Source organism: Salmo salar, chromosome 09, assembly GCF_965601325.2.
Source record: "Salmo salar chromosome 09, fSalSal1, whole genome shotgun sequence".
Taxonomy (NCBI): Eukaryota; Metazoa; Chordata; class Actinopteri; order Salmoniformes; family Salmonidae; genus Salmo; species Salmo salar.
The window spans coordinates 8,836,239-8,980,417 of NC_138299.1; the positions used below are offsets into that span (position 1 = coordinate 8,836,239).

General features: G+C 41.7%; 2 protein-coding genes and 1 long non-coding RNA gene across 8 annotated transcripts; 2 read left to right on the forward strand and 1 right to left on the reverse strand.

Moving 5' to 3' along the window:
* The first annotated feature begins 2,529 nt into the window (after positions 1-2,529).
* On the forward strand, positions 2,530-8,342 carry LOC106610668 (transcription cofactor vestigial-like protein 2). The gene is made up of 4 exons (XM_014210111.3): positions 2,530-2,850; positions 3,358-3,700; positions 5,735-6,163; positions 7,124-8,342. The coding sequence occupies exons 1-4, from the start codon at positions 2,764-2,766 to the stop codon at positions 7,165-7,167; spliced, it is 903 nt and encodes a 300-aa protein (XP_014065586.1). The 5' UTR covers positions 2,530-2,763; the 3' UTR covers positions 7,168-8,342.
* An 11,821-nt stretch (positions 8,343-20,163) lies between these two features.
* LOC106610669 (procathepsin L) lies at positions 20,164-65,141 on the forward strand. Of its 6 annotated transcripts, none has more exons than XM_045723359.2 (10): positions 20,165-20,418; positions 20,573-20,749; positions 24,265-24,365; positions 40,311-40,453; positions 47,015-47,212; positions 57,343-57,540; positions 58,866-59,031; positions 59,635-59,743; positions 60,026-60,127; positions 64,300-65,141. In XM_045723359.2, the coding sequence occupies exons 3-9, from the start codon at positions 24,266-24,268 to the stop codon at positions 60,123-60,125; spliced, it is 1,014 nt and encodes a 337-aa protein (XP_045579315.2). In that variant the 5' UTR covers positions 20,165-20,418; positions 20,573-20,749; position 24,265; the 3' UTR covers positions 60,126-60,127; positions 64,300-65,141. The 6 variants fall into 6 exon arrangements, with proteins under 6 accessions (XP_045579318.2, XP_045579315.2, XP_045579313.2 ...); XM_045723357.2 differs by having other exon boundaries at positions 20,573-20,606; XM_045723358.2 differs by having other exon boundaries at positions 20,573-20,606; positions 64,381-65,141.
* LOC145857991 (uncharacterized) lies at positions 25,471-36,137 on the reverse strand. The gene is made up of 2 exons (XR_014378697.1): positions 35,578-36,137; positions 25,471-27,849 (listed from the first exon to the last, which is right to left on the reverse strand). It is a non-coding gene; the product is annotated as an uncharacterized LOC145857991 (long non-coding RNA).
* Positions 65,142-144,179: the final 79,038 nt, after the last annotated feature.

Consider the following 144,179-nt stretch of genomic DNA (forward strand, 5'->3'; position numbering starts at 1 on the left):
CGGACTTGAACTCGATCAAACATCTCTGGAAAGACCTGAAAATAGCTGAGCAGCGACGCTTCCCATCCAACCTGACAGAGCTTGACAGAATCTGCAGAGAAGAATGGGAGAAATTCCCCAAATACAGGTGTGCCAAGCTTGTAGCATCATAGCCAAGAAGACTCGAGGCTGTAATTGCTGCCAAAGGTGCTTCAACAAAGTACTGAGTAAAGGGTGTGAATACTTATGTAAATGTTATATTTAATTTGATTTATCTTTTCAATTTGCAAACATTTCTAAAAACCTGTTTTTGCTTTGTAATTATGGGGTGTTGTGTGTAGATTGATGGAGAAAAAAAACGATTTTATCAATTTTAGAATTAGGCTGTAACGTAATGTGGATAAAGTGAATGGGTCTGAATACTTTGAAATGCACTGTATATACAAAAGTATGTGGACACCCCTTCAAATTAGTGGATTCGGCTATTTCAGCCACGACCATTGCTGACAGCTGTATGAAATCGAGCACACAGCCATGCAATCTCTGTAGAAAAAAGAATGGCTGGAACGGCACGAATGAAATGGAAAAAAAACGCATGGAAACCATGTGTTTGATGTATTTGATAACATTTCACTGACACCGCTCCAGCTATTACCACAAGCCCGCCCTCCCCAATTAAGGTGCTACCAACCTCCTGTGCAGTCGAATGGCCTTACTGAAGACTTTCAATGTGGCACCGTCATAGGATGACGCCTTTCCCAACAAGTCAGTTCGTCAAATTTCTGCCCTGCTAGTGCTGCCCCGGTCAACTGTAAGTGCTTTAATTGTGAAGTGGAAACGTCTAGGAGCAACACCGGCTCAGCCTCGAAAGGATGGGCCACACAAACTCACAGAACGGGACCGTGAAGTGCTTAAAACGCAACAAAAAAAAACGTAAAAATCGTCTGTCCTCGGTTGTAACATTCAGTACCAAGTTCCAAACTGTCCCTGGAAGAAATGTCAGCACAAGAACTATTCGTCGGGAGCTTCATGAAATGGGTTATCATGGCAGAGCAGCCGCACACTAGCCTAAGATCACCATGCGCAATGCCAAGCGTCGGCTGGAGTGGTGTAAAGCTCACCGCCATTGGACTCTGGAGCAGTGGAAATGCGTTCTCTGGAGTGATGAATCACACTTCACCATCTGGCAGTCTGACGGACTAATCTGGGTTTGGCAGATGCCAGGAAACGCTGCCTGCCCCAATGCATAGTGCCAACTATAAAGTTTGGTGGAGGAGAATTAATAGTCTGGGGCTGGTCTTCATGGTTTGGGCTAGACCACTTAGTTCCAGTGAATGGAACTCAACGCTACAGCACACAATGACATTCTAGACGATTCTGTGCTTCCAACTTTGTGGCAACAGTTTCGGGAAGGCCCTTTCCTGTTTCAGTATGACAATGCCCCTGTGCACAAAGAACCCTGACCTCAACCCCATCGATTATTTTGGGGACTATCTGTCGTGAATCTGTTATTCAACGCGTTTGTATGGGCTAATAGCAGTAAGGCCAAAAATATTTTGTATTTATTTTTTAGATACTTCAAGGGGTCTTAAAATTCAAAATCAAATAGATAAATGATCCTTGGTATGACCTTCTTAAAACAATTCCATATAGCTTAGTAAAAAAAACCTTCTCGGGCTTAGACAGGGCTTGGACTGTTACGGGTTTTAATGGGTCACATTTTTGATAGGACATCTAACCTATCAAAGTAAAGTAATGTAGTGTAAATTGATTAATATTTTTCTTTTGTTATTATAAAATCGTACTATGACATCAGATGACATACTACGTGAGGAAAGTTCCTTGTTTGTGTAACTGATGGGTGATAATTTGTCATGGAATTGTGTATTTTTTTCTCTCCTGGTGTTGGTATGGCCAGTGTGTGCACCCTACAGTTGACACCTAAGTGTCATTCTGAGAATTCCACCAAATAGCTCCAATGTCCGCAGACTTTACTTGGCTACCCCATGGATGTTTTAAAGGATGGCCAACTCAACACTTTAAATGGGAATAGAATACACATTTCCTATATCCTTTAATGAAGTCACTTGCTTTTTAAATTACTCTATTGCCTCTACACCATAACTGAATCTAATTCTGCAGTGGGCCTATTGGCCTATGACCCTCTGTGTAACCCTTGGAATAGTTTATTTTGGGGTCAAAGAAGTTAAGGATCATGCCAACTAAATTAGACAGAATGCATTATGGAAATTGGAAAACGTGCATGGACAGTAGAAAACGTGCATGGACAATAGGTAATTAGATAATAATAGATTTACTTTACAATAATGAACCGATTTCTCACAAATTATCATTGGCTACATTTCTTAATAGCCTACAATTCTTATCTTAATAGAAAGAAATCGTAATATATTTTCGTATTCTTTACTAAACAGCTTAGGCTTATGTAATATTACAAATCAGAGCATTTATTTTAGCGGGTAGCTACTGGACAAGGGTGGGTGGGTCGAGATGTACAGGACACTCTTGTGTGGGTTTTGTTGTATAAACCTCTCTCACCACAATCTGAGAGCGCAGCTGCTGTTGCGCAGCGTAGCAGAGAGCGCGCTCTGGAGTGATGTCGAGCCTCGTGCTGCCTGCTGCGGATTGCCACTGACCGAGCGCCTTCTCTAGTTGCCTTGCTGCTGCTGGTAGCGGAATGTTGTCGCTCTCTTACAACGTTGGTTTCCATATGACAGTGCGACACTTCCCTTCCCTGGCCTGAGAGGACACCGTGTCATTACCATGAGTTGTTTGGATGTTATGTACCCAGCCTATGGACATTACGCACCGTACGCTCCAGCCGCCCCCGCGTTCATCAACAGCTTCCAGGTAAGGAGGCGCTGTCAAATGTTTTCGAATTAATTAATTAAACGCGCGAGAGAAACTTTGTTTTCCAAGAATAAGTTTATTTGCATAAAAAAGTAACCTATTTGATTGTTTTACCTACACAAAATGTTGGATCTATGGGCAGATTATCAACGAGGTCTGTAAGAAACCAAATGTCTCCAAACATTTCCAAAACCTGCACTTCTCTGTTTCTCAATTTTCCATGATCAATGCTATGGATTTCACATTTGTTTTGTCTAATGTTGGTAATTTATCAGATCCATAAGCAGTGGAGGTATGTTGTCGGTATGTGTATGACAGGAGGCTTACTAATTGGCACATACTGATTTCGTTTGAATAGTTGTGGAGAAAACAGTGTCATGATCACAAGACTATTAGCCAATGCGCGCACACACGTCTTATGTCACAATAGACTTGGTCTTCAAGATCTCTCCCTTCTAACAACTGTCCATTGCCCCCACCCTGCCCCACTTCCTCCTCCCCCTTCAGGCACCCATCGGTCTGAGGAGCCCCTCTCCTCACCGCAGAGACTTCATGATGGAGAGCGCGGAGATGACAAGGTGTCAGGAGGGGGTATCGGTGGGCACCAGCACGGGCCCTGGCTCTTCCTCCTCCGCCTCTTCCTCATCCTCATATCCCCGTGCCACTCGACCAGAGGAGTGCCATAAGGAGAAACAGGAAGTGCCCGAGGCTGAGTACCTGACGTCTCGTTGTGTCCTCTTCACGTACTACCAAGGGGACATCAGCAGTGTGGTAGACGAACACTTCTCCAGGGCACTCAGCTCCTACATGGAGGGAGAGGGCAAGAGGAGGGCATCGGACCTGGGCACAGGTAGCGTAGGCATAGTTAGGAGTGTTTTTGGTGTTTGTGCGGGTGTGTGGTGTGTGTGTGTGTGTGTGTGTGTGTGTGTGTGTGTGTGTGTGTGTGTGTGTGTGTGTGTGTGTGTGTGTGTGTGTGTGTGTGTGTGTGTGTGTGTGTGTGTGTGTGTGTGTGTGTGTGTGTATGTGTGTGTGCACCAGGTGAGGCTGTCAGAGGACACACAGAAGTGTGTGTGTAGATATAAAATGGCAAACCAAAACGGCAAAGAAATGGACAGAAGGGTGCTTGTTTAGTGGTGCCTGTTGTCCTCTGCCCTAATGGGGTCAGAGGTTAGGAAGGCTTGAGGGTCAAGGGTCAGGGATATTATTAGACAAGTGTGACATGCTTCATGCTCTCAGTTAAGTGTGTTTTTGGGCAGTTAAGTGTAGTTTGATGATTTTTTCCGAAAAATATTAATGCAGATACAGGTAAGATCAACAAAGTTCAGGATTTGGGCCAAGAAATGACCCAATGGTAGGCAGTATGTCATAAATGAAACTAATATTAATAGAGAGAACCAGGTAAAGAGATTGTTTTACACAAAAGAGACTGACATTGCTTAGATGAATGGGCTATTAACAATCAGTGGACATTTGCTCTACAATCACCCACAGGTGCAGACAGTGCAAAAGATTTTCATATTCCTCTCGCGTCAACCAATGTATTCACATTAATTGTGTTCTACAGCTTTTTTACAAATGTTTTCAACTTTCTCTCGATCAATGGTACCACTATTACATTTGCCAAAGTAGTCACCCAAACTCGAGTTGCGCTCTGCCTGTCCTCCCGATTTCCATGTAGGACTTAGATCCTCCCTCTCCCTCTCTCGTTGGACGTCTTCCTGCCTGACAACAGATACTATGTTTATACGCGGCCGTAAGCGTTGAACCCCGCGGGCCAGCATATCGCCTTCAAACGGCTCCGGTCGGCCCCACAATGGCCGCTGCTGATTTATCACACAACTGGTATGATTGGGGCTACTGCATGCACTGCCGCACGACGGTGTCTTTTTTCAGAGTAATTCTAAATATAAAAAGTAACGTCTAAAAGCCTAAAACTGTCCCACTGACATTCTGCTTCGGGCAAACGAAGTGGTGCAGAAAAAACAACAGGTGGGGGTTGTTTTTTTTTTGGGGGGGGGGGGGGGGGGTGTAAGTAAGGGGGCTGAGGGGAGGCAGGACACAGCGACAGGGTTCTCTTCCTCTCTGTGTCAATGAGTGTCTGTATCTCTCTCTGCTTCAAGTTTTAATGTCACGTGCACAAGTACAGTGAAATGCCTTTCTCTACTAGCTCTAAACCCAACTCTACAGTAATCAATATCAATGTAGTACTAAAAATAACATAAGCAGAACAAAAACGCACAATAAATACAAATAAGAAATAAGAACATGAGAAGTAAGTAAGCTACTGTATATACAGGGTCTGTTCCAATACCAATTTACTGGAGTGATATAGGTAGATATGTATCGGGGGTAAGATGACTGGGCATCAGGATATAGTGTATATGATGATTGTATGTGAGTGTGTGTGCGTGTGTGTAGAGTCAGTATAAATATGTGTGTATGTTATGTGTGTGTTGGAGCGTCAGTGTGTGTGAGTGTGTAGAGTCCTGTGAGTGTGCATAGAGTCAGTATAAAAATACAAGGTCAACTCAGTCCATGTCGCCATTTTGTTAGCAGTCTTGGTGTCAGACTCGGTCTGTCTGTTTCTCTCTCTCTCTCTCGCTCTCTCTAAGATTCTCTAGTATTTCTTTCTGTGGCCTGCAGGAGACTACTGTTGGTAGGACTGTGTGCTGTATGTACATATGTGTAAAAACCATGTGACCTAATGTTGTTTTCATGACTTGCATGCATCTCTCACGGGCTATTCCATATGTGTCTCTAAATCATGCCATACAGTAACACTACTGTCCGTGACATATGCCTAAAGCTGATCTCTCTCGCTCTCTCTCTCTCTCTCTCTCTCTCTCTCTCTCTCTCTCTCGCTCTCTCTCTCTCGCTCTCTCAGATACCCCTTCTCCCAGCAGTCGCCGCAGCTTCCCCCCCTCCTTCTGGGACAGCAGCTACTCCTCCCCCCAAAGTCGCTCCCACTGCGAACCCGGAATGCCCATCTATTCCATGGACCCCTACGCTTCCGGACTCCACCCGGGCATTCCGCACCCTCACGCTCACCCCCACTCGCACATCCACCCATCAGAGGGGTGGGGCTACACCCCGAGCCAGGCCTACGGGCCCCCCAGGCCCCTCCACGAACTCTACACTCCTGGTGGCCTGGAGCCCCACCACCCCTACAGCCCCTTGCTTATGCCCACCGTGCGGCCCCACCACCTGGGATCCCTCCCCGTGCACCATCCCTATGACGTCACCAAGCTGGACCCCACCGCGCCCTGGCCGGGCCTGCTGCCCCCCGGAGAGATGGCTCTCAACATGGACGCAGGTATGGAGTCGCTTCTCTACTTCAGCGGGGCCTACCACAACAAGCACAACCACAACAACCACCTGCAACTTTTCAATAGCAGTCCTCTCTGCTGCAGCCACAGTCACCTGCGTGTCCATAGTCCCATAAATGTGCAATATCGGTTAACACCATGAACTTCAAATGCTCGACAGGCATATGACCACTGACATTAACATTGGTCAGCTGATTTTTGAGCCCCCATAAAGTATTTTAATACAGATGAATGTGTACCCGCAACCCCAATGAAATGGAATTTCCAATATCATCTGTCAACATGGCTTAGTCATTTCAGTTGTCATTGTGCTATTGTTCCGAATTCTTCAATGTAAGCTGATCAATAATGTAACACTATTACATGTCAGTTTCCCACCAGACGACCTGTCACCTGACCATATAACGATGGCTGCCGAGCACACCAAACATTTATTTGGTTTGGTAGCCGTCAGAGGACTCTTCACCAGTATGCGTTATTGACCGAAAAAAACCCATACTTTTACCAGTTCTCTATCAGTGTGTTTTGCCCTATGTGCTGGGACGGTTTGGTGCCAATAATAAACTGTTGTAGTTTTGTCCACCTCATTCTCTAACCAGAGTCCAATTTGGCGATTAACATCCACCCACAACTTTGTCTTCAGTCTCGGTACACTACAACTCTACATTAACCTGGTCTTACAAGCCACCTCTGCAGTTTATTTCTTTCAGCTATATTTGTCACTTTTAGGTCACATTTGTGAGCTGTCCTACTGTATGTTTCTTTGCTGCTGTATGGCATAAACAGAAAATTAGTGTCAGAGAAAACACATCATCAATAGCCTTTACATTTTTTTTTTTTTGAAGCTGTTTGGATTAAAGAGCAGGAGCAGCCATGACAACCATTGTGCCTCGTTCTCATTGTTTTCCTCCATTGTATCTTCTTTCTTTTTTTTTCTACATCCCCAGGCCTCCAGCATCACAAGAAAGGGAAGGACCTGTACTGGTTTTAACAACCCTCCTCCTTTGCCATCGACCAGCCATTACCGGATCCAATTAGGACGTCTGGACCTGTACCATTGAAGCGCCCCCTCCTCGCTGTTCCCTCATCCCCCTTTATCCCTCATCCACCACCCCCTCATCCCCCCTCATTTGCCCTCGCCTCCCCCAGGCCCACAGTGCCAGCGCAGCCGAGAGGCTCCAGGTCGGCATGTGTGTACCATGGAGATAAAGACTCAGAGGCTGGGCTTATGGAGAGCAGAGCAGAGAGAGAAGATGTACAGCCTTGGAGACCACTGCTCTGTGTTCTGTGATGACTGGCCTATCCCTCACCTCTCCTATCGCTGCTCAGGGCTCATCTGTGTGGTGTAGCAGCATAGAGACCCTTGGAGGCCACTAGCAATGTGCTAACAACAGTGTCCTGGTTTGGATAGAAAGACAGAGAGGGACAGGCTCATAAGAAACGTCCTTTGGACACAGGGGAAGTGCAAACAAAGACGGATGAGATAAAATGGTATTTATCACATGCTTCGTAAACAACAGGTGTAGACGAACATTGAAATGCTTATACCGGTCGCCCAATCTTTCACTACACCCCTCCCTACTGCAGGTTCTCTTCTCTGTGTTGACACTGCACTCGTCATCTATATTATCTGGGCAGTTATCTGCATTTCAACAAATGGACATGCGATGATTGGACTGGCTGTGTATGGATTTGGATTGTGACTGTAATCATAATGTTGTTTTTTTTATTTTCTATTTTCTATTTATTTGTGTTTTAATATGCATTTCTGAAATGAAATCTTCATTTGGCCAGTGCTTTGGAAATACTGTGGTTGTGGTTTATTAAAAGATGGTTGAGAAATTCTTGAAGGACGATTGCGAGAGGCTACTATAAAAGGTGTCTGACAGTATTTGTTGATCTATGAACTAACCTTTTAGTCTGAGGAAAGGAAACACTACAATGTATGTGAATGATCAGCCCGTTTAATAATAAGCATTTTAAGCTGTTGATCAAGTATTGATCAGACACCACATTTACTTTGAATAATTTGAGTGTGTTCCATTGATGTTCCTTTCGTTATACATATGATTTTTAGCCGTTTTAAAATGTGGACCTTAGAAGTGTTATTCAGGGTGTGCATTCTCTTGCTTGTGTCAAGAAATAAAAAATATTTATTGACAATAATGTTATGGTAAATTCAGACTTTCTTTCAATATCTGTACGGAATTATTTGAGTGATTATTAAAAAGTATATGGACCAGTCAGCATAACCCAGTGGCAAAACCGGTTGCAATGATATCATCATGAAGTCTTTTGTGACGTCAGGGTCAGCTTATAAACGGGTTCTAAAATAAAAAATGTGTTATCTGACCAAATGACACATCGTTCCTATGACGTGTTTATGTTGTCATGAAGAAGAAAAAAAATCACCTTTCCCTTGTTGTAATCTGGTCATATGATGTCTTTTCAACCAGGGAATGATGTAATTGTTACGTTACATGTCACATTTTGCCTGCTTGGGAAAACTATTGAAAGCCTGAAGATATGTCACACTTGAAATTACCGTGATTGAGTCATCAATGTAAACAACATAGTTTTGTGGGGTGTAAATTTAAACAGAATTAAATTCCAAAATCTCAATGTTGAAGTTATTTTTCCAAATAATCCAAACAACTCCAAAGACATTCTGTTCCACTTCCATGTGACACTTTGACACCTATGGAGTGGAAACGAGCTTTGAATTCCAATTATGTGTAATCAGAGAGGACTCCAACCCTCCCAGTTATGCACAAGTGTTGCTGCACTATTGATCCAGATGATAATCAAATTGTGTAAGTATGCCAAGCATCGTACATGTTCATTTAGATGGACATTATGTTTGAGCCACTCGGGAGCAGCCAAGTATGTCACTGGTCGAGTCCCAAATTGCATCCTATTCCCTATGCAGTGCACTACCTTTGTCCAGAGCCCTATGGGCCCCAGTCAAAAGTAGTGAATAGGGTGCCATTCGGGACACAAGCGTGGCCCCGAGGCTTGGAAAAACACATGTAAAGTAATCAAGTTGGAATGACTTTTTGAGGAACTGTATCAGGCAACTTAAAGCCATGCATGTACACAATTACAAAAGGTATATTATAAGGTATACAGTTTTGTAAATGGTATAAGCATAGGGTATATTATATCCCATTTAAGCCACAAAGATCATATTCAAATACTTAAAATGAATGAATGAATTAGAGTTCTAAGATGTAATTCTATGATGTAAGCATAGAAATGTTTATATATCAAATCTGCCACTACAACTGTAATGACCTAAAGAACGTGTAACAGCATATTGTTTAGCTACACCAGTTAGACTATCATTAGTGTCCCCCAAAGATGTACACTGAGATGTACACCTGCTCCTTCCATGACAAAGACTTCTATTCTATTGGTTAATACCAGTATTGCCAAATTCAATGTTTCATCCATTAAGTTTTGTATATATTTTTTTCTTCCTTAAGGGAACTTAAAACACTAAATGCTTAGAACCCTTCTCTCTCCTCCGGCTTAGACAGGGCTTAGATTCTAGAGGGTTAAAGAAGGATTTTTAAGTCTTGAGACAATTGATACATGGATTGGGTATGTGTGCCATTCAGAGGGAGAATGGGCCAGACAAAAAATTGAAATACCAGGCACACCGGTTTGTGTCAAGAACTGCAACGCTGCTGGGTTTTTCCACGCTAAACAGTTTCACATGTGTATCAAGAATGGTCCACCAACCATAAGACATCCAGCCAACTTGATACAATTGTGGGAAGCATCGGTGTGAACATGGGCCAGCATGCCCCGACGAATTGAGGGTGTTCCTAATGTTTGGTATACTCAGTGTATGTTCTAATTTTAATTGGTCATTGCATGGGAATTGTATTACATTAGCCTGGTAGTGAACTTCTCACTTCACTTCCCTTATAGTTTTTCCAAAAACAATTGTTTTGCATGTGTTGAGGCAGAGGTGTCAATGCAAACCACTACCTTGCAGTAAGTGTGGACAGTGCTGCCTTCTGGTGGAGAGTTCTCATTACCACTCCAGATAAACAAAATGCCATCCGCCAGTGCGAGTAAAGTATATAAATGCAACATGCAACAATTTCAAAGATTTTACTGAGTTACAGTTCACATAAGAAAATCAGTCAATTGAAATAAATTCATTAGGCCCTAATCTATGGATTTCACATGACTGGGAATACAGATACGCATCTGTTGGTCACAGAGACCTTAATCAAAAAAGGGTTGTGGATCAGAAAACCAGTCAGTATCTAGTGTGACCATTTCTTTGCCTCATGCAGTGCAACACATCTCCTTCGCATAAAGTTGATAAGGCTGTTAATTGTGTCCTGTGGAATGTTGTCCGACTCCTCTTCAATGGCTGTGTGAAGTTTCTGGATATTAGCGGGAACTGGAACATGCTGTCATACACATCGATCCAGAGCAACCCAAACATGCTCAATGGGTGATATGTATATTGAGCATTCAGGCCATGGAAGAACTGGGACGTTTTCAGCTTCCAGGAATTGTGCACAGATCCTTGCGACTTAGGGCATTATCATGCTGAAACATGAGGTGATGGCAGAGGATGAATTTTTTATATATATCTTTTTTGACCTTTATTTAACTTGGCAAGTCAGTTAAGAACAAATTCTTATTTTCAATGACAGCCTAGGAACAGTGGGTTAACTGCCGTGTTCAGGGGCAGAATGACAGATTTTTACCTTGTCAGCTCGGTGATTCGATCTTGCAACCTTTCGGTTACAAGTCCAACACTCTAACATCAAGGCTACCTGCCGCCAAATGGCACGACAATGGGCCTCAGGATCTCGTCACGGTATTTCTGTGCATTCAAATTGCCATAGATAAAATGCAATTGTGTTTGTTGTCCGTAGCTTATACCTGCCCATACCATAAACACCACTGCCACCATGGGGCACTCAGCAAACTGATCTCCCACATGACGCCATACATGTGATATGGGGTTGTGAGGTCAGTTGGACGTAATGCCAAATTCTCTGAAATGACTTATGTGTGCTGGCCTTATGATAGACTGGCCTTATGATAGAGAAATGAACATTCAATTCTCTGGCAACAGCTCTGGTGGACATTCCTGTAGTCAGCATGCCAATTGCATACTTGAGACATCTGTGGTATTGTGTTGTGTTGGCGTTGTGTGACAAAACTCCACAATTTAGTGTGGCCTTTTATAGTCCCCAGCACAAGGTGCACCTGTTTTATTATCATGCTGTTTACTTAGCTTATTGATATACCACCCCTGTGAGGTGGATGGATTATCTTGGCAAAGGAAAAATGCTCATTAACAGCGATGTAAACACATTTGTGCACAACATTTTAAAGAAATAAGCTTGTGTGTATGTAAGACTTATGGGATCTTTTATTTCAAGGGACCAACACTTCACATGTTGTGTTCGTTTTTTTGTCCAGTGTACTTGTGCATAACAATAGGTCATGTACTTTTATGTCAATACAGGAACTGGTCCTCTGCAGCTCAGCCCGGTCTAGGTCTATATGCTGCCCTAAGCGAGACAAAAACAATTGCTGCTTGCAACACCAGGAAAGTTGGTTCGATCCCTGGACCACCAATTTGTAAAACATTTATGCACCCATGAGTGTAAGTTGCTTTGAATAGAAGCTTTTGCTAAATGGCATATATTATATTAAATAAATGGAGAGGAATTTGAGTTTAGAATGGCCACCAGGTATATTCCTTTATCAACATACACTACCGTTCAAAAGTTTGGGGTCACTTAGACATTCACATGTTTTTGAAAGAAAAGCAGTCTATTATTACTCTGAGAAATTAAGGCTATTCCATGCGAGAAATTGCCAAGAATCTTAAGATCTCGTACAATGCTGTGTACTACTCCCTTCACAGAACAGCGCAAACTGGCTCTAACCAGAATAGAAATAGGAGTGGGAGGCCCCGGTGCATAATTCAGCAAGAGGACAAGTACATTAAAGTGTCTAGTTTGAGAAACAGATGCCTTACAAGTCCTCAACTGGCAGCTTCATTAAATAGTACCCGCAAAACACCAGTGTCAACAGTGAAGAGGCGACTCCGGGATGCTGGCCTTCTAGGCAGAGTTGCAAAGAAAAAGCCATATCTCAGACTGGCCAATAAAAATAAAATATTAAGATGGGCAAAAGAACACAGACACTGGACACCTAGAAGGCCAGCATCCCGGAGCCGCCACTTCACTGTTGACGTTGAGACTGGTGTTTTCTGATCAATTTGATGTTATTTTAATGGACAAAAAAAATCTGCTTTTCTTTCAAAAACAAGAACATTTCTAAGTGACCCCAAACTTTTGAATGCTAGTGTATACTTACTGAACCAAAATATAAACGTAACATGCAACAATTTCAAAGATTTTGCTGAGTTACAGTTCATATAAGGAAATCAGTCAATTTAAATAAATTCATTAGGCCCTAATCTATGGATTTCATATGACTGGGCAAGGGCGCAGCCATGGGTGGGCCTGGGAGGGCATAGGCCCACCCACCCACTTGGGAGCCTGGCCGACCCACTGGGAAAACAGGCCCAGCCAATCAGAATGAGTTTTCCCCACAAAAGGGCTTCATTGTAGATAGAAATACCCCCCTCCCCCTCTGACGATCCCATAGGTGAAGCTCGAGTCTTCCTTAACATTAGAGATCGCACACCAGCAGATTTTAACAAATAGACTGATTACATGTAATCAGTTACGCCCCAACCCTAAGTCTAAGGTACTGTGATATAATGTGACTGACATACTTCGTGCCAGCAAATGCACAGCAATTCTTTGACATTAAAGCCTCATTGCTGTCCAAGAAATGTCACCTGGATGCAATTCAAGACCAATAACCTGGTAGTCTATGACAAGGAACCGTGAACAAGAAAAAAAGTTGGCCACTAACATTCTAGAAATGTTGAAATCAATTTAACCAATAAAGTAAAATCAGCTGACTTCCTATGAAGGGAAATTACTTTGCCATAAAATCACATTGAACAATATTATATAACCAATATCACAACTGATGTAAAAAAAAAAAGAATAATAAAATATTATCAAACCGGTCTCAATTAAAAAGCAGAATGGGAAGTTAATGAACTATCATAAATAATCGTGATGAAGGTGAAAGTAAGGGAGCGGTCAAAATGTACACAATTGTTACCTGGAGGAAAATGGGGGGGGGTAATGCTTTTTCAATTTCAGTCAGGGGGAGGGTTTAGTATATATATTTTTGTTGTCTAGGGGAGGGTCATGTAACTTGTAACTGAATAAATGTCATTTTGCTCAGGGTTTGAGAATTAGTTGGCTATTATATATCAATATGTGTCCAATGATGCCCCTCATCCCTGATTCTCTGCTGGGCGCACAAAATCAAGTGTGCCTAGTGTGGTCTCAATTAAAATGTCACTCGGTCGCGTCATGAAATTGTTATGAACGCTCTCAAGCCGCCCTCTACCGGCAGCGCTATAGTGGTGTCCTAAAGTGGTGAAAAACCCAGTCATCCCGGACGAAGGCTAACTACTGTTTCGTCTAAATTACACTATAGTGCCTGGGAATACGATGACATTGCGAAAGTAGTCAAATATTTATCAGGAAACAATTTTGCCAGCATTATCATGTCATCAAATTTACTTTTGACAAATGGCAATGTTGTCATTAGCTAGCCAAGTTAGTCAAAAATAGCTAGCAATGCTAACGTCAGCTAGCTAAAATCCAGTGGCCTCTCCTCAATCTTAGCTCTTGGCCATATACCACAAACTCCCCAAAAAGTGCCTTATTGCCATTATTAACTGATTGCCAATGCAATTAGAGCAGTAAAAATAAATATTTTGTCATACCCGTGTTATAGGGTCTGATATACCATGGCTGACAGCCAATCAGCATTCAAGGCTCGAACCATCCAGTTTATACTATAGGCTATAGGTCACGGCTATACGAAGAGCATGCTCGGAGAAGCACAGGGCAAAATTATATTTCTTAGAAAATGTACTTCCTTCCCGAGCTTTTGCCATGCTGGGATGGTGCATGTAAAACTATGCTACACTGCATTACACACTGCAATGGATAGGCTACACCAATCATGAGCCCTGGCCTGCCCTGCTCTTGCTGATGTAAACCCTTTTGTGCTGCCTAACAAATGTCTGTGCTTGTACGGTGGCACAGGAGGCGAGTCAAAGGCTTCTTCCAAACTAGGCCTACTGATGCCGTGTTCAGTTTGAGAGGGAGAGCATGAAGATGAGGACCGGAGGTAAGCTATTGCTATAATTGATTTTAATGAAAACAATGTTTCTTTTTCCATAATGGAGCTATTTATCAGAGTTTTTGACCTCACAATAAGCCATATTAGAGTAATTTACATTACTATGAAGAGGCAGTCGCGAAGATGGACAGTGTATGGGTGCTAAAACAGTGTTCATTGTAATTTTGTCTTTAGGCTACTAACAACAAGAGGGCTTTGTGTTGGAGACTATTTCATCCTATTCAAGAAATAAAAAAGGTAGGTCTACCTGTTTGACAGACTAAATTAAAGTCTACTATCCATAGATTTTGTCAGCCAATTCCTTCAGTGACTATGCACTCCTTAAATATCTCAGTGTCCGTGAAGGGCTTGGTGTGTTAAGTTAAAACCAGGGCTAGGGCTCGAATTGAGGGGATATGTGAGGGCACGTGAGGGTATTGTAGCTTTTGTTAAATAACGGCTAAAAGCATAGGCCTACCCCTTGTTAGTTTAAGACTTAGAAAGAAATTGAATGGAACTGATTATGTTAGTTTAAAATAAATCTCAATGCTCCGTGGTAAAGGGTGTCAATTGATCTCAAACACTGAGCGGAAGCATTCCGCTACACTCGCATTAGCATCTGCTAACCATGTGTGTGTGAGACAAATAAAATTTGATTTGATTTGACCCTTTTCATATATAAAACATCACCATAGTCTAGCATAGGCATACATTTATAATTTTACCTTTATTTAACTAGGCAAGTCGGTTAAGAACAAATTCTTATTTTCAATGACGGCCTAGGAACAGTGGGTTAACTGCCTTGTTCAGGGGCAGAACGACAGATTTTTACCTTGTCAGCTAGGGGATTTGATCGTATAACCTTTCAGGTACAAGTCCAACGCTCTAACCACTAGGGTACCTGCCACCCCATAAACGTAGCTGATACTAGCCTCCTTCTGGCTTCAAAAAAACAGCCTTATTCCTAAAATAAAATCCCAAATTCAGCTTTATTTTTTTGTAAGTTGTTGAATATGCAATTTAAAATTCCAAGATGTTTATATGAGGTTACAGCTATAGCCAGCCATTAAAGAAAAAATGGTGAAGCATTTGTGACACGCTACAGACTGGCAGGGGTGATCAGCAACAACACATCAACAACAGCACTTCTACAACATCCCTATACATTTTGCATTTAGGTCGTATAAAATAAAATAAATAATAATGAAACAAAAAATGCCATATTAGGCTATAGTCATTCTACAGTGCCTTTTAATTCACTTATTAAGGGGATCATGCGGTGAGCATTGCATGCCTAGTTTGTTCATTTAGCCTAGCAGATACTGTTATATTCCCATGTCCAAATCACAGTCAATACAAATCTATTTTGTAACAACAATATCATGGAATAAAATAGATTTTAAAATGATACTTTCCCAAATATATTTTTTTTTACAAGTGCATATAGGCCTACCTGACAAACGGCTGCTGTGTTAAAAAAAAAAAAATGTTTTCTTCTCAAATTCATTGATGATCAGATACTTCAGTTGTAACTGGTTCTGATACGCTACATTTTTACAGTTGATAGACAAATTTAGAACTGTTCCAAACTATCCTCTTTTTTTTTTTTTACAATAGCCTGTATGCACCACTCGGGGGGGGGGCTCCTGAGTGGTGCAGCGGTCTAAGACACAACATCTCAATGCAAGAGGTGTCACTGCAGTCCCTGGTTTGAATCCAGGCTACATCACATTCGGCCGTGATTGGGAGTCCCATAGGGCAGCACACAATTGATCCCAGCATCATCCGGGATTGGCTGGGGTAGGCTGTCATTGTAAATAAGAATTTGTTCTTAACTGACTTGCCTAGTAAAATATTAAAATGAAAACGTCTCCTGTGCTGCAGCAGGCACTCATTTGTTGTCATGCTCTGTTTTGAAAGGCTGGTCATGTCTCACATGAACACCATCATCCCGGAAGCCCTAGACCCACTCCAATTCGCATACCGCCCGAACAGATCCACAGATGACACAATTTCAATTGCACTCCACACTGCCCTACCTGGACAAAAGGAACACCTATATGAGAATTCTGTTCATTGACTACAGCTCAGCGATTAACACCATAGTGCCCTCCAAGCTCATCACTAAGCTAACGACCCTGGGACTGAACACCTCCCTCCGCAACTTGATCCTGGACTTCCTGACGCGTAGCCCCCCAGGCGGTGAGAGTAGGCAACAACACATCTGCTACGCTGACCATCAACATAGATGCCCCTCAGCAGGGGTGTGTGCTTAGTATCCTCCTATAGTCCCTGTTCACCCACGACTGCGTGGGTTTGCACGACTCCAACACCATCATCAAGTTTGCTGATGACACTACGGTTGTAGGACTGATCAATGACGATGATGAAGTAGCCTATAGGGAGGAGGTCAGTGACCTGGCAGGACAACAACCTCTCCCTCAACGTCAGCAAGACAAAGGAGCTGATTGTGGACTACAGGAAACAGAGGGACGAGGCTGTATTGGAGCAGGTCGAGAGCTTCAAGTTCCTTAGTGTCCACATCACTAAGGAACTAACATGGTTCACACACACCCACACAGTTATAAAGAGGGCCCCTCAGGAGGCTGAAAAGATTTGGCATGGGCCCTCAGATCCTCAAAAAGTTATATAGCTGCACTATTGAGAGCAGCTTAACTGGCTGCATCACCTCTTGGTACGGCAACTGCAAGGCACCCGACCACATGGCGCTGGGGCCATGCTCCCTGCCATCCACGACTTCTATACCAGGCGGTGTCAGAGACACACTCATACACACATGCACTTACAAGCTGCTGCTATTGCTCCACATACGCTGCTGCTACAGCTCAGTCTATTATCTATCCTTTGTCTGGTCACTTTACCCCTACCTATATGTACATAGCTACCTCAATTACCTCGTACCCCTGCAGACTTGTCACCTGAAATGCAGCACAGGTTGTAATCTTTATGCACCCACACAACTCACATAGCACAGGTGTTCAGTGGTTTAGCAGCAGACTGCTGTGAACATGTTCATGTGCCTGCCTGCTTGCCTGTGCATGCATGCATGAGTGTGTGCAGTGGTGTAAAATATTTAAGTACTACTTCTATGTTTTTGACATCGTTTACTTTTACTTCACTACATTCCTATAGAAAATAATGTACTTTTTACTCCATACATTTTTCCTGACACCCAAAAGTACTTTTTGAATGTTTAGCAGGACAGGAAAATGTTCAATTCACGCACATATCAAGAGAACACGTGGTCATCCTTACTGCCTCTGATCTGGCGGACTCACTAAACACAAATGCATTGTTTGTAAATTATGTTGGAGCGTGCCCCTGGCTATCCATAAATGTTAAAAAAACAAGAAAATGGTGCCGTCTGCTTTGCTTAATATAAGGAATTTGAAATGATTTATACTTTTACTTTTGATACTTAAGTATAATTCAGCAATTACATTTACTTTTGATACTTAAGTATATTTAAAAATAAATACTTTTAGATGTTAACTGAAGTGATATTTTACTGGGTGACTCACTTTTACTTGAGTCATTTTCTATTAAGGCATCTTTACTTTTACTCAAGTTTGACAGTTGGGTACTTTTTTCACCACTATGTGTGTGTGTGTGTGTGTGGCGGCTTTACTGTAAGACTGTGGTGGTCTGTCTGTCTGTCTGTCTGTCTGTCTGTCTCACTGTCTCATTCAGAAAGTCACTTTATGTGGCTTAGGTGACAGTACACCTCCCCCACAAGCCCTGGGCTCAGTTTGATAACTACAGTATACATTATTTGAAAAGAAATAAGCAAAATACAGTAAAACACACAGACATATACAGTGCATTCGGAAAGTATTCAGACCCCTTGACTTTTTCCACATTTTGTTACGTTATAGCATTATCTTAAAATTGATTCAATAGTTTTTTCCCCTTATCAATCGACACATAATACCCCATAATGACAAAGCAAGAACAGGTTTTACATTTTTTGGGGGCAAATTGATAAAACATTTAAAACGGAAAAATCTTTTTAGAAAATGACTCAAGTAAAAGTCAAACTTTTGGCAAACTCCAAGCTGGCTGTCATGTGCCTTTTACTGAGGAGGGGCTACCGTCTGGTAACTACCATAAAAGCCTGATTGTTTGAGTGCTGCAGAGATGGTTGTCTTTCTGGAAGGTTCTCCCATCTCCACAGAGGAACTAGAGCTCTTTCAGAGTGACCATCGGGTTCTTGGTCACCTCTAACCAAGGTCCATCTCCCCCGATTGCTCAGTTTGGCCAGGCGGCCAGCTCAAGGAAGAGTCTTGGTGGTTCAAACTTCTTCCATTTAAGAGTGATGGCGGCCACAGTGTCCTGAGGGACCTTCAATGCTGCAGAAATGTTTTGGTACCCTTCCCCAGATCTGTGCCTCGACACAATCCTTTCTCTGAGCTCTACAGACAATTCATTTGACCTCATGGCTTGGTTTTTGCTCTGACATGCACTGTCAACTGTGGGACCTTATATACTGTAGACAGGTGTGTGCCTTTCCAAATCATGTCCAATCAATTGAATTTACCATAGGTGGACTCCAATCAAGTTGTAGAAACATCTCACGGATGATAATTGCAAACAGGATGCACCTGAACTCAATTTCGAGTCTCATAGCAAAGGGTTTGAATGCTTATGTAAATACGTTTTTTATTTGTTATAAATATGCACAAATTTCTCAATCTGTTTTCGCTTTGTCATTATGGGGTAATGAGTGTAGACTGATGAGGAAAAACATTTATTTTATACATTTTAGAATAAGGCTGTTATGTACAGTAACAAAATGTGGAAAAAGTCAAGGGGTCTGAATACTTTCCGAATGCACTGTACCTTACCTTCCTACCAAAATAGATCAGACCGGAAATAAATAAATAAAGGTTTTAATGAGTTCATTGCCATTCTGATCACAGTGTTTGGCTTGCATTTTCATTTATATTTTTACTATATTTTATTGTTTGGGGCTTTTGTTGTTACGTACGTTGATTGAAGGATCGGACCAAGGTGCAGCGTGGTAAGTGTACATCATTCTTTATTAGATGAACACCAAAACAAAACCAAAATAAATACAAAACGAAAACGTAACGTTCAGTAGGGCATACAGCACAGTACCAAAAACAAGATCCCACAAACTAAAGGTGGAAAAAGGCTGCCTAAGTATGATCCCCAATCAGAGAACCATACCCGGCCAACAAAGAAATAGAAAAAAATAGATTTCCCACCCTGACCTAACCAAATAGAGACTAAAAGGGATCTCTAAGGTCAGGGTGTGGCATTTGTTTTGACAGGTAAGTCTTGTGACTTGCAAGCACACCCACGTCCACTCCCCTCACGACGACCATTGACCTACAATGGCCATGCAGAAATTCACCATTGGAAAAGTTATGTCAAAAATAGTGACATTTAATCATTGTAGATATGTCACTAATGCTGACATATTAGGTGTCACTGAAGCTGACATATTTGTCACTGTTGGTAACATATTAATTATGTTACTATCATAATTTATTACTATTTCACCAGTAAATAAGATAAACTTGAAAAATTACACTACGGTTAGGGACAGGTAAAAGGAGGTAGATGAAAAACATTGAGAGGGAAACTCTCCAACCCGAACTTCTAACAGGAAGTTTGTGGGTAGACAGGATGTGCTGCACTGTTGTTGAAAAGAGTAAGCTATCTTTTTGATTAGAGCAGGCAAAAATAGTTAATCTACAGAAGTCGGTTTGTCCCTCAATAGACCTACCTGTGGCTTGAACTCACACAAGATTAGAACGATAGCAGGTTGATGGTGCAGGAGAGGGTTCTCTAGATTGATGAGTAACCTGTCAAAAACTATCTTAGCTAAGGTGTTGCTATTTGATACTGATGGTAATAAATGTATGTTTTGGCTACAAATACAAAATGTACGGGGCCATGAATAAGAGACATAGATGTTGCTCTGTTATGGGTAAGTGTTTCTGAGAAGTAAATTCTGTCATCAACAGTCTTTTTGTTCCAATGTGTTTCCAGTGAGATGACCCGAACCTCAAGATGTGTAGCATGCAGTTGACACTCAAACAGCTGTGACGTCACATGTGTGTGTTCCTCTTATGCCCTCTCAGCTTCCCCTAATACCTGTGGTTACTTGAAGAGAAGGTAAGACAAATTACCATTACTATTACCACAGGACATCTGGACAGGACACCACAGAAACAATCCAGTAGACATTACAGGAAGATGTGGTAGTGGAGAGCACCACATATACCCATCACACCACCCACTGATAGATGAGAAACAGGGTAACGAAAACCTTTTTATATATAATGGGTTAGTCATTTCTTGCAAATAGCTGAAAAAGCCGTTGACAGAAACTCTGAACAGAAAATGAAACGCACCCAATTTTGTATGACTACTAAGAGCATGGAAACAAACAAACACAAAATCAAACAGACAAACCGCACAACGGTAGATGTAGGCTTACATCTGCACCGGAAACAAAGTGGTTGAGTCAATATTGTTTCCATGTTATTCCACCTTTGTTATTATTGCAATGTAATCATGTTGCATCAAGATAGCTTTTTTTATTTAGCAGAAATTAATTGACATACAATATGTATGCAGTTTTCATCTTAATTGACCGTAGGTTTAAACCAAACATAGACAAAAACAACATGGTTTCAAGTTGTGGTTGATTGCAAATTGAATTTGCGTTAGTCAATCAATGAGACATTAATAATATTTTTTTTACTCTGTCACAACATACTGTAAAGACCAATGTGCAATGAAAGTGCAGGCTATCCTTCAACAATAAAAAAGGTCTGACAAGATGTTTCCTAAAGCAATGAGCTGTTTGCCATGCAAATGTTCCAGCATGATTTCCCCACACCTGGTTTTCTATCAGTAAATTGACTGGTAAGCATGCTCTGGTCTCTAACAGGTGTCTTCCCCTGCTTATGTTTACAGCTTAGTGACAGGCCCCTGACTGACAGCCAAGGATTAGCCCCTTTTTTTTTTTAAATTTTCGCCCAAAATTACATACCCAAATCTAACTGCCTGTAGCAAGGATATGCATATTCTTCGTACCATTTGAAAGGAAACACTTTGAAGTTTATGGATATGTGAAAGCAATGTAGTATAATATAATACAATAGATCTGGTAAAAGATAATACAAAGAAAGATCCAACCGTTCTTTTGTATTGTTTTTCTACCATCATCTTTGAAATGCAAGAGAAAGGACATAATGTATTATTTCAGGCCAGGTGCAATTTAGATTTTGGCCAATAGATGGCATCAGTGTATGTGCAAAGTTTTAGACTGATCCAATGAACCATTGCATTTCTGTTCAAAGTTTTGTACCAAGACTGCCCAAATGTGCCTAACTTGTTAATGAATAACTTTTCATGTTCAAAATTGTGCACTCTTCAAACAATAGCATGGTATTCTTTCACTGTAATAGCTACTGAAAATTGGACAGTGCATTTTGATTAACAAGAATTTAAGCTTTCTACCAATGTCAGATATGTGTATGTCCTGGGAAATGTTCTTGTTACTTACATCCTCATACTAATCGCATTAGCCTACGTTAGCTCAACAGTCCCGTGGAAGGGGACACCGATCCCAAAGTTAACCTCTCTAGGGTATGTGGGACGAAATCGTCCCACCTACTCAACAGCCAGTGGAATCCCGTGGCGCGATATTCAAATACCTTAGAAATGCTATTACTTCCATTTCTCAAACATATGACTATTTTACACCATTTTAAAGACAAGACTCTCGTTAATCTAACCACACTGTCCGATTTCAAAAAGGCTTTACAACGAAAGCAAAACATTAGATTATGTCAGCAGAGTACCCAGACAGAAATAATCAGACACCCATTTTTCAAGCTAGCATATAATGTCACATAAACCCAAACCACAGCTAAATGCAGCACTAACCTTTGATGATCTTCATCAGATGACACTCCTAGGACATTATGTTATACAATACATGCATGTTTTGTTCAATCAAGTTCATATTTATATCAAAAAACAGCTTTTTACATTAGCATGTGATGTTCAGAACTAGCATACCCACCGCAAACTTCCGGTGAATTTACTAAATTACTCACAATAAACGTTCACAAAAAACATAACAATTATTTTAAGAATTATAGATACAGAACTCCTTTATGCAATCGCTATGTCCGATTTTAAAATAGCTTTTCGGCAAAAGCACATTTTGCAATATTCTGAGTAGATAGCTCGCCATCACGGGCTAGCTATTTTGACACCCACCAAGTTTGGGGCTCACCAAACTCAGATTTACTATAAGAAAAATTGGATTACTGTCACATCCTGACCAGCAGAGGGAGCAATTGGATTAGTTTTGGTCAGGATGTGGCAGGGTTTTTGTGTGTGTGAATGGTTGTGTTGGTGATTAGGACTCCCAATTGAAGGCAGGTGTGTTGAGTTGCCTTTGATTGGGAGTCCTATATAGGAGTGTGTTTTTCTTTGGGGTTGTGGGTAATTGTTTCTGTTCAGTGTGTTATGCTGTCAGTACTGTTGAGCTGTCGGTATTTTCTTGTTTTGTAGTGTTCCAGTGATCTTTTTTTTTTATTAAATGATGCTGAACACTAACTCTTGCTGCATTTTGGTCCACTTCTTCTCTCCATGACGACAGTTGTGACAATTACCTTTGCTGTTCTTCGTCAGAATGCACTCCCAGGACTTCTACTTCAATAACAAATGTTGGTTTGGTTCAAAATAATCCATAGTTATGTTCAAATATCCTTTGTTTTGTTCGTGCGTTCAAGACACTATCCGAAGGGTAACGAAGAGTGACGCGCCGGCGCGTATCGTGACAAAAAAATTCTAAATATTCCATTACCGTACTTCGAAGCATGTCAAACGCTGTTTAAAATCATTTTTTCTCATAAAAAAGCGATAATATTCCGACCGGGAAACCCTGTTTTCGTTCAAAGACAAAAAATCTAAAATAGACTCTTCTCGTGCACGTGCGCGCCAGTCTCATTGTTCTCTGATCGACCACTTACCAAATGCGCTACTGTTTTTCAGCCATGGCCTGCAAAGTCATCATTCAACGTTCTGCCGCCTTCTGAGAGCCTATGGGAGCCGTAGGAAGTGTCACGTTACAGCAGAGATCCTCAGTTTTCAATAAAGAGAGTGTAGAGGGCCAAGAAATGGTCAGAGAGGGCACTTCCTGTAAGGAATCTTCTCAGGTTTTTGCCTGCCATATGAGTTCTGTTATACTCACAGACACCATTCAAACAGTTTTAGCAACTTTAGGGTGTTTTCTATCCAAATCAATTATATGCATATTCTAGTTTCTGGGCAGTAGTAATAACCAGATTAAATCGGGTACGTTTTTTATCCGGCCGTGCAAATACTGCCCCCTACCCTAGAGAGGTTAAGCAGAGGACAGAGTGACAGGCGTCCATCACCAGCCAGTGGCTTCAAGACATCCTACACACACACACACACACACACACACACACACACACACACACACACACACACACACACACACACACACACACACACACACACACACACACACACACACACACACACACACACAGAGATGAGCAGCCACACACACACTTCCTGTGGCTGAGATGGGATGAAAAAATTTATTGAAAGATAGAGACAGAGCGAGAGAGAAAGACAGAGAGAGGAAGAGAGAAAGAGAAACAGAGAAAAGAAAGACTGTATACAGTATGAGAGTGAGATAAAGAGAAACATCTGGTGCATGGCCTCCTGTATGATATCTGTCTCCTAATTTTCAGTAAATCTCTGCTGTCTTTCTCCTCAGAATGAAGTTTTTGGTAGTTGTGGCTGCTGCTCTGGCAGTGGCGAGCGCTGCTAGCCTTTCACTGGAGGACCTGGAGTTCCATGCCTGGAAACTGATGTTTGGTAAGAGATGCATCTTTAGCCTATTTCATTTCAGCCTCTTATCATTGACAATAATGGAGTGTGTGACTCTCTCCTCTGTTCTTCATGTTTATTATCTGTCAATCTGAACCTCTTCTTTCTCACTGTCGTGTTAAAGATGATATAGAGCAGGGGTCGCCAACCTTTACTTTCATAAGAGCTACTTCATACAAATAAAACATTTATGGAGCTACTCACAGCCTGCATATTTTGTTATTGTAGGCGTATATTTAATAGAGGCACCCAGCGCTTAATTTATATTATTATTATTATTATTATTATTATAGAAAGAGCAGAAATAAGAGCTCTCATCAGTTTAATGAAATTAGTTTTGTTGTTTATTAAACATGCCAATATTGATGTTCCCGAAAAGATTTCAGTTGGTTTTCCATTTTGTGGCTTAAAAGTGGGCTACTGTCTGTCTATTCTTCAAAGTGCAGTTGCATCCTCGCCTGCTGTCTATAGGCCAGCATTCAGGTAAACGTGTCCCAATTCAACCGCAAATAATGTCGCAAAGCCTATCTAACGTATCTAGACCTAAGCATAACAGTAACCTATCTATACGGGGAAGAAAATCAAACAAATGGGCATATTAGATAATTTAAAGTAAATGATGCAGTGCAACACTGGAGCGATAGAGAGAGAGAGAGTCGCAGGCTTATGTCTATCAGAGCAGAGGTAGGGAGATGGCTAGGAGCACAGTTCTCTCTCTTTGTCACCACAGCAAAGGCCACTTGTTGGTTTCAAAACATAGCCTACAAAGTTGCACAAACATAAGAACAGTCACGGCCCACACAAATCAATTCTGAAAATATCGTCAAGAGAATTAACAAGGAGTCAATCAGTATACTTATAACAACTTAAGCATTACAGAACTTCTATTCTATCAAATAAACCATATAAGGGCAAATTAACCATTCCATTTGAGGGGCTAAATTCGAAACTCCTCGATTGGTGAGCAAAAGAAACTAACAACGCCACCTGCTGGAGAAGGCAGATTTTTAGCCGAGTTGGGCCTCTCGCTTCGCCTCTTCCTCTCTGGCTATATGGACACTGTCGTAGAAATTCAGTACTGAGAGAGACTTGGTCATTTCTTCAAACAATCATCTTTATTTAATATTGATAAATTATTGCAATAAGGAGGCTGGTCGATCCCCCACCTTTGAGTGTTGGACCGAGTAACTTAACCTTTACACAAATGCAGAGTACTACAGTGCTTTGCAAAAGTATTCATCCCCCTTGGCATTTTTCCTATTTTGTTGCATTACAACCTGTAATTTAAATTGATTTTTATTTCATATAATGGACATACACAAAATAGTCGAAATTGGTGAAATGAAATAAATTACCAAGGAGCTCTCCAAAAAGGTCGGGGACAAAGTGGTGGAGAAGTACAGATCAGGGTTATAAAAAAAATATCTGAAACTTTGAACATCCCACGGAGCACCATTAAATCCATCATTAAAAAAAAATGAAAATATGGCACCACAACAAAAGAGTCAAGAGAGGGCCGCCCACCAAAACTCATGGACCAGGCAAGGAGGGCATTAATCAGAGAGGCAACAAAGAGACCAAAGATAACCCTCCACAGCGGAGATTGGAGTATCTGTCAATAGGACCACTTTTGCGAAAGTACTCACCCCCCTTGGTATTTTTCCTATATTGTTGCCTTACAACCTGGAATTAAAATCGATTTTTGGGGGTTGTATAATTTCATTTACACAACATGTCTACCACTTTGAGGATGCAAAATAGTTTTTATTGTGAAACAAACAAGAAATATGACAAAAAAATGAACTTGAGCGTGTATAACTATTCACCCCCCCAAAGTCAAAACATTGTAGATCCACCTTTTGCAGCAATTACAGCTGCAAGTCTCTTGGGGTATGTCTCTATAAGCTAGCCACTGGGATTTTTGCCCATTCTTCAATGCAAAACTGCTCCTGCTCCTTCAAGTTGGATAGGTTCCGCTGGTGTTCAGCAATCTTTAAGTCATACCACAGATTCTGTTGGATTGAGGTCTGGGCTTTGACTAGGCCATTCCAGGACATTTAAATGTTTCCTCTTAAACCACTTGAGTGTTGCTTTAGCAGTATGCTTAGGGTCATTGTCCTGCTGGAAGGTGAACCTCAGTCCCAGTCTCAAATCTCTGGAAGACTGAAACAGGTTTCCCTCAAGAATTTCCCTGTATTTAGCGCCATCCATCATTCCTTCAATTTTGACCGGTTTCCCAGTCCCTGCTGATGAAAAACATCCCCACAGCATGATGCTGCCACCACCATGCTTCACTATGGGGATGGTGTGAGATGTTGGGTTTGCACCAGACATAGTGTTTTCCTTGATGGCCAAAAAGCTCAATATTAGTCTTATCTGACCAGAGTACCTTCTTCCATATATTTGGGGAGTCTCCCACATGCCTTTTGACAAACACCAAACGTGTTTGCTTATTTTCTTCTTTAAGCAATGGAGTGTACGGCTTAAAGTGGTCCTATGGACAGATACTCCAATCTCCGCTGTGCAGCTCCTTCAGGGTTAACTTTGGTCTCTTTGTTGCCTCTCTGATTAATGCCCTTCTTGCCTTGTCTATGAGTTTTGGTGGGCGACATCTCATGGCAGGTTTGTTGTGGTGCCATATTCTTTCAATTTTTTATTAATGGATTTAATGGTGCTCCGTGGGATGTTCAAAGTTTCGGATATTTTTTTATAACCCAACCCTGATCTGTACTTCTCCACAACTTTGTCCCTGACCTGTTTGGAGACCTGTTAGGTTTTCATGGTGCCGCTTGCTTGATGGTGCCCCATGCTTAGTGGTGTTGCAGACTCTGGGGCCTTTCAGAACAGGTGTATATGTACTGAGATCATGTGACAGATCATGTGACACTTAGATTGCACACAGGTGGACTTTATTTAACTAATTATGTGACTTCTGAAGGTAATTGGTTGCACCAGATCTTATTTAGGGGCTTCATAGCAAAGGGGGTGAATACATATGTACGCACCACTTTTCTGTTATAAATTTGTTTTCTGAAACAAGTTCTTTTTTCATTTCACTTCACCAATTTGGACTATTTTGTGTATGTCCATTATATGAAATCCAAATAAATGTCCATTTAAATTACAGGTTGTAATGCAACAAAATAGGAAAAATGCCAAGGGGGATGAATACTTTTGCCAGGCACTGTATGTCTTGTCCATTTGCCAACCAGTATACCAGCAATATGAGAGAAGTTTTGGAACAGAACTCTCTCCATATGTATTTCTTAGGCACTCCTGAGAGAAAAGGCAGTTGATGACTTCAACTGGATGCTGTACACCGGTTGCTGGTTCGGACTCAGGTCTCTCGAGAGAAGTGGTGCAGGACAGGGCCGTAGTGAACGCCATTTCTTCAGCCGGTTAGAGAGGGTTTGAGGTTGACACCATTTGGTCGAATTCCCTTCCATGCATCTAGATACCATCTCCACCATAACTTCGAGAAAGGACAGATCAGAACAACAATTCAGTTCAGTGCATCTCTGATTCAGGAAATCCAGACAAGCATTCAAGAAATCCAAACAAATGTTCTACTGTATGACAAATTATTACTACTACCAATATTCTAAATGCAAATCTCTAAAGCACATGTCAAAGAAAAAAAATAACATGGCACTCTGTTTAAACACATTTTCAAATTATCTTATATGTATTATCACACAGTCAACCTCATCGCAGAGTCATAGGATCAGGAAATTATCCCGATCATCCAGCAGACCCAGTCTGGTGAGATTTATCAAAACAAAACAGAACAAACAATGCAACAACACACTCCTTAATACATCAATCCAAAAACCCCCCAAAAAAACAGGTGATTCCCCAATTTTGACATAATTCACATAGTGACTAATGTGTAACAACACCACCACTGGTTAAAAATTGTATACATTTTTAAATAACAAATCAAATTAGAATCACTACCCAGAAAAAAAAACTGTATCAATAACTTGATTCAAGAAATAGAAAAATAGACAGGTCTATCTTTCTCGTGGTCCTATTAATTATAAACTTCTCCATAATTAATAGTATTACAAATGACCTTTAAATCATCATCCAACCATCTCTCGGCTTTCCAATGAGGGATATCAAACCATACTAGAAGGTCAGGTCAGAGGTCATTCAAACCCTTCAAATAAATGTTTATTTCTCTATTAGACCAATTATTTTAAAACAGTCAAACATTTCATACATTTCTTATCCCGAGTTACAGTAAGTTTCTTCAGTACATTTATCATAATAATTCACGTGTTCAATTAAAACTGTGTGCGTGTGCCCCTTTAAGATGCCTCGACACTAACCCAAATTCCTAATCAGTAAAGTGCGTGCTGGTGTGTGTGTGTGTGTGGTAAATCATATGGCAAAAACAAACAAAAATGTCCAGGCCTTATTTAATTTGGTAACTCATCTTTACCACCGAATCCGGATACCTTTATACCTATAAAACTGCTGAATTTCACTAACCCCTCTCCCAAGACCATAGCCTCAGGAAACATTTCAAAGAGAAAAAAAATTACCACCCCCAGTCTCCTGGAAGAATAAGTGTCAATTTCTTCAGAATTCACTATACCAATATCATAATAAGTAACCCAAAGGTTTTAACTACAAACAAAACAAGATCGTTTGCTTTAATTTACCCCAATGTTTATGTGCACTTAATTTAGCATGCAACATGTATGCCTCTTTGCTTGACATCATGGGAAAATCAAAAGAAATCAGCCAAGACCTCAGAAGAAAACCTCCACAAGTCTGGTTCATCCTTGGGAGCAATTTCCAAATGCCTTAAGGTACCACGTTCATCTGTACAAACAATAGTACACAAGTATAAACACCATGGGAACACGCAGCCGTCATACCGTTCAGGAAGGAGACGCGTTCTGTCTCCTAGAGAGGAACGCACTTTGGTGCAAAAAGTGCAAATCAATCCCAGAACAACAGCAAAGGACCTTGTGAAGATGCTGGAGGACACAGGTAAAAAAGTATCAATATCCACAGTAAAACGAGTCCTATATCGACATAACCTGAAAGGCTGCTCAGCAAGGAAGAAGCCACTGCTCCAAAACCGCCATAAAAAAGCCAGACTACGGTTTGCAAATGCACATGGGGACAAAGATCGTACTTTTTGGAGAAACATCCTCTGGTCTGATGAAACAAAAATAGAACTGTTTGGCCATAATGACCATAGCTATGTTTGGAGGAAAAAGGGGGAGGCTTGCAAGCCGAAGAACACCATCCCAAATGTGAAGCACGGGGGTGGCAGCATCATGTTGTGGGGGTGATTTGCTGAAGGAGGGACTGGTGCTCTTCACAAAATAGATGGCATCATGAAGATGGAAAATTATGTGGATATATTGAAGCAACATCTCAAGACATCAGTCAGAAAGTTAAAGCTTGGTCGCAAATGGGTCTTCCAAATGGACAATGACCCAAAGCGTACTTCCAAAGATGTGGCATAATGGCTTAAGGACAACAAAGTCAAGGTATTGGAGTGGCCATCACAAAGCTCTGACCTCAATCCTATAGAAAATTTGTGGGCAGAACTGAAAAAGCGTGTGCGAGCAAGGAGGCCTACAAACCTGACTCAGTTACACCAGCTCTGTCAGGAGGAATGGGCCAAAATTGGGAAGCTTGTGGAAGGCTACCCGAAACTAGAGGTCGACCGATTATTGGAGGACCAAAAAAAGCCGATACCGATTCAGCGGCCGATTTATTTAAATGTATTTGTAATAATGACAATTACAACAATTTTGAATGAACACTTATTTTAACTTAATGTAATACATCTATAAAATCAATTTAGCCTCAAATAAATAATGAAACATGTTCAATTTGGTTTAAATAATGCAAAGACAAAGTGTTGGAGAAGAAAGTAAAAGTGCAATATGTGCCATGTAAGAAAGATAACGTTTAAGTTCCTTGCTCAGAACATATGAAAGCTGGTGGTTCCTTTTAACATGAGTCTTCAATATTCCCAGGTAAGAAGTTTTAGGTTGTAGTTATTATAGGAATTATAGGACTATTTCTCTCTATACGATTTGTATTTCATATACCTTTGACTATTGGATGTTCCTATAGGCACTTTAGTATTGCCAGTGTAACAGTATAGCTTCCGTCCCTCTCCTCGCTCCTACCTGGGCTCGAACCAGGAACACATTGACAACAGCCACCCTCAAAGCAGCGTTACCCATGTAGAGGAAGGGGAACAACTACTCCAAGTCTCAGAGCGAGTGACGTTTGAAACGCTATTAGCACCACCCGCTAACTAGCTAGCCATTTCACATCGGTTACACCAGCCTAATCTTGGGAGTTGATAGGCTTGAAGTCATAAACAGCGCAATGCTTGAAGCACAGCGAAGAGCTGCTGGCAAAATGCACGAAAGTGCTGTTTGAATGAATGCTTACGAGTCTGCTGCTGCCTACTACCACTCCTCAGTCAGACTGTTCTATCAAATCATAGACTTAATTATAATAAAAACACACAGAAATACGAGCCTTAGGTCATTAATATGGTCAAATCCGGAAACTATCATCTCGAAAACAAAACATTTTTCCTTTCAGTGAAATACGTATTTTATCTAACGGGAGGCATCCCTAAGACTAAATATTCCTGTTACATTGCACAACCTTCAATGTTATGTCATAATTACGTACATTTCTGGCAAATTAGTTTGCAACGAGCCAGGCGGCCCAAACTGTTGCATATACCCTGACTGCGTGCAATGAACGCAAGAGAAGTGACACAATTTCACCTGGTTAATATTGCCTGCTAACCTGGATTTCTTTTAGCTAAATATGCACGTTTAAAAATATATACTTCTGTGTATTGATTTTAAGAAAGGCATTGATGTTTATGGTTAGGTACAGTCGTGCAACGATTGTGCTTTTTTCGCAAATGCGCATTTGTTAAATCATCCCCCCGTTTGGCGAAGTCGGCTGCATATACCCTGACTCTATTGCAAGAGAAGTGACACATTTTCCCTAGTTAAAAGTAATTCATGTTAGCAGGCAATATTAACTAAATATGCAGGTTTAAAAATATATACTTGTGTATTCATTTTAAGAAAGGCATTGATGTTTATGGTTGGCGCAACGTGTACCTAAGCGATTATATGCGATTATATGCAACGCAGGACAGGCTAGATAAACTAGTAATATCATCAACCATGTGTAGTTAACTAGTGATTATGATTGATTGATTGTTTTTTATAAGATAAGTTTAATGCTAGCTAGCAACTTACCTTAGCTTCTTACTGCATTTGCGTAACCTCGTGGAGTGCAATGTAAAGCAGGTGGTTAGAGCATTGGACTAGTTAACCGTAAGGTTGCAAGATTGAATCCCTGAGCTGACAAGGTAAAAATCTGTCGTTCTGCCCCTGAACAAGGCAGTTAACCCAACGTTCCTAGGCCATCATTGAAAACAAGAATGTGTTCTTAACTGACTTGCCTAGTTAAATAAAGGTGTTACATTTTTTTTTAAATCGGTGTACAAAAATACCGATTTCCGATTGTTATGAATCGTTGCAATCGGCCATTCCGATTTGTCGGTCGACCTCTACCCGAAACTTTTGGCCCAAGTTAAACAATTTAAAGGCAATGCTACCAAATACTAATTGAGTGTATGTAAACTTCTGACCCACTGGGAATGTGATGAAAGAAATAAAAGCTGAAATCATTCTCTCTACTATTATTCTGACATTTCACATTCTTAAAATAAAGTGGTGATCCTAACTGAACTAAGACAGGGAATTTTTTACTCTGATTAAATGTCAGGAATTGTGAAAAACTGAGTTTACATGTATTTGGCTAAGGTGTATGTAAACTTCCGACTTCAACTGTATTGGACTTCCATCAGTCCTGGAAGCAAGAATCCTACTCAAGAAGCATCAGATAATACCCTGTTCCATTAAGTGGAAATCGACACAGTCTAAAATAAACAATCCCAGAGCCCCTTTCCGGTAATCTTATCAGTTTTACCTGTTGTATTAATTTAGTAAAAATATAAAACTGTTGATTAGCAAATGTAGAACCTTCAAAAAGTTGCTGCCGTCTTATCAGCTTAATAGTCAATACTTATTTTAATGTACTTTAATTACTGGACACTGTTCCTGTCACGGCTGTCAAAAGGAGTGGACCAAGGTGCAGCGTGTTTGTAGTTCCACATTTTATATAATCCGTGAAACTTTTGCAATACACAAATAACTGAACATAAAACAACAAACAGTGACGCAGAGAGAAACAAACACTACTCAAAAGATAATCCACAAAACAGGAAGAAAAAACCCCTATTTAAATATGATCTCCAATCAGAGGCAACGAGGACCAGCTGCCTCCAATTGGAGATCAACCCCAACATAGAAATAGAAAAACTAGAACTTAAACATAGAAAACATAGAAAAACCCAAAACACCCCCTGTCACGCCCTGACCTACTCTACTATAGAAAATGACATCTTACTAGGGTCAGGACGTGACAGTACCCCCCCCCCAAAGGTGCAGACTCCAAATGCAACATAATCAATAAAGAAACCACAAAACAAAAGGGAGGGTGATAATTGTCTATGGCAGCTCAAATGCAGTCCACATAACCTTAACCTCCAGCAGAAGAGGCGGCTTCGGGGCATAATTCCCGCTCCACCCGCTGATCCCTCCGCGCTCTAGTACCACCGGACCGTGGATCGTTGTCGGGGGAACCGGACTGTAGATCATTGCTGGAGGTTCTGGGCTGCAGGCCGCCGCTGGAGACTCCTGGCTGCAGGCTGTCGCTGGAGACTCCGGGCTGAGGAACTTCTCAGGAGGTTCCGGACTGTGGGCCGTCTCAGGAGGTTCCGGACTGTGGGCTGTCCCTGCAGGCTCCGTGCCATGGATCATCACTGGAGGCTTCGTGCCATGGATCCTCTCTACAGGCTCCGGGCCATGGATCATCCCTACAGGCTTCTTGCCATGGATTATCCCTACAGGCTCCGGGCCATGGATCATCCCTACAGGCTTCTTGCCATGGATCATCCCTACAGGCTCCGGGCCATGGATCATCCCTACAGGCTCCGGGCCATGGATCATCCCTACAGGCTTCTTTCCATGGATCATCTCTACAGGCTTCGGACCATAGATCATCACTGGAAGCTTCATTCGTGGAGCTGGAATAGGTCTCACTGGACTAGGGAACGTCGCTGGGAGTTCTGGACTAGGGAACATCTCTGGGAGTTCTGGACCAAACATTTTTGGGGCCGTCTCTCGCACTTGCCTCTTGGTTGGTACAGCGCCTCATAATAACGCCGCTCCGCTTTTGCTGCTACAATCTCCTCCCTCGGACGGCAATACTCCCCAGCCTGCCTCCCGGGTCCTTTCCCGTCCAGAATGTCTTCCCAGGTCAATTTCTGTTGCTCCTGGGCATGCTGCTTGGTCCTTTTATGGTGGGTTATTCTGTCACGGCTGTCAAAAGGAGCGGACCAAGGTGCAGCGTGTTTGTAGTTCCACATTTTATATAATCCGTGAAACTTTTGCAATACACAAATAACTGAATATAACAAAACAACAAACCGTGACGCAGAGAGAAACAAACACTACTCAAAAGATAATAACCCACAAAACAGGAAGAAAAAAACCCTACTTAAATATGATCTCCAATCAGAGGCAACGAGGATCAGCTCCCTCCAATTGGAGATCAACCCAAACAACCCCAACATAGAAATAGAAAAACTAGAACTTAAACATAGAAATAGAAAACATAGAAAAAACCCAAACACCCCCTGTCACGCCCTGACCTACTCTACTATAGAAAATTACATCTTACTAGGGTCAGGACGTGACAGTTCCACGTAATGGAAACAGATTATAATTTTAGAATACATTAACTTCCTGCTCAAGTTCACTGGTGTTACCAAAACTACAAAACCAAGCAATAATATTCAGAAACTGTCAAAAAATGTTTCTCATACCTCTACTTCAAATGTCCCACTGCCTGCTCACTTTCAACCTCAGCTAATCGTTTTTACAATCTCAAGGCTCAATCCCTCTACTCATCATTTAACCTTGTACCTTGTATTACTAAAATATCACATCATTAGTGCTATAAAAAAACAATAATAACATATTACCATTCACATACTGTCAACACTCATTAAGTTTCCATCAATACTCCTTATCAATATCTTCGTCACTGTCCGGTTTAGAAAATAAAAGAAACCAAACCATGATAATTCCCTCCTTACTAGAAAAATAAAATGTTACATGTAGTCTAACCTAACAATATTACTCGATTTTTTTATACCAACCTCTGCTTCACACTCATTAAACATCTGTTATTTTAAGATTAACCTGTAATGCTCCAAATGTAGAAAATACATCAGCCAATTCTTAATCAATAGAAACAATTCAAATGTGAAATTCCTACTTTCCAATTGACTTACTTTCCTTTGTTAGCTTCACTAGTCTGCATTTCTTCCCTTAAACTCAGAAAACCCTCTACCATCTCTACTGTACTCTACATCTGTTTTCCTGTCTAACGCCATGTTACCAGGTAAACACATTTTTTTTAATGATAGTCAAAACAAACATACCTTCGGTTCTCAGGGAGGCCACTTTAATTACTCTGTTACCTCCTCCTCCCTTTCCTCAAGTCAATACATCTATTTTAGAATAAAATGAAGTAGTGTCTCACGAGATTAAAACCTCTAGGGTTTTCCTTAGTCGCATTTTTATCGAAACCCCCAAACATGTTGTTATCTCTTGTTTCGCCGGTTGTGATTTACCATATAATTCCTTGTGACCCTACTCTACCACATAGTTTACTAATGTGGCGATGTTTGGCATACGAGTTTCTTCGTCTTTTCACGCCAATAACAAATTCACTAACTTACATATTGTATCAACACAGAACCCTCAAATCTACATGCTTACAGGCGTGACACAAACTGTTAACTCTTCGTAAAAATCATTCGTGCTCTTGCCCATATATACTGCTAATTTTAATGTCACCTAATATCCACTGTCCTTGATTCTCACAAGGATTATTCATCCTCAAAATCCGCTAAACTCTCTGATTCATAATGCATAATACTTGTCTTGCCACAAGGCAGTTAAGCAACCAAGCTAACTGGCTAGAGTTAGCTAGATAATGTTACTTCCAGACACAAACAAGAGAATACATCTTCACTCTCCATTCTACTCACCTAGCAGAGCTGGTTAGGCTTTTTACATGCTTTTTCAAAATGTTGGTGACGAACTGTGCTGCTGGCAATAATTCAAATTACGTTATTTCCCTAACGTTTACTGACAACGGCCATATTCAACCTGGCATTGAGCATCCGTAAATTAATCCGTTATTCTGAGCTCTGGTACATTCAAACCAGTGCTCTGAAATCCAAACAAAATAGCCTGAGCAAATTTGCCAAGTACCCCGTTTAACAATGTCCATACTCAAATTACTTCACAAATAGTACGGTTAGTGCAATGACGCTGATAGAACGCTAACATCAATACGCTGGTGTATTGAGCTAATGATTCTTCTTTTATATAATTGTGCCAAGTACACAATGGTAGAATGCTCGCGCGCTTCTATTAGTGTCTTTATGACTTTGCTTTAGTGATGTTTATTTTGCTCCTCTCTCCTTGCGGTTTTAACATATGCCAATCTTTTTCTGAGACTATCTCCCAGATCCAGTAGACAGTCATAATGCTTTAACATTCTCTCTAACAAATTATCCATAAAGAGACCACTCTTGAACCTATGTACGTCTACGTATGGGTTGTTTAAGTTGCATCTCATTATATTACTTGATCAAATCTCTAGTAATCGATTATACACACATACAATTTCTCATTCCATTTTTTTTCACATCGTCACAAAGTCATTATATAATGAATCACTCCGTTTCCAGCAACTCCTCATCCATACACTCCCAGCGGAACCCAAAAACGTTAGTTTCTTGGAAGCTGCGCTATGGGAATAATGCTCAACGGTTCTCAAGTCTTAAAGGAAATTACAGAATAACATCTAGCACTTAATAATACCAGTCCTTGACATTCTATGATGGGCAGTGTTGAACAGAACTCCAAGATAACGCTCCATATCAAAACTTATTATCACAATTTTAAATCAGCTTCCAAACTTCAGATTGACACTTACTCCCACAACTCTCATATCACATTCACAAACACAGGGAATAAGACGGACAAGAGGAAAAAACGGTTAGCGCTGTGTTAGATTTCAAACCCTGTCTATATGAAAAGGGAAACCCATACCATTATCAAAATATTGCCTAATTAGTGGTCCCACAACGGGGTGTTGTATCCACATTGTGATATCGCCTACTGTGATTCCTATGGTATAGAATATTTTATGTCTATCCAAATGTGCAAAACTACCTACAGATTACCCATGTCTACTATCTAATTATGCAACACGGTCCCAAAAAAATCCAACCTTACCTCGTATTTTCTATTTATCAGTAACAACAAAACACTTACAATAACACCTAACAATCGTAAGCCAGGGCATAGCTGTTTACCTCATTTAACAAAACATTTTCTCAATTACATATATATGTTAAAATTTGAACTTCAAATCAGACGCCCTAGCAAGGCGTCACCTGCACTACTGTCCCTCATTCAATGCACTTCACCAAACCGAGTTTTCTCGCAAGATTACCCGCTCTCCAGTCCTTCACTCTACATTAACCTCACCAATCCCACTGGGATCAACTCAGGACCACGGATCTGGACTTTTGTTTGCCCGCAACTGGCTGATTAACAATTATGCCCAAGGATACCTCATTTAAGAACACTCTTATCAACTCAACTCAGTCCTGCCAGTTACCTCAGCTGTGGACGTCTTAAGGAAGACCTCGCTCTGAGCGTACCCTCAACAGGGGCTTTTATGTTTTTATTGTTTTTTATTTTTTATTATCTTTTAAAAAACACATATTGATAGATTGTCCAAGCTTACCTCTCTCAGTACTATGTCCGAGATCCGGTATCCACCTGTGCCCGCTACCTCTCGATCATAGGCGGGTTCAGCTGCTCAATAATAAGCGTGGTTTACCCTAAAATCCCAATATCTGATCCCCTGTGCACAGTTTACCCAGATCTTCAGGAGCGGTCAACCGGGGAAGTTGCAGATCACCTCCTCGTCGCCAAAAATGTTGTGGAAATTCAGTACTGAGAGAGAATTGGTAATTTCTTTAAACAATCATCTCTATTTAATATCGATTAATTATTGCAATAATGAGGCTGGTCGACCCTTGAGTGTTGGACCATGTAACCTAACCATGTAACCTTACACAAATGCAGAGTACTAAAAATAGCTGACACTAATAATGGTTGGTTCAACCCCCCTCATGCAGACCAAGGAGCATCATAAGCCACTCTGGGTTCATCCTGTCGTTATCTGCACGGGGTGTTGTCTTAACCCCTTCCTGGCTTAGTTTCCCAGATGCAAGGATGATTTAGAGACAGCCAGGAGGAGTTTAGAACAATTCCTCACTATCTCTGTCTCGGTTACACCCACCTCATCTTGTCTATGTAATGCAGTCTTTAACTAACTAATTTGTCAGCTCAAGCCATCTCTGGTGACCATACGCCCAGATTAGCTGCAGGGAACTAGAGTGGAGCCCATGAAAACACAGACACTAACAGGACAGAAATATCCTCCTATTTGTTCAGTATTAATTGCTAACTATTAATATCAAACAAACGGCCCACAGTCCGGAGCCTGCAGAGACAGTAGGGGTTTTGGAAAGTGGTCGTTCTGAGAACAATGACACTGGTGCGCGCGTGCATGTGACGACTCCATTTTCTACTTTCAGTGTTTGAACGGATACAACGTCTCCCGGTTGGAATATTATCGCTATTTTACGAGAAAAATCGCATAAAAATTTATTTTAAACAGCGTTTGACATGCTTCGAAGTACGGTAATGGAATATTTTGAATTTTTTTGTCACGATATGCGCCGACGCGTCACCCTTCGGATAGTGTCTTGAACGCAAGAACAAAACGCAGCTATTTGGATATAACTATGGATTATTTGGAACCAAAACAACATTGGGTGTTGAAGTAGAAGTCCTGGGAGTGCATTCTGACGAAGAACAGCAAAGGTAATCCAATTTTTCTTATAGTAAATCTGAGTTTGGTGAGTGCCAAACTTGGTGGGTGTCAAAATAGCTAGCCATGATGGCCGGGCTATCTACTCAGAATATTGCAAAATGTGCTTTCACCGAAAAGCTATTTTCAAATCCGATTTCAAAAAGGCTTCACAGCGAAAGCAAAACATTACATTATGTTAGGAGAGTACATCGTCAAAATAGCCACACCGCCATTTTCCGACCAACCACATGCATCACAAATAACCAAATCACAGCTAAATGAAGCACTAACCTTTGACAATCTTCATCAGATGACAATCCTAGGACATCATGTTACACAATACATGCATTCTTTTGTTCGATAAAGTTCATATTTATATATAAAAACAGCATTTTACATCGGCGCGTGATATTTTCCCTCAAATGCATCCGGTGGATCAGCGCTACAATTTACTAAATTACTATTCGAAAACATTTTTAAAATGTAATATTGTCATTCAAAGAATTATAGATTAACATCTCGTCAATGCAATCGCATTGCCAGATTTAAAAATAACTTTACTGGGAAATCACACTTTGCAATAAACGAGGTGCTGTGCTCAGAAAAATAGGCTAGGCGATACAGGTTAGCGCCATCTTGGAACCATCTAAAATCAAATATACTATTGTAAATATTCCCTAACCTTTGATTATCTTCATCAGAAGGCACTTCTAGGAATCCCAGGTCCACAACAAATGTAGTTTTGTTCGAAAAAGTTAATAATTTCTGTACCAATAGCTCCTTCTTGTTAGCGCGTTCCGAAGGCTACTCAAAATGTACTGAAGCGCGCGGGACTTGTCGTCACGAATGTGCAAAAAAAATGTATTTAAGTTCGTTCAAACATGTCAAACGTTATATAACATAAATCTTTAGGGCCTTTTTCAATCAGAGCTTCAATAAAATTGAAGGCGGACGATTGCATTGTCTTACTAAACGTTTCGGAACGAGAGGGTACCCCACGGGTGCCCGCGTCATAGTAGTAATGGCCCTCCCCCTATGACCAACTTTCCAGGCCTCTCGTTCGGTCAGTTTCTACCGGAGAAGACTCAAACCACTTTGTAAAGACTGTTGACATCTAGTGGAAGCCTTAGGAAGTGCTCAATGAATCCTAACTCACGGTGTGTTTCATAGCCAAAGACTTGAAAGTGATTCCACAAATCAGATTTCCACTTCCTGTTAGGATCTGCCTCGGGGTTTTGACTGCCATATGAGTTCTGTTATACTCACAGACACCATTCAAACAGTTTTAGAAACTTTAGAGTGTTTTCTATCCAAATCTACTAATTATATGCCTAGCTTCTGAGTTTGAGTAGGAGGCCGTTTAAAATGTGCACGTATTTTTTTCAAAATTCGCTATAGCGCCCCCTGTCCTTAACGTGCGTCAAGAGATAGTTGCTACATCCATTTTTGGACTTATAAATTAATTATATATACCTATTGATTATAACTAATAAATGCCTCATGAGCTTAGTTCAACTGTCATACCCCATCCGAACCTAAAATATAACCTTGTTTTACTCCAATGTTTGTAAACAATGTAAACGTAAACCAACACTGTATTGCCTCATGCGTAGTTAAAACAATAATTTTGATATCATGGATGGTCAGTCCTTGCATCCATATGAATTTGAGAGTGGTTACATTTCTCCAGGCCTATCCCTCAGCTTTTTTACCAAAACAGAGGCTGGGAGCCCGCTTTGTTATTGTTTCAATTCAGGTCTTTGGTCAACTTTTCTCATGTCTGAATAGGGCCCTGAATGAACTGACTTTGATTCCCTACAGGAAAGTCCTACAGCTCTCCAGTGGAGGAGTCTCAGCGCAGGAGTTCCTGGATCTCCAACCGCAAACTGGTGCTGGTCCACAACATGCTGGCTGACCAGGGCATCAAGTCCTATCGCCTGGGCATGACTTACTTCGCTGACATGGTATGGCCCAGACACATGCCATTTTAATAGCACAGTGAAGAATAGTTAACATATGTGTAAAGATAAAAGGATTAAATGAAGAATAGAAGGATCTATTTGCCATCCCCCTTTTCAGAGTTACAGCATTGGTAGAAAATAAAGAAAATTCAACTTGAAAAACAGCCTGATAGTATGTAGGCTACTGTACCTATAGGCTACTGATTCTGTATCCTCTAGTCTACCTGAACTTAATAATTAGATACAACAGAATGATAGATTCCCCCAAAAACAAGGGAAATACATCTAGTCTTTCTGAAATAATTGTTTCCATTGATTATAAATAACAATTAGGTCTATCGAACAATTCAAACATTTAATTTGTTTTGATTAATTACGATTCATCACATTATCCAAATCCTAAAATAAAAAGGAATTTAAAGGGAAAATCCACTCAAAAACTATATTCTGGTATTTCTTCCATTAGTCCACTGTTGATACAGTCCTAAAAGGATATGCATGTCAGCAATCAAGTTTTTGAAATATTGTACTTTCAAGAATCAAAGTGTCACCAGCCACATCATCAATGTTTGTCTATGGAGATTGCATGGACGTGTGCTCGATTTTACACACCTGTCAGGAATGGGTGTGGCTGAAATAGCCAAATCCACTAATAAACAAACATTGGCAGTAGAATTTCCTTACTGTAGAGCTCAGTGACTTTCAACGTGGCACCGTCATAGGATGCCACCTTTTCAACAAGTCAGTTCATCAAATTTCTGTCCTGATAGAGCTCCCTCGGTCAACTGTAATGCTGTTATTGTGTAGAAAGATCTAGGAGCAACAACAGCTCAGCTGCGAAGTGATAAGCCACACAAGCTCACAGAACGGGACAACCGAGTGATGAAGCACGGAAACATCTAATACAGGGATAAGATTGAATCATACTACACCGGCTCCGATGCTTGTCGGATGTGACAGGGCTTGCAAACTATTACAGACGACAAAGGGAAGCACAGCCGCGAGCTGCCCAGTGACACGAGCCTACCAGACGAGCTAAATCACTTCTATGCTCGCTTCGAGGCAAGCAACATGAGCATGAGAGCATCAGCTGTTCCGGACGACCGTGTGATCACGCTCTCAGTAGCCGACGTGACAAAGACCTTTAAACAGGTCAACATTCACAAGGCTGTGGGGCCAGATGGATTACCAGGACGAATGCTCCGGGCATGTGCTGACCAACTGGCAGGTGTCTTCACTGACATTTTCAACATGTCTCTGATTGAGTCTGTAATACCAACATGCTTCAAGCAGACCACCATAGTCCCTGTGCCCAAGAACACAAAGGCAACCTGCCTAAATGACTACAGACCCGTAGCACTCACGTCCGTAGCCATGAAGTGCTTTGAAAGGCTGCTAATGGCTCACATCAACACCATTATGACAGAAACCCTAGACCCACTCCAATTTGCATACCGCCCAAAAAGATCCACAGATGTTGCAATCTCTATTGCACTCCACACTACCCTGTCCCACCTGGACAAAAGGAACACCTCTGTGAGAATGCTATTCATTGACTACAGCTCAGCGTTCAACACCATAGTACCCTCAAAGCTCATCACTAAGCTAAGGATCCTGGGACTAAACACCTCCCTCTGCAACTGGATCCTGGACTTCCTGACGGGCCGCCCCCAGGTGGTGAGGGTGGGTAGCAACACATCTGCCACGCTGATCCTCAACACTGGAGCTCCCAAGGGGTGCGTGCTCAGTCCCCTCCTGTATTCCCTGTTCACCCACGACTGCATGGCCAGGCACGACTCCAACACCATCATTAAGTTTGCTGACGACACAACAGACACAACAGATCACCAACAACGACGAGACAGCCTATAGGGAGGAGGTCAGAGACCTGGCAGGGTGGTGCCAGAATAACAACCTATCCCTCAACGTAACCAAGACTAAGGAGATGATTGTGGACTACAGGAAAAGGAGCAACGAGCACGTCCCCATTCTCATCGACGGGGCTGTAGTGGAGCAGGTTGAGAGCTTAAAATTCCTTGGTGTCCACATCAACAACAAATTAGAATGGTCCAAACACACCAAGACAGTCGTGAAGAGGTTACGACAAAGCCTATTCCCCCTCAGGAAACTAAAAAGATTTGGCATGGGTCCTGAGATCCTCAAAAGGTTCGAGAGCATCCTGACCGGTTGCCTCACTGCCTGGTATGGCAATTGCTCGGCCTCCGACCGCAAGGCACTTCAGAGGGTAGTGTATACGGCCCAGGACCTCTACACCAGGCGGTGTCAGAGGAAGGCCCTGAAAATTGTCAAAGACCCCAGCCACCCCAGTCATAGACTGTTCTCTCTCGCATGGCAAGCGGTAGCGGAGTGCCAAGTCTAGGACAAAAAGGCTTCTCAACAGTTTTTACCCCCAAGCCATAAGACTCCTGAACAGGTAACCAAATGGTTATCCAGACTATTTGCACTATGTGCCCTCCCCCTGCCCCTCCCTGCTACTCTCTGTTTATCTTATATGCATAGTCACTTTAACTATACATTCATGTACATACTACCTCAATTGGCCCGACTAACCAGTGCTCCCGCACATTGGCTAACCGGGCTATCTGCATTGTGTCCCGCCACCCGCCAACCCCTCTTTTTACGCTACTGCTACTCTCTGTTCATCATATATGCATAGTCACTTTAACCATACCCACATGTACATAGTACCTCAATAAGCCTGATTAACCGGTGTCTGTATATAGCCTTGCTACTCTTATTTTCAAATGTCTTTTTACTGTTGTTTATTTCTTTACTTACCTACAAACACACACACACACACACACACACACACACACACACACACACACACACACACACACACACACACACACCTTTTTTTCGCACTTTTGGTTAGAGCCTGTAAGTAAGCATTTCACTGTAAGGTCTACACCTGTTGTAGTCGGCGCACGTGACAAATAAACTTTGATTTGATTATTTTCTCAGTTGCAACACTCTCTACCAAGTTCCAAACTGCCTCTGGAAGCAACGTCAGCATAAAACAGTTCTTCGGGAGCTTCATGAAATCGTTTTCCATGGCAGTGCAGCCGCACACAAGCCTAAGTTCACCATGCAAAATGACAATTGTCTGCTGGAGTGGTGTAAAGCTCACTTCCATTGGACTGGAGCAGTGGAAATGTATTCTCAGAAGTAATGATTCACGCTTCACCATCACCATCTGGCAGTCAGTCCAACGGACGAAACTGGATTTGGCGGATGTCAGGAGAACCCTACCTGCCCGAATGTATAGTGCTAACTGTAAAGTTTGGTGGAGGAGGAATAATGGTCTGGATTCGGAGGCCCCCTCCGTGAGGGAAATCTTAACGCTACAGCACACAATTACACTAGCGTTCAAAAGTTTGGGGTCACTTAGAAATGTCCTTGTTTTTGAAAGAAAAGCTCATTTTTGGTCCATTAAAATAACATAATAACATAAATACAGTGTAGATGTCACGATCCTCTTCGTCAGAAGATATGTTGAAATCGCTGTCGGAAAAAGTGGACCAATATGCAGCGGATTGCGTGCTCATCATAACCTGTTATGGCTAGGGGGCAGTATTTTCACGGCCGGATAAAAAACGTACCCGATTTAATCTGATTATTACTCCTGCCCAGAAACTAGAATATCCATATAATTATTAGCTTTGGATAGAAAACACTCCAAAGTTTCTAAAACTGTTTGAATGGTGTCTGTGAGTATAACAGAACTCATTTGGCAGGCCAAAACCTGAGAAGATTCTGTACAGGAAGTACCCTGTCTGACCATTTTTTGGCCTTCTTGATTATCTCTATCCAATACAGGGGATCTCTGCTGTTACGTGACACTTCCTACGGCTCCCATGGGCTCTCAGAAGGCGGCAAAAAGCTGAATCGTGGCTTTGCAGGCTCTGGCTGAAAAACATTGGCGCGTTTGGATAGTGGCCGGTCACAGTACTATGAAACTGAGGCGCGTGCACGAGTCGACTCCATTGTTTACTTTCTTTCTTTTTGAACGAAAACCACCACTCCCGGTCGGAATATTATCGCTTTTTTACGAGAAAAATGGCATAAAAATTGATTTTAAACAGCGGTTGACATGCTTCGAAGTACGGTAATGGAATATTTACAATTTTTTTGTCACGAAATGCGTCGTGCGCGTGACCCTTATTTACACTCCGGATAGTGTCTTAAACGCACGAACAAAACGCCGCTATTTGGATATAACAATGGATTATTTGGGACCAAACCAACATTTGTTATTGAAGTAGCAGTCCTGGGAGTGCATTCTGACGAAGAACACCAAAGGTAATCAAACTTTTCTAATAGTAAATCGGAGTTTGGTGAAGGCTAAACTTGCTGGGTGTCTAAATAGCTAGCCCTGTGATGCCAGGCTATGTACTCAGAATATTGCAAAATGTGCTTTCACCGAAAAGCTATTTTAAAATCGGACACCTCGATTGCACAAAGGAGTTCTGTATCTATAATTCTTAAAATAATTGTTATGTTTTTTGTGAACGTTTATCGTGAGTAATTTAGTAAATTCACCGGAGGTATGCTAGTTCTGAACGTCACATGCTAATGTAAAAAGCTGGTTTTTGATATAAATATGAACTTGATTGAACAAAACATGCATGTATTGTATAACATAATGTCCTAGGGTTGTCATCTGATGAAGATCATCAAAGGTTAGTGCTGCATTTAGCTGTGGTTTTGTTTTTTGTGACATTATATGCTAGCTTGAAAAATGGGTGTCTGATTATTTCTGGCTGGGTACTCTGCTGACATAATCTAATGTTTTGCTTTCGCTGTAAAGCCTTTTTGAAATCGGACAGTGTGGTTAGATAAAGGAGAGTCTTGTCTTTAAAATGCTGTAAAATAGTAATATGTTTGAGAAATGGAAGTTTTTGTATTTTTGAGGAATTTGTAATTCGCGCCACGCCTATCATTGGATATTGGAGCAGGTGTTCCGCTAGCGGAACATCTAGATGTAAGAGGTTAATTTATTATAAAGTGAACACCACGAACAAAACAAGAAAACAACGACCGACAGGAACAGTATAGCAGGCTACACACGTATAGCAGTGCTAAAACAACTACCCACAAACAACAAGACCAAACACACCCTAATATATAGGACTCCCAATCAAAGGCAACTAGAAAACACCTGCCTTCAATTGAGAGTCCATACCCCAATTAACTAACATAGAAACACAAACATAGAAAAGAAACCCAAAACCCCGGAATACATAAACTAACTAACCTCTACCACGTCCTGACCAAACTACAATAACAAATAATCCTCTATACTGGTCAGGACGTGACAGTAGACATTTTTAATGTTGGAAATGACTATTGTAGCTGTAAACGGTAGATTTTTTTATGAAATATCTACATAGGCGTACAGAGGCTCATTATCAGCAAACATCACTCCTGTGTTCCAATGGCACATTGAGTTAGCTAATCCAAGTTTATCATTTTAAAAGGCTAATTGATAATTAGAAAACCCTTTTGCAATTATGTTAGCACAGCTGAAAACTGTTGTTCTGATTAGAGAAGCAAGAAAACATCAGCATTGGTGGGTTCGTTTACAGGCTCAAAATGGCCAGAAATAAAGAACTTTCTTCTGAAACTCGTCAGTCTATTCTTGTTCTGAGAAATGAAGGCTATTCCATGCGAGAAATTGCCAAGAAACTGAAGATCTCGTACAACGCTGTGTACTACTCCCTTTACAGAACAGCGCACACTGGCTCTAACCAGAATCGAAAGAGGAGTGGGAGGCCCCGGTGCACAACTGAGCAAGAGGACAAGTACATTAGAGTGTCTAGTTTGAGAAACAGATGTCTCACAAGTCCTCAACTGGCAGCTTCATTAAATAGTACCTGCAAAACACCAGATGCTAGCCTTCTAGGCAGAGTTCCTCTGTCCAGTGTCTGTGTTCTTTTGCCCATCTTAATCTTTTATTTTTATCGGCCAGTCTGAGATATGGCTTTTTCTTTGCAACTCTGCCTAAAAGGCCAGCATCCCGGAGTCACCTCTTCACTGTGAGAGTCGCCTTTTCACTCCCTTTTGCCATCACAACAACGTCTACAAGGTGTCGAAAGCGTTCCACAGGGATGCTGGCCCAAGCTGTCCACAGTTGTGTCAAGGTGGCTGGATGTCTTTTGGGTGGTGGACCATTCTTGATACACAGGAGAAACTGTTGACTGTGGAAAAACCCACTAGCGTTGCAGTTCTTGACACAAACCGGTGTGCCTGGCACCTACTACCATACCCCGTACATAGGCACTTACATCTTTTGTCTTCCCATTCACCCCCTGTATGGCACACATACACAATCCATGTCTCAATTGTCTAAAGGCTCAAAACTCCTTCTTCAATCTGTCTCGTCCCCTTCATTTACACTGATCGAAGTGGATTTAACAAGTGAAATCAATAAGGGAAAATAGCATTCACCTGGATTCACCTGGACAGTCTATTTCATGGAAAGAGTAGGTATTACCTTATGTTTTCTACACTCAGTGCATGTCTATTGTTGTGCTATCACAGGAAAACGAGGAGTACAGACGCATCATCTCCCAGCGCTGCCTGGGCTCCTTCAATGCCTCCAAGCCCCGCGGTGGCTCTACCTTCTTACCCATGCTTGGGGACAACGATCTGCCCACCACCATGGACTGGAGGGACAATGGCTATGTCACCTCCATCAAGGATCAGAAGGGTTGTGGCTCCTGCTGGGCTTTCAGCACGGTAAGGGAGGGAGAGGGTTGGAAGGTGTTAAGAGAGTGAGTTAACTACAGCATAGACTCTGCTCTACTTAGATGTAGAGTAATTGTTCGGCCTGTTCTACTCTTTTACCGTTGTATCATGTCTTGTGTTTGTGTGCTGAGAGCGAAACAACAGTGAGAACGGCAGAATGGTGAACTTACTAAATGAAATGAGAGTTTGACTGTGTGATAATAGGTTGCTTCTTGTGTGTGTTTGGGTGGTGTATCTTATATCCCCAGTCTGTAAATGTCAACATTTTTGTATTCGGCTGTTTTCCAAACATTGTGGGCTGTGGCCCTAAAACTATGCAAAGGTACATATATTTGAAGTAAAAATACTTTAATGTACTACCTCTTTGGGCTAACATCCTATGAAATTGCAGAGCGCGAAATTCTAAATAGAAAATTCGTAATATTAAACATTCATGAAAATACAAGTGTCCTACATCGTTTAAAAGCACAATTTCGTGTTAATCCAGCCGCTTTGTCAGATTTTAGAAAGGCTTTACGGCGAAAGCACACCATGTGATTATCTGAGGACAGCGCCCCGCATACAAAAGCATTACAAACATTTTCCAACCAACCAGAGGCGTCACGAAAGTTAGAAATAGCGATAAAATAAATCACTTACCTTTGAAGATCTTCCTCTGTTTGCAATCCAAAGGGTCCCAGCTACATCACAAATGGTCCTTTTGTTCGATAAAGTCCTTCTTTATATCCCAAAAAAGTCCATTTAGTTGGCGCGCTTGACTCAGTAATCCACCGGTTTCCCTTGTTCAAAATGCATACAAATGAATCCCGAAAGTTACCAATAAACTTCGTCCAAACAAGTCAAACTACGTTTTTAATCAATCCTCAGGTACTCTAATATGTAAATAAATGATCAAATTTAAGACGGAGAATAGTATGTTCATTACCGGAGATAAATAACGAAGTGCGCCACAACACTACAGACAAAATGGGAGCCACTTACAAAAACTACAAATTCTAACTAATTAAAAAAAAAAACAAGCCTGAAACTCTTTCTAAAGACTGTTGACATCTGCTGGAAGCCCTAGGAACTGCAATCTGGGACGTATTCCATTGATTTCCCCATAGACAGGCATTTTAAAAGGTGTCACCTCCAAAAATAAATTTGCTATATCAGTTCTGTTATGCTCACAGACATTATTTTAACAGTTTTGGAAACTTTAGAGTGTTTTCTATCCAATACTACCAATTATATGCATATCCTAGCTTCTGGGCCTGAGTAACAGGCAGTTTACCTTTGGCTCCTCATTCATCCAAACTTCCGAATAATGCCCCCTATCCCTAAGAACTTTTAGTCATTTACTTTACTATTTATATTTTTTTACTTTTACTCCACTACATTCTTAATAAAAAATCATGTACTTTTTCCTCCATTCGTTTTCCCTGACACCCAGAAGTACTCGCTATATTTGGAATGCTTAGCAGGACAGGAAAATTGTCCAATTCACGCACTTATCAAGAGAACCGCCCTGGTCATCCCTACTGCCTCTGATCTGGCTTCATTTGGAAGAAAAAAAAAAGAAGAAAAAAAATAATTTGCCATCTGGTTTGCTTAATATAAGGAATTTGAAAAGATTTATACTTAATTATATTTGAGCAATTACATTTAGTTTTGATACTTAAGTGTCACACCCTGATCTGTTTCACCTGTCAAGTGCTTGTCTCCACCCCCCTCCAGGTGTTGCCCATTTTCCTCATTATCTCTGGGCATTTATACAGTACCTGTGTTTTCTGTTTCTCTGTTGCCAGTTCGTCTTGTCTCATTCAAGCCTACCAGTGTGTTTTTCCCATATTCCTGTTCTCTGTAGTCCCTGTTTTCTAGTTCTTCTGGTTCCGACCTATGCTGTCTGCCCTGACCCCAAGCCTGCCTGCCGTCCTGTACCTATCTGACTCTGACCTGGTTTACGAACTTCTGCCTGTCCTGACCCTTAGCCTACCTGCCGCCCAGTACCTATCAGACTCGGACCTGGTTACGAACCTCAGCCTATCCTCGACCTGCCCTTTGCCTGCCTCTTGTGGTTTTAATAAACTTCTCTCTATATTGAACCTTCAGTCTCTCTCCTGTGTCTGCATCTGGGTCTTATCCTGAGTCGTGTTAGTACGAACTGGCCATCACTGACCTCAGCAGACTCAGACCAGCTCCGCAACGCCGTCTCCTCCCAAGGAGACACGAGGAGTTTCTTCGAGGTCTTATGGAAGTATATTTGCTGGACCAATTATTGTCTGTTAGGCAGCCAGCCATGACAGTAACCTCTCAGCCCCTCAGTTACCCTGCTTTCAGCTGCGCATCTCTTCAGGATACCACGGCTACCCAAAAACCCTGCTTACCGCCTCAGGAACCTGTCGGGAACCTGTCGGGAGTTTCTCTCCCAGTGCTCCCTCATCTTTGAGCTACAGCCCTCGTCATTTCCCTCGGACTGCTCAAAGATAGCGTACCTTATAACGCTGATGTGGGCTCTCGCCTGGGCTACAGCGGTGTGGGAACAACAATCTGCCATGTGCTTCAGTCTGGAGGAGTTCGTGGCTGAGGTAAAAATCTTTTTAGATTCTCAGTTGTCCCGGGAGAGAGGCTGCCCAAAAGGTACTCCATCTTCTTCAAGACTCCCGCGGTTGATTTCCGCACATTGGCTGCTGAGAGTGCCTGGAACCCAGAATCCCTATTTGACACGTTCCTTCACGGATTATCGGAGGAAGTAAAATACGAGCTCGCAGCCCGGGAGCTGCCTACGGATCTTGACTCGCTCGTTGCCTTGACCATCCGGATCAATGGGCGGCTACGGGAATGTAGGAGGGAGAGGAGGTCTGATTCCGGTCCCACTCCCTCGCCTAAGGATCCCACTGAGGAGTCCCCAGCGTCTACGTTCCCGAGAGAATCCGAGGTTACCCGATTTCCCCTGACAGTCTCCAAGGTCTGCCGACTCGTCTCTTACGGAGCCGATGCAACTCGGCAGAGCTAGGTTGTCTCCAGCCGAACGTTTATGCAGACTTGTTTGTTTTGTTCGATAAAGTCCCTCTTTATATCCAATGCGTTTCGTTCAGTAATCCAATGGCTCAAATGCGGTCACAAGAGGCAGACGAAAACTCCAAATAGTATCCGTAAAGTTCGTAGAAACATGTCAAATGATGTTTATAATCAATCCTCAGGTTGTTTTTAGCCTAAATAATCAATAATATTTCAACCGGACAAAAGCGTTGTCAATATAAAAGAAAAACAACGAAAGGCGCGCTCTCGGGATTGCGCACCAAACACGTTGGGGACTTTCCACTGGTCTCTCATTGAAACTGCTCATTCTCCCTCATTTTTCAGAATAAAGGCCTGAAACCATGTCTAAAGACTGTTCACGGCTAGTGGAAGCCATAGGGAACGGAATCTGGGTCCTATCCCTTTAAATGGTGGATAGGCTTTCAATGGAAAAACAGCCATTTGAAAATAATAGCACTTCCTGGATGGATTTTCCTCAGGTTTTCACCTGCCATTTCAGTTCTGTTATACTCACAGACATTATTTTAACAGTTTTGGAAACTTTAGAGTGTTTTCCATCCACATCTACCAATATACATATCCTAGCTTCTGGGCATGAGTAGCAGGCAGTTTACTTTGGGCACACTTTTCATCCAAAATTCCGAATATTGCCCCCTATCCCCAAAAAGTTAATTTATGAGTTCCCACAGATTTCCACTGCAGTCACGTTCCATCTCACTTAACAGCCCTATGTAAACATTCTGTCTCAAACACCTCGCCTCCTGCTATAGATACATTTGCCCATACTAAAACATTCTCAAATCAATTAGTCAATATACATCAGTCCCTCCTCTGGAAAAATTATCAATCTTATGTTCCACGAAACCTAAAAACATATTGATTTGAAAAGAAAAGAGAAAAAAGTACATGTTTAATAACTTCACATCACCCGTTGATGCGACTAACATCATAATTATGATGACATGGTAAAACAAAAGAGAGAAAAAAAAATCATGGTTGACCCAAGATATCAAGTGATTTCTATAACAAACAACCTCCCTGTCGGAGGACACTTAGAGATAATGTTTCTGGAGCCTCCCTCGGGCCAAATAAATTTTAGCAGGGCCCCCACCCCTCACTGTTCTGTAGAAACTCTCTCTTGCTGTATCCAAATCATAATTACAACATTTTATAAATTATCCAACCCAAATTTAAAATGACAGTCCTTAGTGCTTACTTTGAGTATAGGACTCGAATTCCAGCTTCTCAATTCAGCACACATCATCCCTGTTAGAACATACATTTATAAACAAAACCTTTTATTGTCTGTAATTCTCATTACAGCCCCCCTTTGTCCCTGTTTTCCTGTCACGAGTGGCCTGGTAATGAAAGATCAGTATCCCAATGCATCCTTAGTCTAAATTGTTCGCAGTGTGTAGAACCCCCCCCCCCGTCCTTTTCTTATCATTCTAGCGTGTCTTTTTCAGATATTGTTTACAGTTCATCTTCCCAACGACAAATGTAACTCTTGCCTGTCCCATTTGATGGCCCTGGCTAATGTCCCGATTCCAACATCCAAATAGACACATCCGTTTCTCCCACATACAAGAGTCTCTCACCTGAGCAGTTCTCAGCACTCCTGCCGCTTGCACCCCGGTTTATGGCTCAGACTCAGAAGTGTTAAAAGTCACTGTCGCATTGCACGCCTTTGTCTCTCTTTCTTCAGCCGGTAAGGGAGGGTTTTGAGGTTCACACATCCTGTTTGTGGTCAAATTATTCCTACCATGCATTAAGATATGATCTGACGTCACCTTCCATGATAACCTCAAAAAAGCACAGATCAGAACAACAGTTTAGTTCAATTAATTTCTGTTTCAGGAAATCCAGACAAGCATTGATAATATGACAAATTATTACATTAAACTTTTCTTAAAAACATTATCTCGTCGACAAATGTCAAAGAGCATAGCAACATACTGTTACTGCTAAAACCATTTTCAAAATTTGTCCATACTCCCTTATTCTACTGGCGACCTCTCGGAAGAGTTACCAGATCATGAAGTTAGCACCCTAACCCCTCGCAGAAATCCCACACTCCAGTATCCCAATCTGGTGAAATTTGAATCGAAACAAAAACACAAAATGAAATCAGCAATACATACAGTTGAAGTCGGAGGTTTACTTACCTTAGCCAAATTCATTTAAACTCAGTTTTTCACAATTCCTGAGATTTAATCCTAGCAAAATGTCCCTGTCTTAGATCAGTTAGGATCACCACTTTATTTTAAGAACGTGAAATGTCAGACTAATAGTAGAGTTATTTATTTCAGCTTTTATTTCTTTCATCACATTCCCAGTGGGTCAGAAGTTTACATACAGTCAATTAGTATTTGGTAGCATTGCCTTTCAACTGTTGAACTTGGGTCAAATGTTTCAGGTAGCCTTCCACAAGCTTCCCACAATAAGTTGGGTGAATGTTGGCCCATTCCTCCTGACAGAGCTGGTGTAACTGAGTCAGGTTTGTAGGCCTCCTTGCTCGCACACACTTTTTCAGTTCTGCACACACATTTTCTATAGGATTGAGGTCAGAGCTTTGTGATGGCCACTCCAATACCTTGACTTTGTTGTCCATTTGGAAGACCCATTTGCGACCAAACTTTAACTTCCTGACTGATGTCTTGAGATGTTGCTTCAATATATCCACATAATTTTCCATCTTCATGATGCCATTTATTTTGTGAAGTGCACCAGTCCCTCCTGCAGCAAAGCACCCCACAACATGATGCTGCCACCCCCGTGCTTCAAGGTTGGGATGGTGTTCTTCGGCTTGCAAGCTTCCCCCTTTTTCCTCCAAACATAACGATGGTCATTATGGCCAAACAGTTCTATTTTTGTTTCATCAGACAGGAGGACATTTCTCCAAAAAGTATGATCTTTGTCTCCATGTGCAGTTGCAAACCATAGTCTGGCTTTTTTATGGCGGTTTTGGAGCAGTGGCTTCTTCCTTGCTGAGTAGCCTTTCGGGTTATGTCGATATCCTGTTAGGGCTAGGGGGCAGTATTGAAACGGCTGGATAAAAAACGGCTGGATAAAAAACGTACCTGATTTAATCTGGTTACTACTCCTGCCCAGTAACTAGAATATGCATATAATTATTGGCTTTGGGTAGAAAACACCCTAAAGTTTCTAAAACTGTTTGAATGGTGTCTGTGAGTATAACAGAACTCATATGGCAGGCAAAAACCTGAGAAGATTTCATGCAGGAAGTGGCCTGTCTGACATGGTGTCGTTCTTCTTGCCTCTGTTTATTGAAGACTGAGGATTCCCCCCCCCCCCCCAAGGCTTTCTGAGTTTGCAAGGAGTGTTTGGCTATATAATTAAATGTGTTACCTTTAGAATCCATTCCCCTGGCATTTCGCCTAGATTCTTCAACCCAAAATACGTTTACCTGTGGAAGATTTAGCCAATTTCTCATCGTAAGGAATCCACGATGTTTGATCCCTGGCCTCTACTAAAAAGTTAAGTAAGACTTGATCTCATACATCTTCCTTCACGTAGAAACTGTAATCTATATGAACCACTTATCGATCGAACTGAGGCTACACACCGATATGTGACATTTCCTCTCCTGCTACTCTCAAAAGGATTTGTTGTTGCTCTTTTGAAAACAATGCAGGTAAATTCAATTGATTGGACATGATTTGGAAAGGCACACAGCTGTCTATATAAGGTCCCACAGTTGACAATGCATGTCAGAGCAAAAACCAAGCCATGAGGTTGAAGGAATTATCCGTAGAGCTCCGAGAGAGGATTGTGTCGAGGCACAGATCTGGGGAAGAGTACCAAAACAATTCTGCAGCATTTAAGGTCCCCAAGAACACAGTGGCCTCCATCATTCTTGATGGAATAAGTTTGGACTTGAACCCGATCAAACATCTCTGGAGAGATCAAATCAAATCAAAGTTTATTTGTCAAGTGAGCCGAATACAACTGGTGTAGACCTTACAGTGGAATGCTTACTTACAGGCTCTAACCAATAGTGCAAAAAAGGTATTAGGTGAACAATAGGTAGGTAAAGAAATATAAACAACAGTAAAAAGACAGGCTGTATACAGTAGCGAGGCTATAAAAGTAGCGAGGCTACATACAGACACCGGTTAGTCAGGCTGATTGCGGTAGTATGTACATGTAGATATGGTTAAAGTGACTATGCATAAATGATGAACAGAGAGTAGCAGTAGCGTAAAAGAGGGGTTGGCGGGTGGTGGGTGGGACACAATGCAGATAGCCTGGTTAGCCAATGTGCGGGAGCAGTGGTTGGTCGGCCCAATTGAGGTAGTATGTACATGAGCGTATAGTTATAGTGACTATGCATATATGATAAACAGAGAGTAGTAGCAGTGTAAAAAGAGGGGTTGCAGGGTGGGTTGGGGGGGCTCACAGTGCAAATAGTCCGAGTAGCCAATGGATTACCTGTTCAGGAGTCTTATGGCTTGGGGGTAAAAACTGTTGAGAAGCCTTTTTGTCCTAGACTTGGCACTCCGGTACTGCTTGCTATGCGGTAGTAGAGAGAACAGTCTATGACTGGGGTGGCTGGGGTCTTTGACAATTTTTAGGGCCTTCCTCTGACACCGCCTGGTGTAGAGGTCCTGGATGGCAGGCAGCTTTGCCCCAGTGATGTACTGGGCCGTACGCACTACCCTTTGTAGTGCCTTGCGGTCAGAGGCCGAGCAATTGCCATACCAGGCAGTGATGCAACCAGTCAGGATGCTCTCGATGTTGCAGCTGTAGAACCTTTTGAGGATCTCAGGACCCATGCCAAATCTTTTTAGTTTCCTGAGGGGGAATAGGCTTTGTCGTAACCTCTTCACGACTGTCTTGGTGTGTCTGGACCATTCTAGTTTGTTGTTGATGTGGACACCAAGGAACTTGAAGCTCTCAACCTGCTCCACTACAGCCCCGTCGATGAGAATGGGGGCGTGCTCGGTCTTCCTTTTCCTGTAGTCCACAATCATCTCCTTAGTCTTGTTTACGTTGAGTGATAGGTTGTTATTCTGGCACCACCCAGCCAGGTCTCTGACCTCCTCCCTATAGGTTGTCTCGTCGTTGTCGGTGATCAGGCCAACCACTGTTGTGTCGTCTGCAAACTTAATGATGGTGTTGGAGTCATGCCTGGCCATGCAGTTGTGGGTGAACAGGGAATACAGGAGGGGACTGAGCACGCACCCCTGGGGAGCTCCAGTGTTGAGGATCAGCGTGGCAGATGTGTTGCTACCTACCCTCACCACCTGGGGGCGGCCCATCAGGAAGTCCAAGATCCAGTTGGAGAGGGAGGTGTTTAGTCCCAGGATCCTTAGCTTAGTGATGAGCTTGGAGGGTACTATGGTGTTGAATGCTGAGCTGTAGTCAATGAATAGCATTCTCACATAAGTGTTCCTTTTGTCCAGGTGGGAAAGGGCAGTGTTTAGTGCAATAGAGATTGCATCATCAGTGGATCTGTTTGGGCGGTATGCAAATTGGAGTGGGTCTAAGGTTTCTGGGATAATGGTGTTGATGTGAGCCATTACCAACCTTTCAAAGCACTTCATGGCCACGGACGTGAGTGCTACGGGTCTGTAGTCATTTAGGCAGGTTGCCTTTGTGTTCTTGGGCACAGGGACTATGGTGGTCTGCTTGAAGCATGTTGGTATTACAGACTCAATCAGGGACATGTTGAAAATGTCAGTGAAGACATCTGCCAATTGGTCAGCACATGCCCGGAGCACTCGTCCTGGTAATACGTCTGGCCCCACAGCCTTGTGTATGTTGACCTGTTTAAAGGTCTTACTCACGTCGGCTACGGAGAGCGTGATCACACAGTCGTCCGGAACAGCTGATGCTCTCATGCATGCCTTGGTGTTGCTTGCCTCGAAGCGAGCATAGAAGTGATTTAGCTCGTCTGGTAGGCTCGTGTCACTGGGCAGCTCGCAGCTGTGCTTCTCTTTGTAGTCTGAAAATAGCTGTGCATCCAACCTGACAGAGCTTGAGAGGAACTGCAGAGAAGAATGGGAGAAACTCCCCAAATACAGGTGTGCCAAGCGTGTAGCATCATAACAAAGAAGACTCGAGGCTGTAATCACTGCCAAAGGTGCTTTAACAACGTAAAGCAAAAGAAAACCTACAATTTTTGTATTTTTCTGTGCAAATGTAATATATTACAGTTTTAAATTTATTTTTTTTACACATTTTCAAACATGTCTAAAAACCTGTTTTTGCTCTGTCATTGGGGGGTATTGTGTGTAGATGGATGAGGGGGAAAACGATTTTATAAATTTTTGAATAAGACTGGAAAAAGTCAAGGGGTCTGAATACTTTCCGAATGCACTGGACCACACTGTGTGTATATATATATATATATATATATTTAATACAGACTACATCAAAAACAGCCTTCCCTGTGGCTCAGTTGGTAGAGCATGGTGTGTGCAATGCCAGGGTTGTGGGTTCAATTCCCACGGGGGGGCCAGTACAAAAAAAAATACAAAAATGCATGAAATGAAAATAAAATGTATGTATTCACTACTGTAAGTCTCTCTGGATAAGCGTGTCTGCTAAATGACTAAAATGTAAAAATAAGTGAGAATTTACAAAATTAGCCAATGGATAATGACAATTTTCTGGGTGGGAAAATTATAGGTCCGAAAACATAAGTTTGCACTTCCTTTTTTAATTTAGGCCACGACTCAGGCAGCCAAGTGGACACAAGGCTCTTTGGCTCATCTCAGTCACAAATAGGAATAACTTTGCATCTGTTTCTGATTAATAAGCAATGCCATGCTGATGAGTGGTAACATTCAAATAAACCCATTCCTGAAATGAAACGTAGGCTGTCATATGACAGGAAAATATACCACATTCACATGGATTTGCACGAAGTGGGCAGTTTGGATTTGTCACTTCAAGTCCCAAAATATCATACTTTGACTAAAACAATGACTTACTAACTTAGATCGTTGTGTAATATCATGGGTAAGCTCTGGCCATCGTCTCTCAGCTCGAAAAAGTAGATATCTACTAGTGTGGGCTTTAAGTGTACTTTTTCTCCCCACCTACCTCCCTCCTTCCATCCCTCCCTCCCTCAGACTGGCTCTCTGGAAGGCCAGCACTACAGGAAGACCAATAAGCTGGTGTCCCTCAGTGAGCAGCAGCTGGTTGACTGCTCCGGCAAGTTTGGCAACATGGGCTGCATGGGTGGTCTCATGGACCAGGCCTTCGAGTACATCAAGTCCTTGGCCCCTGGAGGCCTGGACACTGAGGACTCCTATGCCTACCATGCTGAGGTGAGCATTGAACAGTGGGCAGGGTTGTGTTCATTGGACCACACATTTAAAAACATTTCAGTTCATTTTCTTCCATTTGGTACCTAATGAATACACCCCAGATCTTGATAGAAGTTGTCTTTAGGTACAGATCTTGCATCAGATGGCTCTCCCTAAAGCCCAATGGTTAAGCATTAGAAATGAGAAATGCCAAACTGACCTTAGATCAATAGGATCAAATTCATCCTTCTCTCACGCCAGCCCACATCAGCCCCACACAGAGCAGTAGTAGGCTACAGGGTTAGGCTCAATTCATAATTTAAATGAGAATGCCTCATAAATTCCGATTCAATTCTTGAATTTGAATTTAATTTTAATTGAAGTATTAAACAGGATACAAAATTGCAATTCGAATTTGAATGAAAGGAAATAGAATTGAAAAGTGAAATTAAATTAAATTCGAATTATTCTATTCCGTAATAGGTGTAGTCTATACAGTCCTACATCTTGTACATAAATACATCAAACATGTTGTTATATACATGCATATAAAATATTGTTGAAACAATTGATTATCAGGACAAACTTTTAAAACGTGAATGATCAAGGAAAACAAAACTTGTACGTGAATATTCTAAGTTGTTATATTTCATTAATCACTTAATGTTCTTAAAATATGGGGTAAAAACTACATTTCCCAGAATGCATAGTTGAACCCTCAAGTTGACCCTGAGGCCTTCAAAAAGAAGCAAAACAAATGAAAATGGTTGGTGGAAATATATTTCGCTATTCTAAGCACTAAGGTTAAAGGAGTATGAACATTGTTTCCAGAGAAAGGTGATATGTTCTTTGGTAGCTGGAAGAATGAACTGTCAGATTCAATGAAATTCATGTTCTATGACTGAGTGAAATGTATTTTAATTGCACTGAATTCAATTCTACTTCCTGTCACTCAAATTCTAATTCTACATCTTGTGGGGTGTGGCCATTTCCATTCTAATTTCAATTCATGAATTGAATTGGAGCCAATTCCAACATTCTGAATTAACCCCCTCCTGACTCAAGGAAGAAGCACAACAGTGACATCTAGTGTAAATGCTTAGTGGTGCAATATAATCAGATGACAAGGAGCAGACAGTTGAGAGCCTCATTTTACAATGACACATTTAGGTGTGAATATAATATATGTGCTTACTTATACTAGTTCATGCTATTTTTGGCCAATTTTAAGAATACATAATATTTTAACCTACCGGCAAAATAATGCTTTTCTACTGAACTTTTGCCGTAAACAATTTGCAACTACATTTCCACAGTGTATATTTAACAATGTCTTTCTATGACAGGACAAGAAGTGCCACTACAAGCCAGACAGTCTGGGTGCCACCTGCACCGGGTACGTTGACATGACCAGCGGTGACGAGAGCGCCCTGCAGCAGGCCGTGGCCACCGTCGGACCTGTGTCTGTAGCCATTGATGCTGCACACTCCTCCTTCCAGCTCTACAAATCAGGTGAGGTCTTTTTTTAGACATGCCTCTTTCCAGATGAATATGGTTAGGCCTTTTAAGACCCGGCTCTCTCTAGATTAATCAGATTAGTCTTTTTAAGACATGCCTTTCTCCAACCTGGACCTACACTTGTCATCTTGGTCAAACTTTAAACAAACTATAACTTATAAAGCGTAATAACCCCTTTATAAACCCTTTGTAACCTTAACCCTTTAGCTAATAACAGGTCGTGACATCTGGTTCTTTAACAAATGTGGCATAGGTTTTATACTGCCCTTTAAATAGTATGACATTTTCTCATGAATGATTTTTGAAGCATTTATGTAGGTAGGCCTTATAAAGGGCTTATGAAAGCTTAATTGAGACTCCATAAGTTATGGTTCATAACTGTGTACTGAATGATCTGTGACTTGTTATCTTTTTTCTTAGATGTACAGTAATACTCCCTGTGTGTTTTGTACATTGAAAGCCATGTATTGACTTGGGCATCAACAGTCATGATACATATCCTTTGCAAAATATTCAATATGTGACACATATAACCTCATACCAGGCTGATTGTGTGTACAGTATATTGAGAATAACTGAATGGTTGTTCATTCCCAGGTGTCTATGATGAGCCAGACTGCAGCAGCGATCAGCTGGATCATGGTGTGCTGGCTGTGGGCTATGGCACTAGTGATGATGGCCAGGACTACTGGCTGGTGAAGAACAGGTAAACAACATACTGTATGCTGTATGAAATCAAGCTAGGCCTATCTGATTGGTCAAGAGAAACCATAAGCCAATGGTGTTGCAGTTGTATTTCCTAATCTCAGTACTGTCAGAGATGGGCTCTGTTATATTAGGGTCGCGGTGGTTAGTTAGAATGGGATCTAATGTGCCAAGAACAAACTATGATGCTTAAAACAGGTGGTTTAAGCGGTCCAACACACTAATATCAATGTTGCTATGCCATTGCTAAATGCTAAGTGTTTGCTTGATGTGTGTGTTCTAGCTGGGGCCTTGACTGGGGAGATAAGGGCTACATAATGATGTCCAGGAATAAGCACAACCAGTGTGGCATCGCCACGGCCTCCAGCTACCCCCTGGTCTAAGGGTGAGTCTTACGGGCATCAGTGTCTATTACAACTACTGTATATCTATACTCGCTTACTATCTCATTAGTTACCATAGCATTAGATCACAACTATATCTATAGTTTAATAACCAAGGGCTCTATTCAATCCGTATCGCGGAAGTTCAGCTTGACTGAAATTTGAAGGCAATTTTCCTGTGTTAGCGGAGACTGCATTCACTGCTTTAATTATCTTTACATTTCTATCGCGCAATCGGTAACGCTTCAGCGATACAGATTAAATAGACCCTACTAGCAGTGTCTATCCCAATTATTCAAATGATCAACATGATCAGCTTGATACACGATACAGCTTTACTGTGTATCCTCCCTCCCAGACAGAAGGGCCTTTGTGTACTGAGTAAACATTCATATTGGATTGAAGCAGATCTAGAAGTAAATAAAACGTATTTACTTTGCAAGGCCAAAAGTTACTTCCGTTTGGCAATTCATCACACATTTTCCCACAAACATATCAAATCAACTTAATCATTGTGATGCACAGTGATTCATGCACACTACAGATGTAGTATCTTCATTTAAGACAGTTTTCCACAGCATGAAAATAATCCTGCAGCAACAGGATATGTTAATTGTTATTTGGGTGGTAATTTTGGTAGGGGTTAATACAAAACAAAAATCTAGTCTGAAATTTCAAAGTGGAAATTACAAACTTCAGAAGCTTTTTAAAACCTCAAATACACTACAAGTTCCCCTGCAACAGGGTGATCAAATGAAAGGGGAATTTCACCATGGGGAATTTGGGCATGTTTTCATCATTGCCCAGAAGGAAGGTGGGTCTGGGCTTCGCGCGCTGAATGATACACCCTATGACGGCTTCTGGTATATTAATGGGTGTGGGGGTCTGAAAATAAATGTGGTCTTGCACGGTTCTATGTGATAATGATCACTCTCCAGACGTAGGATCTAAATTTGAGCCAGTTTGCTACAGCAGGAAAAATGATCTTGCAGCAACAGGAAATATGAATTATTATCTGGATTATAATTAAAGGCATTTTTTATATTATAATTAAATAAATATAATTAAAGGCATTTTACAGTAGGGTAAATCAATTCTGACATTTTTAAGTGGAAATTACAAACTTTAGAATACTTTTTAAACCTTAAATACACTACAAGTTTGCATTTCCTGCTATGCAGGAAAATTCTCATCAACAAAACAGTGTTCAAACTAATATCCTACATCTGTTTACATTTTTGTGCATGTAGATATCGTTGATCTTGTTCGATAGAGCCATTGGACGTCTTTCTGTGACGTTCCTATTGGCGGATGAATTGCTAAATTAACAAGCTGACACACATTGTTTCCGGTCTCTGAAAGACTACAACTCGTGTGGGGTGGTGCCTTGTGCTCTGGGCCCCATCTCTCACCCAAGGCAGGCTTTTTTGAAAGGGATACAGACACTAACAGCACAATCCTTTGGGCAAAACTGAAAGAACTGACCAGACCACAATGACTTCAAGTGATTCCTCTCATCAACACGAATTTGACAATGGAGCATTTTTTTGATGTTCATTTAGCTCCATGGTGACATTCAATCATAGATATTTCAACCGGAAGAGGATTCAAAACAAATAGTTGGATTTACCTAGAAGCTGAGCTACAGCTGATGCCGGCAGCAAGAGGGCAGATGACAAATACGGTGGCTAGCTAAGTAAGTTACTTTTTACTGCAAGCCACCTAACTAGCTAACTTTCGATTATCTACTAAAACCCATATTGTGTATTGCTGACTAACGTTAACATACTACTATGTTACAGTAGGGGGAAATTATTATTATTAGTAAAATCCCTTCTCTTTTTAGTCGTAGATACAGTGCATTCGGAAAGTATTTAGACCCTTTGACTTTTTCCACATTTTGTTATGTTACAGCCTTATTCTAAAATTGATTAAATTCCTTTTTTTCTTCATCAATCTACACACAATACCCCAGAATGACAAAGTGAAAACAGGTTTTTAGAAATTTTAGCAAATGTATACAAAATACATAAATACCTTATTTACATAAGTATTCAGACCCTTTGCTATGAGACTCAAAATTGAGCTCAGGTGCACCCTGTTTCCATTGATCATCCTTGAGATGTTTCTCCAACTTCATTGGAGTCCACCTGTGGTAAATTAAATTCATTGGACATGATTTGGAAAGGCACACAGCTGTCTACATAAGGTCCCACAGTTGACAGTGCATGTCAGAGCAAAAACCAAGCCATGAGGTGAAAGGAATTGCCTGTAGAGCTCCGAGACAGGATTGTGTCGAGGCACAGATCTGGGGAAGGGTACCCAAAAATGTCTGCAGCATTGATAGTGCCCAAGAACACAGTGACCTCTATCATTCTTAAATGGAAGAATTTTGGAACCACCAAGACTCTTCCTAGATCGGGGGAGAAGGGCCTTGTTCAGTGAGGTGACCAAGAACCCGATGGTCCCTCTGACAGAGCTCTAGAGTTTCTCTGTGGAGATGGGAGAACCTTCCAGAAGGACAACCATCTCTGCAGCACTCCACCAATCAGGCCTTTACAGTACAGTAGAGTGGTCAGACGGAAGCCACTCCTCAGTAAAAGGCACATGACTTGAACTTTGCCAAAAGGCACCTAAAGGACTCTTAGACCCTGAGATTCTCTGGTCTGATGAAACCAAGATCGAACTCTTTGGCCAAGCGTCACGTCTGAACGTGACGGTGAAGCATGGTGGCAGCATCATGCTGTGGGGATGTTTTTCAGCGGCAGGGACTGGGAGACTAGTCAGGATCGAGGGAAAAGTGAACGGAGCAAAGTACAGAGAGATCCTTGATGAAAACCTGCTCCAGAGCGCTCAGGACTTAGGATTGGGGCAAACGTTCGCCTTCCAACAGGACAACGACCCTAAACACACAGCCAAGACAACACAGGTTTCTCTGAATGTCCTTGAGTGGCCCAGCCAGAGCCCAGACTTGAACATGATCAAACATATCTGGAGAGACCTGAAAATGGCTGTGCAGCTACGCTCCCATTCAACCTGACAGAGCTTGAGAGGATCTGCAGAGCAGAATTGGAGAAACTCCCCAAATACAGGTCTGCCAAGCTTGTAGCGTCATACCCAAGAAGACTCGAGGCTGTAATCACTGCCAAAGGTGCTTCAACAAAGTACTGGGTAAAGTGTCTGAATACTTAAGTAACTGTGATTTATTTTAAATACATTTGCAAAAAATATATAGATTTATGTTTTTGCTTTGTCATTATGGGGTATTGTGTGTAGATTGATGAGGGGAGAAAACAAATGTCATCCATTTTAGCATAAGGCTGTAACGTAACAGAACGTGGAAAAAGCCAAGGGGTCTGAATAATTTCTGAATGGACTGTATGGCTACCAAACAGCAAGCTACAATGTTACAACCAAGGGCTGGAACCCCAATTATTTTAAATCGTTTTGTTTCACTGTTCCGACCAGCAAATTAAAGTTCAGAATCGGTTCATACCCCCAAAAATAATGGTTTATATCTTTCCTTTCTGCTCCTTTTTAAACCTGTGTAATAAACATTACATTACTTCACCAATGTATAGAGCAGCTTGCTATTGAGTGGGAAAGCTATATGCATGCATTGGACAGACAAGTGTAGTGTAGGGTGTTACATGCGACTGACTGACTGACACTGGAAAACGTGTCTGAGTGACAGTGAGGGCTTTGCATTGGCACTTTGTTGCATTTCTTTGTGGGGCTGGAAAAAAAATGCCCGAAATGTAAAAGAAAGTTATTATCTGGTTCCCATGCTTTTAAAATAACGGTTCTGTTCTGGAATCGTATAAATCACTTTCGTTCTGGTTTTGTTGCTCTAAAGATTTCGTTATTTTCCGGTTTTACTTTCTGTTCCCTGAACCAGTTACAACCCCTGGTTACAACCAGCCACCTAAAGCTAGGTTTACCAGCAAATGTTAGCACATGACTGGAGTTGTCTAGCTAGTTAGCCTGGTGCCTGCTAACTTGTTATTGTTTTCTTCTATTAGGCTAGATATTGTTCTAAATGTAATCTCTGTGCCTGTGCACATGTATGCATGTTCAATTAATCTACGCTAATGTTGATGTTATGCTGGTACAGTTCAACTGTCATTGAAACTGTACAATAGACTATCATTTATTATCTTTTTCTGTCTTACAGACAATAGTGTTTGGTGACTGGGATTCTTCCTGAAGATGGAGAGTAACAGAATTTATTTGTCTGTGTGTGTTATTGTATCAGAACCATTTCCCATGAACTGTATCCCTCTTGATGGATTGGACATTATGCTGGATTTGAAGCAGAAGATGACTCAAGAGGAGCTGAATGACAGTTTGATCATGACAACATTCCTCCCACAGGCTGTGCAAGTATTCCCTGAACTTTACATACTGTATCTTACTGTATGTTTCTTTGTGAATGGCAATTTCATCATGAGCACCTCTCCCATCATTTGCTGATCACCAGTTCTCTTGGCTAGAAATTGTTACACCAGATAAAGTGATTTAACCAAGATATTTGGTATCCATTACTGGGAGTTACAGGATAGTTACTGTTTGGTGTAATAGCACAGATCATTTTTGACCAACCTTAGCGATGCTGTCTTCATCCTCGACTTGTGGGAACAGGAGTCTCATAAAATGTCTGTGACCAGTTGTCAGGAGTCAGTTTGAATTCAGAAAATGCTCCGTTATCTCATTGATCGACACGGGTGTCTGTCATCATGACATGCGGCACTTTGGGGTAGACACCCAGCTGTGCTACACCAAACAGTACCTATCCTGTAACTCCCAGTAAATTATACCAAAAATCTTTGGTTAAATCACATTATCTAGTGTAACAATCTGTATATACAGTTCTCTGTACTACTCTGTTCATGCTGTATTTTCTGTATGTTACTTTTACTATATAACATTGTTGAATACCAAGTTCTCTTTTTGAGTTAAATATTGTACACTCCTCCTGTATTTTAGATCTTGACAAATAAACATTATATGGATATATCTGAATGTCTAACATGTGTGTGATGCTTCAGAGCCCTGTACAGCTTATTAAAAATATATTCTGTGTATCCATAAAGGCAGCCAAATTTTGAGGATTGATAGAAAATAGTTATATTTATTTTATGATGGTTCTACATGTTCTTATGCTGAGACACACTGTCCTTTATCCACTTTCAGCACATTAGCGATGTTGTTTGGCATGGTAGGCTGAGGAAGCTAAGACTCTGTGCTTGTGGCGAATGGTCTTGTCCTGTCTGCGGTGTATGGTCAGCTGGACAAACCTCTGCCAGAAGTGGTGTAGGGCTCGTAGCCCTTAAACACCAACTGTTTGTACCTCTTGCAGATTTGCTGGGACTGCACGTCTCCTGGAAAGACATGGTTGTGGTGTTGCCATTTTACACTTTTTGTGGAAGGGACTTAGGGCAACACACCTTTTGTCACAAGCGTCGTTAAAGGTAGACCAAAACGCAGCGGGTCCGTGAATGCTCATCTTCCTTTTATTGAAGAAAAAAACAAAATACACTTACACAAAACAAACGACGATAACAGTCCCGTAAGGTGCTCAGACTATACAAAGAAACAACCACCCACAAAACACAAGCTGAAAACCCCTACTTAAATATGGCCTCCAATTAGAGGCAACGAAGAACAGCTGCCTCCAATTGAAGGCCAAACCAAAACCCTGAACATAGAAATAGAACAACTAGATAACCACATAGAAATAGATGACATAGAACAGTACCCAAAAAACCTAACAACACAAAACAAACACACCCCTGCCACGTCCTGACCAACTACAATAACAAAATGACCCCTTTACTGGTCAGGACGTGACACCTTTGTTGGTAAAGGTGTTAACCAGTTGAGACCTAAGTATTTGGAGATGGACAATGAGGGACATTGGGAGCTGCTTTTGAGAGGGAAGATCAGTCAAGAAAGTGAATGGGCTGGGAGGCTGCAGAAGGTGTGAAAAGATTTAGGAGGGCAGTTCTTACACAGTATGTAATGTTGTGTATGGAAGATTGGGGAGAAATGACACCTTTCAATTGTTTTCATACACAACAATACATCTACTGTCTATAAGCACAACAGTGCACAACCAAATACCCCTTCCTCATCTCAAAGACCTATCTGTAATCCTCCCCCAGCCCATTGACTTTGACATATCATTCTTGTCAGTAGTAGCCATTGGCAGGGGATTTCTGTAGATGTGACTTTGTTTTGTGTTTGGAGAATCTGCAGAGAGAAGAATAAGGTGGTTGTCATTAATGTTGTAGTCTTGATTTTATACCTTTCAGTGAGCCTTGGGTACACGAGCATGAAGAAAGGGACACATCTTGCGGTTATGGAGCACAACAAGATTGTGGGTCAAAAATGTGCTCCATAACGGCAAGATGTGTCCCTTTCTTCATGCTCGTGTACCCAAAATGCTGCCGCTTTGAGGTATTTTTCAGCAGGCCACAGTGGAAGGGCTACAGATTACCCATTTTCACCTTTGTAAAACTCAGGTTGACTAAATTGATTACATGATCTGGAAGGTACTCTGTGGTCCTCAGGCTACCTCTAGCCACATGTAACCCCACGAACACAAACAAAAACCCATACAAACACTACCTAACTCGGGTTTATGCCATGCTTACTGTATGTTGAGCTATCTTAGCAGTTAACTTGTGAATAGTTTTGCCAACTTAGCTTCACCTTGTGCAGAGCTAGGGGTTGGAAGAACATGCTGGTGTAATAAGATTCTGTACCACCAACAAAACACACAACAATACGCTGTTAGCTAGCTGGCATCACTAAATTGGCAGCATGATTGCTAACCAGCTGAGAACCAACAAACCAACCATATATGCATACATATTTATCATTGCTACCAAAACACAGAGAGTGAGTAAGCTATATCAACAATTCTATTTTTAGTAACAGAGTTTTTTCCAGACAAGGTTGGAACAGATGGCTCCCAGATTGAGTTACTCTTACTTGCTAAAGTTAGCTCGCTTATATAAGCTAACGTTAGTCAAAGAACAAACAAATAAACATGTTTACTCTGCTGAAGGTAGCTACCAGTCTAGCAGTGACATCCATGGCATAGGTGAAATAGACTTTCAAGTGTGTATCCAAAAGATAGCAAGCTAGCTATATGTGACCAACTGGCTCGATTCGGTCTTATGTACATTGGATAAAAGTAGAGATTCAGAGCTAGAAAATGGTATATCATACATTACAGGCACAATGGGAAAGTAATTCTGCTTTGAAAGATGATAAACTTGTCACCTCACTTTGAGAAATGGCCTTTGAATGTTTTGGTACACCTACTGGAGAGTTCTTCTTTGTCTACAGCCATTCAGCATTGTTCACACCCTGTTAAGCCAGCCCCACCCATCTCTTTAAGGATGCACATGTGAGGTCATGTGCTAAGCAGTGACTAGTGTAGTAAAGATTAAGACTAAAATGGGTAAAAGTAGTAGCCTACAATAAAGAAAAATTCCAGGTAAACAGTGTCCAGATAAAAATATTTTATAAATATTAGATGACTCTTACCCAGACACACTTGTCTACATTGATGGGTCATGTGAAAGAAATGCTATAACCAAGCAACTATTAAAGCAGGAAGCACCAATGACTCGGTCTATAAAAAAGTGGTCAGATGAAGCAGATGCGAAACTACAGGACTGTTTTGTCAGCACAGACTGCAATATGTTCCGGGATTCTTCTGATGGCATTGAGGAGTACACGACATCAGTCACTGGCTACATCAATAAGTGCATCGATGTCGTCGTCCCCACTGTGACTGTACGAACAGTGGCTTGAGAAAGTATTCACCCCCTTGGCGTTTTTCCTATTATGTTGCCTTATAACCTATAATTAAAATAGATTTTTGGGGGGGGTTGAATCATTTGATTTATACAACATGTTTACCACTTTGAAGATGCAAAATATTTTCTAATTGTGAAACAAACAAGAAATAAGACAAAAAAAACCAGAAAACTTGAGCGTGCATAACAATTCACCCCCCCAAAGTCAAAACTTTGTAGAACCACCTTTTGCAGCAATTACACTCTCTTGGGATATGACTCTATAAGCTTGGCACATCTAGCCACTGGGATTTTTGCCCATTCTTTAAGGCAAAACTGCTCCCGGCTCCTTGAAGTTGGATGGGTTCCGCTGGTGTACAGCAATCTTTAAGTCATACCACAGATTCTTAATTGGATTGAGGTCTGGGCTTTGACTAGGCCATTCCAAGATATGTTTCCCCTTAAACCACTCGAGTGTTGCTTTAGCAGTATGCTTAGGGTCATTGTCCTGCTGGAAGATGAACTTCCCTCACGGTCTCAAATCTCTAGAAGACTGAAACAGGTTTCCCTCAAGAATTTCCCTGTATTTAGCGCAATCCATCATTCCTTCAATTCTGAGCAGTTTCCTAGTCCCTGTCGCTGAAAAACATCCCCACAGTGGTAGGTAGCCTAGTGGTTAGCGTGTTGGACTAGTTACCAAAAGATTGCAAGATCAAATTCCTGAGCTGACAAGGTAAAAATCTGTCGTTCTGCCCCTGAACAAGGCAGATAACCCACTGTTCCTAGGCCTTCACTGAAAATAAGAATTTGTTTTTAACTGACTTGCCTAGTTAAATAAAGGTTAAAAAATGATGATGGTATACTCAGAGAGGTGTTGGGTTTGCCTTGATGGCCAAAAAGCTCAATTTTATTGTCATCTGACCAGAGTACCTTCTTCCATATGTTTGGGGAGTCTCCCACATGCCTTTTGGCGAACACCAAATGTGTTTGCTTATTTTTTTCTTTAAGCAATGGCTTTTTTTCTGGCCACTCTTCCAGCTCTGTGGGGTGTTCGGCTTAAAATGGTCCTATTGACAGATACTCCATTCTCAACTGTGGAGCTTTGCATCTCCGTCAGGGTTATCTTTGGTCTCTTTGTTGCCTCTCTGATTAATGCCCTCCTTGCCTGGTCCGTGAGTTTTGGTGGGCGGCCCTCTCTTGGCAGGTTTGTTGTGGTGCCATATTCTTTCCATTTAAAAAAAATTGATTTAATGGTGATCTGTGGGATGTTCAAAGTTTCTGATATTTTTTTATAACCCAACCCTGATCTGTACATCTCCACAACTTTGTCCCCGACCTGTTTGGAGAGCTCCTTGGTCTTCATGGTGCCGCTTGCTTGGTGGTGCCCCTTGCTTAGTTGTGTTGGAGACTCTGGGGCCTTTCAGAACAGGTGTATACATACTGAGAACATGTGGCACCTAGATAGACTTTAAATAAAGTCCACCTGTGTGCAATCTATGTGACTTCTGAAGTTTATTTGGGGGGTGAATTTTTGGAAAAAATATACATTTTCATTTTACTTAACCAATTGGAACTATTTTGTGTATGTCCATTACATGAAATCCAAATAAAAATAAATTTAAATGACAGGTTGTGATGCAACAAAATAGGAAAAACACGAAGGGTGATGAATACTTTTGCAAGGCACTGTAGATGAAATCAGGGCAAGAGTTGCTTTCCGAATAAATATCCGTGATTGTAACATACACTGTTTCACGAAACATGACTAGCTGGGGACATGCTGTCGGAGTCCACACAGCCAACGGAATTTTCAGTGCATCGCGCCGACAGGAAAAAACATGGCTCTCTCGGGATATGTTGTCGGAATCGGTACAGCCACAGGGTTTCTTCATGTGTCGTGCCAACAGAAATAAACATCTCTCCAGTAAGAAGAGGGGCGGGGGTGTATGTTTCATGATTAACGACTCATGGTGTAATTGTAACAACATACAGGAACTCAAGTGCTTTTGTTCACCTGACCTAGAATTCCTCACAATCAAATGCCGACCGTATTATCTCCCAAGAGAACTCTCCTCGGTTATCGTCACAGCCGTGTATATCCCCCCCGCAAGCGGATACCAAGACGGCCATCAAGGAACTTCACTGGACTTTATACAAACTGGAAACCATATATCCTGAGGCTGCATTTATTGAAGCTGGCGATTTTAACAAAGCCAATTTGAGAACAATGCTACCTAAATTCTATCAGCATTTCAATTGCTCAACACGAGCGAGTAACACGCTCGACCATTGCAACTCTAACTTTTGCGATGCATACAAGCCCAGGTCCTCCTTTTGGCAAATCTGACCATGACCATCTTGTTGCTCCTCTCCTATAGGCAGAAACTATAACAGGAAGCGCCCGTGCTTATGGTCTAGCCAACACTGTTCTAACCAATCGGATTCCAAGATTGCTTCGATCACGTGGACGTGGATCATATGGATCATATGGACGTGGATCACATGTTCCGGGTAGCCTCAGATAATAACATTGATGTATACATTGATTCGGTGAGCGCGTTTATAAGGAAGAGTATAGGAGATGTTGTACCCACCGTGACTATTAAAACCTTCCCTAACCAGAAACCGTGGATTGATGGCAGCATCCGCGCAAAACTTAAAACACGTACTACTGCATTTAAACATGCCAAGGTGACTGGAAATATGGCCGAATAACAACAGTGTAGTTATTCCCTCCGTAAGGCATTCAAACAAGCAAAATGTCAGTATAGAGACAAAGTAGAGTCGCAATTCAACGGCTCAAACACGAGACATATATGGCAGGGTCTACAGACAATCACCGATAACAAAAAGAAAACCAGCCCCGTCTTGCTTCCAGACAAATTAAACAAATTCTTTGTGCGCTTTGAGGACAATACAGTGCCACTGACGTGGCCCACTACCAAAGACTGTGGGCTCTCCTTCTCCGTGGCCGACGTGAGTAAAACGTTTAAACATGTTAACCCTCGCAAGGCTGCCAACCCAGATGGCTTCCCTAGCTGCGTCCTCAGAGCATGCGCAGACCAGCTGGTTGGTGTGTTTACGGACATATTCAATCAATCCCTATCCAAGTCTGCTGTCCCCACATGCTTCAAGATGGCCACTATTGTTCCTGTTCCCAAGAAAGCTAAGGTAACTGAACTAAATGACTATCGCCCCGTAGCACTCACTTCTTTCATCATGAAGTGCTTTGAGAGACTAGTCAAGGATCATATCACCCCCACCCTACCTGTCACCCTAGACCCACTTCAATTTGCTTACCAAACTCATCATTAAGCTTGAGACCCTGGGTCTCGACCCCGCCCTGTACAACTGGGTCCTGGACTTCCTGACAGGCCGCCCCCAGGTGGTGAAGGTAGGAAACAATATCTCCACTCCGCTGATCCTCAACACTGGGGCCCCACAAGGGTGTGTTCTCAGCCCCCTCCTGTACTCCCTGTTCACCCACGACTGCGTGGCCATGCACACCTCCAACTCAATCATCAAGTTTGCAGACGACAAAACATTGGTAGGCTTGATTACCAACAATGATGAGACAGCCTACAGGGAAGAAGAGAGGGCCCACGGAGTGTGGTGTCAGGAAAATAACCTCTCACTCAATGTCAGCAAAACAAAAGAAATGATTGCAGACTTCAGGAAACAGCAAAGGTAGCACCCCCCTATCCACACTGACGGGACAGCAGTGGAGAAGGTGGAAAGTTTTAAGTTCCTCGGTGTACATATCACTGACAAACTGACATGGTCCACGCACATAGATAGTGTGGTGAAGAAGGCGCAAAAGCGCCTCTTCAACCTCAGTAGGCTGAAAAAATGTGTCTTGTCACCGAAAACCCTCACGTGCACAATTGAGAGCATCCTGTCGGGCTGTATCCTCAACTGCACCGCCCACAACCGCAAGGCTCTAGAGGGTCTGCACAACGCATCACCGGGGGCAAACTACCAGCCCTCCAGGACACCTACAACACACTCCAGGACACCTACAACAAGGCAAAAAAGATAATCAAGGACAATAACCACCCGAGCCACTGCCTGCTTCCATCAAGAAAGCGAGGTCAGTACAGGTGCATCAAAGCTGGGACAGAGAGATTGAAAAACAGCTTCTATCTCAAGGCCATCAGATTGTTAAACAGCCACCACTAGAACAGAGAGGTGGCTGCCTACCTACAGACTTGATACTAGCGGCGGCTAGTAGGCCGGCGACGACGACCACCGAGCGAAGCCCGAGCAGGCAGGGGAGCCACCTTCGGTGGGATTCGTGACAGTACCCCCCTCCTGACGCGCGGCTCCCGCAGCGCGCTGCCACCGGCCTCGAGGGCGACCCGGAGGACGAGGCGCAGGGCGATCCCCATGAAGGCGGTGGAATTCCCTCAGTAGTGAGGGGTCCAAAATGTCCTTCCTAGGTACCCTGCACCTCTCCTCCACGCCGTACCCCTCCCAGTCGACGAGGTACTGTAGGCCACCCGCCCGAAGTCTGGAGTCCAGAATGGCGCGTATCTTATATGCCGGGGACCCCCCAATGTCCAGCGGGGGTGGAGGGACCTCCGGCACCTCACCTTCCTGCATGGGACCAGCCACCAGCCTGAGGAGAGACACATGAAACGAGGGGTTAATACGGTAGTAAGATGGAAGTTGTAACCGGTAACACACCTCGTTTATCCTCCTCAGGACTTTAAACGGCCCTACACACTGCGGGCCCAGCTTCCGGCAGGGCAAGCGGAGGGGCAGGTTTCGAGCCGAGAGCCAGACTCGATCCCCTGGTGCAAACACAGGGGTCTCACTGTGGCGCTGGTCAGCGCTCTTCTTCTGCCGTCCACTCGCCTTAGTGAGTGCGTCTTGGATGGCTCTCCAAGTGTCCTTCGAGCGCTGCACCCACTCCTCCACCGCAGGAGCCTCAGTCTGGCTCTGGTGCCATGGAGCCAGAGCCATAAATCAAGAGACACAAATAAGGAACAGGTGCAAACAATAACACATACCAAACGAAAAGGAAAAAGGGATCAGCGGCGGCTAGTAGGCCGGCGACGACGACCGCCGCCCGAGCAGGCAGGGGAGCCACCTTCGGTGGGATTCGTGACAATGGGACCACTCAGCCGTCATACCGCTCAGGAAGGAGACACGTTCTGTCTCCTAGAGATGAACATACTTTGGTGCGAAAAGTGCAAATCAATCCCGGAACAACAGCAAAGGACCTTGTGAAGATTCTGGAAGAAACAGGTACAAAAGTATCTATATCCACAGTTAACCGAGTCCTATATCCACATAACCTGAAAGACCGCTCAGCAAGGAAGAAGCCGCTTCTCCAAAACCACCATAAAAAAGTCAGACTACGGTTTGCAACTGCACATGGGGACAAGATCGTACTTTTTGATGAAACAGAAATAGAACTGTTTGGCCATAATGACCATCGTTTGGCGGAAAAAGGGGGAGGCTCGCAAGAAGAACACCATCCCAACCTTGAAACACAGGGGTGGCAGCATCATGTTCTGGGGGTGCTTTGCTGCAGGAGGGACTGGTACACTTCACAAAATAGATGGCATCATGAGGAAGGAAAATTAGGTGGATTTTTTAAATTTATTTTTATTTCATCTTTATTTAACCACGTAGGCCAGTTCAGAACACGTTCTCATTTACATCTGCGACCTGGCCAAGATGAAGCAAAGCAGTGCAACAAAAAACAACAACACAGAGTTACACATGGGATAAACAAAAGTACAGTCAATTAGACAATTGAAAAATCTATATATAGTGTGCGCAAATGGATTAAGGAGGTAAGGCAATAAATAGGCCATAGTAGCGAAGTAATTACAATTTAGCAAATTAACATTGATGATAGATGCGCAGATGATGATGTGCAAGTAGAAATACTGGGGTGCAAAAGAGCAAAAAGGAAATAAAAACAATATGGGATGAGGTAGGTAGTTGGATGGGCTATTTACAGATGGGCTATGTACAGCTGCAGCGATATGTAAGCTCTTCAGATAGCTGATGCTAAAGGTTTGTGAGGGAGATATGTCTCCAACTTCAGTGATTTTTGCAATTCATTCCAGTCATTGGCAGCAGAGAACTGGAAGGAAAGGCGGCCAAAGGAGGTTTTGGCTTTGGGGATGACCAGTGAGATTTACCTGCTGGAGCGCTTGCTACGGGTGGGTGTTGTTATGGTGACCAGTGAGCTGAGATAAGGTGGAACTTTACCTAGCAAAGACTTATAGGTGACCTGGAGCCAGTGGGTCTGGCGACGAATATATAGCGAGGGCCAGCCGACGAGAGCATACAGGTCGCAGTGGTGGGTTGTATATGGGGCTTTGGTGACAAAATGGATGGCACTGTGATAGACTGCATCCAGTTTGCTGAGTAGAGTGTTGAAGGCTATTTTGTAAATGACATCGCTGAAGTTGAGGATCGTTAGGATAGTCTGTTTTACGAGGGTATGTTTTGCAGCATGTGTGAAGGAGGCTTTGTTGCGAAATGGGAAGCCGATTCTAGATTTAATTTTGGATTGGAGATGCTTAATATGAGTCTGGAAGGAGAGTTTACCAGCTCGGAAGGAGAGTTTACCGTGACCAGCTAGGAATCCGGATTGCACAGCGGAGAAGGTACGGTGGTTTTCGAAATGGTCAGTGATCTGTTTGTTAACTTGGCTTTCCAAGACTTTAGAAAGGCAGGGCAGGATTGATATAGGTCTGAAACAGTTTGGGTCTGGAGTGTCACCCCCTTTGAAGAGGGGTATGACCACGGCAGCTTTCCAATCTTTAGGAATCTCGGATGATACGAAAGAGAGGTTGAACAGCCTAGTAATAGGGGTTGCAACAATGGTGGCTGATAATTTTAGAAAGAGAGGGTTCAGATTTTCTAGCCCAGCTGATTTGTACGGGTCCAGGTTGTGCAGCTCTTTCAGAACATCTGCTATCTGAATTTGGGTGAATGAGAAGCTGGGGAGGCGGAGGGTGCGGAGCTGTTGGCCCGGGGTTGGTGTAGCCAGGAGGAAAGCATGGCCAGCCGTAGAGAAATGCTTATTGAAATTCTCGATTATCAGGGATTTATCAGTGGTGACAGTGTTTCCTAGCCTCAGTGCAGTGGGCAGCTGGGAGGAGGTGCTCTTATTCTCCGTGGACTTCACAGTGTCCCAGAACCTTTTGGAGTTAAAGCAACAGGATGCAAATTTCTGTTTGAAAAAGCTAGCCTTTGCTTTCCTAACTGACTGTGTGTATTGGTTCCTGACTTCCCTGAAAAGTTGCATATCATGGGGACTATTCGATGCTAGTGCAGTACGCTACAGGATGTTTTTGTGCTGGTCGAGGGCAGTCAGGTCTGGAGTGAACCAAGGGCTATTTCTGTTCTTAGTTCTACATTTTTTGAAAGGGGCATGCTTATTTAAGATGGTGAGGAAATTACTTTTAAAGAACAACCAGGCATCCTCTACTGATGGGATGAGGTCAATATCCTTCCAGGATACCTGGGCCAGGTCAATTAAAAAGGCCTGCTCGCAGAAGTGTTGTAGGGAGTGTTTGACAGTGATCAAGGGTGGTCGTTTGACCGCGGACCCATTACGGATGCAGGCAATGAGGCAATGATCGCTGAGATCCTGATTGAAAACAGCAGAGGTGTTATTTGGAGGGGAAGTTGGTCAGGATAATATCTATGAGGATGCCCATGTTTTACGGATTTAGGGTTGTACATGGTGGGTTCCTTGATGATTTGTGTGAGATTGAGGGCATGTAGCTTAGATTGTAGGACGGCCGGGGTGTTAAGCACGTAGATTGTAGGACGGCCGGGGTGTTAATATATTGAAGCAACATTTCAAGACATCAGTCAGGATATTAAAGCTTGGTCGCAAATGGGACTTCCAAATGGACAGTGACCCCAAGCATACTTCCAAAGTTGTGGCAAAAAAGGACAACAAAGTCAAGGTATTGGAGTGTCCATCACAAAGCCCTGACCTCAATCCCATAGAAGATTTGTTGGCAGAACTGAAAAAGCGTGTGCGAGCAAGGAGGCCTACAAACCTGACTCAGTTACACCAGCTCTGTCAGGAGGAATGGGCCAAAATTGACCCAACTTATTGTGGGAAGCTTGTGGAAGGCTACCCAAAACGTTTGACCCAAGTTAAACAATTGAAAGGCAATGCTACCAAATACTAATTGAGTGTATGTAAACTTCTGACCCACTGGGAATGTGATGAAAGAAACAAAAGCTGAAATAAATCATTCTCTCAACTATTATTCTGACATTTCACATTCTTAAAATAAAGTGGTGATCCTAACTGACCTAAGACAGGGAATTTTTACAAGTATTAAATGTCAGGAATTGTGAAAAACTGAGTTTAAATGTATTTGGCTAAGGTGTGGCTAAGGTGTATGTAAACAATGGCTCTTATATCAAATCAAATGTTATTGGTCCTATCTATTCTTTACTATCTATTGCATCTTAGCCACTCTGTCACTGCTCATCCATATATTTTATACCTATATATTCTTATCACATCCCTTTACCAGATTGTATGAATTAGGTTTTGTTGTGGAATTATTAGATATTACCTGTTAGATACTGCTGCACTGTTGGATCTAGAAGCATAAGCATTTCACTACAATTGCAATACCATCTGCTAACCATGTGTATTTGACCAATAACATTTGATTTGATATAAGATGATGTAAAACATTAACCAAAACATGAGCAAAGTAGAGTTGTGAACTTTCTGCATATAGCTAGACTGAAACATGTTTTATCAAGTTGGAGAGCCAAGGTGAAACGGTAACAAGTGCACCTTACCATTACTTACAGCGTAACAGGTTATGTGCAATGAAACTAGCCAGACCCGTTCAGGCTGTAACCGTTCAGGTAGAAACTAATATTGCATAGCATTAACATTACAATCAGGTCAACACAGATGAACCGACATGACAAGGTGTTGGGACCAGCACCGCTGTGGAAAATAGGAATGTAGGCTACTGCGTTACTAACGTTAGCTAGAGAGCTAACTATGGCCACATGACTTACTCAAAACCTTTATTGTAGTATTTCTCCTGCCGTGTTCGCCACTGAATTAAATGCCTGGTATTGTCATCAGACCCTGTAACAATTTGAACACAAGCCCTGGTGTTTACAACAAGCAAGCCAAAGTTAAATATGAAGTTGTCACTCAACAGCAAGCAAGTAACCCTGTAGCTAATGTAACTGTTCGAACAGTTATTACTTCTAGTCCTACTATAGCACGCACTGTAGCTAGCTAAAGGCTGCCTGCCGATCTGTTTTCAAAGATGTAACATTACGATGAAAAAGTTGTGATCATTTTAAGGGAAACAAAAACGACTTACATTTGAACACCACCGCAGAAGATTCGCTTTTTGCCATCTTTCAAGTTGTTTTGTTATTTACTTGAAGAGATCTAGGCATTTAAAGTATGCTTGATTTTTCAAAATGTCACATACTATTAAACCAATTTTTTTTGAATACTCAAACAGCCCATTATTTAGGATGCAAGTATGGGTATTTGGACACGACCAGTGTGTGAGAAGAAGGATAGGAGGAGAGAAGCATATTATTTGATTTGGTTAAATCTTCCTTTAACAGTCGAAGACTATGTGTTCTCACAAAATACTATTACCCGCAATCTATTGAAATATGTTAGAACCCTTCCCATGGAAACCAATTAGGGCATTTAATTTTCCTTTTTGATTCCAAGCATAGCCAACCAGAGAGGGGGTCCAATCTGCATTGTGCAGAATGGAACGGGTGAAAACATCATGAGGTGTTGTTGGAAGCAAAGTAACCACGCTTATTGATCCATCAATTTAGACAGCACAGAAGAAGAGAGACTGAGCATGAAAGCAGGAAATGATGCTGTATTAATGAATGTGGTATTTCATAGATGGGAAAACAACAAGAAACGGAAGGATCCCACAGTAGCCATTTTGAATCAGCCAGTCAAAAAGGGTACTTTTGAGATATTCATATGAATAATTTTTATGTTGAATAAATTCATGTGATTTTTTTTCTTCTCCAGAATCTATACATACTCAATATTTTAGAGCACACTCTAAGGAGTATAATGACACCAATATGTTCTGATCTGTATCATTCTTCACCATTTTCAAAAAATGTAAATGTAAAAAGAATGTCAAACATCCTTCCTCTCAATGAAGTTTCTCTGTGAGAATTGCCGGAATAATCGAAGATATCAAAAGTATTTTTTTACGGCATGCTGTGATGGAATCGCGCTACGTATACACAGTCCTTGCTCATTAGGAAGGCTTTATGATCTGATTGTATCAGTGTATCAAGTGCTGTTGTTCACAGCCAAATTCTTGATATTTTGCCCAATTATTGCCAAATGCTCTAATTTGTCATAAGACCAATATTGGCAAACGATCAGAATTGAGCTGCCTGTGTAAATGCAGCCATACAGGCCTACACTCAGAAGATTGGCTTTAGGGCCTCATGTTGTATTTACATGATAGAGCTCAATTTTAAATCTCTGAGAAATTATACCTTGTAATGTAAAGTGCACTGTCTGTGTTCAGTAGATTAGAAACAGTTTGGCGTTTAAGTACATCTATGTTCAAGAAGCTAATCAACTATCCTTTACATGTAAACTGCATCATCTTTTGCCATTGCTAGATACTACAAGCTACTCACCAGTACCAATAAGTGAGGTGGTCACAGGATGTGACTGACACATTACTGACTCACAAGAGCAGCAACTGGAGCATAAATACGCAGGTCGCCATTTCAACCAAAAGATGGCAGCAACTGAATGCTTATGAGACACTCCCACCACTACAATCAACAGCTAACTACCATCCACAGCTACAGCAGCCCACCTCACCTCCACGAGCAACAAAGAGCCATCACTGACATCAGTAATAGTAGAGCAGTGACAACGCACGCACGCACACACACACACACACACAGTACAGTACTAGGTGGAGCTCAGAACTTTCTGACACCACATGTCCACCACATTCCCACCGCGATGAATCAGCCAAGACATTGTCTCATGTCAACAAGCAGCACATGTCGCCCACCGAAACGTCTGGTCGGCCTAATAAAGAGTGTCACAACGCATTTCTGCACCCTTTGACGTTGCCCTTCACTCAGGATGGAATCAGGTGCCAGTCAAGCATTTCAGCCATTTTGGTCTGTGGCGGTGGCAGCCGCTGCCGCTCTTCTGGGACCCCAGATGGGACTGTATCATGTATGCGCTGCTCAGCGACGGCAGGATATCAACTTCCCATCATTCATTTGGTGTTGCGTGTGGGGAAATGGGATGTCAAGTGTGTTTCTCACATTAATGGGAAACATGTGCAATTGTGACAGACAGGAGGTCTCGATAGTGCGCTCCACTGGCTCGCTCGCACACACACACACACACACACACACACACACACACACACACACACACACACACACCACACACACACACACACACACACACACACACACACACACACACACACACACACACACACACACACACACACACACACACACACACACACAAATACACAGATAGATAGAGGGAGCGAGGAAGGGAGGGAGGAAAGAGAGGAAGAAAAGAGGTGGGGAAAGGCATTCCAGCTAAGAAAGCATCCAGTATTGGCCAATACAAATCAAAACCACAAAAGAAGCCAAGAAAACCCTCCCTTAATCTTCTTCTCCTCCTCCCAGCTGCATTTCTTGGATGGAAACTCTGTCGGCTTTCTTTGAGTACTGAAATAATGATATAAATGCTTCACAAATAATCCTGGCAATCCTAGTTTGACACTCTTATAGATCGCTATGTTATTGTTGCAAATGTATGTTTGATTTTTTAAATGCATTTTATTATCTGCATGACATCAGCTTACAAATAAACTGTAGTCTCTTGCGCTCTCTCTCAAACACGCGCTCTCTCTCAAACACACACACACACACACACACACACACACACACACACACACACACACACACACACACACACACACACACACACACACTACAATAAAAACAACCTGTTTGTTAGTCTTACAGCACTCTCCCTTTCAGTTGTATCTGCGGTTCCACCCACGTTGTGGGGTGAGTGATGTTGAAAGTACCTATCTAGGCCTGTGTGGTAGAGATGTAGAGAGGTATAGAGGTAGAGAGGTGTGTGTGTGTGTGTGCGTGCGTGCGTGTGTGTGTGTGCGAGCGTGCGAGTGAGTGAGGAGAGGTAAAAGGGAGGTACGTTACTGTATCATCTCTGCAAGCAAAGAGGGAGTTCCCACATGAAAACTTCACTCTGACTCCCATTCTCCCACTGCGCATGCAGCATGTACACTATGACGCTATGATAGCACCCCAGAGATACAATGGAAAGAAAATGACGAGATTTGTTTGTTATTTGTTATTTTATTCGGATCCACATTAGCTGTTGCTATTGCAGCAGCTACTCTTCCTGGGGTCCACACAAAACATAAAACATGACCTAATACACAATATTAACAGACAAGAACATCTCAAGGACATTTTAATACATTTTAAATAAGAAAACTTATTTTACCTGTACTGACAAAACACTAAGAAAACAGAGACCTATGCTCTAGGCCTGAACTTAGCAGCATCTATCAATTAGGCCTTCAAAAGAAGACATCTTTCATTGAAAACGTTCAAAAGAGAGATCAAAATAAAGTGGGGATTACTTGGTCTCTCATGGCTGGATGGCACAGCTGGATCTGTTGGCTCATATTCACATTCACACAGGGAACTGCATGAATAGGGTGGAACGTAGCCTAGCGGTTAGAGCATTGGGCCAGTAACAACAAAGGTTGCTAGTTTGAGGCTGACAAATCAGTTGATGTGCCCTTGAGCAAGGCACTTAACCATACAGTGGGGGGGGAAAGTATTTGATCCCCTGCTGATTTTGTACATTTGCCCACTTACAAAGAAATGATCAGTCTATAATTTTAATAGTAGGTTTATTTGAACAGTGAGAGACAGAATAACAACAAAAAAAATCCAGAAAAACGCATGTCAAAAATGTTAAAAAATGATTTGCATTTTAATGAGGGAAATAAGTATTTGACCCCTCTGCAAAACATGACTTAGTACTTGGTGGCAAAACTCTTGTTGGCAATCACAGAGGTCAGATGTTTCTTGTAGTTGGCCACCAGGTTAGCACACATCTCAGGAGGGATTTTGTCCCACTCCTCTTTGCAGATCTTCTCCAAGTCATTAAGTTTTCGAGGCTGACGTTTGGCAACTCGAACCTTCAGCTCCCTCCACAGATTTTCTATGGGATTAAGGTCTGGAGACTGGCTAGGCCACTCCAGGACCTTAATGTGCTTCTTCTTGAGCCACTCCTTTGTTGCCTTGGCCGTGTGTTTTGGGTCATTGTCATGCTGGAATACACATCCACGACCCATTTTCAATGCCCTGGCTGAGAGGAGGTTCTCACCCAAGATTTGACGGTACATGGCCCCATCCATCGTCCCTTTGATGCGGTGAAGTTGTCCTGTCCCCTTAGCAGAAAAACACCCCCAAAGCATAATGTTTCCACCTCCATGTTTGACGGTGGAGATGGTGTTCTTGGGGTCATAGGCAGCATTCCTCCTCCTTCAAACACAGCGAGTTGAGTTGATGTCAAAGAGCTCCATTTTGGTCTCATCTGACCACAACACTTTCACCAGTTGTCCTCTGAGTCATTCAGATGTTCATTGGCAAACTTCAGACGGGCATGTATATGTATTCTTGAGCAGGGGGACCTTGCGGGCGCTGCAGGATTTCAGTCCTTCATGGCGTAGTGTTACCAATTGTTTCCTTGGTGACTATGGTCCCAGCTGCCTTGAGATCACTTACAAGATCCTCCCGTGTAGTTCTGGGCTGATTCCTCACCGTTGTCATGATCATTGCAACTCCACGAGGTGAGATCTTGCATGGAGCCCCAGGCCGAGGGATATTAACAGTTCTTTTGTGTTTCTTCCATTTGCGAATAATCGCACCGACTGTTGTCACCTTCTCACCAAGCTGCTTGGCGATGGTCTTGTAGCCCATTCCAGCCTTGTGTAGGTCTACAATCTTGTCCCTGACATCCTTGGAGAGCTCTTTGGTCTTGGCCATGGTTGAGAGTTTGGAATCTGATTGATTGATTGCTTCTGTGGACAGGTGTCTTTTTTACAGGTAACAAGCTGAGATTAGGAGCACTCCCTTTAAGAGTGTGCTCCTAATCTCAGCTCGTTACCTGTATAAAAGACACCTGGGAGCCAGAAATCTTTCTGATTGAGAGGGGGGTCAAATACTTATTTCCCTCATTAAAATGCAAATCAATTTATAACATTTTTGACATGCGTTTTTCTGGATATTTTTGTTGTTATTCTGTCTCTCACTGCTCAAATAAACCTACCATTAAAATTATAGACTGATCCTTTCTTTGTCAGTGGGCAAATGTACAAAATCAGCAGGGGATCAAATACTTTTTTCCCCCACTGTAATTGCTCCAGGGTCGCCGTTGATAATGGCTGACCCTAGCTGTGACCCCACTCTCTGAGGGTGTGTCAGGGAGAGTTGGAATTTGCTAAATAACAGGACAAATATAAGCACCCACCAACCAATTTTATTATTACTACTACTACTACACACTATTGGTGTACGTTGAGCCCAACTGACAGTTATGCAACAGGATCAAACATCTTGTGTATGTGTGGGGTGAGTGGAGGGGTGTGAGTGTGTAGGGCGTTTTAGTGTGTGTGTGGGGGGGGGGGGGGATACTACAATTGAAGCCAGAGCAAAAAACAACTGAGTAATGATGAGTGTTGCATCATGTACAGTCGTGGCCAAAAGTTTTGAGAATGACACAAATATACAGTTTCACAAAGTCTGCTGCCTCAGTTTGTACGATGTCAATTTGCATATACTCCAGAATGTTATGAAGAGTGATCAGATGAATTGCAATGTCCCTCTTTGCCATGCAAATGAACTGAATCCCCCAAAAACATTTCCACTGCATTTCAGCCCTGCCACAAAAGGACCAGCTGACATCATGTCAGTGATTCTCTCGTTAACACAGGTGGGAATGTTGACGAGGACAAGGCTGGAGATCACTCTGTCATGCTGATTGAGTTCGAATAACAGACTGGAAGCTTCAAAACGAGGGTGGTGCTTGGAATCATTGTTCTTCCTCTGTAAACCATGGTTACCTGCAAGGAATCACGTGCCGTCATCATTGCTTTGCACAAAAAGGGCTTCACACGCAAGGATATTGCTGCCAGTAAGATTGCACCTAAATCAACCATTTATCGGATCATCAAGAACTTCAAGGAGAGCGGTTCAATTGTTGTGAAGAAGGCTTCAGGGCGCCCAAGAAAGTCCAGCAAGCGCCAGGACCATCTCCTAAAGTTGATTCAGCTGCGGGATCGGGGCTCCACCAGTACAGAGCTTGCTCAGGAATGGCAGCAGGCAGGTGTGAGTGCATCTGCACGCACAGTGAGGCGAAGACTTTTGGAGGATGGTCTGGTGTCAAGAAAAGAAGCAAAGAAGCCACTTCTCTCCAGGAAAAACATCAGGGACAGACTGATATTCTGCAAAAGGTACAGGGATTGGACTGCTGAGGACTGGGGTAAAGTCATTTTCTCTGATGAATCCCCTTTCCGATTGTTTGGGGCATCCGGAAAAAAACTTGTCTGGAGAAGACAAGTTGAGCGCTACCGTCAGTCCTGTGTCATGCCAACAGTAAAGCATCCTGAGACAATTCAGGTGTGGGGTTGGTTCTCAGCCAAGGGAGTGGGCTCACTCACAATTTTGCCTAAGAACACAGACATTAATAAATGACGGTACCAACACATCATCCTAGAGCAACTTCTCCCAACCATCCAGGAACAGTTTGGTGACGAACAATGCCTTTTCCAGCATGATGGAGCACCTTGCCATAAGTCAAAAGTGATAACTAAGTGGCTCGGGGAACAAAACATCGATACTTTGGGTCCATGGCAGGGAAACTCCCCAGACCTTAATCCCATTGAGAACGTGTGGTCAATCCTCAAGAGATTGGTGGACAAACAAAAACCCACAAATTCTGACAAACTCCAAGCATTGATTATGCAAGAATGGGCCGCCAGCAGTCAGGATGTGGCCAAGAAGTTAATTGACAGCATGCCAGGGCGGATTGCTGAGGTCTTGAAAAAGAAGGGTCAACACTGCAAATATTGACTCTTTGCATCAACTTCATATAATTGTCAATAAAAGCCTTTGACACTTATGAAATGCTTATAATTATACTTCAGTATTCCATAGTAACATCTGACAAAAATATCTAAAGACACTGAGGCAGCAGACTTTGTGAAAATTCATATTTTTGTCATTCTCAAAACCTTTGGCCACGACTGTACAACCAAAATGGCATCCTGAGGCTAGGGGTCAGAGGTTAACATGGAGGGAATTCCAGGGTATCCATCATGGAAACAGCGGTCATATCTTTAACCACATGTTATGCTTTATTATGGCCCTAGACTTCTCACTCCTTTTGGAACTGACCCCTCTTTGAAATTGAATCGTCTCTCTATGTATGTCTCTATACATCCTCCATCGCTCCTCATCTCTCTCTCGATGCCTCAGCTGTTTTCGCTCTCCCTCTCTGTCTTCCCTCTCTCATGGATGGATAGAGTTAATCAGGCAATTAAGGTCTAATTAAAAGAGACTGCAGAGAGACGTAAGGGCTCTGACAGCTTGTTGTGGCTAGAATAGTGGTGTGTATGTGTTTGTATAATGTTTTCTGTGCATGTCCTGGCTGCGCACACACACACTAAACCCACCACCCACTCACACCCCTTCACTCATCCCACACATACACAAGATGTTTGACCGTGTTGCATGGCTGTCAGTTGGGCTCAGCATACACCAATAGTGTATAGCAGTAGTAGTAGTAATAATAATAATAATAATAATAATAATAATAACACAAACACACGCACATACAATTCTTATTCTCAACAAACAGAGGTGTGGGCGATAGAGAGCATAGGTGATAAACAAAACAATGAAAGTAACAAAATAAACTTTTTACTGTTTGAAACAAACTCGTAATACACTGCTATTGCCTCTTGACCAAAGGCTATTTGTCAAACCTGACACGTCAAAAGAGATCTCTGCTTGAGTCAATGCAATCCCTCCGCCGGGCGAATTCTACAATCTAAAGCAGCTTGACAGGAAAAATAAAACAACACCTGATTTAATCTCGGAGACCCTTGTCTCCAGAGAGCAATTTCACAACAGGTAAGAGAGAGAGGGGGCTTCAAATCCAAATGAATAAGAATACATGACAAAACAGCACGCAAAGAGAGTTGGCCCACGAAGACAGCATCATGCTCCTGTAGCTCTTCTCACTCTTCTCTCTCTTTTCGCTTTCGTGGCTCTTACGGGGGCGATGCATTGCGATGCATTGCCTAGCCATGCTTCATCCAGAGTGGCTCGCCATGTTGCTGCTGTCAAGCCGACATGTAGGTATCAACAGCCAAGTAGGGTTTGGAAGCTATAGTGAAATTAGATTGGTCAATCACGCTGAGGTATCGGAATATTTGCATAAAGTTCAGCTCACACCCTTTTCACGATCCCTTGCCCATGCTCACATCGTCCAAGGGTCTCCTGCCCACTTCGCTTCTCATCACTTTTCTTCAATTGAAAATTAGTAGCTTCCGTTGTTTCATCGCCCAACATTGTACGCAGTTAACACAGGCTGTTATCGCTCTCGTCGCTCTTGATATTCTCATCGCTCTCGTCACTCCCAGACCCTGGGCATTGGATACGGGCAGTTACGTTTCATATAGGAGGAGAGGGTAGGGGGAGGAGGAGGGGTGAGGAGAAGAGGACCTGCAAAAATGGGCCCAGCTGTTCTAGTCCAACTCACTTCCTGTTACATGGGGTAATCCTACTCTGACTTCTTTCAATGAGTAGGGGATTAGCAAGAGATATAAATGACAAAAAAAGATTGTTTAGCTGGCCAGGGGGAGGCAGACTGTTTGGCATCTGTGGATCTAGGTAAAGCTCTCTGTTAGCTTATTGCAACTGACTATGGGTTGTGGCTATGGTACACCTACAATGTGGTATATGTAGTTGTTCATGTGCACATACACATACAGAGTTTGTCCATTTCTGTGTGTTGAAGATTTGTACTTGACTTGTTGAAAGCAAATCACACTTGTATAGAAACAAAGAGAGAGAGAGGGAAGAGAGCCACACACACACACACACACACACACACACACACACACACACACACACACACACACACACACACACACACACACACACACACACAGCATGAGAGATAATTTGTCAAGAGAAGAGATATATCCCTACTGTAAAACACACTGTATCTTTCATGTGGGAGAGCATACAGGGAGTCGCTTCTGGAGATATACTGGGAACTGGGCTTTGTCCCAAATGGCACCCTATTCCCTATGTAATAAACTACTTTTGACCAACTCCTATGGGCCCTGGTCAAATGTAGTGCACTACATAGGGAATAGGGTGCCATTTGCAACGCAAACTTGCTGCCTGCTCACTGTTTCTCCTCGGGGCGAATCAGCCTCCAATTCGTTCATGTGTTGGGAGAGGAGGAGAGGAGTGTCAACCTGTATGCTAGGTGAAAAGCCTATGTTTCCCAGCTCGCTCATGGCTCCTGAGTAGGCAGTTGTATTATGGAGAATAAAAGCAGGCCAGCAGGCCCGGTTGTTCCCCTGGACACCCCATCGGCATACTCCCGGATTGGAGCGGTAGTCCTGGACAGACTTGGGAAGGGAGCGAGGGAGGGATTCAATGTACAGTAGAGAAGGAGCTAGGGAGAGTGAGAAAGGGAGAGAGGGAGGGAGGGATTCAATGTACAGTACAAAGCGAAGGAGGGAGAGACAAAGGGGTAGGGAGGGAGAGAAAGAGAGGGAGGGAGAGTGATCTCATGGGATATGTCATTTCTCCTCCTTTGTCTCTTGTTTTATTCATCCTTTATTCTCTTGCAAGTAGCTGTCTGGTTCTCTTTCGGTTTCACTCTTGCCAACAACACACATCAACAGTAGACATGTGCACTGAAACAAAAACACTAATAAACACATACACGGTAAAACAAACATGGTAACACACACACACACACTCACACACAGATACCAATCTCTTATACATAGTAATAAGGGAGCTCCTTCAAGCCCAAAGCACACAATCATTACAGGTGGAAGGTGTCCAAAATAATATTTACCCTTGATTTAGAGGCCATTTAAGATGCATTAGCTTCTCAGTAATTATGAGAAACTCCAATTATAACAATCCTCTGAAGACTAGAACCAAACTGGAGGGCTTAGGTTTGTAAGCAATGGTGTTACAAAACCAATAACTAGCCTACTGATTTTTTTATGCACTCATGGGGTGGATTGCAATAAACAGGCAGAACGTAATGCGCTCCTGCAAGTTACCGCTGGATTTCAATGCTATTTACGGGAGATTACATCCACCTGCATGTTAAAACAAACTTGATTGCGACCATAAAACACACAATAATAAACCAGCAGATAAATTGTTACCATGTCAAGTGATTATGATACTAGAAAGCTGCGTCTACGTTCTCTACTCGCGCCCCCAATTAAATATCAACCTATCCGGAGTATGGGAAAACCGGAAGGCTGATGAATTTAAAAAGACTTATTAGAGTATAAGAATATAGAAATAGTAGACCTATATTTCATTCAAACATTTGACCTTAGATGTCAAAATAATATGTGTGCTATTTGAAATAACTTTATTAGACTACATTTTCATTTGATCAAAAATATAGATTATATAGGCCTAACTCCATCACGATTGACTTGATTTAATAAACATTTCCAATATGGACAGTCCAGGGATATTTTGTCCCGATCTTGATAAGAAATTACCACTCTTTTTAAAGACGAGTTGTAATTAATAACTTACATAAATTGGAAACAAAAAAATTATTAGAATAGGCTACACCATCAACATTAGTTTTTCATTCATATATGTCGGGTAAATTGCCATAGTAGATTTGCCATGGTAAACGAGGAACTACTTTATGTCAGTTGTATGGAATGATTGTCAAATAGATCAATCGTTCTTAGTCTAGTAAAAAAACAGGATCAATTTGTTCAGATGATAACACCCACCAGAGGGCGAAATATTTGTGAATTTTTTTGGCAGCGATCAGGACTAAAAGATCCTCGACATCTGCTTTAAGGAGCAGTAAATCAGTGGCCAGTGATGGATACAATTGAGATAAGCTGTGCGGGGGATGTTAGTGTGTATTTATCAAATCCCATAGGGTTTTATTTGTCACATGCTTCGTAAACAAGAGGTGTAGACTAACAGTGAAATGCTTACGGACCTATCCCAACAATGCAGAGAGAAATAGCACAAGGAATAATTACACAATGAGTAACGATAACTTGGCAATATACATGGGGTACCAGTACCTAGTCGATGTCTAGAGGTACGAGGTAATTTGATGGTTTAGCGAGAGATTACCTTGTGTTAATACGCTGGCCAATGTTTGTTGCACTAGGCCCGTTATGTCCAAGGGGTTTTAGGCCTAGCTACATGGTCTTTAACCTGACTTGATGTGTGCATAAATGTAAGAAAGTAGGCTTGTGCGACTAGGTGTTGAATGTACAGTATATACCCGAACGACAGCTACCTTACCTTAGATCCAGGGCCAGATCCTTCTTGACCTCTCGGCGAGTCCACGCAGATTACTATTTGCTAAAATGGTGACGAAACATAAATATGTACAAAAAGGAAAAATTACAAAAGGCATGCCCATTGTCATCAAACAAAACCAGCAGCCACACGGCTCTGCCAGCTGGGACACTGACTGGCGAACCCCCTAATTGGCAGCACCTGTGTACAAATAAGGGCTTCGCTCAGCATTTAGACTCAGTTATTGCTGCCACCTGGGGATGGAGTGTGGAAGTGTATCACGGTAGTGTGTTTGTCTATGTCCTAACACTATCCTTCCCCCCATATCATAACATGTGGTAAATGTGGTAAATAGATTTGGAGTTAATTTAGTGAGTTGAGGGGTATAACAGCCAACAGTAATTTTTTAAGCTTTAACAGTCCATCCTGGAAGTATGTTGTGGAAAAGTGTGTGTGTGATATACATACCGTGCCTTCAGCAATATTAATACCCTTTGACTTGTTCCACATTTTGTTGTGTTAAAGCCTCAATTCAAAATGGATTAAAGAGATGTTTTTCTCACCCATCTATACCCAATAATGACAAAGTGAAAATATGTTTTTAGAAATGTTTGAAAATGTATTGAAAATGAAATACAGAAGTATCTCATTTGCATGAGTATTCACAACCCTGAGTCAATACTTTGTAAAAGCACCTTTAGCGGCGATTATAGCTGTGAGTCTTTCTGGATAAGTCTCTAAGAGCTTTGCACACCTGGATTGTACAACATTTGCTTATTATTCTTGAAAGATTCTTCAAGCTCTGTCACGTTGATTGTTGATCATTGCTAGACTATCATTTTCAAATTCAGCCATAGATCTTCAAGCCAATTTAGTCCAAACTGTAACTAGTCTACTCAGGAACATTCAATGTCGTCCAGTTAAGATTTGGCCTTGTGTTTTAGCGTCTTGATGAAAGGTTAATTAGTCTCCCAGTGTCTGTTGGAAAGCAGTCTGAACCAGGTACTGCTCTAGGATTTTGCCTGTGCTTAGCTCTGTTTCGTTTCTTTTATCACCCCCAAAAACGCCCTAGACCTTGGACAAGAATACCCATAAGATGATTCAGCCACCACCATGCTTGAAAATATGAAGAGTGGTACTCAGTCATGTGTTGTGTTTGCCCCAAACATAACGCTTTGCATTCAGGACAAAAAGTAAATTTCTTTGCACGTGTGTGTGTACTTGCATGCCATGTCTATTTTAAGTGTGTGTAGATGTTGGTCATGTGCCTCAGGTCTTTCTTCAGCGAGAGGAGTGTTTTATTTGTGGTATCATGTGTTCTCCATGTGCCTGGGGATATTGGTATATGACCTTGTGTATACTGTACATGAATACATTCATGCATGTGCTGCATCTCTGTGTATATAGTGTAATGCATCCTGGTATCAGTTAATATGCACATACAGTTGAAGTCGGAAATGTACATACATCTTTGCCAAATACATTTAAACTCAGTTTTTCACAATTCCTGAGATTTTTAATCGAAGTAAAAATACCCTGTTTTAGGTCAGTTAGGATCACCACTTTATTTGAAGAATGTGAAATGTCAGAATAATAGCAGAGAGAATGATTTATTTCAGCTTTTATTTCTTTCATCACATTCCCAGTGGGTCAGAAGTCTACATAAACTCAATGAGTATTTGGTAGCATTGACTTTAAATTGTTTAACTTTAACTAGGCCTCCTTGCTCGCACAAACTTTTTCAGTTCTGCCCACAAATGTTCTATAGGATTGAGGTCAGGGCTTTGTGATGGCCACTCCAATACCTTGACTTTGTTGTCCTTAAGCCATTTTGCCACAACTTTGGAAGTATGCTTGAGGTCATTGTCCATTTGGAAGACCCATTTGCGACCAAGCTCTAACTTCCTGACTGATGTCTTGAGATGTTGCTTCAATATATTCAAATAATTTTCCATCCTCATGATGCCATCTATTTTGTGAAGTGCACCAGTCCCTCCTGCAGCAAGCACCCCCACAACATGATGCTGCCACCGCCGTGCTTCACTGTTGGGATGGTGTTCTTCGGCTTGCAAGCCTCCCCATTTTTCCTCCAAACATAACGATGGTCATTATGGCCAAACAGTTCTATTTTTGTTTCATCAGACCAGAGGACTTTTCTCCAATAAGTACGATCTTTGTCCCCATGTGCAGTTGCAAACCGTAGTCTGGCTTTTTTATGGCGGTTTTGGAACAGTGGCTTCTTCCTTGCTGAGCAGCCTTTCATGTTATGTCGATATAGGACTCATTTTATTGTGGATATAGATACTTTTGTACCGGTTTCCTCCAGCATCTTCACAAGGTCCTTTGCTGTTGTTCTGGGAATGATTGGCACTTTCGCACCAAAGTACTTTCATCTCTAGGAAACAGAACGCATCTCTTTCCTGAGCGGTATGACAGCTGCGTGTTCCCATGGTGTTTATACTGCGTATTATTGTTTGTACAGATGAACGTGGTACCTTCAGGCATTTGGAAATTGCTCCCAAGGATGAACCAGACTTGTGGAGGTCTACAATTATTTTTTTGAGGTCTTGGCTGATTTCTTTTGATTTCCCCACAATGTCAAGCAAAGAGGCACTGAGTTTGAAGGTAGGCCTTGAAATACATCCACAGGTACACCTCCAATTGACTCAAATGTTGTCAATTAGCCTATCAGAAGCTTCTAAAGCCATGTCATCATTTTCTGGAATTTTCCAAGCTGTTTAAAGGCACAGTCAACTTAGTGTATGTAAACTTCTGACCCACTGGATTTGTGATACAGTGTTTACAGACCGTGAAATAACCTGTCTGTAAACAATTGTTGGAAAAATGACTTGTGTCATGCACAAAGTAGATGTCCTAACCGACTTGCCAAAACAAAGCAAGAAATTTGTGGAGTGGTTGAAAAACGAGTTTTAATGACTCCAACCTAAGTGTATGTAAACTCCCGACTTCAACTGTAGTGATTATTTTGCAAAAATACGTGCATCACCAGCCATCATGTCTTAGTGAATGAGGGAGCCATATTCCCTGTTCCAATATCCACACTAGCATACTACAGAGCACTATTCTAATAGTGATCACATCCACACAGGACAATTTGATCGCTATAATCAGTTGAATACTTTAACCACATTCACTATTCAGACTTGAGATAAGTTTACTTAATATGGACTTACAGGGATAGTTCAGGATTTTGGCAATAAACCCCTTCTATCTACTTTGCACGAGTCCTATGAATTCGTGGATTCCATTTTTGTCTCTGCGTGCAGTTTAAAGGAAGTTGCTAACTAGCACAATTGCTAACCATGGAAATAGCTAGCATTCTAGCTGTCCCTACAGACTTCAAGTCATTGCTCTAACGCTAGTTATCATTGGCCTGCGAAACTACCTCTAACTTCCTTCATACTGGATGCAGAGACATAACAATGGTTCATCTGACTCTGGCGAAGTAGATAAATCCCGATGTCACGGCTGTCTGAAGAATGGGACCAAGGCGCAGTGTGTGTTTCGTTTCACATTTTATTTAAACTGTGAAACTATGCAAAACATACAAATAAACTCCTAAACAAAACAACACACCGTGACGAAGCGGTGCAACATACACTTACTCAAAATACAATCTCCCACAAACCCAGGTGGGGAAAAACAACTACTTAAGTATGATCTCCAATTAGAGACAATGATGACCAGCTGCCTCTAATTGGAGATCATCCCCCCCAAAAAACATAGAAATACAGAAACAAGAACATGACAACATAGAAAATCTAAACTAGACACAACCCCGTCACACCCTGACCTACTCTACCATAGAAAATAAAAGCTTCTATGGTCACGACGTGACACCCGAAATATCCTTTAAGTCAATAAAGCATAAAAAATGAATCTCAAGTCTGACTAAGCAGAGTGTAAAGCCACAGAGATAGGGATATATTGGGCAGAAGGGGTGGCTGTGTTTTTTAACCTGGCAGCAGAAGGCATGTGTGGCATTTGCCTGCTTTCGCGTGGGTGCCCGTGGGTCATGAGGGGTACTGCTGTGCCCTCCCCACACTCTGGACCAGATGGTGACCAGGAAGGGTGCTGGCTGTCCTCCTACTGCTGGTGACATCATCCCCCAGGACCGTACTAGCAGATCAACAGGGGAGAGAGAGTGGGTGGGGAGAGAAAGCGAGAGAGAGAGAGCGAGCGAGCGAGAGAATGATGGTGCCTGCAAAGGAAGGCAGAGGGAGCCATTGGGCTTTGGTATAGCCTTAACCTGGCAGTCATGAGCCATTGGAGTAGACCATGTAACCTTTATTTAACTAGGCAAGTCAGTTAAGAACAAATTCTTATTTACAATGATGGCCTACCCCAGCCAAACCCGGACAATGCTGGGCCAATTGTGCGCCGCCCTATGGGACTCCTGAACACAGCCAGATGTGATGCAGCCTGGATTCGAACTAGGGACTGTAGTGACCCCTCTTGCACTGAGATGCAATGCCTTAGACTGCTGCGCCACTCGGGAGCCCATAATTGAAAACTAAAATGCTTTACAGTCAAGAAGGGATGACCTAAACTCAAAACTCTTGTCAGGAGAGTACCAGGACCCCAAAACCAAAATTGTGTGGATACCTAGACAATTGTTTATGTATGGCCCCTGAGAATCAATAATCAAAACTGTTGGCTTGCCTCATTGGTTACAACTTAGCATTAACACCATGGAGTGTAAACCAATGAGAGTGGTAGGGGTTAGCATGCTGTATATTTGTACCATCCCCTTAATATGCCCTATGTGACTTGCTCCTCAGTGAATTGAGGCATGTCACTGAACTGTAGCATCATGTAGACAGACAAAAGTTTACATGTGCACATGTATCTCCATTCATGTCTGTGTTCCTCAGCACCTTGGGAATAGCTAATTGAGTTGATGAAGTTTGCAAGATTGACTGGGGAAGATGGCTGACAAAGTGTCTCTTTGTCATGAGGGCCCATGACAGTGTGTGTGTGTGTGTGTGTGTGTGTGTGTGTGTGTGTGTGTGTGTGTGTGTGTGTGTGTGTGTGTCTGTTTGTGTGCGTGCGTGCATGTCTGTGCGTGTGCGAGTGCCAGTATGTGCCACTATGGAACTTAAAATTTCTTCAGGCTAGGGTCTATTTTTCTCCACTTCCTGTCTGACTGACGTGTCCAAAGGAAACTGCCTATTACTCAGGCCCAAAAGCCAGGATATGCATATAATTGGTACCATTGGATAGAAAACACTTTGAAGTTTGTAGAAATGTTACAATAACATATGAGACTATAACACAATAGATATGGTAGGAGAAAATCCAAAGAAAAACCAACCAGATATTTTCTTTTTTGAGAGAGCCCATGCTCTTACAATGGAAAGTATAGGGGCATATCCAAATGCAGCTCCCAGATTGCAATTCCTATGACTTCCACTAGATGTCAACAGTCTTTGTTCAAGGTTTCAGGCTTGTTTCTTCCAAAACGAGGAAGAATTCTGAGTTTTAGTACTGGGACTCAGAGTTGGAAATCAGTCTGTGGGCGTGGCGAAGAGGATGCGCACCTGCTAATATCATTTTCCTATTGAACATACTTCTGAAATATTATAGTTTAAATACATTTTAGGGTACCTGAGAATTTAAATAGAAATGTATTTTGACTTGTTTTAACAAAGTTTAGCGTTTGCTTTTTGGATTCCTTTCCCTGCATGGATTACTCAAATCGATGGCACCAACTAAACTGACTTTTTGGGATATAAAGAAGGATTTTATCTAACAGAACAACACTACATGTTGCAGCTGGGACCCTTTGGATTGCAAATCAGAGGAAGATTTTCAAAAAGTTAGTGAATATTTAATCGCTATTTGTGAATTTATGAAGCCTGTGCCGGTGGAAAAATATGTTGATGTGGGCCACCCTCCTCAAACAATCGCATGGCATGCTTTTGCTGTAAAGCCTATTGTAAATCGGACAGTGCAGTTAGATTGTCACGTCCTGATCCTAGTAAGATGTCATTTTCTATAGTAGAGTAGGTCAGGGCGTGACAGGGGGTGTTTTGGGTTGTTCTATGTTTTCTATTTCTATGTTTAAGTTCTAGTTTTTCTATTTCTATGTTGGGATTGTTTGGGTTGATCTCTAATTGGAGGCAGCTCCTCGTTGCCTCTGATTAGAGATCATATTTAAGTAGGGGTTTTTCTTCCTGGGTTTTGGTGGGTAGTTGTTTTCCGTTTTGTCTGTAGTACCTGACGGAACTGTTTGGTCGTTTTGTTGTTTTCTGTTTAGTGTATGTCACCTGACGGAACTGTTGTCGGTCGTTTTGTTGTTTTGTTAAAGTATATTCATTAAAAGTAAATATGAGCACTATACACGCTGCGCCTTGGTCCCATTTATACGACCCGCGTTACATAGATTAACAAGAATTTAAGCTTTTAACCGACATAAGACACTTGTATGTACCTAAATGTTTAATATCCATATTTTTTATGATTATTTATTTTAATTGCGTTTTCACCGGAATTTCACCGGAAGTTGTCAACAGCGGGACGCCTCGCCCTAATTAATTAGGCCCTGTGATGGATGTTGTGCCAGACACACGTCAACACCAAACCCTCTTTTTTCCCCAGAGACCCTGGCTTCCTCATAGGTAGTAGTCCCACTATTTGGACAGTCATACTATCAACAAACCATCTGTTGATAAGCAACTACTTGCTAAGGTTTCAGTTAGAGTTAGGTTTAGAGTAAGGTTTAGGGTAAGGGTTAGGGTTAGTGGATAGTTAGTTGAAATGTTGTTCACAGTTATTGAACATCTACTGAACATCTACAAACAGTCTACAAACCATCTACTTGGGACAATCTGAATAAAGCGTTACCAGCATCGCTCCCTTAATTGCAACCCTCTCTTACATTCCTCTACCCAGCTTTGTTGTTCTGAACTCCACCGTCTACCTCTGTATACTGTACTTCCTCTCTTTCTTCCTCATTTGACATGCGTCAGCTAATGGTGATTGTTTGCAAGTGCTACCTGCTGGAGTGGGGTGGGGTTTTGCCTTTAAATGCCCAGTGTTTAGCTGATTTATTTTATCCGTGTACAGGTTGGAGTGCTCTAAAGGCAAAACCCCGCCCCACTCCAACAGGTAGCACCATTCGTTGACGCATGTCAAACCAGGAAGAGCAGCTGCTGCATGTGCAACAGCTAATGGGGACCCTAATAAACTAAACTAAACAAGGTATTCTTCTCCCTGTAAAGTGAGGGATCTCTAAATAAAGGCAGAGGAGAGGAGAGTTGACCTGACTGTGAGGCTGAGACAGGGACACACACGGCAGGTAGCAACCGAGCAACACTCTGACACTGAAACTCAGCGCACAGTCATCCATCACCACGGCAACGCCGCCTGTCGGAGCCCGCAGCCTGGAGACGTCAGGGCGGGGGCAGATGGGAGGGGGGATGCGGCCCCTAATGTTCCAGCGGCATGGCTGGAACCACAGTGAGACAGGGGCAGGAGGTAGAGTATGTGCACTGACACACATTGAATAGTACATTTTAAAATACACTATAATTCCAAATGGTAGCACATAGTGACTCTTTCCAAGTTGTCCTATTTAAGCAGATGGAGAATGATGATGTGGTATTTATAGCCACATCGAGATATATATATATATATAATTTGGTTGTACCAATAAATTTATGTCAAATTGATACATTTCTGAGGTAAAAATATTGAAGTGTAGTGTTCAGCAGTTATCAAACTATACACGATACAGTAACTAGGAACTACATCATTTTGGTTTAGTATTTAGCAGTTTTGAGCAGTTTGATTAAATTATTGTCATTTTATTTTAACAAATTACAAGAAAATCATGTGAAAAGTAAAGTGAATATTGCATTTTAAAAGCAAATACTTAGATTGAATATGTATCCAAATTGAAAGAGTGAACAAGGGACTTTATTAATTTATTTGTTGTACTTAGAAATATGAGTTATTTTGATGATCTGTTTAGATTTTTGTCCTTAAGAGTTGTGAAAATGTACCACATACAGTTAAAGTCGGAAGTTTACACACACTTAGGTTGGAGTCATTAAAACTCGTTTTTCAACCACTCCACAAATTTCTTGCTAACAAACTATAGTTTTGGCTAGTCGGTTAGGACATCTACTTTGTGCATGACACAAATCATTTTTCAAAAAATGTTTACATACAGATTATTTCACTTATAATTCACTGTATCACAATTCCAGTGGGTCAGAAGTTTACATAGACTAAGTTGACTGTGCCTTTAAACAGCTTGGGAAATTCCAGAAAATGATGTCATGCTTTAGAAGCTTCTGATAGGCTAATTGACATCATTTGAGTCAATTGGAGGTGTACCTGTGGATGTATTTCAAGGCCTACCTTCAAACTCAGTGAGTCTTTTCTTGACATCATGGGAAAATCAAAAGAAATCAGCCAAAACCCCAGAAAACAACTGTAGAGCTCCACAAGTCTGGTTCATCCTTGGGAGAAATTTCCAAATGCCTGAAGGTACCACGTTCACCTGTACAAACAATAGTACGCAAGTATAAACACCAAAGGACCACGCAGCTGTCATACCGCTCAGGAAGGAGACGGGTTCTGTCTCCTAGAGAGGAACGTACATTGGTTTGAAAAGTGCAAATCAATCCCAGAACAACAACAAAGGACCTTGTGAAGATGCTGGAGGAAACAGGTACAAAAGTATCTATATCCACAGTAAAACGAGTCCTATATCGACATAACATGAAAGGCCACTCAGCAAGGAAGAAGCCACTGCTCCAAAACCGCCATAAAAAAGCCAGAATACGGTTTGCAACTGCACATGGGGACAAACATCGTACTTTTTGGAGAAATGTCCTCTGGTCTGATGAAACAAAAATAGAACTGTTTGGCCATAATGACCATCGTTATGTTTGGAGGAAAAATGGGGAAGCTTGCAAGCCGAAGAACACCATCCCAAACGTGAAGCACGGGGGTGGCAGCATCATGTTGTGGGGGTGCTTGCTGCAAGAGGGACTGGTGCACTTCAACAAATAGATGGCATCATGAGGATGGAAAATTATGTGGATAAATTGAAGCAACATCTCAAGACATCAGTCAGGAAGTTAGAGCTTGGTCGCAAATGGGTCTTCCAAATGAACAACGACCCCAAGCATACTTCCAAAGTTGTGGCAAAATGGCTTAAGGACAACAAAGTCAAGGTATTGGAGTGGCCATCACAACGCCCTGACCTCAATCCATTAGAAAATGTGTGTGCAGAACTGAAAAATCCGTGCGAGCAAGGAGGCCTACAAAGTTACACCAGTTACACCAGCTCTGTCAGGAGGAATGGCCAAAATTCACCCAACTTATTGGGGGGATGCTTGTGGAAGGCTACCAGAAACGTTTGACCCAAGTTAAACAATTTAAAGGCAATGCTACCAAATACTAATTGAGTGTATGTAAACTTCTGACCCACTGGGAATGTGATGAAAGAAATAAGAGCTGAAATAAACCATTCTCTCTACTATTATTCTGACATTTCACATTCTTTAAAATAAAGTGGTGATCTTAACTGACCTAAAACAGGGAATTCTTACTAGGATTAAATGTCAGGAACTGTGAAAAAACTGAGTTTAAATGTATTTGGCTAAGGTGTATGTAAACGTCCGACTTCAACTGTAAGTCCGGGTCGCAGGGGGAATTGCAGTGGAGTCGCAAAAATGGAATAAGAATGGGAACAAAAAATTAAGCGTACAGATCATTTTCTGGGATAATACAAAATGTTTTTGTGTAAATGTATGTATTTGTTGTCTTCATTTTGATAAGAGAGATGACAATGTAATGATTTTAAGGTTATTTGTTGATGTGAATATCCACATTTTCCGATTTTGTAGTTTTGTCATTAGATTTGATGTGGGGTTACCAGAATTTATAGCCCAATAGATTATAGTGGTGTGTGTGTGTGTGTGTGTGTGTGTGTGTGTGTGTGTGTGTGTGTGTGTGTGTGTGTGTGTGTGTGTGTGTGTGTGTGTGTGTGTGTGTGTGTGTGTGTGTGTGTGTGAGAGAGCGAGAGAGCGAGAGTTGTCAGAACTAAGAGAAACCACGCAAGCCTATTTTTGTATGTCTCACAAATATTCATCAGCGTTTTCAAGTCATAAGCTAGTGTGAGCACATTTATGTAAAGAGTGTTTACTTTTGAAGATGCTGTGTGGTGGAGGACAACTAATAAACATCAAATCAGACAAAACACATTCTGAGACTTTGAATGTGAGACTAGACTCATTTGAATCCAAATGACAATTAAGTCTGATGATGTCATCGACAGTGTCGTCAGCAGATTAGGGAACACAAACCAATCATAGTCGGCGAGATGAAAAGGAATAAGAAAACAATAATGATATTATGATATTATTCATCCCAATCTTGATTGTTTACGAAAGCAGCTTGAAATGTCCCTGGAGAACGGAGCATTTCAGTGCCATCTTTTGGCCAAAACCACTGAGGAATTGTGGCTAGTTATAAAGCCCCAAACGCCATTGAAACCGAACCATACAGCTTGGTAAATGTTTTTGCAGTCTGGTAGGCCTACAAACTGTACAGTTTGTGATTAGCTTTTTCCCCAAGAGTTAAAAAAGTACCACGAGTGACTGTCCATTTCCATGAACAAACAACTGAACTGGAGTTTCAACTAACTGTAGTCAGTTACACTTGAGTGTTGGCCTCGATGGAATTTGATGAAGCAAATGGTTTATTAGATCTTGAGCTCTGGGGTTTACCAAAAATGTCAATGTTTTTCCAAAGGCTTACATGACACTGATCAGAATAGGAAACTGTACACACTACAGTCAAATGAGTGAACTTTTTCATTAACACATTTACCAATCAAACCAAAATGTATTTCCAAGGGCAATCACAACACCAATCAGAATGTGGAACTGTAAAGTAGATGTATTTCCAAAGGCATATGCAAAACCAATAAGAATTGGAAACTGTACACAGTATATTGCACAAATCTTTTCAGGAATACATAAACAGCCTGAAGAGTCAGTCTCTTTGTGTCTTCAATTCCCGAAACTATACAATTACAGTATGGTTGGTGCACTGACCACTAGGGATGGGTATTTGAAATTATTTGATTGGTGACAGTTCTTGTGGAACCTCAGTTATGTGCATGCCTGTAATTGCTATTTGATGTTGAGAAAGTAGCGTACCGTTGTCAGTGCTGACTGGAGGGCTAAATGAGCTAGCTCAATGCACTGTCATAAAAAACTACATTGCATAGGGGTACTGTGATGCACATTCATGATAATTTGTATCTATTAAACATAATTCCTTGGCATATACTATTTCCTATTTCGAAATGTATTTGGCTGGTATTTTAGGAGTCTCTGTGTGTGTGGAAAATGGACGATAAAGTGGCCTTCTTTTAAACAGGTTTGGTGGTGAGATTGTATTTCTGTCTGTAATAAAGGCCTTTTGTGTGGTAAAACTCATTCTGATTGGGTGGACCTGACTCCACAGTGTGTCCACCCCTACCCAGTCATGTGAAATCCAAAGATTAGAGCCTAATTTGTTCATTTAAATTGACTGATTTCCTTATATGAACTGTAACTCAGTAAAATCTTTGAAATTGTTGCAAGTTGCGTTTATATTTTTGTTCAGTATTGTCACGCCCTGACCTTAGAGATCCTTTTATGTCTCTATTTTGGTTGGTCAGGGCGTGAGTTGGGGTGGGCATTCTATGTCCTTTTTTCTATGTTTGGTATTTCTTTGTTTTGGCCGGGTATGGCTCTCAATCAGGGACAGCTGTATATCGTTGTTGCTGATTGGGAGCCATACTTAGGCAGCCTGTTTTCCTTTGGGTTTTGTGGGTGGTTATTTTCTGTTTAGTGTTTTGCACCTGACGGAACTGTTCGGTTGTTCTTTTGTTTGCTTATCGCATTAGTGTTCAGTTTTATCATTGAAATGACGAACACTTACCACGCTGCATTTTGGTCTGATTTCTCTTCCCCTTCATCCGAGGACGACGAAGACCGTTACAAGTATATACATTATTTATTTAACCTTTATATAACTAGGCAAGTCAGTTAAAAACAAATTCTTATTTACAATTTCTTAACCCGCTGCGCCACTCGGGAGCCCGAGTGCACTGGGTATACTAAAACAGCAAACTTTGCAATGAAAGGTTCTGTACGTACACTGAGTTTGCAAAACATTAAGGACACCTGCTCTTTCCATGACATAGACTGACGAGGTGAATCCAGCTGAAAGCTATGATCCCTTATGTCACATGATAAATTAATGGATTGTGAATGGGCAAGACAAAATATTTAAGTGCCTTTGAACAGGGAATGGTAGTAGGTGCCAGGCGCACCGGTTTGTGTCAAGAACTGCAACGCTGCTAGATTTTTCACGCTCAACAGTTTCTGTGTGTATAAAGAATGGTCCACCACCCAAAGGACATCCAGCCAACTTGACACAACTGTGTGAAGTATTGGAGTCAACATGAGCCAGCATCCAGTGGAATGCTTTCAACACCTTGTAGAGTCTATGCCCAATGAATTGAGGCTGTTCTGAGGGCAAAGGGGTAGGGTGCAACTCAAAAGGAAGGTGTTGCTAATGTTTGGTATATTCAGTGCCTTCGTAAATTATTCAGAACCCTTGATTTTTTTCCACATTTTGTTAATTTACAGTGTTGGAATCGGCTAAACTTTGAACATTGAGATATTAAATATATGATAGAGAAGAAGAAGCCTTGAATAGGAAGATTGGAAGAGAATGAGTTTTGTGTCAGAAGTTAAGGGTTCTCTGTAAAAAGCCAGAAGGCTTTGGAATGTGTTTGATGGAGGAGAGCAATGTGTTGATATAGGGAAGACAGATGGATATCTGTGGATTAGGTGAAGGAGGGGTTGGGGTCAGGAGGTGAGGGGTGAGGTCAGTTCCCCTGAAGGGAGTAATTAGGGTTAGTATCTGGTTACCTTCTTTCTCTGGGGCATAAACTAAGAATTGGAGAGAGGGAGTGTCTTAAGTAGGATGTATATAACCAATGGAGAGAAATGTTTTTTACTGTCTGATTACAACTGTACAGAACCTTTGGGAAGAATTAAACTTGGTTAAAGCTTCTCTAGTGTCCGTGAGTTATTTACTCTGAAAAATAAGAACCTAACAACAGCCTTATTCTAAAATTGATTAAATAGTTTTTTTCCCTCATCAATCTACACACAATACCCCATAATACTCCATAATGACAATGCAAAAACCTTTATTTTTTAATTTCTTTTATATTTGCTCATTTAAAAAATATATGAAATATGACATTTAAATAAGTATTCAGAGCCTTTACTCAGTACTTTGAAGCACCTTTGGCAGCGATTACAGCCTCGAGTCTTCCAGGGTATGACGCTACAAGCTTGGCACACTTGTATTTGGGGAGTTTCTCCTGTTCTTCTCTGCAGATCCTCTCAAGCTCTGTCAGGTTGATGGGGGGCGTTGCTGCACAGCTATTTCAGGCCTCTTCAGAGATGTTAGATCGGGTTCAAGTCCAGGCTCTGGCTAGGCCACTCAAGAGACTTGTCCCGAAGCCACTCCTATGTTGTCTTGGCTGTGTGCTTAGGGTCATTGTCCTGTTGGAAAGTGAACCTTTGTCCCAGTCTGAGGTCCTGAGTGCTCTGGAGCAGGCTTTCATCAAGGATCTCACTGTACTTTTCTCCGTTCATCTTTGCCTCGATCCTGACTAGTCTCCCAGTCCCTGCTGCTGAAAAACATCCCCACAGCATGATGCTGACACCAACATGCTTCACCGTAGGGATGGTGCCAGGTTTCCTCCAGATGTGACGCGTGGTATTCAGGCCAAAGAGTTCAATCTTGGTTTCATCAGACCAGAGAATCTTGTTTCTCATGGTCTGAGAGTGTTTAGGTAAATTTTGGCAAACTCCAATTGGCTGTCATGTGCCTTTTACTGAGGAGTGGCTTCCGTCTGGCCACTCTACCATAAAGGCCTGATTGGTGGAGTGCTGCAGAGATGGTTGTCCGTCTGGAAGGTTCTCCCATCTCCACATAGGAACTCTAGAGCTCTGTCAGAGTCACCATCGGGTTCTTGGTCCCTCCCTGACCAAGGCCCTTCTCCCCCGATTGCTCAGTTTGGCTGGGCGGCAAGCTCTAGGAGTATTGGTGGTTCCATACTTCTTCCATTTAAGAATGATGGAAGCCACTGTGTTCTTAGAACCTTCCATGCTGCAGAAATGGTTTGGTACCCTTCCCCAGATCTGTGCCTTGATACAATCCTGTGTCGGAGCTCTACAGACAATTCCTTTGACCTCATGGCTTGGTTTTTGCTCTGACATACTGTGGGACCTTATGTACGTATACAGTTGTTTGCCTTTCCAAATCATGTCTAATCAATTGAATTTACTACAGGTGGACTCTAATCAAGTTATAGAAACATCTCAAGGATGATCAATGGAAACAGGATGCACCTGAGCAAAGGGTCTGAATACTTATGTAAATAAGGTATTTCTGTTATTTATTTTTGTATACATTTGTAAAAGATTCTATAAACCTGTTTTCACTTTGGCATTATAGGGTATTGTGTGTAGATTGCTGAGGAATTTTCTTTATTTAATCCATTTTAGAATAAGGCTATAAAAAGTCAAGGGCTCTGAATACTTTCCGAAGGCACTGTAAAGTCATTCATAAGCATGTTTAGAATTACAGGAAATTAGCTTTAAAACTGCAACATTTTCTCTTAACCTGTTATGGCTAGGGGGCAGTATTTTCACGGCAGGATAAAAAACGTACCCGATTTAATCTGGTTACTACTCCTGCCCAGTAACTAGAATATGCATATAATTATTGGCTTTGGATAGAAAACACTCCAAAGTTTCTAAAACTGTTTGAATGGTGTCTGTGAGTATAACAGAACTCAAATGGCAGGTCAAAACCTGAGAGATTCCTTTACAGGAAGTGGCCTGTCTGACCATTTATTGTCTTTCTTTGACATCTCATTCAATTACAAAGGATCTCTGCGGTAAAGTGACACTTCCCACGGCTCCAATAGGCTCTCAGAGCCCGGGAAAAACCTGAATGGTGTCATTCCAGCCCCAGGCTGAAACACATTATCGCCTTTGTCAAGTGGCCGTTTTTTTCCTGTTTGCCGAAAAGGAGATTCCCGGTCGGAATATTATCGCTTTTTTACGAGATAAATTGCATAAAAATTGATTTTAAACAGCGGTTGACATGCTTCGAGGTACGGTATTGGAATATTTAGAATTTTTTTGTCACGAATTGCGCCATGCGCGCGACCCTGATTTACCATTTAGGATAGTGTCTGGGACGCACGAACAAAACGCCGCTATTCGGATATAACGATGGATTATTTTGGACCAAACCAACATTTGTTATTGAAGTAGCAGTCCTGGGAGTGCATTCTGACGAAGACAACAAAAGGTAATCAAACTTTTGTAATAGTAAATCTGATTTTGGTGAAGGCTAAACTTGCCGGGTGTCTAAATAGCTAGCCCGTGATGGCTGGGCTATGTACTTAGAATATTGCTAAATGTGCTTTCACCAAAAAGCTATTTTAAAATCGGACATATCGAGTGCATAGAGGAGTTCTGTATCTATAATTCTTTAAATAATTGTTATGCTTTTTGTGAACGTTTATCGTGAGTAATTTAGTAAATTGTTAGTAAATTCCCCGGAAGTTTGTGGGGGGTATGCTAGTTCTGAACGTCACATGCTAATGTAAAAAGCTGTTTTTGATATAAATATGAACTTGATTGAACAAAACATGCATGTATTGTATAACATAATGTCCTAGGTGTGTCATCTGATGAAGATCATCAAAGGTTAGTGCTGCATTTAGCTGTCTTCTGGGTTTTTGTGACATTATATGCTAGCTTGAAAAATGGGTGTCTGATTATTTCTGGCTGGGTACTCTGCTGACATAATCTAATGTTTTGCTTTCGCTGTAAAGCCTTTTTGAAGTCGGACAGTGTGGTTAGATAAAGGAGAGTCTTGTCTTTAAAATGCTGTGAAATAGTCATATGTTTGAAAAATTGAAGTTTTTGTATTTTTGAGGAATTTGTAATTCGCGCCACGCCTATCATTGGATATTGGAGCAGGTGTTCCGCTAGCGGAACATCTAGATGTAAGAGGTTAACCTCATGACAAAATGTGTAGAATAGCAGGAAGTGTGCCCCCCCCCCCCCCCCCCCCCAATAAAAAGCAGGAAATCTGGGAATCCTGGGATGGGGCCCTTACTGTTCGTAAGATATACTTTTGGTCTTGCTCTTTGTAAGGTGAGTACGTGTAGGGTTGGTTAGGAGGATTACATCAAAGCAGCATAGTTGAGAGGCATCCCTCATGATCATACAAAATAATGATGTACCTGGTAAGGAGCATGGTGGTAAGCAAATATTGCTGCTGTAGGGCTTTCTGTTTTCTTGCAGCTTTCTATAAATTAGCTGGCTCCATTATTGTACTTTTTGAGTTCTGTGCTAAAACAGGAAAAATAACACTCCTTCTGTAGGTTACATTGATGCTCATTTTGGGCTTAGTGTGTGTGTGTGTGTGTTTGTTTGTGTGTGTGTGTTGTGCATGTTCATGTGCCAACGTGGACATATGTGTATGTGTGTGGTAGCATAAGAGTGGGCTTTACAGTCCTGAGTGGCAGGTAATGCCAGGAAGGAGAGAGGGAGGGAGGGTGACTGACGAAAGGGTCGTTCTACCAATTTGGTGCCTTTTGAGAAGTGTATCTTGGAGAGAAAAAAAAATGTTTGATTTCACTTAATTTCAACATTCTGTCGTAAAGCGCACATAAAAAATATGTTTTCCCATCTCAAGAGGTTTCAAAAAGTACTATAGTAAGTGCCTATTAAGTGCCAAATAATGTAACAGTGTGATGATTTAATTCTAAATTAGTCATAGATCCCCTTGTGACAGGGGGAATGGAAGCTTGCTGTGTGCAACAGGGAGTGGCAATTGAATGCAAGCTTCACAAAAACATTTAAAGTGTTAAAACATTTCTAGCCCTGTCTATCTATGGGTAATAGGGTTGACATGGTATGCTCAACCCACTCAGTTTTCCACTACAAAACACCAGGAAATGGCCAAAATGAGTAGAACCAGCACCTGCTTTTACACTATGATTTGACAATTATGCTGAATGTTTAATTAGATTTTTTTTTTAAAGGTTTCACAATATTAAATCAAGAGTTCAGTTCACGTAAAAGGGTTGATCTTAAATGAGGGACATAAGTAAATGAATCACTAATCACATTAAATAAATAATAATCTTCAGAAATGACTGTCAAAGCAACAAAATAACTAGGGCCTTGCAATGATGGTGAAATTCATGGTTATGGGGGTTAAAATTATCTTCCAAGAAGTCACAGCGTGTGCACAGATCGAGGGACATACCAAAATGCGGAATTTCTTGGCACTTTAGCAAGTCTTTATTCGTATAAAAAATCTGATTTATTGAATTGTCCATGTAGTCTATATTAAAGGGGCACTTCATTTAATACAGTGCCTTCAGAAATGATTCATACCTCTCGACTTATTCCACATTTTGTTGTGTTACAGCTTGAATTCAACATTTTATTAAATCATTTTTTTACATACAAAACTCCATAATGACAAATTGAAAACATGTTTTTAGGCATTTTTGCAAATGTATTCAAAATGAAATACAGAAATATCTTATTTACATAAGTATTCACAACCCTGAGTCAATACATGTTAGTATCACCTTTGGCATCGATTACAGCTGTGAGTCTTTTTGAGTAAGTCTCTAAGAGCTTTGCACACCTGGATTGTACAATATTTGCACATTATTCTTTTTTCAATTCTTCAAGCTCTGTCAAGTTGTTTGTTGATCATTGCTAGGCAGCCATTTTAAGTCTTTCCATATATTTCAAGCCAATTTAAGTCAAAACTCTAACTAGGCCACTCAGGAAAATTCTTGGTAAGCAACTCCAATGTATATTTGGCCTTGTGTTTTAGGTTATTGTCCTGCTGAAAGGTGAATTTGTCTCCAAGTGTCTGGTGGAAAGCAGACTGAACCAAGTTTTCCTCTAGGATTTTTCCTGTGCTTTGCTCTATTCTGTTTATTTTTATCCTAAAAACAAAAACTCCCTAATCCTTGCCGATGATAAGCATACCCATAACATGATGCAGCTACCACCATACTTGGTATTCAGTGATGTGTTGTATTGGATTTTCCCCAAACATAATGCTTTGTATTCAGGACATAAAGTTAATTTCTTTGCAATTTTTTGGGGACATTTTACTTTAGCACCTTATTGCAAACAGGATGCATGTTTTGGAATATTTGTATTCTGTACAGGCTTCCTTCTTTTTAGTCTGTCATTTAAGTTAGTATAGTGGAGTAACTACAATGTTGTTGATCCATCCTCAGTTTTATCCTATCACAGCCATTCAACCCTGTAACTGTTTTAAAGTCACCATTGGCCTCATGGTGAAATTATTGAGTGGTTTCCTTTCTCTCCGGCAACTGTGTTAGGAAGGACACCTGTATCTTTGTAGTGATTTGGTGTATTGATATTATGTGACTTGTTAAGCAAATGTTTACGCATGAATTTATTTAGCCTTGCCATAACAAAGGGATTTAATACTTATTGACTCAAGACATTTAAGCTTTAAATTTTTTATTAATTTGCAAACATTTAAAAAAACATAATTCCACTCTGACATTGTGTGTAGGCCAGCAACAGAAAATCTAAATTTAATCATTTTTAAATTCAGGCTGTAACACAGCAAAATGTGGAAAAAGTGAAGGGGTGTGAATACTTTCTGAAGGCACTGTATATCAGACTTTTACAGTTCATTATTGGTGCATTATCTCTACTTAACATATCAAAGGGACTCAAAAGGCACTCTTTTCATGGAACGACCTGACTATAGCAGAGAAACTTCTAACAGCTCTGTGTGCCTGCGTGTCTCTAATAAAACACCATAATAAAAAAAATTCCACAATGCTACAGGAGTGTTTACTCCTGGCCTACCATTTAATTAAGCCTTTAAACAGAGCAATTCTCCCTGGAAAAAGAATGTGCACAACGTCAACACTCCCGACAGCACAAATCTGCATTTGGGCATGACAGAGCCAGAGGAGAGGGGTGGCAAAAAGAAATACAACAAAAAAACATGGCTGCTATGTTTATTTTCAAACTAACATTATTAAAGCCCACACAAATAAATCCAATTAACTCTGCTGGCCAGCAACGATTCCAGCCTCACTGCTGCCTGAGTCACCTGCCGCTAGAAACGTAACACATATTTCATATTTTTAGGCTCTGATAAATTTTGCGCCGCACCCAATCACCACAATCACCACTGAGGTGCTATGATGAATGAGCTGTTATGGGAGGGAGGGACGGAGAGGAATCAAGTTTTTCATCTGCCCTCCTTGTGTTTTTCTTCCATCGTTTATCTGCAGAGGTCAACAGCTGAGGTCAGTGTGTGTATCCCTTTACTTGACCCCACGTGTACACAACCATCCGTTCTGTGTGTGTGTGTCTATATTCATGTGCATATGGGTGTGTGTGTGTGTTTGCTCTGTGGTATGCCAATGACAGATATCAACATCTCTAAGTGGCAAGAGTCTTCTAAAACAGCACAGCGTTCTTCAATGCACCCTCAACCTCACTACGCCACATAGTTTCTGCAGACAAGATACAAGATAAAAAGATAACACCTATAAAAACCCCTCATAGAAGAATGCACAATATCCAGCTTGCCCTAATTTATCCACATAGTAAACACAAGCAACACCCAAACATCCCCCACATCAATCAAACCCAAGCCAAGGCATCCTGAGGCCCAATCAAAACTCTCCACAGGACAGTTGTAGTGGAGTAATACACAAGTCTGCAGAGCCATATCTCTCCACAGGGCCCTGTTTGGTGAAGCGGAGGGATATGAGCGTTACCTTGGCTGACTGGTAGTGACAGGGCCAGCCAGGGGAGCTACAGTAGCTAGGAGCCCAGGGTGTTATGATGGATGGAGCAAAGCCTGTGTGTTGAACAGGAGCTCTTCAAACCCTGTTGTCTGTTCTCTGGGCCTGGCATACTGCCTGACTGGCTGTATACACTTCATACTGTGGATGTCAACACTGAGAAGAGAGGTGCTGTCTCAAATGTTACCTTGGATGAAATTCGCTATCATTCACAAGTATGGAGAGATTTGAGGTGTCAAATATGTGTGTTTGAGGTGTGTATGTGCAGTAGGGTTGTAAAGTTCTGGTAACTTTCCCGATTCACAGGTTTTCCAGAAATACCGGTTGAAGGATTCACAGATTTCCTGCTTATTCACATCTGATTCCAGGAGTCTTCCAACTGGAATTTCTAGAAAATCTTTGGGACATTTTTGGGAATATTTACTGGAATTTTGCAACCATAGAGTGTAGTATGTATATGTTATTGTCACTGCAGTGTTTTTAATGTTGACATAATTATGAAATGTGTTTTCACTTTATTGGATTTGTAGGATATGTTTCTGTTCATTTGTGTCTGCAGCCTAAGTGTGTGGAAGTATTCTCATATTTGTTTATGACTTTGTGTGTGTGGTGTGTTTTGACCTTAACAAGGGCCCCAGGACCAGTGGAATCAAAATAGCCCCGTAACATCAAAGATCCACCTCCATATTTTACACTAGGTATGTGGATTGTTTCTGCTAATGCATTCTTATTTCGATGCGAAGCCCACCATTGGTGTGCGTGGCCAAAGAGCTCGATTTTCATGTCATCTGACCATAGCACCGGTTCCAATCGATGTGCCGATACCGTTTAGCAAATTCCAGGCGTTTACATTTGTTGGATGATATTAGAGCTCTTTTGGCACTAATGATGCCCCCTTTCCTCACTCCCTCTCTTCCTTATCTGTGTTCTTCTACCTCCTGCTCTTGTTTCCACCACCTCTTTCTATTTCTCCCATGTCTGTGACCCTCTCTCCTTTTCCTTTCAACACTTTTTTCTTTATCAACAATACATCCCTCTCTCCCTCTTCCTCTCTGTCTCCATCTTTTCATCATATCAAAGTAATGTAAGCATCCATGAGACAATAAGGCAAAGACTCTCAAATTAGTGAAGCAATATAGAGCTTACTAAACACTAATGAGTATCTCCATAACATAAAAGGGCTGTACATTTATGTTTTTATACATAGCTAATCAGTCAATTAAACTCCTCTGCGTTGGTCTGGGTCGTAAATCCACCCGTCTTAGACTACCTATACCCTCCCTCCCTCAAACAAAAGTGACACAAATCTGTTTCTTCTCCTTCCCCCTCTTTCTTCACTTTCAGATGTGTCTCATATATCTATGAGGCCTCGCAGGACGTCAGCCCAAAGCACGCCTCAATCGATCAGGAGGTCCGGCAGGCGTTTTATTAGTTGCCGTGGGGAGTGGCATGCAGTGGCCTTCTCGCTCCCTCCTCCCCATCCGCCCCCACATTCCCCTGTCTCTTCAGCGCCCACACTCCCCTCCCTATCTGCCCCCACACGCTACCCGCAGGCATGGGGCTGGTGGGAGCTGCTGGTGTGACAGGTACAGGAGGAAGAGAGGAGGAAGAGACACCACGCCGCCTCTGTTGCCGTGGCAGGGTCTAATTAGCGCGTTGCCATGGGACACCAGGGCAAGGGGGAGGGGAGATGTGATGGTAGGATTGCAGGGTGGGCTGGGAGATGTTAGATGATTAGAGGATTAGAGGGAGGGCTGGAAGGGAGAAGAGAGGAAGAGTGAGGTGAGAGTTGTAGTGCTCACATAGGCTCAGGTGAGACTAGTCCACAGGCCCTTACACAGCAGGTTCTAATGAGAGACTCAACATCTAGGTGTCAGAGGCACAGGAAGAGCCTCCTAATCAAATCAAAGTTCATTGGTCGCCTACACAGATTTGCAGATGTTATCGCAGGTGCAGCGAAGTGCTTGTGTTTCTAGCTCCAACAGTGCAGTAATGTCTAGCAATTAAAAAAACAATACACACATAATCCAGTAAAATAAAAATAGTATGTACACATTATTAAAGTAACCACTGTTCAATGAGTCTATGTACAGGTGCAGGGTAGAGTACCAGGTGGTAGCCGGCTAGTAACAGTGATTAAGGTTCAGGGCAGGGTAATGGGCGGAGGCCGGCTAGTGGTGCCTGTTTAACAGTCTGATGGCCTGGAGATAGAAGCTGTTTCTTAGTCTATTGGTCCCAGCTTTGATGCACCTGTACTGTCTCCATCTTCTAGATGGTAGCGGGGTAACCGGGTGGCTGAGGTCCTTGATGATCTTTTTGGCCTTCCTGTGACACCGGGTGCTGTAGATGTCCTGGAGGGCAGGTAATGTGCCCTCCGTGATACGTTGGGCTAACCGCACCACCCTCTGGAGATCCCTGCGGTTGCAGACGGTGCAATTGCCGTACCAGGCGGTGATACAGCCCGACAAGATGCTCTCAATGGTGCATCTGTAGAAGTTGGAAGGTCTTAGCGGCCAAGACAAATTTCTTCACCTCCTCCCTGTAGGCCGTCTCATTGTTGTTGGTAATCAGGCCTACCACTGTTTTGTCATCAGCAAACTTGATGATTGAGTTGGAGACGTGTGTGGCCACGCAGTAATGAGTGAACAGGGAGTACAGGAGGGGGCTAAGCACGCACCCCTGTGGGGCCCCTGTGTTGAGGATCAGCATGGCGAAGGTGTTGTTGCCTACCTTCAACGCTTGGGGTCCAGGACCCAGTTGCACCGAGAGGGGTTCAGACACAGGGCCCTGAGCTTAGAGGGCACTATGGTGTTTAAAGATAAACTGTAGTCGATGAACAGTATTCTTACAAAGGTATTTCTCTTGTCCAGGTGGGACGTATGATGCTGTGAGAGGGGTGTGAGATGAGATAGCACATTTGTGCGTGTATGTTTGTGTATATGTACACATCTTTCTGTCTGTGTATATGTCTATGTGTGTGTGAGTGTCAAGACATCCAGGCGGCTCTACACCACAGCTCTCATTGATAAGGGATGAATGACAGTAATTAACTGGAGGAGAGGTGTTTAATAGACAGCACGGGCAATGCTAAATCACTCAGCATACGTGAATAAGATTCTCCTACTGAGTTTGGATATCTCCAAACTAAAGAGCTGTCACAGTATCCACAGAAGGTGGCGCCCCTCCCCGGTCGGGCGGTGCTCGGCGGTCGTCGTCGCCGGCCTACTAGCTGCCACCGATCTATGTTTCTGTGTCTTTTGGTTTTGTCTGTCTAGGTCCGCACCTGTTCCTTCTTTGTCATTAGTGGGGATGGGGGGATTTAGTTTGTCCTTTTTGTTCAGGAATTCGTGCGGGATTGTTTTCATTGTCATGTAAGAAAGCAGGTGGTATTTTGCGCTGCCTTTGTATCACAGCGTGTTTTTGGATCAGTAATTTTGTATTGCCGGGCTGCGCCCCGTGCGTTTGCGTTTTTGGAGCTATTCTCCTTTTTGGTGTTGTGCGCACCCTGCCTTGCGGCTACCTTATTCAACGGTGTAATACACATCTGTGTTACCAGACCTCAGTCTCCTGCACTTAACTCTGCCCCTTTCCTGCTACCTAAGATAGTCGTGACAAGAGCCAGCTACATAAATACCCTAATTAGATCGTGCCTGTCTCATCTTAACCAATTTGCTTTTCCTCCCTCATAGGCAGTATTCTGAGGTTATGTCCAAAATGGCAACCTATGGGCCCTGGTCAAAAGTAGTGCAATATTAAGGGAATTGAGTCAAATCAAATACATTTTTTCAAATGCACCGAATACAACAGGTGTAGACTTAACTTATGAGCCCTTTCCCTACAATGCAGAGTTGAAAAGTAAGATAAAAAATAAAACATTTGCATATATATATACATATATATATATATATATTTAAATACGAAATACTAACACAATAAAATTAAAATAACAAGGTTATATACTTAGACTTGTCAGTAAAGGGACAGTACTACAGTAAATAAATATATTTATATGAGTAGTGATAACAGAAGTGCTGGTGGTAGGTCTACTGAAGATTATGGAGAAGTCTTGGGGTAGATATGGGTGTGTGTGCATGCGTGTGTAGTTGGGTAGGTGTGCATATGTGTGTTGATACAATGGGTGGGTCTAATCCTGAATGCTGATTTGGTTAACCGCATTCCTGCCAGTGTCTATTCCACAAATTACCACCAGCTAAATCTATGACGTTAAAATGCCTATTTACTCTGTTCCATCTGACTGCGCAATCATCAGCCCAGCCAGGCAATTTATAAACTTGATCTCCACTATAAAAAGCATCTAGACATTCTCACATTTCTTTTAGATTAACAATTAGTTTTCAATGGCGGAGATTTGTATGGACCTTGCAGTCTGTCTCTCCGACATTTGCAACGTTGTTTCAATATTCAAATTTGATCTCCAGCTGTCCCATAGTATTGAGCGTGTCGTTAGTCGGGACTAGGCAGACAGGCAGGCAGCATTTCTAATCCAGTCGAAATTGTGAATTAGATGGCATCATTTGTATTGATATATACAAAGAAATGTCAATTGAAAAAAGGTAAAACAAAACAAAGTGCAGCTAGTTTGCAGTCTTTCCAGCTTCAGTTTGAAGTGATTGTGTTAGCTGTGTTGTTGACTAGCTCCTCTGAACAACAGTGTTCTGAAGAGAGAGAGCACATGAGAGAATTCCAAGAGTATGCAAAGCTGTCATCAAGGCAAAAGGTGGCTATTTGAAGAATATAAAATATATTTTGATTTGTTTAACACTTTTTTGGTTACTACATGATTCCATATGTTTTATTTCGTAGTTGTGAAGTCGTCACTAATTCTACAATGTAGAACATAGTAAAAATAAAGAAAAACCCTTGAATGAGTAGGTGTTCGAAAACTTTTGAACAGTACTGTATGTACGTACATTGTGTGTGTGCATTTCTATACAGTATGTGTATGTTTGTGTGAGCCATTTCTTATAACGAGCAGTTAAAAATTGTACAGTTGTCTTTTTTTGTCAGAATACAGAGCTATAGACAGTTAAAAGAGGGCGAGAGAGATGGCGGAGGAGATAAGAAGTGATCAGATAAGAGGGAAGAAAAGGGAGGGAAGGGGCAGGGGATTTTGACTTTAAAATGAATGCTTTTCCCCTTGCTGGGGAGACCTCTGACACTGCCTCTGGGCAGGAGTGTGTGTGTGAGAGGTGTGTGTGATAATTTATCTTTCTCCATTCCTCCTTCCCTCCATCGCTCTGGGAGGTCATGAATATAGATGAAGGCTGCTGCAGAGGGGAGAGGGGAGGGCCATGCTCCAGCACCTCCCACACCCTCCTTGCTGGCACATGCACATGTGTCCGTGTGTGTGTCTGTGTATACATGCACATGTGTGTGTCCATGTTTAGCTTTGAATAATATATTTCGCAATCAACTGTGCCTCACTCCCTAACTCAATGTATGTGCCATGTTTTGTGTTGCACAGTGAAAGTCAAAAGGTGTAATACACTGCCTCATCCAGGGTTAATGCTAATGATACATGTTCCTCTCCTGACAATGAGACAGGCTAATGATGCCACATATGATAAAGCTGTTATTCTGTCTTTTGGACAACGCCATGGATGGACCATGCGCAAATCTGGGCGCTCATCCACCAAATTAATATGACTGTCTGTGTGTCTGTCCCAGCGTGTGCATCACAACCACAAATTGACCTGCTCACAGAATATTTCATTCATCTGGAAAAGGGATAAAACATTTGTGTGTGTGTTTGTGTTAGAGAGAGAGATTTTAAATCAGTTTTATTTACAGATTCCACTGACAGCTTGTTATTTTCCCAGTCTCCTCTTTCTTTCTTTTTTGAACAATTAAGAGAGACAATGCTTCCCAAGGAATGTGTGATAGAAACTAGGTATTTTGCCAAAATCTCAGGAGCAAAATTGCTCATGCTTTTACAGTAGTTAGTTTCACTATATGATTATAATGCTATACAAATAAAGCAATGACAATCTTAAAAAACATCAGTCAATCTAGTCAATCAATTATAGAATAACATATTCAATATAGTAGTCCCATGCAGAGACAGTCATTTACAAAATAGGTTACATCCAAAAAGCTAGACCACTTACACAATGTAATGACTTTATTGTTTATCTCACTTCTTCATGCTCTATTTCCAGCTAAAAGATATTGATGCGGAAACAAACAGTTCAAACTATCGTGTCAAGCCAGACTTCGTCAGACTGAGACATTTTCATTTTTACTGTTGATGTTTTCTTCCCACTCTTTCCTCTGTTTATGCATTTCTCATTTGTGCAACTTCCTACTCGGAGACAGAAATTAAAAACTATTTTTGACAGCCACCAACAACAATAGTTGTCATGGATTTAGCAGAAATCCAGAATAAATGCCTTGAGTTTGGTTGAAATACTCTACTATAGGCAACAATACTGTTATGAATGCTCTAGCTGCTTTAAGAAGGATGAGAACGCTTGTGGAACAAAAAAGGAACTCTATGATGACACATGCAACGTCACGATTCTCTACCTGTCTACCCTAAGTGTGCGTTTGTTCACTTCCCTTCACAGATTTTAAAGGAAGGTACATTTAAATCCATAGTGAAGAGTGTACACATTCACACTTCGGTAGAAAGGTAGACAAATAAGATGTAGCGATACTGGCCTGTATTTCACTGCTGCCACCAAATGTAAGAATAGCCTTGGCCTCCTACATGTTTACCAGATGACAGGCAGATGGACCGTTGCGGCCCCACTGATGACCAGGTGGCTCGGCCACAACATGAGCCTGGTCGTTTACGTCGGTCAGTCCTAATCCCACAAACCACTCTCTGTGGTACCATGAACTCACCACGCCAGGTCTGCATCACCTGGGTAAGCCAGAACACTCCCTTCCCTTCATCTCTCCATCCCTCCAGTCATTACCCAACAGAGCTGGCCATCTGTGATACTTGCAATGTACATGGGATGGCATACCAGGCTGACTGCATAGATAAGATGGGCCTCCCATGAATATGGAAATAAGCATACTTGAAAGAAGGATAAACATGTTTTAATATACATAAATGTTAGTAATTTAGCGAAATGAAGGTACTTTGTTCAAGGGCACATCAACAGACTTTTCACCTAGTCGGCTCGGGGATTCAAACCAGCGACCTTTCAATAACTGGCCCAGCGCTGGCCCAGTCTGTGTACCCACATCCCCACACATGCAGTCAGAGCCGGCCATAGCCTTTTGGGGGCCCCAAGAAATTTTTTGTTGCATGGCCCCGCCCACCTTGCGAGCATAACATTTTAGTGGCCCTCCTCTTGACATTAGAGAGAACAAATTGGTTTTAGAGTTTATTTTCCTGCAATTCTACACATTTTGCCATGGGGCATAGAGAAAATGTTGCAGTTTTAAATTAAGTTTGCTGCAATTCTACACATTTTGCCATAAAGTGGAGAGAAATGTTTGCCATTTTTAATATGATATTTGAGTGAAAGTGACTAACAAAATCTATGGGGGCCACTCAGTCATTAATTCGACCATGATTACTACAAGTTTAGATAGCTGGCCGCTAGACTAACTTACTAACCTTAAAATGTTTTGCTGTTAATTGAGTGACTGTCATAACCAAACAAAAACCGCTGATGCACAAGCAAATTTTGAAATTGTACCTTGATTGTACCTTTATTCTACTATTCTAGCTCTCAACAGTAAGTTGAGACCCCGACTGAGTTCCTCATTTTATATATATATCAATTACTGAGAGTTACAGTTAATCTAAGGAAATCAGTCAATTGAAATATATTATTTAGGCCCTAATCTATGGATTTCACATGACTGAGAATACAGATATGCATCAGTTGGTCAGATACCTTCAAAAAAAAAGTAGGGTCATGGAAAAGAAAACCAGACAGTATCTGGTGTGACCACTATTTGCCTCATGCGGCGCGACACATTTCCTTTTACATAGAGTTGATCAGGCTGTGTATTGTGGCCTGTGGAATGTTGTCCCACTCCCTTTCAATGGCTGTGCGAAGTTGCTGGATATTGGCGGGAACTGGAACACACTGTCATACAAATTGATCCAGAGCATCCCAATCATGCTCAATGGGTGAAATGTCTGGTGAGAATGCAGGCCATGGAAAAACTTTGGCATTTTCAGCTTCCAGGAATTGTGTACAGATCCTTGCGACATGGCGCCATGGTTTATCATGCTGAAACATAAGGTGATGGCGGTGGATGAATGGCACAACAATGGGCTTCAGGATCTCATAACGGTATTTCTGTGCATTCAAATTGCCATCAATAAAATGCAATCGTGTTTGTTGTTCGTAGCTTATGCCTGCCCATACCATAACCTCACCATCACGGGGCACTCTGTTCACAATGTTGACATCAGCAAACCGCTCGCCCACACAACACCATACATGCTGTGTGCCATCTGCCGAGTATTGTTGAAACCGGGATTAATTCGTGAAGAACACAATTCTCCAGCGTGCCATTGGCCATTGAAGGTGAGCATTTTCCCACTGAAGTCGGTTACGACTCCAAACTGCAGTCAGGTCAAGACCCTGGTGAGGACGATAAGCACACAGATGAGCTTCCCTAAGAAGGTTTCTGACAGTTTGTGCAGAAATTCTTCAGTTGTATAAACCAATAGTTTTATCAACTGTCCAGGTGAAGAAGCCTTATGTGGAGGTTCCTGGGCTGGCGTTGTTACACATGGTCTGCGGTTAGACATGCTGCTATATTCTCTAAAACGACGTTGGAGGTGGCTTATGGTAGAGAAATTAACATTAAATTCTATGGCAACAGCTCTGGAGGACATTCCTGCAGTCAGCATCCCAACTGCACACTCCCTCAAAGCATGAGACATTTGTGGCATTGTGTTCTTTGACAAAACTGCACATTTTAGAGTGGCCTTTTATTGTCCCCACCACAAGATGCACCTGTGTAATGATCATGCTGTTTAATCAGCTTCTTGATATGCCACACCTGTCAGGTGGATGGATTATCTTGGCAAAGGAGAAATGCTCATTAACAGGCGTGTATACACATTAATGCACAAAATTTGAGAGACATAAGCTTTTTGTGCATATGGACAATTTCTGGGATCTTTTGTTTCAGCTCATGAAACATGGGACCAACGTTTATATTTTTGTTCAGTGCATATGTATATATACACACACTGAGTGTACAAAACATTAGGAATATCTGCTCTTTCCATGACATAGACTGACCAAGTATATCCCAGTGAAAGCTATGATCCCTTATTAAATCTACTTCAATCAGTGTAGATGAATGGGAGAAGACAGGTTAAAGAAGGATTTTTTTGACAATTGCCTTTGAGACAAGCTTTGAGATAATTGAGACATGGATTGTGTATGTGTGGCATTCAGAGGGAGAATGGGCAAGACAAAATATTTAAGTGCCTTTGAACAGAGTATGGTATTAGATGCCAGGAGCACCGGTTTGAGTGTGTCAAGAATTGCAATGCTGCTGTGTTTTTCATGCTTAACAGTTTCCATGTGTGTCACGAATGTTCCACCACCCAAACGACATCCAGCCAACTAAACACAACTGTGGGAAGCACAAACTGAGGCTGTTTTGAGGTCAAAAGGGGGTGCAACTCTATATTAGGAACTTGTTCCTAATGTTTTGTACACTCAGTGTATATTATTATTATTATTATTATTTATCCACAAGCCTACAAAAGGGGGGCCACCAGTTGCCCATCCCTGTTCTAACTACTCCAAAGCTGGGTGGTTGGTCATTTATAGTCTGACATAGTAGTCAATATTTTATAAATTCTCACAGCACACTCACGAACCATATTGCAAAAACGATGGTAGTACCAGAAATCTCAAAACTGAAGCAGTCCCGTTGTTGCAGCTGGCTAGCTGTGTTGACTTGAGAGGTCACACACAGCCTATTTTTGCACCCATGGCAAATGAATGAAATGCGTACTTTGGAGAAAATAATTACAAAATAAACTGCATTTAAAACATCTATAATCAACTTCGTATAGTTTCATATATACTTCATATATAAAGAAAACATAGCTTTGGAGTAGTTCATGTATATTTCCCTGATTTGAGAGGAGCTGGCTACTGTACCTGGAGACTTCCAGGAATTGTGCTAAGCTAACGTCAATTATCTTCAAACTGCACGCAGAGACATACAAATGCTGTCCGTGAGTTCATCTGGCTCTGGGTAACTAGAAAAAATACCTAAATCCCCAAATCTCTCAGTATCCCTTTAAGACTTCAGCTTTTGACCCTGAAGGAACCAGAAAGTATAAAACAACATTGGGCTCCCAAGTGGCACAGCGGTCTAAGGCACTGCATCTCAATGCTAGAGTTGTCACTACAGACCCTGGTTTGATTCCAGGCTGTATCACAACTGGCTGTGATAGGGAGTCCCATAGGGCGGCACACAATTGGCCCAGCAATGTCCGGGTTAGGGTTTGGCTGGGGTAGGCCGTCATTGTAAATAAGAATTTGTTATTAACTGACTTTCATAGTTAAATAAAGGTTAAATAAAACATTTCAGAAAGTTGTAGAGGTTCGGGCTTAGGGATACGATAATCGTTCCACAAAATATATTTTTCTCGATCGAGACAGGCTAATATCTGCCATGACAAATTGATGCAAGTTAGGAGCAATGCCAAAAAGGGAAAAAGCTTTCAAACCAAATGGGGCCAAAACAAAGTCATAATATATGGCAGATATAAAAAGCCTTTAATGCACCCCCAGTCATGATCAAACCTGCTGACACTTGAAAACGGTGCATTTCAAGGATAGAGCTGTATATTTTCTCCTTGTAAAGGAGACCTTCACTTGGACTAGACTCTTTTTAATGATCGACTGCACCAAAAAAAAGCTATTTCTTTGTTTGAAAACAGCCTATATGGCATCGATATGAGTCAGAAACATGTATTCTAGTGTCAAAACCTACTACAACGTGTAAATAGGATCACTTTGGCCATAAAGTCAGTCACATCCAATCATTTGTGAGTTCGTCATGCCATACACGAGGGTTGGGTTTGGATTCCAATTATGTCAACATACATGCCCCGTTTTTTACCATTAACACGTGGTGGCAATGCCTAGGGAGAATTGCTGCCACAGATTATTTTTGCCGGTAGCTTGATGTGCAATGCACATATTGCTCTGGAAATGCTCTAGTGAAAATGGGCTTCCATAAAGTTGTTCAACAATCTTGGGCAGATGGCCAGGACATCAAAAATAAACATGTGTCACATGCTTCGTAAACAACAGGTGTAGACTAAGTGAAATGCTGACTTCCCAACAATGCAGAGGGGAAAGAAGTATAAAATAATAACACAAGGAAAAAATAAACAATGCGTACCGATGAATTGGCTGTATACACGGGGTACCAGTACCTAGTCGATGTGCAGGGGTACGAGGTAATTGGGTTAGATATGTACTGTACACTACCATGAAGGCCTTTAGAAGGGCTTTATAAATACATTTGATTGATTGATTGATTGATTGATTGATTGATTGATTGATTGATTGATTCCCTCCTTCATCTTTATGTTTAGTTTTATTGGTTTCATAATGTTTTTATACAAATTCATATAAATTGACTTACTGAAATCAGTTGCCGTCCCTCAATTGTTCGCCGATGATGTGTCTACTCCTGGGCAGCTCACAGTTTGGGTTTGACCTGAGCGGATCGCGCCGAATTTTGGTCAGATTGGAATTTTCCTCACGCTTCATAAAATGCGCCACCGGTTTTCCTCATAGACCCCCACTGGAAAGCTCCGCAGGCAGAATCAATCATCCTTTTTGTTGATGCCAAATTGTTGTAGAAATTCTTACACAGGGACAGTCAAATGAATCCCTCTTTATTGTCAGCGAGCTGGAGAGGTCACAGTCAAACTTATATGCATAAAGTACAGGTCAGAAGTGAGCTCTAACGGGGCAGCCCCATTAGTTCCCTTATATACTGACAAGTTATATTTCAATGATTTATGTTATTCATCATTCATAATTAATGTTTGCTTCATTCATGTGACGGCCAATACTTTGTCATGCATGTGACAGACAACACCTCACAAGGCTTCTTCTCTCTAAGCTAAGACCTTGAAACTGAGATATCCCTTTCTCTAAACAAGGTTATGGGCGTACTGCCAAATTGCACATACTGATGGTGAGGATTCATTCAATCAGTCATTTGCATGAACACAGAAATTGGTTTATAGAAAAGCACAAACATACAATTTTCCATCACATGCCTTTTGTAAAAATAAAAAAATGTAGTTCTGTCCTTGAGCTGTTGTCGGTTAATGTTCTGTATTATGTCATGTTTCATGTTCTGTGTGGACCCCAGGAAGAGTAGCTGCTGCTTTTGCAACACCTAACGGGGATACTAACAAAATAACACCGAGGTGGTGTTTTATTAAGTGGTGCAGGTTACTGTTTTTCATCATGAATGTTGTTCTGGAGGCAGCTCTGCTGAGTGGTCACTAGCTGGCACAGCCACAAAGTCATAAAACCAGATGATTTTAAATCTAACCCTAACCTTAAAATAAAGTACATTTTGGTTTTCATACATTTTTACAATAGCCAATTTTGACTTTGCAGCTGCCCCATCTAGCGGAAATTGCTAAGTTCTGCTTCAAGGACAAGACTCATCCCGATAAACGCCAACCTGCTCAAGAGGTATTAGAAGAAGACACAAATTAGTATTACCAATTCAACGACATCTATTGCAGGACAAATCAATGTTAGAGATTTCATAGCTGACCATAAATGGATGTTGCATTTTATCTTATGGGTTGGTTATGTAGGCTTCTACTACATATAATAATATGATTAGGCTACATCTTTACATAAAACAAAAAACAGAGTCTGTCAGATTCTCAGTCATTCCAATATATTTAACACCCCTTGATCTTCACGATTTGGATTTGGAAATATAGATTAGCCAAACTGTTTTACCTGAGCCTAACCCAAAAACAAAGGACTTATTAGCCTACTCTGTTGTTTATGATTTTGTTGTGATGGAGGATTGATTGGGCCCATTGCTTCGAGTTGGAAAATAAATGCTGCTTTCAGAATGGCATGTTTTGAGCACTACTGAAAAGTACTATATGCATTTGAAAAAGGTTTGCCATATGCTGCATTTCCTATAGGCCTATTGTTTAAAATGTTTGTTTTGGGTGACACTTTGATATCTTGACAATTTCAGCTGCTTAAGTCTATCAAAAGTGTACGAGTTTGAGCATGTGTCAGCACGAATTAGATTGAGCAATAAAAGCCCCAATCGTGTCCTTCTGGAATTATACAACTGTTTGACAGTATGGAGCACAACACCACGGGGGAGTTTAGAAGGGAAGAACTCCCTTAAACTTTTATTCCATAGGCTGTGATCTGCACTGCAGCTGTTGCAAGAACACTTTTTTCACTGGCTGTCCACTGGTCGCAAAAACAATGATTGATAGGCAGCTTAAACTTCTTCAATTCAACCATTTATTGATTTAAAATACACATATACATTACTGAACAGTCATCCACATCGACTACAATCCGCAAGGTGCAAATAACTAAATGAGAGCAGCAGCAGTGTACTTCACATCAATGCGTTATGTAGATATCAATAATAAGTGATATCCGTATCGCCGTAGACTACACCACTGCTGTTGTCCTTACCTCCAAATGTTTATTCAAGTTGGATCATCTTTGGATGCTGACAGTAGTCACACCATTGGATGACAGCTTGAACTGGAGCCTACAAAAGCCTATTTCCGCTCTTTTCCCGCGATCCATCGAACGTATTTGGTATCATAGTGGTATCTGTCTTGTCCTCGGACGCGCTTAGACAGAATAAACTTAACCTTGAGCCTTTTTTTAATGCTGATTTGAATGTCATTAACAGAAAAGTGTCAAATATTGTTTTTGCAAAGATCCTTTCTGAATTTAAAAGTTATCCTAGAAGTAATAATTTAGTTTTTCAAAAGTATCTGTAATCTGATTACAATATTGTAGCTGGTAACATATCAGCTAACAGTTACATGTAACAGGTTACATGTAATCCTAATCCAGTACTCCCCAATCCTGGTAGTTATGTAGGATAAGCTATGACTAGAATAAAGAAAATACACATAAAGTGGGTAAAACAGTATGTAAACATTATTAAAGTGACCAGTGTTCAACGACTATGTTCATAGGGCAGCAATCTTTAATAAGGTGCAGGGTTGAGTACCGGGTGGTAGCCGGCTAGAACATTGACTAGGGTTCAGGGAAGATACTAGGCAGAGCCCGACTAGTGGTGACTGTTTAACAGTCTGATGGCCTGGAGATAGAAGTTATTTGCGCCTTTTTCACCACGCTGTCTATATGAAGGGACCATTTCAAGTTGGCAGTGAACTTGAAGCTTTTGACCCTCTCCACTGCTGTCTCCTGTTGTCCACGGTTAGCTCCTTTGTTTTGTTGACGTTAAGGTAGAGGTTATTTTCCTGGCCCCTCTCCACCAGGGCTCTCACCTCCTCCCTGTAGGCCATCTCATCATTGTTGGTAATCAGGCCTACCACTGTTGTGTCATCAGAAAACTTGACGATTTGAGTTGGAGACGTGTGTGGCCACACAGTCATGGGTGAACAGGGAGTACAGGAGGGGGGCTGAGCACGCACCCCTGTGGGGCCCCCGTGTTGAGGATCAGCAGGGCGGAGGTGTTGTTGCCTACCTTCACCACTTGGGGTCAGCCTGTCAGGAAGTCCATGACCCAGTTGCACAGGGAGGGGTTCAGACCCAGGGCCCTGAGCTTAGTGATGAGCTTGGAAGGCACTGTGGTGATGAAGGCTGAGCTTTAGTCGATGAACAGCATTCTTATGTAGGCATGTCTCTTGTCCAGGTAGGATAGGGCAGTGTGCAGTGCAATGGAGATTGTGTCGTCCATGGATCTGTTGGGGCGATATGCAAATTATAGTGGGTGTCGGGTAAGGTGGAGGTGATAGTGTACTTAACTAGCCTCTCAAAACCATTCATGATGACAGAAGTGAGTGCTACGGGGCGGTAGTCATTTAGTTCAGTTAAGTTCGCTTTCTTAGGTACAGGAACATTGATGGACATTTTGAAGCAAGTGGGAGCAACAGACTGGGATACGGAGAGATTGAATATGTTCGTAAACACTCCAGCCAGCTGGTTTGCACATGCTCTGACGACGCGGCTTGGGATGCCGTCTGGGCCGGCAGCCTTGCGAGGGTTAACACACTTAAATGACTTACTCATGTCGGCCAAAGAGAACGAGAGCACACAGACCTCATGAGCACCGCTTGATGTTGTTTTCCTCGAAGCCGGTAAAGAAGGTGTTCGGCTCGTACGGGAGCGAGGCACCATTGATCATGTAATCAGCCCTTTGTGTGTTTGTATGTGTCTTTATGTTGTACAGAGGTGCCCCCTTACCCTTATGGACTTCTCCTGGGCCCGGGTGAGTAATGTCAATGAGTAAGTGCCATTCTGGCACATATCCCTTGTGAATTAGCTGTTATTCATCATCTCTGATTGGTTATGTTCAACGGTGTATTTACTGTTGCCTTCCATGACTGAATGGTGACAGTTTTCTCTGTCTCCTTCCCTCTCTTTCTCTGTGATAGGAACTGGGTCAGATCTGTGAGTCAGACTCCTTCATGACCAGTATCTGTGATGAGAGTGGCCTGGAGCTGATCTACGCTGCCATGCCCATCAGGGGCTGGCAAACACAAGGGACAAAAGGTGATTAATAATCTTAGGGCTAGGCGTCCCTCTAGCAGGACAACTTCCGGTGAAACTGGAGGGCGCGCAATTAAAATAAATAATCATAAAAATTATGGATATTAAACATGTAAGTAAATATAAGTGTCTTATTTTCGGTTGAAAGCTTAAATTCTTGTTACTCTAACTGCACTGTCCGATTTACAGTAGCTATTACAGCAAAAGCATGCCATGAGATTGTTTGAGGACGTCGCCCCACATCAAAATATTTTTCCACCGGCACAGGTTTCATAAATTCACAAATGGCGATTAAATATTCACTTACTTTTTGAAAATCTTCCTCTGATTTGTCATCCAAAGGGTCCCAGCTATAACATGTAGTGTCGTTTTGTTAGATAAAATCCTTCTTTATATCCCAAAAAGTCTGTTTAGTTGGCGCCATCGATTTGAGTAATCCACTCGTTCAACATGCAGAGAAAGGATTCCAAAAATCTACCCCTAAACTTTGTTTCAACAAGTCAAAATACGTTTCTATTTACTCCTCAGATACCCTCAAATGTAATCAAACTATAATATTTCTTACGGAAAGAAGTATGTTCAATAGGAAACCAATTTTAGCAGGTGCGTCCTTTCTTCATGGCTCGCGCAAACACGAATTTCCCTTGACTGTCCCTGTACTAAAAATGTATATTTCCTCTTCGTTTTTGAAGTTACAAGCCTGAAACCTTGAACATAGACTACTGACACCCTGTGGAAGTCATAGGAATTGCATCCAGGGAGCTAATTTCCATTATGCCCTTATACTTTCTATTGTAAGAGCATGGTCTCTCAAAAAAGAAAAAATTCTGGTTGGTTTTTCTTTGGATTTTCTCCTACCATATCTATTGTGTTATATTCTCCTACATTATTTTAACATTTCTACAAATTTCAAAGTGTTTTCTTTCCAATGGTACCAATTATATTATATCCCCCAGGAAAGATCTAACAACAGACATAAGGAGAGACGAGACAAAACTAGCCAGTTGTAGAATATTGAGCTGAAGACCAACATGATGTGATGAAAAGTTGCAAGCTACTTTTGTAGCAATGTGTTGTAGAATGAATGTTTAATGAAACACATTCCCGACGCTGGCTCTTGAAATCTCAGCATAACTGTGATTTGACAGAAAAATATCATCTATCTAGATAGCCAATTGCACCTATCTCCAAGCTATGCTTCAGTAGCTAGCTGCTGTCAGCTTGGCAAAACACAAGGTCAGCGCAGGCTTTAACCTACAGATAGAACTGAATTAGCTGACCATCTTGAGATGGTGACTTAGTCAGGAAGGGAGAAGTCCTCTACTTCAGAACTTCTCTCCATAGCAAAGCTAGCTTAGCTTACCTTAACCTCTTGGTGCTAGGTGGGACGCTAGCGTGCCACCCGTGGTGCACTCCATCAACAGCAGGTGCATTTCAAGAGCGGCAAATTTGAATCCAAATAAATGTCAAAATTCAAATTTTTCAAATATACAACTATTTTACACCATTTGAAAGATAAACATCTCCTTAATCTAACCACGTTTTACGATTTCAAAAAGGTTTTACGGCGAAAGCATAAATTTAGAGTATGTTAGGACAGTACATTTACAAGAGTTGTGTGTAATGTTTTGTCAAGTCAAAGACAGGGTCACCAAAACCATAAAACCAGCTAAAATGATGCACTAACCTTTTACAATCTCCATCAGATGACACTCCTAGGACATTATGTTAGACAATGCATGCATTTTTAGTTCTATCAAGTTCATATTTATATCCAAAAACAGCGTTTTACTATGGCATTGATGTTGAGGAAATCGTTTCCCTCCAATAACCGGCAGTCAAGTCAGCGTAACAAATTAAATAATTAAAATTAGAAAACATTGGTAAAATATTATATTGTCATTTAAAGAATTATAGATTTACATCTCTTGAACGCAATCAACTTGCCAGATTTAAAAATAACCTTACTGGGAAATCACACTTTGCAATAATCTGAGCACTGCGCCCAGAAAAATACGCGTTGCGATACAGACTAGACGTCATGTTGGGGAGATCTAAAATCGAAAATACTATGTAAATAATCCATTACCTTTGATTCTCTTCATCAGATGTCACTTCCAGGTATCACAGGTCCATAACGAATGTAGTTTTGTTCAAAAAAGCTCATCATTTATGTCCAAAAATCTCCGTCTCGTTAGCACATGATGTAAGCCAGCCGGACTTCTCGTCATGAACGAGGGGAAAAAATATATTTCCGTTCGTTCAAACATGTGAAACGTTGTATAGCATAAATCATTAGGTCCTTTTTTAACCAGAACATGAATAATATTCAAGGTGGACGAATGCATACTCTTTTATAACGTATTGGAACGAGGGTACCCAACATGAACTCGCGCGCCAGGTGTCTAATGGGACATCATCGTTCCATGGCTCTTGTTCGGTCAGATCTCCCTCCAGAAGACTCAAAACACTTTGTAAAGGCTGGTGACATCTAGTGGAAGCAATAGGAAGTGCCAAAATATTCCTAAACCCCTGTGTTTTTCAATGGGATAGGTTTAAAGTCAATACAACACATCAGGTATCCACTTCCTGTCAGAAAATGTCTCAGGGTTTTGCCTGCCAAATGAGTTCTGTTATACTCACAGACACCATTCAAACAGTTTTGGAAACTTTAGAGTGTTTTCTATCCATATATAATAAGTATATGCATATTCTAGTTACTGGGTAGGATTAGTAACCAGATTAAATCGGGTACATTTTTTTTATCCAGACGTGCAAATGCTGCCCCCTAGACCCAACAGGTTAATGTCACTACTCACCACTGCCCTTGTTTGTTGTTATTGAATGGCAAAGACAAACGCGACACCCACATCAAACCACACCCCCAAGACAAATCAGGAAGTTCAACCTCCGTTTAATATAACTTATTTAGCTGTTGTGAGCAAGTAACGTGTTTGTGTAGAGAATCCTTGTACCATCTAAACCGCTGTGAAATATATTTTCCATAACAAAAAAACTGTTTCAGCTGTTTAAAGACCGAAAGTAAAAGACTAAACTTAAGAACGGGAAGAATAGAAATAGCACACATAGAACAGATTTACCACTACTTAGACTTGCTTTCAAGTAGAATGATAGATCTATAACTCACATGATGAATCTAGAACTATTCTACAGTATGTGAATTTGGTCGGGTTGCCCAAAAAGTTACATATTGCCATTTTAAATATATATTTTGGGGGAAAAGTCAAGGACGGAGGGGGGCATGACTTAGAAAATGGTAGAGTTATTTAAACTTTAAATTCATATTGGGTCAAAACTATCCCCTTGGCCTTTTAGTGTTAACCTGTGTGTCAGATGTGTTTGGAGAGTTCTCCAAGCAAGGTGATGTTTTTACTGCCAGTAGTTTTACTTGTTCTGCAGTTTTAAAATAAATGAAGTACTTTTAACCTCTTTATCTCAGTTGGGATTAGCCCCAGTCCATTGGGTTGACCCATGTTTTTAAAGGCTTTTTAACTGAGTGAGGTGGACAGAGCTGTTATCCTGGATGATGTCAGTGTGTGGCTGGAGATGGCTGTTTGTTAGCCCAATCGGAGGCGGGGCAGCGGAGCCCAAAGAGGGCGCTATGACTGATGGGGAGTGCTGTTTCTGTTCTGCCTGAAGGGGAGCATGCCATAGCCCAGGGGATGGTGACCCGGTGTGTCAAGTAGAGGCAGCCTATAGCCCATTGAAGGGTGCCCTAAGTTGCCATTGATGCCAGAGGGGGGAGCTACAGGAAACCCTAGTATGTGATGGGGGCCCTTTCTTGAGCATCTAGATGGGATGCCTAATGAATCTGACTTTTATAACAACACTTGATATACAATCTGAAACATAGCAATGCAAAATCGTCAAAGTTTTCCTTACAAGCCAGTATGTTGAATACAATTTTATTTGAACTTACACTTCTGGTTGTCTGTGTGGTTGGTCCATCAGCCGCTCGAAATTTGAGACAAAATACGAAGGTACATTCCTTATATTAACACTTCACTTCTTTTAGCAATCCTGTAGTGAACGTAAATGTGCGTGAGATAGCCTACATAATTTGAAGGCATTGACACATTTTGTGCCTACTGTATATGGTACATTCAAATGTTGCCGGTACATCATGGTATCACAGCTCGGTACATCAAATCAAACCAACGTTTATTCATTGCGTACATAGATTAGGAGATGTTAAAGCAGGTGCACTGAAATGCTTATGTTTCTAGCTCTAGCAGTGCAGTAAGTGTCTAACAGTACAATACAAATACACAAATCATCAAACAACACCATTGGGGGATCCTAATAAATTCATAAATCACTAAAACATCATGGTCCTGATATCTCATTTAGCATTATTGTAAAAATGTATTAACAGAGGCGCATAACGGCTGAATCCTGTCCATCAAAGTCCACCATTCAGCATGTTTGACATGGCCTAAGCTACAGTGGGTGAGGGGCATTTTGTGTAAGGCTGAATGGCACTGACTGGCCAATGTTCACCCAGCTATTCAGGGAAGAGCAGTATAGTATACCCATGGGCTCATGTCAGATCATTGCCACACGATGCCACACTCATTAGCTCTTGCATAACGGCCCTGATGCCAAGCATCTGAGGGAGCTTTTTAGGAGCAGACAGGCATGAAAACGGATCCATATTAGGCAGCCGGGGGAAAAAAAATGGGTCATCTTTGACAGGCAATAAGCGCTCCCAAAGAAATTGCCAGAAATTGGCGGAGGATTCTGGACTTGTCTATTCAGATTTCGTCCGCTTCCGAGAGGCCAGCTCCCCTCCATCAGTTCTCTGACTACTGTAGGCTATGGCAGGGGTTTCTAGCCTCTCATTTTGCTAACCCCATGGACTTTTCATTAGTAGTCTTGAAGTCAATTTATAGAGCTTATTATTATGTTCCATAATCTAAAGGAGGGAAAAGGATGGGAGGAAAATCTATGAGATGTGAAACAGAGTTTAGTTATCATGCTAAGTCTGATGAAGCGTTGGTTCACTTCACAGTGAGATGGTTAATATACGGGTATGTGGCAAAACAGACACAGTTGGCTTAGAGATTGTTAACCGCTAGCAAACTATATTTAGTCTCCAAATATTTATTGAAAACAAATACATTTGCACAATGAGCACTTGTCTCTCAAATACATAACAGTTGTAGGTTAGCTAGCTAGTGAGCTCAGTCCGGATGTTGCCCATCCAACCAACTACCTACCTCATCCCATATTTGTTTTTCTGCTCTTTTGCATCTTCATCTGCACATCTATCACTCCAGTGTTAATTGCTAAATTGTAATTACTTCGCCACTATGGCCTATTTAGTGCCTTACCTCCTTACTTCATTTGCACAGACTGTATACAGATTTTTCTATTGTGTTATTGACTGTACGTTTGTTTATCCCATGTGTAACTCTGTGTTGTTTTTGTCACACTGCTTTGCTTGATCTTGGCCAGGTCGCAGTTGTAAATGAGAACTTGTTCACAACTGGCCTACCTGGTTCAATAAAGGTGAAATAAAAATAAAAAATCCATGTCTTCTGGTTGGGGTATGTACGTACGGTCACGACGACGTTGTCAATGCACTTAATGAAACCGGTGACTGATGTGGTAAGCTCCTCAGTGTTATCGGGTGGATACTGGAACATATTCCAGTCTGTGCTAGTGAAACAGTCCTGTACCTTAGTATCCACTTCATTGGACCACTTCCATATTGAGCGTGTCACTGGTACTTCCTGTTTGAGTAGCAGGAGGTTAGAGTTATGGTCTGATTTGCCAAAGGGAGGGCAAGGGAGGGCTTTTTATGTGTTTCTGTGTGTGGAGTAAAGGTGATCTAGAGTTGTGTCGCCTGTAGTTGCACAGGTGACAAGCTGGTAAAAATAAGGTAAAACAGATCTCAGTTTCCCTGTATTAAATCACAGGCCACAAGAAACGTCACCTCTAAATGTGCATTTTCTTGTTCGCTTATGTCCCTATACAGCTCGTTGAATGCGGTCTTAGTGCCAGCATCCGTTTGTGGTGGTAAATAGATGGCCACAAAAAAATATAAATTACCAGTCAAAATATTGGACACACCTACTTATTCCAGGGTTTTTCTTTTTTTTTTTTTACTATTCTCTACATTGTGGAATAATAGTGAAGACATCAAAACTATGAAATAACACAGATGGAATCATGTAGTAAACAAAAAAGTGTTTAACAAATCAAAATATATTTTATATTTGAGATTAATCAAAGTTGCCTTGATGACAGCTTTGCAAACCCTTCGTATTCTCTCAACCAGCTTCACCTGGAATGCTTTTGGAACAGTGTTGAAGGAGTTCCCACACATGCTGAGCACTTGTTGGCTGCTTTTCCTTCACTCTGCGGTCCAACTCATCCCATACCATCTCATTTGGGTTCAGGTCGGGTGATTGTGGAGGCCAGGTCATCTGATGCAGCACTCCATCACTCTCCTTCTTGGTCAAATAGCCCTTACACTGCCTGGAGGTGTGTTGTGTCATTGTCCTTTTGAAAAACAAATGATAGTGGGACTAAGCACAAACACGATGGGAGGGTGTTTCGCTGCAGATTGCTGTGCCAGCTATGCTGGTTAAGTGTTTCCTTGAATTTTAAATAAATCACTGACAGTGTCACCAGCAAAGCACCCCCACACCATCACACATCCTCCTCCATGTTTCATGGTGCGAACCACACATGCAGAGATCCTCTGTTCACCAACTCTGCATCTCACACAGACACAACGGTTGGAAACAAAAATTTCAAATTTGGACTCATCAGACCAAAGGACAGATTTCCACCGGTCTAATGTCCATTACTCGTTCTTCTTGGCCCAAGCAAGTCTCTTCTTATTATTGGTGTCCTTTAGTAGTGGTTTCTTTGCAGCAATTCAACCATGAAGGCCTAATTCACGCAGTCTCCTCTGAACAGTTGATGTTGAGATGTGTCTGTTACTTGAACTCTGTGAAGCACTTATTTGGGGTGCAATTTCTGAGGATGATAACTCTAAACTTATCCTCTGCAGCAGAGGTAACTCTGGGTCTTCCTTTCCTGTCGCGGTCCTCATGAGAGCTAATTTCATCATAGCGCTTGATGGTTGTTGCGACTGACCTTGACGTCTTAAAGTAATGATAGACTGTCGTGTCTCTTTGCTTATTTGAGCTGTTGTTGGCATAATATGGACTTGGTCTTTTACCAAACAGGGCTATCTTCTGTATACCACCCCTACCTTGTCACAACACAACTGATTGGCTCAAACGTATTAAGGAAAGAATTTCCACAAATTAACTTAACAAGGCACACCTGTTAATTGAAATGCATTCCAGTTGACTACCTCATGAAGCTGGTTGAGATAATGCAAAGAGTGTGCAAAGCTGTCATCAAGGCAAGGTGGCTACTTTGAAGAATCTCAAATATAAAATATATTTTGATTTAACACTTTGGTTACTATATGATTCCATATGTGTTATTTCATAGTTTTGATGTCTTTACTATTATTCTACAATGTAGAAAATAGTAAAAAATAAAGAAAAACCCTGAAATAAGTAGGTGTGTCCAAACTTTTGACTGGTACTGTAGATAAACTCTCTTGGTAAATAGTATCATCTGCAGCTTATCTTGAGTTATTCTAACTCTGGTGTGCAAAAACTTGAGACTTCCTTATCATTAGAGATCACGCACCAGCTATTGTTAACAATGAGACACACCTCTCCTCCTTTAGTCTTACCGAGTCTGCTGTCCGATTTTGACGATGCATAGAAAAACCAACAAGATGCACATGTCTCTGTTCAGTCACAACTCTGAGAAACATAGGATATTACAGTTCTTCAAGTCCTGTTGATAGGATAGTCTCAAACAGAGATCCAGTTTGTTCACCAGCGTCTGCACGCTCGCCCATAGAACAGAGGGCAATGGAGGTCTATTTGCTCGCCGACATAGTCTCATCAGAATGCCGCTTCGCCTGCCTCTCTTTGACCACTGCTTTCTCTTTCGAGTCCGAGGGATTAGGGCCTGGTCTGGAGTAAGCAGAACATCCAGCGCTCCCAACTCATTCAAGCAGACATTTTCATCCAAATCGAGGTTAGTGATCGATGTACTGATGTCCAGAAGCTGTTTTCGGTCATAGGAAATGATGGGGGAGACATTATGTACCAACAAAGTTAAAGATCAGCATAAAAAACACAAAATAACTGAATTGGTCAGGAGCCCATAAGATGGCTGCTATACACTCCAGCGCCATTTTCAACTTCTTACAGCCACATTAATGCCTGTGCATCACTTTCGTGACGTTGTCTGCCAAACCCGTCTATTCATCTAATCACTGTATTTAAATTGGTTTTGCAAATTGCCAATTCCATGGTCTTCCATGTTTGACAACATAAGTTAAAGGGGTAAATGCTTATTACCTGGAGCTCCAAAGGAAAATACTCTTCACCCATTGGTTCTCAAGCGTTTTAGAGTAGAACTTATACCTGCTCACTGATAACTGTCTTCGATCCTTGACTGTGCAGACACCAGAAACATTCATCAATTAATTAAAGACAGTCTCCTGTACCTTTGTACTTTTAGCCAGTAGTTTTGAAAATACCACTTACAAGAAAAAAAGTGGTGCTACATCAAATACAGTAGATGCAGATATGTGCGCCACGTCATTGCGCTCTGTCTTGCTCTGCTGTGTGTGCATCTTGCTAGTTGTCACTCAAATGGCAAGGGACTGAAGTGCATTGGCTGGATCTCGAATTGCTTGGGGCTGGCCCAAGTGGAGTAAAATGTAGGGGAAATGGCGTTGCACAACTAGGTATTTCATGGCTAATTGAGGTAAGACACTAATTCTGCTCATAGATTATGTATGTATGAACAACACATTGACACATCCAGCCCAAAGCACGAGGTTTAGAAAATACTTACTGGTCGCCACGTCTTCAACACTAGAAGCACCGAGGCATATGCATTTAAAATTGGAATATCTCTACAATTTGTTAAACCTCTTAAAGGTCCTCCCGAGTGGCGCTGCGGTCTGAGGCGTCACTACAGACGTAGGTTCGATCCCAGTCGAAACGAACACAGGTGGAATCAATGAACAAAAATGAAAGACAGGGCTACATTCCAGAACACAAAGAAACAGGGCTATGTTCAGAACACAAAGAAACAGGGCTATGTTCAGAACACAAAGAAACAGGGCTACGTTCCAGAACACAAAGAAACAGGGCTACGTTCCAGAACACAAAGAAACAGGGCTATGTTCAGAACACAAAGAAACAGGGCTATGTTCAAGAACACAAAGAAACAGGGCTATGTTCAGAACACAAAGAAACAGGGCTATGTTCAGAACACAAAGAATCAGGGCTATGTTCAGAACACAAAGAAACAGGGCTATGTTCAAGAACACAAAGAATCAGGGCTATGTTCAGAACACAAAGAAACAGGGCTATGTTCAGAACACAAAGAATCAGGGCTATGTTCAGAACACAAAGAAACAGGGCTATGTTCAAGAACACAAAGAAACAGGGCTATGTTCAAGAACACAAAGAAACAGGGCTATGTTCAGAACACAAAGAAACAGGGCTATGTTCAAGAACACGCGGTTGACTAAGAAAAGAAAAGCAGAACCTTACACTGACTGCAGGAATGTCCACCAGAGCTGTTGCCAGATCATTTTAATATTGATTTATCTACAATAAGCTGCCTCCAATGTCGTTTTAGAGATTTTGGCAGTGTTCTTCCCCCCTTTTCAACCAATATGATTAGTACATAATAAAAGTATAATAAACCATGTCAAAATACTGTATGATGATATTATGGTGATTTCTGAAACCCTACCTTTTCAAACAGTATCTTAAATAATCATCTTTTTCACCCCCCCCCCCCCCCCCCCCCCAAATGTTTTTAAATTAAATACAAATAAAAAAACTTCACCAGCACTTGCACTTGACTAGCTTTGACTCTGCACGTTCTATGCATGTGATATGTGGTTGTCCCACCTAGCTATCTTAAGATGAATGCACTAACTATGAGTCACTCTGGATAAGAGCTTCTGCAAGATTAATGAAATGTAAAAATGTAAATTACAGCACTGTTTTTATAATTGGAAATCTTAGAAAAGGATTGGACATGATCCTTCATCACCTTTTTCCGTGTCAGTCTACAGATACACACAGCAGTAACAACTTACTTATTACAGTTCAGAGTGGCACTCAATTCACAACTTCCCTTAAAAGATAGTCGCTATAAATCTACACACCCCTGGCACAGTCGTCACATTTTGCTACCTTAAAATTAAAACTAAAAATGGCATTCATTTGATTTTGTTTCCGTACGGATCTAAACAACCAACTCCACATTTTCAAAGTGAATATATATATTTTTGTGTTATCCAAATTACTAAGAAATAATAATAATAATAATAATAATAATAAGGATGCATTGATTGCGTATGTCTTCACACCCCAGAGTTAATACTTTGTGGAAGTACCTTTGACAGCTATTACAGCTGTGCATAATTTTGAATAAGAGTCTACTAACTTTACACAACTCTTAGGGCAACATATATCCATTGTTTTTGTCAAAATTGCTCAAGCTCAGTAAATTTGGTTTCAGAATATAAATATCCCTCATCCCAGGGTTAGGTTAAGACTGAGGTAGGTTTTCCTCTAACTTTTTATGGGCTTTGCATCTTTCATATTTATTTTGATCCTGACAAACTCCATAATCCCTGACGGTGAATGTGGGCACGATCAGAATGTGGACAATATCAGGACAAAGGATGAATGTTAGAACCAGGTATAAATGGGGCTAAAGTGAAAAGATGAAAGCCTGTGTTAAATCAACTCCAATTCATCCATTTTGTTTGAAGACAATACAGCAAAGACATTAACTTTTTCACCTAAATTAAAAACTACAGGTTTGGGTCAAATCCAATCCAACACAACATGGACTGAATCCCTCTGTATTTTCAAGTATTGTGGTGGCAGCATCAGGTTATGATTATGCTTGGCATCCTTAGGGACTGGGGAGTTTGCGGGATCAAAAAGTAGCAAGTCCCAAGACATAGTTTTTCTTCTTAATTTGGATTTTTCTTTCACTTTGAAAATGTAGATTTGTAGAAGAAAAAAAATGTGATCCAATTTTAAGGCAGCAAATTGTGAAGACTGTGCAAGGGGTGTGTAGACTTTCACTAGGCACTGAGCTCAAGCATGACAAAGTACCTCTGCCCTAAAAACTTTGCATTTTAATGCAGAACACAGAAGAACATTATTCGATTAAACTGGAAGAAGGCTAAATAACACAATCTAATTCCGCCCTGAGCCAGCGAGATTAAGTAAGTAAGTAAGAACTCAATAGGAAAATTTAATTGAAATCTCTGGGGGTTGAGGAGGGAAGGGAGGGAAAAGTGTGTCCAATGAGTCAAGTTTAAAAAAGGCATCAACGTTTTTGCCGGAATGCCATTTTTCACTCAGTCCAAGCAAAAGGTCAGCTCGCACCCCTGTTATATTAATATACAGCCATTGATAATTGGTTTTCTATCATTCATTAAAATGTACATTGCTCCAAGGCACAAAACTATTATAAAAAAATATTCTTCGCTTTCTCTTGCGATAGTACGGACACCTCTCTCGCTCTCTCTCTCTCTCATTTTCTTCTCCATCACTTCTCCTCCACAACCTATACCATCTCATAAAGAAACTGACCAGCTAGCCAGATGCCCAGATGACTTGTGCTGACTGTAGAACGTGGCATTTCGTTGCCATAAATAACCTATTTTCGCCGGCGCAGGCATCTGACATCGACGTGCTAACAGTGCAACTGAGGTATCACCAGAGAACATCGTTCATTTGGGAAACAAAATGAACCTGACAGAGTGTGAACCACTGGGATTCTGCTTGGGTGTTGGGGTTGGTTCACAACTCCATCCACTGAGCACACACTGGTTGAATCAACGTTGTTTCCACGTCGTTTCAATGAAATAACGTTGAATCAAAATGGAATAGATCATTGGATTGATGTCTGTGCCCAGTGGGCATTCTGAGAGGGAAGCCAGCGGGCATGCTGGTTTTCATCAGGCCTCATCACATAATCAATCAAACCAAGGCAATGATTGTCAAGATTCCAGGCTTAAATAGCCTGAAATATCAAAGGTTGCCTTTTCCCTGGAGTACGAGGGACTATAACCCTGGGAGTGTATATACTATATACTATCATTTCATTTTTAGGGTAAGCTCAGATGGAGGTTTTCTATGTGTGGACATAATGGGCCCTCCACCGTAACTACGAAAGAAAGGCCAACCGACTGTTTTACAATGACACAGAGCAGCAGTGGAATGACTAATGCTCCATCCGAAACAATCTCTTTGAAGAAGAGGTCCCATCCTATTATCCTCAAAACCTTGAGTCTCAACACCCAACCGATGTAAAGTCAAAGCCTCTGTGTGTGACAGAACACAATTGCTGTTGAGCGATAGATGTAGCTATGGATGAATTGATCGTGTCTCTCTGCAGGGTACGTGTAGGTTTGAGGTTTGATACTTGCACTTTGCCTGATGCGGAGGAGAGATTCAATCATGCTGTCCAGTCCACATGTGGGTCGTTGGGCCAGTGCCTTTGGGACGGATGACCTGATGGAGATAGAGAGACAGCGGTAACCACCAATTATCCTGTATTTCCTTTTTGAAAAGTGTCTATTTGGCTGGATGGAGAGATGCTTTATTTAATGTACACTACCATTCAAAAGCTTGGGGTCATTTAGAAATGTCCTTGTTTTGAAAGAAAAACATTTTTTTTGTCCATTAAAATAACATCAAATTGATCAGAAATACATTGTAGACATTGTTAATGTTGTAAATGACTATTGTCTTTTTATGGAATATCCACATAGGTGTACAGAGGCCCATTATAAGCAACCATCACTCCTGTGTTCCAATGACACATTGTGTTAGCAAATTCAAGTTTATCATTTTCAGCTGTGCTAACATAATTGCAAAAGGGTTTTCTGATGGTCAATTAGCCTTTTTAAATGATAAACCTGGATTAGCTAACACATGGTTGCTGATAATGGGCCTTTGTACGCCTATGTAGATATTCCATAAAAAATCTGCCGTTTCCAGCTACAATAGTCATTTACAACATTAACAATGTCTACACTGTATTTCTGATCAATTTGATGTTATTTTAATGGACAAAAAATGTGCTTTTATTTCAAAAACAAGGACATTTCTCAGTGACCCCAAACTTTTGAATGGTCGTGTATGTAATAATAATTTATATAATCACAATTTCTGACATTTAATCCTAGTAAAAATTCCCTGTCTTAGGTCAGTTAGGATCACCACTTTATTTTAAGAATGTGAAATGTCAGAATAATAGTAGAGAGAATTATTTATTTCGGGTAGCCTTCCACAAGCTTCCCACAATATGTTGGGTGAATTTTGGCCCATTCCTCCTGACAGAGCTGGTGTAACTGAGTCAGGTTTGTAGGCCTCCTTTCTCGCACACGCTTTTTCAGTTCTGCCCACACATTTTCTATAGGCTTGAGGTCAGGGCTTTGTGATGGCCACTCCAATACCTTGCCTTTGTTGTCCTTAAGCCATTTTGACACAACTTTGGAAGTATGCTTGGGGTCATTGTCCATTTGGAAGACCCACTTGCGAGCAAGCTTTAACTTCCTGACTGATGTCTTGAGATGTTGCTTCAATATATCCACTTAAATTTCCTCAGTCCTGATGCCATCTATTTTGTGAAGTACACCAGTCCCTCCTGCAGCAAGGCACCCCTACAACATAATGTTGCCACCCCCGTGCTTCACGGTTGGGATGGTTTTCTTCGGCTTGCAAGCCTCCCACTTTTTCCTCCAAACATAACAATGGTCATTATGGCAAAACAGTTCTATTTTTGTTTCATCAGACCAGAGGACATTTCTCCAAAGATTACGATCTTTGTCCCCATGTGCAGTTGCAAACCGTAGTCTGGCTTTTTTATGGCGGTTTTGGAACAGTGGCTTCTTCCTTGCTGAGCGGCCTTTCATGTTATGTCGATATAGGACTCATTTTATTGTGGATATAGATACTTTTGTACCTGTTTCCTCCAGCATCTTCACAAGGTCCTTTGCTGTTGTTCTGGGAATGATTGGCACTTTTGCACCAAAGTACTTTCATCTCTAGGAAACAGAACGCATCTCTTTCCTGAGCGGTATGACAGCTGCGTGTTCCCATGGTGTTTATACTGCGTATTATTGTTTGTACAGATGAACGTGGTACCTTCAGGCATTTGGAAATTGCTCCCAAGGATGAACCAGACTTGTGGAGGTCTACAATTATTTTTTTGAGGTCTTGGCTGATTTCTTTTGATTTCCCCACGATGTCAAGCAAAGAGGCACTGAGTTTGAAGGTAGGCCTTGAAATACATCCACAGGTACACCTCCAATTGACTCAAATGTTGTCAATTAGCCTATCAGAAGCTTCTAAAGCCATGTCATCCTTTTCTGGAATTTTCCAAGCTGTTTAAAGGCACAGTCAACTTAGTGTATGTAAACTTCTGACCCACTGGAATTGTGATACAGTGAATTATTTGTGAAATAATCTGGCTGTAGACAATTGTTGGACAAATGACTTGTGTCATGCACAAAGTAGATGTCCTAACCGACTTTCCTAAACTATAGTTTCTTTACAACAAATTTGTGGAGTGGTTGAAACACGAGTTTTAATGACTCCAACCTAAGTGTATGTAAACTTCCGACTTCAACTGTATGTACTGAGTAGTGTAGGGAATAAAGAAGTTGTCAGGTGCGGGGGTGTTAAAAGGTCAGACAGTCTCCCACTCCCAGACTTCCACTAATAATGCCACTTACTGAGTAGTAAATTAAGCTCTCAGTGAAAAGTGCTGACTCAACCTCAAAAGGCCTCCACCTCCTGCACTTCACAATCCAATTTCATATTCTCTGGGACTTACTTTGCAGACTCTCTCACAGTGATAGACCCAATCACAATGTAATTATGGAGGATTTCATTTATTTGAGAGATATGTGAGACATTATGTATTCACTGTTTGGCGTAATTTCTGGGTAATGATGATGTACGATGTAATAACACATTTTAAGCAGTGTCAAATCAGACACATATTAGCATTTACAGTATGTGCTTGTCTAATTAACTTTGCTGATTGATGCACCAATCAAATTAACGTAATGATTACTGTTATGAAAATGTACTGTTCTGCAAAAGAAAGAAACTTGACTTCAATGGATAAAAATAGTCTGCTTTTTCAGATATTAAAATATTCAAGAATGCAATTGGAAGAAACCACTACCTATAGAACTATTATGGTTGGCTTCAGGTGAATAGGCAACATTTCAAAACACTATCAAGCTTGATTTCCCAGAGTTAGCAATGCTACGAGTGGGTCAGTATCAGTAACAGTACCGTTGCTGTGCCCCAACTGGCAGTGTAGTATGGGTACAGACATGGATTGGTTATCTGAAGGTTGCCACAACCAATTCCTTCTAAACCTGCTTTACTCAGCTACTTTACCCTCGATTAGTAATCAGCATTGGGTTTTTAAAACATTATTGACAGATACTGTAAGTCAGGGTGGAGAAAGGTCAGGCACTGGGTTTCTGTACCTCTGTGTACCTTGCTGTCCATACAGAGGAGTAGGGGCGGACAGAGCCAATGTGGTCTCAGGGCAATTCGTATTGTTTTGTGCATAAATCTGTGACCCAACATTTAGTATGATATGTTATGTTAGGTTACATTATGAATGGAATAGTGGTCGTACAATATTGTAAGAATTAAAGGACGTGTAGTGTCATATGTCTTACCGGGTCGTAAAATAGCATACAAATTGGATGATGTAACTTATCATACATCTTGGAGGACATATAGTATTGCACATATTTATCTGAGACCAGGTTGCTGGTTGCGCCATAACAACAAAGGAGAATTAAGAGGAGAATTTATGTTGCCGGATGGCGGTTAGGTGAAAAATGACAACGGTTAGGATAAATTACGTAGCAGGTTAGGTGAATTGGGCTAGGTTTAGAATAAGTGTTAGGGGAAGGGTTAGTTAAAATTCTACAGTTGTCCCCGACGTGACTCGAACATGCAACCTTTGGAATGCTAGACTGTTGCTGATCATGCATACCCATCCTCCCCGACCAGTCCCCCTACTTTTGTTTCTGTCTAAAGTAACTAGACCATCAGTAGTTATCATATGTCTTGGAAGTACTGCTCTTCGTATTGCTCTGAGGCGAGGCTGACAGAGCAGATGGGATGGGACAGGATCCCCTGCTGACGAACAATGGTTCTGCTCTCATGGCGCTCATCATCACTGAGAGAAAGTGTGAGAGAGCGAGAGAGAGGTAGAGAGAGAGAATACAGACAGATGGACAGACAGGCAGAGAAAAATAATTGTGTGTGTGTGTGAGAGAGAGAGAGAGAGAGAGAGAGAGAGAGAGAGAGAGAGAGAGAGAGAGAGAGAGAGAGAGAGAGAGAGAGAGAGAGAGAGAGAGAGAGAGAGAGAGAGAGAGAGAGAGAGAGACCAGGGAGTTTCTGTCTGGCCGAGTCAGTCAGCTGCCAGTCATGGGGTAGCAGCTGAACAGCTGGCCTGGGCCTGAGCATCACCTCTGGTGCAGCTGGGGGTGGATGGGTTGGCCTATACCTTGATTGGGCTTCTCTGAATGACCCCCTCCGGAGGTCAGCACAGACAGGACAGATGTCTGTGACTATGTTGACCATGCTTAACAAGGCCAAGAGACAGTGGATGGATGGATGGGATTTGTGTGATACAGGATTACGTGTGGGCATGGTACCAATATGTACCAATAGGTCAGGGATGTCAATATAATCCCATATGAAAGCAATGCCCTTTAGAAGGGGTCAATGGAACAGCTAAAGAATTGGAGAAAAAAAGCATTATGCATCATGACATTTGACATCCAACTATAAGCTGCCAAAATTATCTGGGTTTTATTGCATTGATCTGAATGCCAAGTTAAATTAATATTGACATCTTGAATATTCTGTGATATTGCAGATATTCTTAGGTAATATCCAGGTGAGATTGGTTTAATTTCATAGTCAGTGATGAAATGAAGATGAAAACAGGCCACAGTCAGTATCAGACTGCATAACTCCAGGGCTCGAATTGCATTGAGTAGATTCTCACATGGTATTTAAAACATCCATTATATCTTACTCTCAGTATCTCTCATAATTACTTTATGAAATATCACCCTTTAATCCACCTCAAATAACGAAGTCTTGCTGCAGTACATCCTAACAAATCAATCAAATGAAACCTGCTTTAATCTTTTCTCCATCTTTCTACATACAGGTAACTACCAAAATAAAGGAAACACAAACACTATCTTAATAATAAGGCGTTGGGTCACCGAGACAGGACAGCTTCAATGCACCATGGCATAGATTCTACTAGTGTCTGGAACTCTATTGGAGGAATGTGGGACCATTCTTCAACAGGAAATTCCATAATTTAGTGTTTTGTTGATGGTGGTGGAAATTGCTGTCTCAAGCGTCACTCCAGAATCTCCCATAAGTGTTCAATTGGATTGAGATCTGGTGACTGAGAAGGCCATGGCATATGGTTTATATCGTTTTCATGCTCATCAAACCATTCAGTGACCACACCTGGCCTGTGGATGGGGGCATTGTCATCCTATGGGGGCATAGCCATGGCAGCCAAAATAATGACCTGCCCGCCATTTTTATACATGATGCTAAGCATGGTGAGATGTTAATTGCTTAATTAACTTAGGAACCACTTTGTGGAAGCACATGCTTTCAATTTACTTTGAAAGTGTTTCCATTATTTTGGGAGTTACCTGTTCGTTTAAAGTGAAACACTCTATGGTACCAGATTTTATACCAAAACAAGGTAATTCATTAGTTTTCGAGACTAAACCATCGACATTTCAAATATTACACCCTCGCTTGCCTTAGGCTACCTAGTAAAGGCATATGTTATTGATTAAGACTGCTTCTCCTATCGTTCAGACTCCACGGTGACTCACACATGGATATTGGCAATGGTAATTCACCATTCAATAGTGCCCAATCAAACTATACTGGTGGAATCTCATGTTTACCTCATATCCTTTCTCTCGCGTTCCTCTCCTGTGCGTCCCAAATGACACCCTATTACCTACAGTTGAAGACGGAAGTTTACATACACTTAGGTTGGAGTCATTAAAACTTGTGTTTCAACCACTCCACAAATGTCTTGTTAACAAACTATAGTTTTGGCAAGTCGGTTAGGACATCTGCTTTGTGCATGACACAAGTCATTTTTCCAACAATTGTTTACAGGCAGATTATTTCTCTTATAATTCACTGTCTCACAATTCTAGTGGGTCAGAAGTTTACATACACTAAATTGACTGTGCCTTTAAATGATGTCATGGCTTTAGAAGCTTCTGATAGGCTAATTGATATCATTTGAGTCAATTGGAGGTGTACCTGTGGATGTATTTCAAGGCCTACCTTCAAACTCAGTGCCTCTTTGCTTGACATCATGGGAAAATAAAAAAAAATCAGCCAAGACATCAGAAAAAAATTGTAGACCTCCACAAGTCTGGTTCATCCTTGGGAGCAATTTCCAAATGCCTGAAGGTACCACGTTCATCTGTACAAACAATAGTACGCAAGTATAAACACCATGGGACCATGCAGCCGTCATACCGCTCAGGAAGGAGACGCGTTCTGTCTCCTAGAGAAGAAAGTACTTTGGTGCGAAAGTGCAAATAAAACAGCAAAGGACCTTGTGAAGATGCTGGAGGAAACAGGTACAAAGTATCTATATCCACAGTAAAACGAGTCCTATATCGCCATAACCTGAAAGGCCCCTCAGCAAGGAAGAAGCCACTGCTCCAAAACCGCCATAAAAAGGCCAGACTACGGTTTGTAACTGCACATGGGGACAAAGATCGTACTTTTTGGAGAAATGTCCTCTGGTCTGATGAAACAAAAATAGAACTGTTTGGCCATAATGACCATCGTTATGTTTGGAGGAAAAAGGGGGAGGCTTGCAAGCTGAAGAAAACCATCCCAACCGTGAACCACGGGGGTGGCAGCATCATGTTGTGGGGTGCCTTGCTGCAGGAGGGACTGGTGCACTTCACAAATTAGATGGTATCATGAAGATGGAAAATTATGTGGTTATATTGAAGCAACATCTCAAGACATCAGCAAGGAAGTTAAAGCTTGCTCGCAAGTGGGTCTTCCAAATGGACAATGACCCCAAGCATACTTCCAAAGTTGTGGCAAAATGGCTTAAGGACAACAAAGGCAAGGTATTGGAGTGGCCATCACAAAGCCCTGACCTCAAACCTATCGAAAATGTGTGGGCAGAACTGAAAAAGCATGTGCGAGCAAGGAGGCCTACAAACCTGACTCAGTTACACCTGCTCTGTCAGGAGGAATGGGCCAAAATTCACCCAACTTATTGTGGGAAGCTTGTGGAAGGCTACCCAAAATGTTTGACCCAAGTTAAACAATTTAAAGGCAATGCTACCAAATATTAATTGAGTGTATGTAAACTTCTGACCCACTGGGAATGTGATGAAAGAAATAAAAGCTGAAATAAATAATTCTCTATACTATTATTCTGACTTGTCACATTCTTAAAATAAAGTGGTGATCCTAACTGACCTAAGACAGGGAATTTTTACAATGATTACATTTCAGGAATTGTGAAAAACAGAGTTTTTTTTATTGGCCAAATAAAAACGGAGTTTTTATTTGGCCAAGGTGTATGTAAACTTCCGACTTCAACTGTATAGAGCACTACTTTTGACCCAGAGCCCTATGGGAATGTAAAGAGAATCGGT

Excerpts from the sequence above, each read along its gene's own strand:
- LOC106610668 (XM_014210111.3), top strand. The coding sequence starts at position 2,764 with ATGAGTTGTTTGGATGTTATGTACCCAGCCTATGGACATTACGCACCG. Across the intron at positions 3,701-5,734 it reads GGCATCGGACCTGGGCACAG|ATACCCCTTCTCCCAGCAGT; the intron begins GTAGCGTAGGCA and ends TCGCTCTCTCAG. Across the intron at positions 6,164-7,123 it reads GGCTCTCAACATGGACGCAG|GCCTCCAGCATCACAAGAAA; the intron begins GTATGGAGTCGC and ends CTACATCCCCAG.
- LOC106610669 (XM_045723357.2), top strand. The coding sequence starts at position 20,337 with ATGGTAATAAATGTATGTTTTGGCTACAAATACAAAATGTACGGGGCC. Across the intron at positions 20,419-20,572 it reads TAGATGTTGCTCTGTTATGG|CTTCCCCTAATACCTGTGGT; the intron begins GTAAGTGTTTCT and ends ATGCCCTCTCAG. Across the intron at positions 59,744-60,025 it reads TACTGGCTGGTGAAGAACAG|CTGGGGCCTTGACTGGGGAG; the intron begins GTAAACAACATA and ends TGTGTGTTCTAG.